This window comes from Hemitrygon akajei, chromosome 5, assembly GCF_048418815.1.
Source record: "Hemitrygon akajei chromosome 5, sHemAka1.3, whole genome shotgun sequence".
In the NCBI taxonomy this organism is placed as follows: Eukaryota; Metazoa; Chordata; class Chondrichthyes; order Myliobatiformes; family Dasyatidae; genus Hemitrygon; species Hemitrygon akajei.
The window spans coordinates 29,960,581-30,066,361 of record NC_133128.1 but is presented as its reverse complement, the minus strand read 5'-3'; the positions used below and the strand labels follow the sequence as shown (position 1 = coordinate 30,066,361).

The 105,781-nt window shown below is 42.0% G+C and overlaps 3 protein-coding genes and 1 long non-coding RNA gene across 4 annotated transcripts; 2 read left to right on the top strand and 2 right to left on the bottom strand.

Annotated features, from left to right (window-relative positions):
* Nucleotides 1-5,576: 5,576 nt before the first annotated feature.
* On the bottom strand, nucleotides 5,577-28,050 carry LOC140728628 (uncharacterized). Its single transcript, XM_073047629.1, has 10 exons — nucleotides 27,799-28,050; nucleotides 26,705-26,816; nucleotides 23,836-23,988; nucleotides 21,930-22,097; nucleotides 19,696-19,769; nucleotides 19,253-19,450; nucleotides 17,380-17,517; nucleotides 12,138-12,227; nucleotides 9,504-9,647; nucleotides 5,577-6,201 (listed from the first exon to the last, which is right to left on the bottom strand). Exons 1-10 carry the CDS (start codon nucleotides 28,048-28,050, stop codon nucleotides 6,073-6,075), a joined length of 1,458 nt encoding a protein of 485 aa, XP_072903730.1. The 3' UTR covers nucleotides 5,577-6,072.
* Nucleotides 28,051-47,793: 19,743 nt separating this feature from the next.
* Nucleotides 47,794-69,477, bottom strand: LOC140727584 (uncharacterized). The gene is made up of 2 exons (XR_012098881.1): nucleotides 69,443-69,477; nucleotides 47,794-48,598 (listed from the first exon to the last, which is right to left on the bottom strand). It is a non-coding gene; the product is annotated as an uncharacterized lncRNA (long non-coding RNA).
* LOC140727582 (uncharacterized protein C3orf38-like) lies at nucleotides 55,890-71,145 on the top strand. Its single transcript, XM_073045105.1, has 3 exons — nucleotides 55,890-56,111; nucleotides 64,914-65,101; nucleotides 69,922-71,145. Exons 1-3 carry the CDS (start codon nucleotides 55,985-55,987, stop codon nucleotides 70,534-70,536), a joined length of 930 nt encoding a protein of 309 aa, XP_072901206.1. The 5' UTR covers nucleotides 55,890-55,984; the 3' UTR covers nucleotides 70,537-71,145.
* A 7,865-nt stretch (nucleotides 71,146-79,010) lies between these two features.
* Nucleotides 79,011-93,024, top strand: LOC140727580 (uncharacterized protein C3orf38 homolog). Its single transcript, XM_073045103.1, has 3 exons — nucleotides 79,011-80,107; nucleotides 85,330-85,799; nucleotides 90,562-93,024. Exons 1-3 carry the CDS (start codon nucleotides 79,984-79,986, stop codon nucleotides 91,114-91,116), a joined length of 1,149 nt encoding a protein of 382 aa, XP_072901204.1. The 5' UTR covers nucleotides 79,011-79,983; the 3' UTR covers nucleotides 91,117-93,024.
* The last annotated feature ends 12,757 nt before the right edge of the window (nucleotides 93,025-105,781 follow it).

Sequence of the window (105,781 nt, the reverse complement as noted above, 5' to 3'; positions counted from 1 at the left end):
TCTCAGCTTTCTACCTAGGCCCCTAAAATCTCTCTTCAGGATCTCCTCACCTTGTCTATCTATGCCATAGGTACCGATAAGCACCTAGACTTCTGGCTGCTCACCCTCGCCATTGAGAATGCCGTGAGCCCAGTCTGAGACACCACTGACCCGTGCACCAGGGAGGCAACATACCATCTGGGTATCTTTTTTGCAACCACAGAATCTTGTTTCTGGTCCTCTGACTAGAGAATCTCCTATCAACACTGCAGTCCTCTTCACCCCTCTGCTCCTCTGAACCACAACATCAGACTCAATGCCAGAGACCCGGTCACTGTGACTCCCCCTGGTAGGTTGTCCCTCTCAAATGCATCTAAAGTTCTATACTTATTATTGAGGAAGATGACCACAGGGATACTCTGCACCGGCTGTGCATTTACCTTCCTTCTCCTGACAGTCACCCAGTTACCTGTCACCCTTCCTAAGGAATCCCTCCCTGCTGATTGGCCATGTCACAACTCAGAGAAACTGCCACAAAGCTCTGCCTTTTAAACCTTGTTTGTGGACCTAATTGCAAAGGTAGCTCTTTTTGCCCATTTCTTCTCTGTTGATTGGTCACCGCTTAACTCCCCTTCTCTATCGGTTCCCTTCTCCCGATCCGCTTCTCCATCTGCTCCCTCCTTGATCTCCTTCTCCATCCATTCTGCCCAATCGCATTTTCCATCCATCCCCCTGATGCCCCTTCTCCACCCACTCACACAAACCCCTTCTCTATCTGTCCCCCCAATCTGTTTCTATATCCATACCCCCATTCCACTTCTCCATCCATCCTTGATCCCCTTCTTCAACCATTCCCTCAATCTGCTTCTCCATCTGTACCAGCCATTCCCCTTCTACACCTGTCCCCCTTTTCCCTTCACTCATCCCCCCAATCCCCTTCTCTATCCAACACCTGAAACCATTCTCTGTCACCCTGACTCCGTTCTCCATCCCGACAATACCCTTCTCTATCTGTCCCCAAATCCCCTTCTCCAACCATCCCCAATCTCCTTCTCCAGCCATCCCCTGATCCCCTTCTCCATTCATCCTCCAATCCACTTCTACATCTACACCCTCAGATCCCCTTCTCCGTCCATCATCCCAATCCCCATCTCCATCCATCACCCCAATCCCCATGTCCAACTACCCTCTGATCCTCTTCTCCGTCCGTCACCCCAATCCCTTTCTCCATCCGTCACCACAATCCCACTCTCCATCCATCCCCCGATCCCCTTCTCCATCTGTCCCCCTGTCCCCTTCTCCATCCATCACTCTGATCCCCTTCTCCATCCATTTCCCTGTTCCCATTCTCCATCCATCCCCCGATCCCCTTCTCCATCCATCCCCCTGATCCCCTTCTCCATCCATTTCCCTGATCCCATTCTCCATCCATCCCCGATCCCCTTCTCCATCCATCACCCTGATCCCCTTCTCCAACCCCCAATCCCCTTCTCCAACCATCCCCCTGATCCTCTTCTCCGCCTTGCCATCTGTCCTCCAATCCACTTCCATATCTGTAAACCCGATCCCCTTCTCCATCCCTCCTGATCCCCTACTCCATCTATTTCCCTGATCCCCTTCTCTATCTATTTCCCCAATCCCCTTTCGATCCGTCTCCCTGATCCACTTCTCCACCTGTCTCCTTCTTCTGGATTCTTGTAGGGTCTTGACCTAAAATCTTGACTCTTTATTCCTCTCCATAGACGCTGTCTGACCCGCTGAGTTCCTCCAGCATTTTGTATGTTTTATACTGGAATCTTAGTAGTGTGCAGAATCAGAGAGGTCTTGGGGTCCATGTCTATAGATCCCTGAAAGTTGGTGCGCAAGTTGATAAGGTTGTCAAGAAGGCGTATGATATATTGTTCTTTATTAGTTGGTAGATTGAGTTCAAGAGCTGCAAGGTGATGTTGCATCTCTATAAAACCACTAGACTGTGCTTGGAATATTCAGTTCAGTCTAGTCACCTCATAAGAAGGATGTGGAAGGTTTAGAGAGGATGCAGTGGAGATTTAGCAGGATGCTGTCTAGATTAGACAACATGTCTTATAAGGATAGGTTGAGTGTGCTATGGCTTCTGTCTTTGGAGTGAAGAAGGAAGAGAAATGATGATTGAAGTGTACAAGATGGTGAGAGGCATAGATCAAGTAGATAACCAGAAATTCTTTCCTGGAGTGAAATAGCTAATAGGAGGGGGCATAATTTTAAGATTATTGGAGGGATCTCAGAGGTGAGTTTTTTTTACACAGACGGTAGTGGGTGTGTTGAACACACAGCTAGGGGTGGTGGTAGAAGCAGATACATTAGGGACATTTATGAAACTTAGATAGGCACATGGGGATAAAAAATATGGAGGTTCATGTAGGAGGGAAGGATTAGATTGGCCTTAGAGTAGGGTTTAAGGTCAGCACAACATCTTGGGATGAGGAACCTGTACTGTCCTGTAGTCTTTTATGTTTTATGTTATTTGAAAAGCAAAAACAAAACGTGGATGCTAGAAATCTACAATAGGAACAGACAACAAAAGTACTCGATAAGGCAATATCTGAGAACTATAACACCAGCAAAATCTCTTGTTAATATTAATTTCTAAAATCGAATGCCTAGAAAATGACTGTAAATTATTCCTGTAATCTGCTACAAGTAGTGTACCCTGAGTTACTGCTGTTTGGGCAATGGAAATCTGCCCTAACAGAATTTCACAAATCCCTACCAGAAAATTTGAGATATAAATAAAACTTCACTCCTGAAGAATTTTATGGAATAAAAATACAAAATGTGGAATAAAAACAACAAATAATTTCAATTGCTTTTTTAGAATTTCAATTCACATTTCTTGATGCCAGATGGGGTGATTTGAGTATCTCAGAAACTGCTAATCTGGGAGTTCCAGCCACACACTCTCTGGAGTTTACAAAGAATGGTGCAAAAACTAACAAAAAAAAATCAAGTCAATGGCAGATCTCTGGGTGAAAACACCCTGTTAATTAGAGGTCGGGGAGAATGGCCAGACTAGTTCAAGCTGACACAAAGGTGACAGTAACTCAGGTAACCATGCATTACAATGGTGGTGCGCAGAAGAGCATCTGTACGCACAGCATGTCAAACCTTAAAGTGGATGAGCTACAGCAGCTGAAGACCATGGACAAACACTCAGTGGCCACTTTATGAGGTACCTGAGTGTATCTGTGGCCACTGAGAAAAACATTTCATAGGTATGGATCTCCACTTAAAACAAGGGAATCATGGGAGGGGAGGAGGAAGGGTTTGGATTATGGAAAATTGCAACACGAATGGTTTTCTAGGAAGATCTATTAAGAACATCTATTAAGCCAACTGTTGGAAGAGAAAACACTTAGCTGTGTTCAGTTTGGGGACCAGGAAAAAAATCATTTCCTCATTCTATGATTTTGTTTTGCTCCCTCTTCATGCCAACATGTTTTGATTTTCAATTTTCCTCAAATCCTCACTTTAAATTGATCTCATTTTCTGAATCACTAAATTGGCCTTCTGAAGTTTTCAGCTTTAATTGTGAAACGCTCAGTTGTAGAAGGGAAATTACTCTTAATTTTATTTCATTACAACATCTTAATAATAAAGTTAAGTGGGAAAAGAAAATGAGCCATTGTCTATTGAGCTGTCACAAAACCTGATACAAATGTAGTAGTTGAAAGCCTCTTCTCTGCCAGTAATGTCTATTGTTGTTCCTTTTGCTTAGAACAGCTAAATTATCAGAATTTTTCCCATCACTGCAGGACTTAAACTGGATAGAGTCATAGAGCACAATATAACAGACACAGACCCTTTGACCCATCTAGTCCATGCCAGACTTGTCTTCAGTCTAGTCCTATCTACCTACAACCAGGCGATAGTTCTATATTCCTCTCATCCATGTATCTATCCAAAGTTTTCTTAAATGTTACACTGGAACTTGCAACTACCACTTCCACTGTCCGTTCATCCCGCACTCGCACCACCCTTAGAATGAAGTTGTTCCCCTTAAATATCACCTTTCACCTTGAACCTATGACCTCCTGTGCTAGTCTTGCCCAGCCTCAGAAGTACTACACATGCATTCACATTATTTGCCCTCACTCTCCTGCACCTCAGTGAATGAACTCCAAACCTATTCAACTTTTCCCTGTAACTCAGGTCCTCAAGTTGAGGCAACATCATTATAAATTTTCTCTACACTCTTTCAGGCTTATTGATATCTTTGCTGAAGGGAGGTGACCAGAATGGCATACAGTACTCCAAATTCAACCTCACCAATGCCTTATACAAACTCAATATAACATCTCAACGTCGGTGCTCAGTGCCATGATTTATGAAGGCCAATATACCACTTTCAGGGAATTATGGATCTGTTTTCCTTGGTCTGTTTGTTTTACCACACAACTCAGTGCCGTATCATTCACTGTCTAAGTCATTCCCTTTCACACATGTCTGCATTAAATCCACTTTCCTAGTTGGTCCAGATCAGTTCACAAGCTTTGATAGCCTTTCTTGCTGTCCACTACGCCTCCAATCATAGTGTCATCCACAATTTGCTGATCCAGTTCATCACATTATCATCTAAATCATTAATATAGATGATAAACAACAATGGATACAGCAATTCCCGTGGCACACCACTGTTCACAGGCCTCCAGTTGGAGAGACAACCATGGGAAGGCATGCTAGCGAAGTGGTTAGCATAATGCTATTACAACGCCAGCTGTAAAACTGGGACTCGGTTCCTGCTGCTGTCTGTAAAGAGTTTGTACTTTTTCTCTGTGACCACACGGATTTCCCCTAGGTGCTTCAGTTTCCTCTCACATTCCAAAAAGACAAATGTGTAGTTAGTGAGTTGGGGGTATGTTAGGTGGACACCAGAAGTGTGGCAACACTTGCGAACTGCCTAGCTCTTTCTTGCTGGTTTAATTTGATGCACATGGCACACTTCATCATATGCTTCATTGTACCTGTGACAAATAAAGTCAATCTTTATCTACTACTGCTCTCTACCAATGACAAATCCTTCATCCTGAATGCCAAATGATTTAACCTCCATGCGGACCTTGCTAAAGTCCATGTAGACAAAGACCACTAACTTTTTTTTCATCAAAATTCTTGATATCCTCCTCAAAAAAAGCTCTATAAGATTGGACGAATTCGGCACCCTCTATAGCTTAATTATACCATTTCTCACAGCATTCACACTTACATCTAGAAGTTATAATGCTGAGGGCTTTAGGCACATGGGAACATCACAATCTTCATGCTCCCTTTCAAGTTGCACACCATCCTGACTCGGAAATATATTCCTATTCCTTCATCGTCTATAGGAGGCTTAAATTTTGGAACTCCCTCTCCAACAACATTGAAGAACTAACATAAAAGCTTGAAGAAAGTGGCTCATCACCATTTCCTAAAGGGCATTTAAGAATGGGGAATAAATGTTAACCTTTGCTGTGATCTTTGGATGCTGAAAATGAATTAATAAATAAAAGAGGCTTTTTTTCTAAAATATTCAATAAAACCAAAATTAAATAGTTGAAATTAATTGTCTTGCACTTTCTTTATTGACAGTCTGAGAAAGACAATAGTTAGATCAATACAACCTTTCATACTTGACATGCAAACACTAAAGTGCTTGTTACAGTTATATTAGCAAACAATTCGTCATGAAGTTCTTCACAAAGAATAGTTAGAGAGATGGTAATATCAGTCTGAAAAACATTTGGCTGAATTGACATGTTCCATAACGTTTTAGTCAGAGAAGGAGAAAAAAATTGAAGCTATTATTCCTTCTAGTTATTCTGATCTGACTAAAACATCCAGCTTAGACTGTTTTTGAAAACATGACTTCTGCGTTATGTCATACGATTGCATAAGAGAGCAAAGTACTGTAACAAACTGTAATGAATACTAAGGTGCTTGCAGATATTTATATCAAACACCCTAATGATTGGTAAATCTATAGCATAATACAACAACAAAAATATTAGACAATATTGGTAAGGATCAGTGGATGGTGAATATAACAGAGCCAATAGCTTTCAATGCCTCTTTTCATCAGTCTTTAGAATTTGTTGACCAATCAAATGGAAGATAAACAATGTTGACTTTTCTATGGTCTAGGAGTTCTTTCAGTGCTTTCTTCTTTGGTGAATCTTGTAGATGCTCAAACACCCATTTCAGCAACTGTACAAATGATCAAATTACAAATACATTCAACCAGATAATATATTGCTTTCAGGAATATTTTAGTTTCAATTGTAGAAATAAATAAGGGTGAAGAAAGTTTTAACCTTTGAGAAGTTATCACTTTTTTGTTAGTGAGAAATTACCTTTTTAATAGAGCCTTATCACTTCAGGACAACTGAGAACTTGACATCCAATCAGTTTCCTTTTAAGTTTAAATGCATACATGCAATCTGCTGATATGTACACAAAATCTTGAAAATTGAACCAATTAATTTATATGCTCAATAATAGAGTGATTGTGAAAATCAAGGTGAATTTATACGCTTTCGTAAAATAATGGAATTGATTACTTTCTATGTGACAGTCCTTTAGAACCTATCCATGGTGCTAGTAACATCTTCAAAATATTCTATTAGATTTATCAAACATATTTCTTTTCCTAGAACATTGTTGTTACATGAAGGTTTTCTGTGTGTCTTGTTACCATGTTCTCAATGATCAACCATAAAGCCTTATAACATATCAGTGTTTCTTCATGGTCACTGAGTTTAATTCCTGGAGCTCCACAACCAAAAGCACTGTGGAAATACCTTCACCAGAAGGGCTGCAGCTGTTTAACGCTACCTACTCAACAGCAATTAGATAAGCAACAAATTCTGGCCTTGCTAGCAATGCTCCAATCCTGTAATATGAATAAAAGATAAAGGATTTATCTGCTCCTACTTCTTACGTTCTTATGATTTGTTTCCTCTAGGACCAGAGGGCACAGCCTTAGAATAGAGGGATGTCCAATTAGATCCGAGATGAGGAAGAATTTCTTTAGCCAGACAGTAGTGAACCTGTGGAACTCATTTACACAGAAAACTGTGGAGGCCAAGTCATTGCGTAGATTTAAAGCAAAGGTTGATAAGTTCTTGATTAGTTAGGGGGTCAAAGGTTACAGGGAGATGGCAAGGGAATGGGGTTAATGGAGATAATAAAACAGCCATGATGGAATAGTGCAGCAGACTCGATGGGCAAAATGGCCTAATTCTGCTCCTGTGTCTTATGATTGCAGTACTTGGCCAAACACGGGTGTCAGGTGACCTAGTGAAAATTGCATTTTCTATCTCGGTACAGTGGAAGTCATAGAGTCATACAGCACAGAAACAGGCCCATCAGATCATGCTGACCATCAAGTCCTGTCTAGGCTAATCCTTTACCAGCACTTCATAGGCTGTTGTGCCTAGACAGTTCAAGTGCTCATCCATATGCGTCTTAAACATTGGGAAGGTACCTACCTCCCCAACCTTCTCAGACAATGCATTCCAGATTTTAACCAGCCTTAGGTGAAAAAATATATTCATTCAATCTCTTTAATTGTCATCTTAAATCTGTGCCCTCTGGTTTTGGACATCTCTGTCACGGGGAGCAGTTTTTCACCCTCTCTCCTACCATTGCCTAGACTGGCTGGTGGCATAGTGGCATCAGTGCCAGACTTCGGAGCAAAGGCTCCCGAGTTCGAATCCAGCCGGCTCCCTTGCATGCTTTCTATCCATGCTGGGTTGAGCGTTGAGCTAGCAACTTGGCTAGCTCAACTCGTATGACAAACAAGAAAGCCTGTTGTGACGGCATCCCGTTAAGGGAGTTAACGGCTTTCTTCTTCTTCTCCTTCCTACCATCGCCTGCCACAGTTCTGCACACCTCAGTTGTGCGCAAGGAAGACAAATCCACCCTACCCATTCTCTCATTATGGTTGAAACATTTTATTCCAGGCAACATCTCAGTGAATCTTCTCTCCAGTCCGATCACATCCAATGACCTGACTGCACACAATATTCCAGCTGTGGTCTAAACAATGCCATATAAAGTTGTACCAGGACCTCCCTGCATTTTGTAATCTATGCCACAGCTAATGAAGACAAGCATCCTGTATGCCTTCTTCACCACCCCATCTACTTGTGCTGCCATGTTCAGGAAACTTTGGACGTACACCAAAGTTGTACAAGTTGTACAAGTGATGTTGTGGGGATAGAACTGGATTCTCTGATGGGGATGTCTGAAAAGAGGATGCTGTCCAAGTTGCATGCCATCTTGGACAATGTCTCCCATCCACTCCATAATGTACTGGTTAGGCAGAGGAGTACATTCAGCCAGAGACTCATTCCACCGAGATGCAACACCGAACGTCATAGGAAGTCATTCCTGCCTGTGGCCATCAAACTTTACAACTCCTCCCTTGGAGTGTCAGACACTCTGAGCCAGTAGGCTGGTCCTGGACTTATTTCCACTTGGCATGACTTACTTATTATCATTTAATTATTTCTGGTTTTATTTTGCTATATTTCTATTCTATTATTGGTTGGTGCAACTGTAACGAAACCCAATTTCCCTCGGGATCAATAAAGTATGTCTGTCTGTCTGTCAAAGTCCCTTTGTACCTCTAAACTCCCTAGAGCCCAATCATTGATTGTATGCGTCCCACCCTTATTAGTCCTAACAGGTTAACACGTATAAAATTCCATCTGCTTATTATCTTACTCAGATTACCATCTGATTAATATCATTCTGTAGCCTAGAACAAACTTATAACTATCAAGTTCTGCAAAGCTTGAATTCTAAGGTTGGTGTCATTAATAATTAATCCATGGTACCTTAAAATGAAGCCATGGACTACAAATCATGCTAAATAAGTTAATGACAGTTTGTCTATCCACATTATTTTTGACAACAGACTCATTCCAAAGAGTTGAAAAATTACAAGTCTTCAGGATGTGGCCATCATTATCAAAACCATCATTCACTACCCAATCTAATTAACTCTGGAAAAAAAAGTGATGGCATTAAATTCTCAGTGTTTGTTTCTAGGTCAATATACTGTGTGACTTGGTGGAGAAAATGTAGGGGATGGTGTTCCCATGCACTTGGCTGTTCTCTCATTCTTGATGGATCAGGTTATGGGCTTGGATGGTACGCTGAGGTTGAAACAAATGAATATTTAGAGTGGTAATTAGTGTGCCAATTAAAGGGAATGCTTTGGGTGAGTTGGTGTGCAGAGTTGAACTAACTTTTTCCATTTTTATTACTTTTAAGCTAATTGCCACCAACAGTTACCTTCATGGAAGGTTAAGTATCTTCCATTATTAAAACCATGAAATATGATTTTTTTTCTTAATTGAGTCTATGTTAATTTTGAACAATTTAATCAATAAATTGATACAGATAAAAATTTTCTTAAACCATGATGCTTTATAAAAATCTTATAGTTTGTCATCAATTGATTCAAGAGCATAGTTTGGAAGTCAACATGAATATTTTACCTTCTCATTTGTTCCACCAAAATCAATCTTATATCGTTTAAAAATTTGACTGAGACCAACTTCCTTTCTCGATACATTGACTTGGCAGCCGTCAGCACAATCAAGAAAAGCTTCAGCTGAAATCTTTAGCTGATTGTCAACATCCTGGAATTGGGGATTAAAGCACAGTTTTGGTTGCAAAGTTCTCCATCATCTGTTTTCTGCTATCCATCCAAATTTATTTTGGCAGCTTTGACTTGCATCTGAAAGTCATGTATCAGCAAGTAGTCTAAAATAACTACTTATACATGCCTATAAATAATACAGGCTCTGGAACCCCTTCAGGAAGTTACTCATTTTTGACAGGATTTCAGGTGTACCATGGACTGTGAGAAGCTAATTGCCTATAGGAAACTCATTTAACTATGGCACAGAAAAGAATAGAGCTTGATTTCACCTTCAGTCAATACACGGGAATGTACAATCCTGTCAGAAGCCCTGACAGGCCTTGCCTTTCAGTGACTTTGGGACCCAAAGGTTATTTATACCCAAGCTGATATCAGCTAACATGATGAAAAAGAAATTAGTATGAAATTTTGGGCAAATTACATATTCCTTTATAGATACACTTTAAAATGAGCCTAGACATTCTGTGAACAGTCTCCAAATTTTTTTAAACATTAGATTATATTAGATTAGATTCAACTTTATTGTCATTGTGCCAAGTATAGATACAAAGCCAATGAAATACAGTTAGCACCTAACCAGAAGTGCAAAAGAATAGTGTTATTTACAAAATAACTGTGAATAAAATGTAAGTGCTACAGCACACAAATATAAAAGTACTGAGACAGTACAATATGGGTGTTATACTGCTTAGCACTGTGATGTGAGGTTCAGCAGGGTCACAGCCTCAGGGAAGAAGCTCTTCCTGTGCCTGCTGGTGCAGGAGCAGAGGCTCCTGTAGCGCCTACCGGGTGGGAGGAGAGTAAAAAGTCCATGGCTAGGGTGAGATGCATCCTTGATAATGCTTTTCGCCCTGCCCAGGCAGCGTTTATGGTAGATGTTCTCAATGGTGAGCAATTGGGTGCCGATAATCCATTGGGCAGTTTTCACCACCCGCTGGAGTGCTTTGCGGTCCAATACGGGACAATTGCCATACCACACTGAGATGCAGTTGGTGAATATGCTCTCAATGGTACAGTGGTAAAAGTCCATCAGTATCCTGGGACAGTATCCAGAGGTGAGCTTTCTTGATGCTCCACAGGAAATAAAGGCACTGTTGCACCTTTCTGATCAGGATGGAGGAGTTCAGGGACCAAATGAGATCAGTAGAAATGTGGATGCCAAGAAATTTGAAGCTTGATACACGCTCTACTACAGCTCCGTTGATGTAGATGGGGACGTGAGTGTGGTTCCCAGCATGCCTGAAGTCCACAATGATCTCCTTGGTCTTCTGGGTGTTAAGGGCCAGGTTGTTACAACATAGCTCATTTCATAATTCTGCTTTTTGAGTTCATCAGCTAACGAGTTCGTTAGCCAGAGGAGCAAATATCTCTTGCAACACCCAAAATGCTGGAGGAGCCCAGAGGGTCAGGCAGCATTTATATCAGTCAACATTTCAATCTGAGACCCTTCACCTGCACTGAAATATACAGGGGAGATAGCCACCATAAAGAGATGGAAGGAAGGGTGAAGCAAGAGCTGGCAAATGGATCCATTTGTGGAGGTGTGACAGGCAGATAGGGGAGTGGAGATTGGAAACAGCACCAGAAATACTTTAGATCTTGGCTGGAACCCAACTGGGAGGCCTGAAAGTGGAGTTGGGAGCTACAACAAGACAAGATGGCAGTTCAAAGGAAAGACATGTTTTAGTAGTGAGTCTGGGTGATAGTGTGGTTGAAGAAGGGGAGCAGTGAGACAGGGTCTTACAGACCTAATGGCAAAGAGAGGAGGAGAACTTCTTCAAAGTGGGCATACCTTGAAGAGACTTTGTAGGGGTGCAACAAAATTCAGACGTAAGAACCTGGAGCAACACACAAAGATCATTCAACATTTTATGTTTGACTCCAAATTTCAGCACTCACATTCTTTTTGTCATGAGAAAATATATCCTGCTGGCCCATTATTTGCCCTTCTTTGTCAATTAGGCCATCACGTATAGTCTTAAACTTTCCATCACATCAGAATATAATTTAAAATGTCAAAATAAAATTCTGATAGCATCAAATCATATGGAAAGAGAAAAGGCAGTCATTTATGAGATTTTAAAATTACAACATAAAGTAAGTCAGTAAAATGCCTCCTAAATGATGATGGAGATGATACCAGAAAGTGAAAACTTTTGAATGTTCAAAGTTTAAAGATCAAAGTAAATTTAATCATCAAAGTATATTTATATCACCATATACTACCAGGAGATTTTTTTTTTGCAGGCAACCATAGTGGAACAAAAAGTATAATAGAATCAATAAATAAACTGTACACAAGCACTGACAAACAACCAATGTGCAAAAGAAGGCAATCTGTGCAAATACAAAAGAGTTAATAATCAATAAATAAGATTGAGCACGAGTTGTAGAGTTCTTGAAAGTGAGTCCATAGGTTGTGGAATCAGTTCAGAGAACATGGTTTAAAATGGTAATTGGAACAAACCTCGGCGGTGTAAATCTTGATTGGAGGACAGCTAATTGCTCCATAGTTCAAAGCAAAATGAATAAGAGGTTCTACCTCCTCCAATGCAGCCTGAAAAATTAAAGAAAGTGTTACAGTGCATTTCAGAAAGTGTCAAGGGCAGAGGGAGCTGATAAATGATTAAAATGCCAAGTAATTAGACCCTCAAGGTCATGCTTTAGGAATGAATTGATCTGTTGCTCAAAGCAATTGATCAATCTTCTTTTGATAACCTCACTGAAGAGGAGTCTCCATCAGGAACAATAAGCACAGTAAGTAATATTAAAAAATCATCATCTCACTTCACTGGTAAGTAGATTTAAGCCCCTTGACCTCTGAGTCATTGGCAAAAGAAAAAAATAAAAAGTAATAATAATAAGTAAATAAGCCATAAATATCCAGAACATGAAATGAAGAGTCCTTGAAAGTGAGTCCATGGGCTGTGGAAACAGTTCAATGATAGGGCAAGTAAAGTTAAATGAAGTTATCCCCTTTGGTTCAAGAATCTGATGGTTGAGGGGTAATAACTGTTTGAACCTTGTGGTATGAATCCTGAGGCTCCTGTAGCTTTTGCTGGCAGCCGTGAGAAGAAACATGACCTGTGTGGTGAAATTCGCTGAAGATGGATGCAACTTTCCTGCAACAATGCTCCATATAGATGTGCTGAGTGGTGGAGAGGGCTTTACCTGTTTTAGTGCTAGACAATGGCGGTTCAATTCTACTCTACTTCAGGACTTAAACATTGTTAACTTTATTAAAGAACAGATTGCCTTTTTCTTTTCAACTAACTTTATGGAAGAAATTTACAGTGGGATATTAGGGGATACTTTAAGAGTATACATTCATGGCCAAATTATATCATATTCTGCTGGATTGAAAAAATTAATTAATAATTAAATATGTACATTGGTTGATAAGATTAAAGAAATTGATAAAAAAAATATTCTGCTGCTCCTAATCTGGGGCTTTATAAAAACAGAGTTGAACTTCAGATGCAACACAGTTTGTTATTAACATCCCCGATTGAAAATCAATTACTTAAAACTAAGAGTCATTTTATATATATGGTGATAAATCGGGTAAATTATTGGCCAACCAATTGAAAAGTGCTTCAGCTAAATGTCAGATTATTAAAGTTTGTAAACGGGATGGTATTTTGATGATTGACCATGATGAAATTAATAAATCTTTTCAAGAATTCTATACCTCTTTATACCAATCAGAATTATGATTCTACCATAATGCATGAATTTTTAAGGAAATTGAATATTCCGAAATTACCACTTAATGAATGTTTAGCATTAGATGCACCCATCAAGGAAGAAGAAATAAAGAAAGCAGTCTCTGATGAATTCTGGTAAAGCACCTGGTTTGGATGAGTATACAGTAGAATTTTTAAAACTCTTTTCAAATCTACTTTCTCCTTGGTTAGGTAGAATCTTTTAGGATGCCTTATTTCACAATCCTTTTATGAAGCATCTATTTCTTTAATTCCTAAAAAAGATAAAGTCCCCACTGAATATGCATCATATAGACCTATATCCTTGTTGAATGTGGACTCCAAAATCTTTTCCAAAATATTGACAATTAGATTGGAAAATGTATTGCTACAAATTGTCTCTGACGACCAGACAGGATTTATTAAAAATCATTACTCGTATTTTAATGTTAGGAGGTTAATGAATATTGTATATACTTCTTCATCTAAAACTCCAGAATGTATTATTTCACTTGAAGTCGAGAAGGCGTTTGATAGAGTTGAATGGGAATATTTATTTAACACTCTTGAGAAATTAAATTTTATCCCAAAGTTTATATCTTGGATTAAATTGATATATCATACACCTTTGGCTTCTGGACTTACCAATAATCAGAGATCCCCCTTTTCAGGCTTTTTCAAGGCACTAGACAGGGCTGTCTTTTAAGTCCCTTACTATTTGATATTGCCTTGGAGCTCTTGGCAATCGCTCTTCATGATTCACCCAATATATTTGGCATTATTCGTGGGAATGGGATACATAAGTGATCACTATATGCAGATGACCTGTTACTATATATCTCTAACCCAGGGAAATCCATCCCTGCAATAATATCACTACTTGCTCAGTTTAGTAGTTTTTCTGGTTATAAGTTGAATCTTAATAAGAGTGACTTTTCCCATTAAGTATTCAAGTCCCAATCTATAGACAATCACCATTCAGACTGGTGACTGATTACTTCACTTATTTGGGTGTTAAAATTACTAAGAAGCATAAGGATTTATTTAAAGTTAACTTTTTACCCTTAATGAATCATGTTAAACAACTGCTTACTAAATGGTCCCCATTGTCCTTATCGTTGATTGGTAGAATTAATAATATCAAGATGATTATTTTACCTAAATTTCTGTATCTATTACAGGCGGTACCAATTTTCATTTCTAAATCCTTTTTTGATATTTTTGGATCTAAAATTTATTCACATATATGGCAGAATAAAAATCCTAGGTTAAGTAAGAAATATTTACAGAAATCAAAAAAGGATCGCGTTTGGAATTGCCAAACTTAAGATTCTGTTATTGGGCAATTAATATTCGATACTTAACATTCTGGACACAAGATCTGGATGAAATTCATTGTCCATGATGGGTGAATCTCGTGTGCGAGTCTGTACAGGAGTTGTCATTGGTTTCTATTTTAGGGGCCTTGCTTCCCTTTGCACTTACTAAACTGAATAAACAAATGACTAATCCAATAACTAAACATACAATATGAATATGTTTTCAATTTCGTAATTTTTTTGGATTGAATAAATTTATCCTATTAAGTCTTATTATATCTAATTTTTTTCTTTGAACCATCCAGAATTAATCAAGCTTTCCTTTTATGGAAAACAAAGGGAATGACATGTTTTCATGACTTATTCATGGATAACTGTCTCATGTCTTTTGAACAGTTGTTTAATAAATATAATTTGCCTTGATCACATTTTTTCAGATATTTACAGATTAGAAATTTTTTGAATATTATTTTACCTACTTTTCCGATATTACAGCAAACTGAAATTACAGAAAAAAAAGGTTTAAACCCCTATCAGAAGAGTTTAATAGCAATTATTTATGATTTGATTACGAAAATACTTCTGGGTACATCTGATAAAATTACGAATGAACGGGAAAGAGAACTTCAGGTACTTTTACCTATAGAGAAATGGGAGAAAATACTCCAACTAGTTAATACTTCTTCAATGTGTGCTAGACACGCTTTGATGCAATTTAAGGTGGTTCATAGGGCCCATATGTCCAAGGATAAGTTAGCTCATTTTTATTGCCATATAAATCCTGTTTGTCACAGATGTAAGTCTATGGTAGCTTCCTTGACACATATGTTCTGGTCTTGTCCTCTTTCGGAAAAATATTGGAAAGATATTTTTGATATTATTTCAGCAGTTTTGCGTATTGATTTACAACCTCATCCTATCACTGCCATTTTTGGATTGCCAGTGAAAGACTCTAGTCAATTATCCCCCTCAGCTTGCCATTTGATTGCATTTGTTACATTAATAGCCAGAAGATCCATTTTATTTGAATGGAAAGATTCTAATCCCCCTACTACATTTCAATGGTTTTCCCAAACTATAACATGTTTAAATTTGGAAAAAAAATTAGGAGTAGCACTATTGGCCCTTCAGTTAAATTTGAAGAAACTTGGAGGCCATTTATTCAACATTTTCATATGATGTAAGCTGACCTTTTCCAAATCCTTCTCAATAACATTTTGTTCGTGTATAGAGGAGCGGAGTTAATGACAAATAATGATTTTAACCGATGAAACATGGCAGCCCAGCTTTTGTTTTGTTTTATTGTTATTTTGTCTTTTTTTTAGTTTAGGGGGACGTTTTTCTCTTGTAAAAAACCTTTTTTTGAATCTTTTTCATGTTTAGTTACTAAGAGATTGGGAGGCTTAGATTACACATGATACTCGGAGTCTGTTTCTGTATACTTTAATCGTTATTAATGTAATCCCGATCTCTTTGTATCATTATCATTGTTATGTTTATCTACTCGAAACTCAATAAAAAAGAGTGATAATGAAAGGGCTTTACTAGTGATAGACTGGGCCATATCCACTACTTTTTGTAGGATTTTCAATTCACAGGGACCAGACTGTGATGCAGTCAGTCAATAGACTTCTCCACACATCTATAGAAGTTTGTCAAAGTTCTAATCTCCCAATGAGGACAGGTTTATGGATCATGGACCACAAAACAAATTTCTAACATTTGCATTATCATACATATACCCAAAAACTCCCATGCAGATTGATTCAGTTTCTAAATAATAAAATTGTTGAGTTTTTGGTTTACCTAAGTTGTATTTTTAAAACAGTGACAAAACACAAAAAGCTGGAGGAACTCAACAGACCAGGCAACATCTACGGAAAAGAAGACAGTTGACATTTCAGGCCAAGACCCTTCATCGGCCCAGAGTGTTGACTGTACTCTTTTCTATAGATGCTGCCTGGCCCTCTGAGTTCCTCCAGCATTTTGTGTGTGTGGTGCTTGATTTTCCAGCATCTGGAGATTTTTTCTTGTTTGTGTTTTAAAACAGTGAAATTAGTTTATACCAAAGATTGTATTATAGAGTATAGTTGACATTAATCTTCTGTTCAATGGTCGCGTAGAGCCTTTATAAAAATCCACTTTGCATTGGCCAATAAATTTGAAACTCTGTGCAAAATAGAAGAAAGTTTAATACATTTAATTATTACAGATTCTATGTAGTATTGCCTTAAAGAGCAGAATAAGTATGGCACTCTTAAAGACTAGCTTTCGAAGTAAGTTATGATCGTTTATTGTTTAAAGTATTCAATCACTGGTGATTTGAAATTTTTAATAAGCCCAATAGTTCAAGCTCTTCCACCATTACGAGATTTTTTTTTAGAAAAGTTGCTCATATATTTGCCAAATTTTCTTTTGATTTTTAGCAAGATTTTTGCTGTAATGGTTTGATGGGACAGTTACAATCCAGGCAAAGTAAAAACATATATTCCTGATGATACCTAGACCATCTTATAAGATTGAGGCTTGAAGAAAACATAACAAAGACTAGGATTTGCAATCTAAGAAGACAATTCACCAAAAAGTTTAAGTGCTGGAATAACCATTATAATTATTTTAAGGACATTAATCAACAGAGTTAACTTATTTATATAAATTCAGCAGTATATTCAAGCAGCAAAGCAACCTTAAGACGTGGATCATTGTTTGAGAATGGTTTTGTAACTTGAGCTGGACCTTTTCGATTACCACGAAGTACACCATTTTGAATATCATTCAGCGAAAACACATTTCCACCAATCTTGTAACTTATGGAATTAAAAAACTGAAACGGTACAAAATTGATTTGAGAGGACATTATTATAGACATAAATCAAATAAAAAAGTATCCACTTTAGAAAACCCCTCAAAATAAATGATTATATTTCTTTTAATGTGGCATTTGATCTAATCAACATCTTCAACCAGAAGACAAAAAATATGATGAGGGATAATTTGAAAGACATGTTTAAAATCACAGCAAGACTAGATGAAGTAAATAAAGAGAAATTGTTTCTAATGGCTGTTATTTCAATAACCCAGGAAACAGATTTATCTCAATTAACAAAAAGGTCTGGAGGTGTCCTTTATGCAATAAATAGTTAGGATTTCAAATGCACCAACTATTACAGACTGCAAGATAAAGTTTTAGCCATCACATTCAAAAGGAAATGAACATAAGGAAGAATTATATGGGGGAAAAAAAACAAATGATGGAGCCTTTATATATCGAGTTTCAAAACACTGACACAGGCTTGATGGGCCACCATTTGGCTATTTTGTCCCTTTAATAAACTATGTAAATGACAGTTAAAATGGTTGCCAGAAAATACAGAGGAACCTAGATTGGCTGGGCTAGTGGATTGAGGAATGGCAAATGGAGTTTAATTTAGATAAGTACAAGGTGTCACATTTTGGGAAGACATACCAGGGTAGGAATTTTACAGTGAATGGTAAGGCCCCAGGAGCACTGTAGTACCAAGGGACTTAGGAGTAGATAGATTGCAGAAATTGGCATCATGTGTAGACAGGGAAGTAAAGGTGGCTTTGAGCATGCTTGCTTTCATCAGTCAGGGCCTTGAGTATAAAGTTAGGATGTTATTTTGTAGTTGTACAAGTCATAGATGAGGGCATACAGTATTTGAAAGATTGTGTTCAGTTTTGGTGGCTCTACTGTTGGAAAGATACCATTAATTGGAAGGTGTACAGAAAAGATTAACGAGAATGCTACTTGGACTTGAGAGACTGAGTTATAGAAAGAAGATTGGGAGATTAGGTCTTTATTCATTAGAAAACAGATGAGTGAGAGGGTGATCTTATAGAGGTGTATAACATCATGATAGGCATTGATAGGGTTAATGCACTCAGTCTTTTTTCCCCAGGGATGAAGGAATCAAGAACTATAGAGACCATACTTTTACGGTGAGAGGGAACAGATTAAATAGGAACCTAAGAGGCAACTTTTTCACCTAAAGGGTGGTCTATATATGGAATGAGTTGCCAGAAGAAGTGATTGAGACGGGTACTGTATATTGAGAACATCTAAAAGGCGCTTGGGGAATTACTTGGATATGAAGGGTTTTGGAAGATTTAGGCCAAAAATAGGTAAATGGGACTTGCTTAAATAAGAACTTGGCTGGCATGGGCCAAGTGGGTCGAAGTGCTTGATTCTGTGCTATATGCTCCATGACTTTATAAATACTAACCCTAAAAGTTTGGATAAAGAAAATATCACTTGTCTCTTTACTGAGAACTTGAACTAAATGTTTTCTCTTTATCCCAGTCCTGGAGAACGTGGTTTCAACTTGAAACATTACTCAGTTTCTCTTTCCACAGGTGCAACCTGATCTGCTGAGGGTCAAATCACAGACCCTGCGGAGTGTCCCTGGTTTTTACTGATTTCTACATCATTTCCTGACCCTCATTTTGCACGTGAACCCATTCTAGGAAGCAGCCTCTCTATGTAAGAAGCGGTATCCATGTGCTCAGAACAAGTAAAAACTACAAGTTTGCTATCTTACTTTATATCTTTGCGGTGCATTTCTCGGAGGTCCGCTCTTAATATTTCCATGAATGACTAACATATTGTACAGGTTGATGAAGAATGCCAGTTTCTTTATCCTACTGAGACTGCTAATATCTAGATGCTGCAGCTGTGTTGTATGTTGACAATACTCCTCAAAAGTTGGACTTCCAGCCATGGATTTATAATCTACTATCTACAATAAAGAAGAGTGAAATTGTTAATTATAATTTTGGACATATCAGCAACTAAGAAACCTATGTTTACTCTGTCATCAAACCAAATGGGCTGAAGCTATCGATAAAATAATTACAAGAATCAGTAAAATTTAAAGAGCTGTTTAGCTCTTTATTTAACAGAGGTTGAAGTATTAGATATGAATAGAAAATTTTAAATTGTTTAGCAAAAGAATAGGATTTTAAAAAGGAAGTATTGACTAACCTTGCCATCTGATGTAATGTGTGCTGAGAACAACTTTACAAGTAAATCTTTCATGACCTTCAAATACTGAAAAACTGAAATGTGACAGATTATTTCAGCACATTACTATTAGAAACAAATATGAGATTCTGCTTTAACAAACCTTACAAACAGGAGTCGATACGGTCCACTTCATCACAATAAAGCCCTCCCCACCATTGAGCACCCCTACACGATGTGTTGTTGCATGAAAGCAGCATCCATCATCAGGGATCCCCACCACCCAGGGAATACTCTTTTCTTGCCGCTGCCTTCATGGAGAAAGGACAGGAGGCTCAGGACTCACACCACCAGGTTTAGGAACAGCTATTACCTCTAAACCATCAGGCTCTTGAACCAAAGAGAATAACTTCACTTAACTTCACCCCGCCCCCATCATTGAAATGCTCCCACAGCCTCTGGGCTCACTTTCAAGGACTTTTCATCTCACGTTCTCAATATTTATTGCTTATTTATTTATTGTTTCTTTTTGTATTTTCACAGTTACTTCTCTTTTGCACACTGGTTGAACAGCCAAGTTGGTGTGGTCTTTCATTGATTCTATTATGGTTATTATTCTATTATGGATTTATTGTGTATGCCTGCAAGAAAATGAATCTCAGGGTTGTACTTTGATAATAAATTTACTTTGAACTTTGAACTTTGCTGTTAAAATTAAACTCAAGCTGCTCTCGAAAGGAGGTGGAATTGAGTTTAGTCTGACGTGAAAGAGACAAGTGGAGCTAAATCAGACCTGAAAGGGACAAGATGGATCTGAAGCCAATGTAAAAGAGACATGGCGGAGCTAAAGATCACATAATAAGAAGAATGAAGGGTGGAATCGCAAATCACCTGGAAAGGGAGAAAATCAGGTGGGAGATCAAGTGGATCAGGCATTCAGAAGGCAGGGTCAAGTGCTCAAGCCATCCTGAAAGTGAGAAGGCAGTGAGCCGCAGAAATTGACCTGACAGGGACAAGGCAAAGTGGAGCTCAAAGAGACCGGGAAGTGAGAAAACCAGATGGAGTTAATGTCAACCTGAAAGGGGAAGACAGAGGGGACAATGTAGGGTGAATCACTGACACACTTGACAGCACTAGGTGGCTGATAACCAAGAATGCACAAATATTAAAAGGTCTCTGAGAGGCAGGGAGGGCAGATGCATCAGGATGACCCAGAACACTAGGTGGAGCTCAAGCAGACATGAAAGGACAAATTTTGCACACTGAGGGTGGTGTATGTGGAACAAGCTGCCAGAGAAAGTGGTAAAGGTGGGTAGAGGTTTAAAGATATCCAGATAGGTACATAAACATGAAAAGGTTGGAGGGGTATGGGCCAAACCCACACAAATAGGTCTAACTCAGGTAGGCAATTTGTCAGCATAGATGATTTGGGCCAAAGGACCTGTTTCTGTGCTATGATTCGACGACTACACCACTAACATGAGTTAGGAACAAAGAAAATAGATCTACTAATCTGCCAGAATCCCTACCCTGAAGCAATTTTCTGCTTGAAGGTTCAAATCAGAAGAAAAACGGCAGTGGAGAAGGCAAATTTGACAAAGGCTTTCCAATTTTGGTAAGAGTTATCCTTGTGGATATTTGAAAAAGACTGCTGATCCTGTGAAAGCATCTACAAATGAAAAAAGCCAAGTCTATAAAAGATAGCTTAACAGTTAGTGAAACTCTATTATAGTCGGGGCATTGGAGGTCAGAGTTCATTTCCAGCGCCACCTGTAAGGGGTTTGTATGTTCTCCCCATGACCACGTGGGTTTCTTCCTGGTGCTCCGGTTTCCTCCCACAGTCTAAAGATGTACCAGTGAGTATGCTAATTGGTCATTATAAATTGTCCTGCAGTTAGGCTAGTGCTGAATAGGTGGGTTGCTGGGTGGTATGGCTCTTTGGGCCTGAGGGGCTCGTTCAGTGCTGTAACTCTAAAAAAATAAATAAAATTGCTCGGTAATCTCCTACTGTTGGTCAAGGACATTGACTATGGTTGAAACAAGAAAGGGAAATATATACATACAATGATAGATAGTGAAATTTCTTATTGGAATTGAAGATATTTTCCATTATTATTATTATAGGATGTGGAAAGTGTCATTAACATTTACTACCGAAGGTAGTCAGGTACATTGGATGTTGCCTATTTAAATTATACATTCTGGTGGTGATCTTCCACGGAACAGAAGCAGAAAAGGAATAAAATGCTACATACCCGAAGAGGCATTATATTGTGCTGCAACTTTGGCATTTAATGAAGCAACGGAGTCATGCTCCACCAATCTGTACAGAGCATTGCTGTCTTCAAATTCTTTTACAGCCAAAGGATTTAAAAACCTTCTATTTGTCAGATCTCTTCCCAAGTCAATCGCTGCAGATTTGTCTATATTAAAATACAGATCAAAGGCCAAAAAAGAATGAGTACTCCTTATAGATATGTTTACTAATCAAAACAACTAGTCAGAAGTTACTTAGAACTTTTATTTTAAAAAGAAGTTCAGTTTTCTTCTACTCTGCTGTAAGGCACACAGCACCAAAGTAGTTCTAAAGTCCTGTTATCTTTTATAAATAATAAGGATAGACTTCCCTCATTATAGCCCCACCACTATCAAATATAATTCTCTCAACAACCGTTTTCCTATCTCATGGCTCATCCTGTATTAAAGAAAATCCTTTGAATCTCATACTTCTCAAAGATGGAATTGAGATACTTGGTGTAGGGTAGGAAAGCAAAATAGTGTTACACAATCAGCAAAAGGGAGATCAGGGCACTGGCTGCCAGTGGGAATGTGATTTCCTTGTGCCCCTTGCCAACTAGCCCAAGATTTCCCCTCCCTATCCATCTGGTGTTCTATTATTCCCACCCCTTGATCTTCTTTTCTGTTCAGGCTGAGACCACTTTCTCTCTCCCTTTCTCAGTGAAGCCAATGTTCTGTTCCTTAGATCCTGCCTCATCCCCTCCATTCCTTTCCTCCACCTACTCTCCTGTCTCCAGCTTCTAACACACAGTGGATCACCGAGACCTTGCTAAACACCCGTCTAGACAACTCCTGGGAGAGGAACAGAGAGAAAAAATAATTTCCATTATATTAGACAGAATTCCCAAGTTCTCTGGCCAATCAAGATAACTCTGCTCACAAAGGGCCTTTCCATCTCATTCCTCCAAAATCTAGCACTACCACTGACCCATACCCTGGCACAAGTTTGGTACAGGTAACCGAAGATGAATGTCTGAATTTGTGGTCACTTAATTAAGAGTTACTGTAACAATAATGCATTAGAAAAATGATGCTTGCAGGTTGTGTGTTACCTAGATACAAGGCTATGTCCAAAGAAAAATGGCTGGAGGTGCATAGCACTTTAGTGCAAAGGTATTGATTAGGTGCATTAAAAATCTAACTTACAAAAATTAGTGAAAATAGTGAAATGAAAACTGCCAATATTTACAAAACGTTATCTACCAGAAAACACAATAATAGCTCCATACTATTTTTGTCCAGTGTGAACACCTGGCAACTCTGATCCTCTCTGTCCTACCGAGAGCAAAGAGCTCCGTTTATTAAACACCAGGATATGCCATCTTTAATTACCCACATAGTTAACTTAAGACTACACATGAATTAGAATATGATGCACCTTACAAGTAGTAACAATTATATTGCAAAAATCTTCCTTAAATACAGTGCACAAACAATATATAAACATTTATACATCCTCATTACTAAAGAAATGGGATATTCTGTGTGCATGGCAGGAAAGGCACCATAAAACATGTGTGTGTGTGTGTGTGTGTGTGTGTGTGTGTGTGTGTGTGTGTGTGTGTGTGTGTGTGTGTGTGTGTGTGTGTGTGTGTGTGTGTGTGTGTGTGTGTGTGTGTGTGTGTGTGTGTGTGTGTGTGTACCAAGCACTCTCCAGAGTGTTCTTGTAAAAGAGATGGAAATATAACTGAATTAGTAATGACCAGGATATCCTTTCACTATGTGACAGGAACCGCCTGATGAGGTTGTGCTATCGTTAGAAGCTATCACAATCTCATCTCAATCTACTGCAATCAAATCAAAGGAGTTCTGAGCATTTTTCAACTCATGAGATGTAGAAGGTTTTTCATCCAGCAAACTCACCAAGATTTCTATTATCGACCAGCCAATTCACAAATGTTTTCCCTGAAAAGGTGTCCTTGTATAGTTTGAAGCATATCCAGTTGTTGCTGATAATCCCACTTTCCTTGAAGTCCATGATTAGGTTTGTATATTCATCTACTTTACTTACTGGTTCTACAAAGTAAATAATAAAATGTCATTAATCTTAACAGTGGGTGTTTTAAAGGTTAGTCATAAATGTGCATTCTGTGATCATGACCAGGTTGCTTGTTCATATACTATTGTCCCTTTGAAAGAAGCCATCCTGTACCCTTTGCAGTAATTAGGTACAGATCATGTTTGACATGAATAGCTAGAATCAAATAGAGCACAATTTATGGTGGCAAGCTTTTCCTTAACACAAACAAAAAACTAAAGCTCCAAAACTAAAAATAAAGTTCCCCTCTCAATTGCTGAACAAAATCACTGAGTAGCACAGTGGTACAGTGATCAGTTCTGCTGCCTTATGACTCCAGAGATCCAGGTTTGATCCTGACCTTGGGCACTGTCTGTGAATAGCCTGCATATTTTCCCTGTGAATGAATGGCTTTGCCACAGGTGTTCTGGTTTCATCCAAGATATCCAAACACTCGCTTAGTGATAGATTAACTGGCTACTGTAAAATATCCAAAGTGCATGTGGGCAGCAGGGGCAGGTGATGTGATTGAAAGAGGAAAGTGTAAGATTTGCATTAGAAACATAGAAACATAGAAAACCTGCAGCACAATACAGGCCCTTTGGCCCACAAAGTTGTGCCGAACATGTCACTACCTTAGAAATTACTAGGCTTACCCATAGCCCTCTATTTTTCTAAGCTCCATGTACCTATCCAAAAGTCTCTTAAAAGACCATATTGTAACCGCCTCCACCACTTTGCCGGCAGCCCATTCCAAGCACTCAGCATTTACTGAGTAAAAAACTTACCCCTGACATCTCCTCTGTACCTACTCCCCAGCACCTTAAACCTGTGCCCTCTTGTGGCAACCATTGCAGCCCTGGGAAAAAGCCTCTGACTATCCACATGATCAATGCCTCTCATCATATTGTACACCTCTATCAGGTCACCTCTCATCCTCTGTTGCTCCAAGGAGAAAAGGCTGAGTTCACTCAACCTGTTCTCATAAGGCATGCTCCCCAATCCAGGCAACATCCTTGTAAATCTCCTCTGCACCCTTTCTATGGCTTCCTCATTCTTCCTTTAGTGAGGCGACCAGAACTGAGCACAATAGTCCAAGTGGGGTCTGACCAGGGTCCTATATAGCTGCAACATTACCTCTCAGCTCCTAAATTTAATTCCACGATTGATGAAGGCCAATACACCATACACCTTCTTAACCACAGAGTCAATCTGCGCAGCTGCTTTGAGCATCCTATGGACTTGGACCCCAAGATCCCTGTGATTCTCCACATTGCCAAGAGTCTTCTTGGCGTCTTCTCAAGGCTAACAAGGAATGGCAATAATTTCTAGTGACACAGGTGGCCTTTGACATATTGATCTATATGAAGTCTTAGGGCAATTCCATTCCTCTATTCAGTTCCAATTTCCCGATAACCTATAGTCTTACACATGCCAATTAACAATCCATGATTTTCCCAGCAGCCACATGGAGCAATTTACAGTAGGCAATTAGCCCACATGTCTTTGAACTGTGGGAGAAGGGGAAGCTATGACAAGAATCTCACAGTGGAAATGTAAACTGCACACAGGTAGCACTGGAGGCCAGAACTGAACCCAGCCTACTGGAGCTGTAAGGCACCCACACCACCAGGAGCATCATTGAACTTCTGGCTGTTCCAGAATTACTGACATCGTATGAATAATTGAAAGGAATACAATTAGTTGTTGGCTTCCTATTCCAGGAAATGTTTATATTGCATTGGCTTTGCAAAGCAGCAGAACCTGTTCACACCCTGTACCCTGTCTATTTTGAAACAAGTTTGACTTGCCATGCTTCACATAGATATATGTACTCTGATTATGATCAGATTGAATAAATATCCTTCCTCCTTCAGTCACGTCAAGACCCCGATACAACAGCAAATTCTTTTTTTTTTGCAAAACATATCATCAAATTTCCAGTGTTCACAATGACGTTCACCCTTTCTATGATATAACCGTGGCAACTACATTCAGTGACCACTTAATTGGGTACCTCCTGTTCCTAATGAAGTGGCTACTGAGTGTATGTTTGTGGTCTTCTTCTGTTGTTGCCATTCAGGTTCAACATGTTGTGCATTCAGAGGTGCTCTTCTGCACACCACTGTTGTAACTTGTGCTTATTTGAGTTACTGTCACCTTCCTATCAGCTTAAACCAGTCTGGCCATTCTCTTCTGACCTCTCTCATTAGCAAGGTGTTTTCACACACAGAGCTCCTGCCCACTGGATGTTTTTGTTTGTTTATTTGTTTTATGCACTATTCTCTGTAAACTCTAGAGACAATTGCACAAGAAAATCCCAGGTTATCAGCAGTTTCTAGGATACTCAAACCACTCTCTCTGGCACCAACAATCATTCCAGAGTCAAAATAACTTACATCACATTTCTTCCTCATTCTGATATTTCATTTGAACAACAACTGAACCTCTTGACCATGTCTGCATGCTTTTATGCATTGTATTTGTGCCACATAATTGGCTGATTAGACATTTGCATTAACGCGTAGGCGTAACTAATACAGTAGCCTCTGCGTGTGCAGCTTACTGCTGTCCTTCAACATTCTGCTTTGAGTTTTCAATGGAAGCTGCAACAACGTAAAGCCTTGATAGAAAGAGATGGCTACAGTACATGACTGGTACACCTGTGCCTTGATAGTCACCACTTGTGAGTTTGTGAACTTTCGTTCTACCTACCTTCCTTCTGTACCTGTGCTTCAACAACTTTGGGTTCAGGGATTGGAGGAGCATCCGGAGGTACAGGCTCATTCTTAACCAGATCAATCAGCTTGTCAAGCTCATCTTGTGGCTGATGAGAAAAGAAGTGATTCATTATTTCGCCATGTTATTGCATTGTGACCATCTGACAGGTACATCAAAAATGTTGCTTTACTACTGGAGGAATTCATTAGGTTAAGCAGCATCTACGAATGTTTAGGGATGGGTGACATTTTGGGGTGAGACCCTGCATCAGGACAGAGAACGTAAAGGGAAGATAGGCAGCATTCAGGAAGAGGGAGGGGCAAACCAGATGCTGGCAGATGATAGGTGGAGAAATGTCAAGAGAGGGATGATGGGTAGATGGAACATGATGAGAGAAGGGGTAGGAAGGATGAACCAAGGGAGAAAACCCCTTGTCGTTTGGTATGTGGGTGATGGGCAGATGGAACCATATGGGGAGGGGTAGGAAAGGTTCTACCCCTGGTGGATAGGCATGTGGGTGAAGGGCAGATGGAAGCAGGAAGGAGAATGTAATAATGGACAGGAGTGTGTCACTGATAAAAGGTAACAAAGGAAGGACTGGTGGGATTGAGACAGTAATACAGGAGAGTGAGCTAACTGAAAGTAGAAAAAATTATTGTTCATCTTGTTAGGTGGTACGTTACGGAGTAGAATATGGTTTCTTTCTACTTTGCATTTGGCTTCATTGTAACAGTGGTGAAGGACAACCAGTTCATAGTATTTAAGTTAGCAGGACAACTACCCTCATCTCATAAACCTACACCCTGTTTGGAATCATGCAGATCAAAACTCCTTGTTTGAATCAGTTTAATTCCTCCTGGCCTCCGTATACATGGAGCTGATAATTAGTTTGTTGTGTTTACCATTCATATTCAATATTTCCAGTATTTTTGTCTTAGTCACTGGTAGACTCTTTTCTGAGTGGAGTGCTGAACAAGGTGCTTCAATAATATGGACATCTATTTTATTTGTTTAGAATTTTATCATATGAATAAAGTTCTAGGCCATATTAACTTACCGTACTACAATATGTAATCAGTTTTACCTACCAACTTCTGAAAATCATCATTTCCTCCAACATGGATGTTGTTAAAGTAGATTTGTGGTACAGTAAGACGTCCAGTGAGATCTATAATCTGTTGGTGTATTTCACGATTTTTCTCCACATTGACTTCAAAGAATGGGAGACCCATACTAGTCAGGCGATCCTTTGCATAATGACAATGAAGACATCCTTTCATGGAGTAAAGAGTGATCCTGCCTGCTAGCTCCTGCTGGATCACTGACCCTTGCTGCTCCATTTCTGACTTGCTGAAATGAAGTTTTGTATTACCAATCTACATTTGTTGCTGCTGTGTTTGCTTCACAATAGTCTTGTGTAGAAGTTGATAAATGATTGCATGTCAAGGTTGTTTCATTCCTTGGGTCCCTTTCTCTTTTTGTATGCGGCAGTGAATTTTTCAGTTCCTGAAATTGATGCAAGTGAATTCAGAAAAGGGGAAATCAAAGGAACACTTATTTATGGAGAGTATTTCCCAAATTTAGAACACTCTAAAGCACTTCATAATCAATAATTTTCTTCTGAAGCATGATCTCATTTGGGAGTGCTATTTTTGTCCTGGTATTCAAGCACACAGGTGACTAAGAAAATCATCACTCTCTAAATTCAACATACAAAATATATTGTCTTGATGCCTTTGTAAAACATTGAGATTTAATGTCAAAATCAAAGCATAATAAACTCTTATTGATCCTAATGTATATTTTTTACTTGATATTCAATAAAAATTAACTTGCCTTTCATTAAATTCATTTTAATATTAGTTTGATGGGTCAGATGTTATACAGTAAATTTAATTGACATAGTTCTTAATGTTATCTGGGTAATTTTTTTCTTGTGTTCTGTTTTTGTAACTCTGTTTTAATCTACTCAGATGGAAATAAGGGTACAATTTTCACTGCAGGTAAAATAAGTTTTAAGCACTAATAGGAGAGCATATGCTATATATTTATTTTTATTTTGGCTTAGATGACCAATTACTTTTGTTGGTTGTTTCTGAAATGAATAGCATAAAAGCTAATGGCTAGAATGTACTCAAAATGCTAGCTATATTAAAATGGCTAAGTCACCTAAATGTTGTACATCAAGGCTGCTAAGGAAAGAAATGACGTGATAGCAGATAAACATATAATAACCTTGCAATATTTCCTAGATGCGAATTATGAAGACATCAGAAAATTGAAGAGTGACAAATGTGACAGTCTTGCTCAAGAGGAAACATAACTTTTTTCCAAGTATTGTCAGGCTGGTCATTTTTGCACATATGGTAGGTAGGATTTTAGAAGCCAGAATCAAGGAAAAAAACAATATGCACCAAGAGAGGTTTGAATTAAGGAGAATCAGCAAAAATGGATATGGATCTGAAGAAAGCTTTGGAAAAAATGATCAGCTTGGATAAAGAGGTTACCTTAAGGAGAAAGAGAGAGGTGAATTGTGGTTAAAAGTTCTTCACACTGGGGGTTATTAGTTTGTGGTTTCCATGGGTCAATATGACTGAGATATTGGAAATCAAAATAAACATTTGTTTTTGTTACCAAATGTGCAGTTTAACAAGTTGTGAAGATGACATTAATTAACCAGAACAATGCAGCAGATAAAATATATAAAAGTCCAAATGAAATTTAATATAGTAAAATGAGAAATTATTTATTTTGTCAGAAGGCATGAGAAGAGACAACATGGAAAGTTTTAAAGAATGTGCTGAAATGGGGTAACAATTTCTGTACATACAGCAAATATTTTAAGATGACAGAACATAATGAGAGAATAATCAGCAAGGTCTATGGGATTATAGCCTGCATACACATAGATACTGAATACCTAATTGGACATTATCCTGAGCCTTTTTAAAACTCTTGTTTGCCCACAGCTAGTGATTTCTAACTACATCTGGTCACTACATTTCAGAAAGTTTTAAGAAGGTGTGGGAAAGATTTACCAAAATGGTTCAAGGGACGAGTGATTTTAGTTAGAAGGTTGGGTTGGAGAAATTTCCTCTTTGAAGTAAAGGAAGTTAAAAAGTAATTTGACAGATATAAAATGTGATTGTGAAGAATTTACATAAGATAGGCAAAGTAATTTCCGTTGCCGGATAGCACAACACTGAAAAATATAGAGTCATGGAATTATACAGGATGGAACCAGTCCTTTTGACCCAACTTGTCCTTGTCAACCCCATTGATCATTGGTCTAATATGATTTCACCACATTTAACCCACATCTGAACTAGGAGACCTTCTCCTAAGGTTTAGGAGAAAGGATATAGTGGGGTGTAAGGGGAAATTTTCTCATAAATCAAGTGAAAATGACTTGAGAACTTGCTGCCCACAAATGTGATGGAAACAGGCGTTCAAAGAAAAACAGAAGACACTTGAATAAAATGAACTTGCAAGATATTAGCAATGGGAAGGCTGAGGCCATAAGATATAGGAGCAAAACTAGGCTGAAGAAATTACTCCTTATCACTGTTCTAAAAGAGACTCTCCTTTATTCTGAAGCTGTTTCATCAGAGTGGAGACTGAGTGGATTACACTACAGAAAGCCAGCAGAGACTCAATGGACTGAGTGGCCTCTTTCTGTGCCATATTGACTTAATCACTTTGTAACTTCTCTAATCTCCTTAAATCTTCTAGTCTGGATACAGACAAGAACAATATGATTGTTCCCAGAGCACTGGCATATTTACCAAATTTTAATATGAGGAAATATGCAGCCTACCCATAGCCAGCTGACCTCAATGGATAACATACCATGTACTTGCCAATCAAACCTGCCACAACAGAAAGGCCATCTCACTTGTATGCATACTTCTCAGGGATTGTTTATTTTAAAGGAGACCAGTTCAATGAGATCACAAAGAGCCTTCAGTGACATCAAGTTGGTTGCCAATGTTGCCTCATAATTTTAGAATGCACAGTATCTATAGAACCCAGCAGAACCCCAATATTTGGTCACCAAATTAGAGGAAGGATATTAATAAGGTTGAAAGAGTGCAGAGAAGGTTTACAAGGATATTGCCAAGGCTTGAGAAACTGAGTTACAGAGAAAGGTTGAATAGGTTAGGACTTTATTCCCTGGAGCGTAGAAGAATGAGGGGTGATTTGATAGAGGTATATAAAATTATGATGGGTATAGAGAGAGTGAATGCAAGCAGGCTTTTTCCACTGAGGCTAGGGGAGAAAAAAAAACAGAGGTCATGGGTTAAGGGTGAAGGGGGAAAAGTTTAAAGGGTACATGGGGGGGGGCTTCTTCACACAGAGAGTGGTGGGAGTGTGGAATGAGCTGCCAGATGAAATGGTAAATGCGGGCTCACTTTTAACATTTAAGAAACACTTGGACAGGTACATGGATGAGAGGGGTATGGAGGGATATGGTCCAGGTGCAGGTCAGTGGGACTAGGCAGAAAAATGGTTCGGCACAGCCAAGAAGAGCCGAAAGGCCTGTTTCTGTGCTGTAATGTTCTATGGTTCTATAAAATATTTCAGATAAGAACACAATTATTGCAAGGGGGAAGGCAGAGGAACATATTCATACTCATATAGGTATTTTTGTATGATCTGGGTACTGGTGAAATTACTACCAGTGTCAATATTTATTCCAGCAAATGCAATATATAATAATAACTTCTTTATAAGGGAACAAGCTATGAAGGGTTTAATAACATCTCCATCTCAGCTACCCACCATTCCCTTTCTCACCTGGTTCCACTATCACCTGTCAGCCCCTGCCCCACCCTGCTCTCTCACCTTTTTATACTGGCCATCTTCCCTCGACGTTCTCAGTCCCGATCCAGGGTCTTAATGTGACCTCATCCACAGATGCTGAGTTCCTCCAGCGGATCTTTCTTCCTCCAGATTATAGCGTCTGTGGTCTGTGTGTCACTGAGTGTTCTGCTTTATAATGCTGTGGAAGTAATCAAACTTAGCCGAAAGACGACAGCAGTAGTATTCCTGGATACAAGGGGTTTGGGAAGGAAAGGCAGTGCTGGAGAGGGAGAAAGACCTGAAACTGATCTGTTTAGAGTTAAGAAACAATATGGACATGATTACAGTACTGGTATGCTTCTACAGACTATCAAGTTAACAGCAGAAATTCATGAACATAAATACCACGATATCTTTCTTTAAATATGGTTGCCACTTTTTCTAAGAGATAGCCTGTTATTTGGAAATGTGTTTAACAAAGAAGTATTTTGGTGTGGTACAGCAAAACAGTTAGTAGAGTTTCACAGTGGCTTGGGTTCCTTCCTGTGCTGTGGTACATCTCAAAGGTATTTAGGGTTGGTAGGTTGGTGGGCAACTGTAAATTGCTCCTAGTGTATAGGCAGGTGGTATAATCAGGGGAGGGAGTGAGGGGTAATTGATGTCAAGGGGGGAAGAACAGGTTAAAGAAAAAATTAGTGGGTGAATGGGATATCTCTGTGAGCCAGCATAGACTTGATGAGTTGAAAGGACCTCTTTCTTGGAAGGAGATTCAGGGGCCAGTTTGCTGGGAAGTTGCAGAAATGTACAAAAGACATAAATGATGATAATGGAAGATTTCACCTCAACAAATACAGTATATGCTGGGATAGCAATAACATAAAGGGCAAATAACGGGAAGAGTTTCTGAATGTTCTTTGGGAGAACTTTATTGACGAGAACATCTAGAAAACTGACAGTAATATCCTTATAACATGGCAAAAATCATCAATTAGAGAAGAGAAAATTTCACTGAGATTAGAAATCCTCTCCAAATCATCTCTGAAAAATTGTAAATGCTCCACAAATGTACTTATGAACCAACCAAATGAACTATGAAATATGCAGTATGAAATTTGAAATTTCGATCTCTTGAAACATGTCGCGAACTCGACTCTCCCATCTGCCTGTGTCTGACCGTTCTCCCCCTCCCTTCACTGTTAGCATCATTTGGGAGGTGCAGGAACCTTGGGTCTCACAATGGTAGGTTCAGGAGCAGTTAATGTCCCGCAGCCATCAGGCTCCTGAACTGGTGCGGACAGCATCATTTGCCTCTGCACTGAAATAATTCCACAGCCTGTGATCTCACTTTTGAGGATTCTGCAGCTCATGTTTTTCAGTATTATTTGTTTACTTATTTATTATTTGCATGTGTTGTCCTCTTTTGCACAATGGGATTCTGTTGCACTTCTTCGTTTTCCCTGTGGCTGCCAGCAAGAAAGTGAGTCTCAGGGTGGTACGTGCTATACATACGTTGATAATGAATTTACTTTGAACTTTTGAACATTGATTTCTGAGCAAGGGTCATTGACCTGAGACGTTGGCCAGTTTCTATTTCCACAGCTACTGCTTGACCGGTTCGGTTCACCCAGCAGTTTTGCTTTTGTTTCAGATTACAGCTCCTGCAGTTCTATTTGTTTTCCATTGCTGTTGAGTTGGAATCAGAATCAGGTTTAACATCACTAGCATACGTCATGAAATTTGTCATTTTGCGGCAGCGTTACATAGCAATACATAGTAATAACAGCTATAAATTGCAAAGAGAAGCACTTACAAAAATAAATTAAGTAGTGCAAAAAGAGCGGGGGAAAATGCCGAGGTAGTGTTCATGGGCTCATTTTCCATTCAGAAATCTGATGGCGGAGGGAAAGGAGCCTTTCCTGAAATACTGTGTGTGTTTTCAGGCTCCTGTACCTCCTCCCTGATGGTAACAAAGAGAAGAGGACTGGGGTCATTAATGATGGATGCTGCCTTTTTGAGGCATCACCTTTTGAAGGTGACTTGGATCCTGGGAAGACGAATGCACATGGCGGAGCTGGCTGAGTTTATAAACTTCTACAGCTTTTCTGATCTTGCGCAGTGGCCGCTCCATATTAGAGGATGATGCAGCTGGTTGGAATACTCTCCATGGTATATTGGTAGAAATTTGTGCGAGTGTTCGGACTCATTCCAAGGTTTCTCCTAATGAAATACAACTGCTGTTATGCACCTTTGTAATTTCATCAATATGTTGGGTCCAGGATAGATCCTCAGAGATGTTGATACCCAGGAATTTGGAAGTGCTCATCCTTTCAACTTCTGATCCCTCGATGAAAACTGGTGTGTGTTCCCTCGACTTGCCCTTCCTGAAGTCCACAATCAATTCCCTTACTGACGTTGAGAGAAAGGTTCTTGCTGCAATACCACCTAACCAGCTGACAGAAAGATAGAAACACAGAAACATAGAAAAACTACAGCACATTACAGACCTTTCGGCCCACAGTGTTGGGCCAACCATGTAATCTACTCTAGAAGCTGCCTAGAATTTCCCTACCGCATAGTCCTCTATTTTTCTAAGCTCCATGTACCTGTCTAAGAGTCTCTTAAAAGATCCTATTTTATCCCCCTCTACCACCATCGCTGGCAGTGTATTCCATGCACATCACTGTGTGAAATATTTAACTCTGATATCCCCCTCATAGCTACTTCCAAACATCTTCAAACAATGCCTCCTTGTGTTAACCATTTCAGCCCTGGGAAAATGCCTCTGGCTATCCACACGATCAATCACATTCTTGTCCTCCTTGTCACCGTCAAAAATTATGGCAACGGTAGTTGTGTCATCAGCAAATTTATAGATGGCATTTAAGCTGTGCCTAGCCACACAGTGTAAAGAGAGTTGGGCAGTGTGATAAGCACACATCCCTGAGGTGCACCGGTGTTGTCAGCGAGATGCTATTTCCAATCCACACATCCTGTAGTGTCACAATGAGGAAGTCAAGGGTTCAGTCTGCTCTCTAACAAGTTTGTCCGCATTGAATAAGTTCTCCATGTCATTTTTAATGGAATTTCCAGCATTCTATTTCATATTGTTCATCCTTAGTGGTTCTGCTTCCCTTTCTGTCTTTCATAAAGCTCTGACCAAAACTGGCTCCAGCCTATTCTATACACATTTCAACTGTGATTCAAACCCATTCAGAATCAGAGATTTGCTTAAGAAATCCATTGTTTCTCAAAACAGTGTTCTAATTCATAGAGTCAGAGTCATAGAAACGTACAGGGCAGAAACAGGCCCTTCGGCCCATCTAGTCCATGCTGAAACCATTTAAACTGTCTTGTCCCATCAAACTGCACTGGAAACATAGCACTCCATATCCATCCCATCCATGGAACTATCCAAACGTAGCTTAAACTTTGAAACTGAGCCTATATGCACCACTTGTGCTGGCAGTTCGTTCCACACCCTCACCTCTTAGTGGAGAAGTTTCCTCTCATGTTCCACTTAAACTTTTCACCTTCCACCCTTAACCCATGACCTCTTGTTGTAGTTCCACCCAACCTCAGTGGAAAAAGCCTGCTTGCATTTACTCTGTCTATATCCCTCGTAATTTTGCATACCTTTATCAAATTGCCTCTCAATCTTCTAGGTTCTAAGGAATAAAATTCTAACCTATTCAAACTTTCCTCTCACTTAAGTTCTCCAGATCTGGCAACATCCTTGTAAATTTTCTCTTGTACTCTTTCAACCTTATTTACATCTTTCCCATAGGGAGGTGACCAAACGTGCACAAAATATTCTAAATTAGGCCGCACCCATACTTTCAACATAACATCTCACCTCCCGTACTCAGTACTTTGATTTATGAACACCGATGTACTAAAAGCTTTCTTTACAACCCAATTACCTGTGATGCCACTTTCAATGAATTATGAACTGGTACGCCCAGATCCCTTGTTCTACCATAATCCCTAGTGCCCTACCATTCACTGTCTAAGACCTGCCCTAGTTGGTCCTACCAAAGTTAAACATCTCACACTTGTCTGCATTAAATTCCATCTGCCATTTTTCCAGCTGTAGATCCCTCGGCATGTCATGATAGCCTTCCTCGCTGTCCACTACACCCCCAATCTTGGTGTCATGTGCAAATTGGCATATCCAGTTAACTACATGATCATCCAGATCGTTGACATAGAGGACAAACAAAAATGGACCCAGCTTTGATCCCTGTGGCACTCCACTATTCACAGGCTTCTAGTCAGAGAGGCAACCATCCACTACCACTCTCTGGCTTCCCCCACAAAGTCAATGCCTAATCCAGTTTACTACCTCATCTTGAATGCCGAGCATCTTGAATGACCTTTGTGGTAAACTATGTATACCTGTCTGGACATGCCCCTCTGCTGACTACTCCTGTGGCTCCTCCCACAGACCCCTGTATAAAGGCGATTGGAGGCACTGCTCCTCCCTCAGTCTCCAGGATGTCGTGGTCTTGTTTGCTGCTAATAAAAGCCTATCGTTCACCTCCCGTCTCCGAGAGTTATTGATGGTGCATCAATTATATTAGCAGCAATTTTAAAACATGGAGAGCATTTTACGAGCAGACAGATTGGATCTCGACCCACAATCCCAGGGAGTCGGCGACGCTTTCGAACTCTGGCTAGCATGCTTCAGATCGTACCAGAAGGAGATTCATGTGACTGACCCTGCCACGATGCGCAGGGTTCTCCTCTCCAGAGTCAGTGCAAGGGTCTACTCCATGATCAGAGTCCAAACGGACTACCAGGGTGCGATGGATGCCCTCAAAAGACAATACCGGCGGCCGGTGAACACCGTCTACGCAAGACATCGCTTAGCGACACGGCGGCAGCGGGCCGGAGGGTCGAGCGCTGAGTTTGTCCGGGCCGTACAGACACTCGTGCGGGCCTGCGACTGCAGGGGACTGATGGCGGAACAGCATGCGGAGCTCCTAGTAAGAGACGCCTTCGTTACGGGGATCAGGTCAGTGTAAGCATGCCAGCGACTGCTGGAAAATGCCGATCTTACCTTACATTCGGTGATCGAGCTGGCCAACATGCTGGAGGCTGCTCTGCACGATGCTGACGCTGTCCAGGCGCGCGATCTCCCACTGGCCCTGTGGACGCTGCATACCCCGCAACCCACCGGTGAATCGACCTCGGCTGCTGCCAGTCGCGTGTCCGTGAAGTCCCCGCAACCCGGCGTATCGACCACGGCTGCTGCCAGTCACAAGTCCGTGCAGTGTTACTTCTGCAGACTCGAAAAGCACCCCCGAAAACGCTGCCTGGCCTGAGAAGCTACCTGCTCCAGCTGCAGAAAGAAGGGCCACTTCGCCAAGGCCTGTAAGTCCAAACCACAAGCGGGGTTGAGCAGCGCCACGTGCGAGGCATGGGGGTCGCCATCTTGGTCGCCGCCATCTTGCCTGCCTGCCGCATGCGAGGCATGGGGGTGGCCATCTTTGTCAGCGCCACCTCACCCTGCCTCCGACCCACAGGTGCTTACCGGGCACCAAGGCGGCGATTCAACTCTGGCCTCTGTGACCCTCGACCAAAGCACTCCACACCAGCTCGCAAGGTCAATGATGGACATCCTGGTGAAGGGGCACAGGACTAGCTGCCTGTTTGACACGGGCAGTACTGAGAGTTTTGTTCACCTGGACACAGTGCAACGCTGTGGACTCGTGACACAGCCGGAAGTCTGCCACTGGGACCACCCTACCGGCTTGGCTGACGTCCCCAGGGCCAGTGCTGCTCCGGAAACATGCAAGGAGCAATAAATACTCCCCGATGCTCGAGAGGGTTCACCTACTTCATGCGAACCCCCAGTATGTCTACGTGGTCTTACCTGATGGGCGGGAGGACACGGTCTCTGTCCGCGACCTGGCACCTGCAGGAGCACCAGACCACTACCCCGAACACTCCACGGTGACTATGAACCCCGTACCCACCGAGGTGTATACCCACCTGACACCGCACACACCAAACCCTACACAGATTCCTCATGACACTCCCATACCGGGTGCCTCGCACACGCATGAGGGATTACTGACGCCTAATGGGCTGGCACCTCAAGTCAGGCCGGAGCCAGCACAACCACCGTCACCGGTGCTACGTAGATTGCAGTGACAGACTCGATCGCCTGATAGACTTAACCTGTAAATATACTTGTAAGAAACTTCGCCCCATGGGGACTCTCTTTTAAAACAAAGGGGGGGAGTGAATGTGGTAAACTATGTGTATACCTGTCTCGACACACCCCTCTGCTGACTGCTCCTGTGGCTCCTCCCACAGTCCCCGGTATAAAGGCGATTGGAGGCACTGCTCCTCCCTCAGTCTCCAGGATGTCGTGGTCTCGTTTGCTGCTAATTAAAGCCTATCGTTCACCTCCCGTCTCCGAGAGTTATTGATGGTGCATCAACCTTGACCAACTTCCCACGTGAGACCTTGTCAAAGGCCTTGCTAAAGTCCATGTAGACAACACCAACTGCCTTGTCTCCATCCAGTTTCCTGGTAACTTCCTCTAGAAACTCTATACGATTGGTTAGACATGAGCTACCACACACAAAACCTGCTGACTATCCCAAATCAGTCCATGTCTATCGATATACTCATATATTCAGTCCCTAAGAAGACCTTCCAATAACTTTCCCACGACTGACGTCAGACTTGCCGGCCTATAGTTTCCCCCTTTATGTTTACAGCCTTCTTAAACAGCAGGACAACATTGGCAATTTTCCAATCATCTGGTACCTCTCTTGTCACGAAAGATGATTTAAATATCTCTGCAAGGGCCTCGGCAATTTCTGACTGAGTGAACACCTTGTCAGGCTCTGAAGAGTTATCCACCCTAATATGCCAGAGGACAGCAAACACCCCCTCCTCTGTGATCTTTACAGAGTCCATGAAATTGATGCCGCTTTGCCTCACTTCTACTGGCACTATATCCATCTCCTGAGCAAATACAAATGCAAAAAAAATTGTTTAAGATCAACCCCATCTGCTTTGTCTTCAGATATGGGTTACCATTCTGATCTTCCAAATAGATAGATAGATAGATAGATAGATACTTTATTCATCCCCATGGGGAAATTCAACTTTTTTTCCAATGTCCCATACACTTGTTGTAGCAAAACTAATTACATACAATACTTAACTCAGTAAAAAATATGATATGCATCTAAATCACTATCTCAAAAAGCATTAATAATAGCTTTTAAAAAGTTCTTAAGTCCTGGCGGTTGAATTGTAAAGCCTAATGGCATTGGGGAGTATTGACCTCTTCATCCTGTCTGAGGAGCATTGCATCGATAGTAACCTGTCGCTGAAACTGCTTCTCTGTCTCTGGATGGTGCTATGTAGAGGATGTTCAGAGTTTTCCATAATTGACCGTAGCCTACTCAGCGCCCTTCGCTCAGCTACCGATGTTAAACTCTCCAGTACTTTGCCCACGACAGAGCCCGCCTTCCTTACCAGCTTATTAAGACGTGAGGCGTCCCTCTTCTTAATGCTTCCTCCCCAACACGCCACCACAAAGAAGAGGGCGCTCTCCACAACTGACCTATAGAACATCTTCAGCATCTCACTACAGACATTGAATGACGCCAACCTTCTAAGGAAGTACAGTCGACTCTGTGCCTTCCTGCACAAGGCATCTGTGTTGGCAGTCCAGTCTAGCTTCTCGTCTAACTGTACTCCCAGATACTTGTAGGTCTTAACCTGCTCCACACATTCTCCATTAATGATCACTGGCTCTATATGAGGCCTAGATCTCCTAAAGTCCACCACCATCTCCTTGGTCTTGGTGATATTGAGACGCAGGTAGTTTGAGTTGCACCATATCACAAAGTCCTGTATCAGTTTCCTATACTCCTCCTCCTGTCCATTCCTGACACACCCACTATGGCCGTGTCATCAGCGAACTTCTGCACATGGCAGGACTCCGAGTTATATTGGAACAACAGGACCGGAGAGAGTACGGTTCCCTGCGGCGCTCCTGTGCTGTTGACCACCGTGTCAGACCTACAGTCTCCCAACCGCACATACTGAGGTCTATCTGTCAAGTAGTCCACTATCCAATCCACCATGTGAGAGTCTACTCCCATCTCTGTTAGTTTGTGCCTTAAGATTTTGTCCCTTGCAATCCTTTTCCTCTTAACATACCTGTAGAATCCTTTGGAATTCTCCATCACCTTGTCTGCCGGGCAATTTCATGCCTTCTTTTAGCCTTCCTGATTTTTTTCTTTTGCTGTCTTGCTTTTCCATAAGCACCTCAATTGTTCCGACCTGCCTATACCTGCTATGCACCTCCTTTTTTCTTAACCAAGTCCTCAATATCTCTTGAAAACCAATTTTCCCTGCACTTGTTATCTTTACCTTTTATTCTCCACTACAAATTTTCTGTCTGGGTTTACTCCCATATCCGTTTTCTCTCCTGAGGCTGTTCACAAGGCAGTAGGACTATTTCCCCTTAGCTGAGGATCTGGTTTATGAACGCCAGGGCGTGTTCATTGACTGGTGTGCCTGCATGCTGCATGTGCAGGGGCCAACCTCCTCCCTGTCCTCTGTAATTCAGCCTGAGTCCAGAAGGTGTTCAGTTTCCATATGTTGTCAGTGAGAAGGCGCTATGTGAGGCTTGCTGTTGAAGAGGCTATGTACTGGCAGGGAGACCTACGCATTTAGCTCTCCTTTTCACAAGAGTGCCAGCCAGCAGTGGAAGCTGAAAGTGAGAGCGACAAGCACTACCCACTAAACTACCACACTAGACGTGTCACAACAACCATTTGACACACTATATGTGTCAACGTGGTCATATCTTTCTCATTTCTCAGTTCCACCCATTATGCCTCAATAGACTAGTTCTCCAGTATGTCCTGAATCAGCAATGCTGTGACATTTTGTATCCTAAGATCCACACTTAATTGCATGCACTGCTATGCACGCTCTTAACTTCTGTCTGCAGCAATACCAACTTGCTCTGTCTCATAGATGTAATGACCCATTGTTCTTCTTTGCTCTCCATTGCTTTAATACACAATCTTTTTTGTTCATTTCTAATAAAAAAAATTACAAAATCACCAAGTTCTTGGCTTCATGAGTTTTCTTGCCGTACATTTCCCTTGACCACTGATTGTAAACTCAGGAGAGGAAAACCAGAGGTCAATGACCCTGTACTCATTGGAGGATCAGAGTTGGAGTGAGTCAGTACCTTTAAATACCTGGATGTCGGCACCTCAGAGACCTGTCCTGGACCTATTATATAGATATAATCACAAAGAAAGTACAACAGCGCTTCTACTTCCTCAGGAATCTGTGGAAATTCGGCATGTCATCAAAAACTTCTATGGATGTGTGGTGGAAATTGTACTGACTGGCTGCATGGGAAAACCAACGCCTTTGAGCAGACACTCTGTGTTGCTTCAATATCTCTTTGGGACAGTCCATTGTCCCTGCAGGCTTCAAAGCGGTCACCATCATCCTGGTTCCCAATGACTGCCATCCAGTGGTACTCTCCTCCAGAATAATGAAGTGCTTTGAGTGGCTGGTTATGGGTCGCATTAAATCCAATCTTCTTGCTACATTGGACGCTTTCCAGTTCTCTTATTCAAATTTGCCCACTAATGTTGCCATAGCCTCTGCACTCCATTCCATGCTGTCCTAACTGGAAAATGTTTACCAACTTCAGCTCAGCATTTAATATGATCATCCCTCAGAAGCTCTGACACTGTCTGTAAGTTCTTCCCGTCACTGTGTGAGATTCCTCCATGTGCTCCAGTTTCCTCCCACAGTTCAAAGACATACAAGTTAGCAAGATAATTGGTCATTGTAAATTGTCCCATGATTAGGCTAGGTTTAAATCAGGGGTTGCTGGGTGGTGTGGCTTAAATGACCAGAAGGGCTTATTCCACATCATCTCTCCATAAAAAAATAAATTTAAAAAGCTGGTGAGTAAACTGTCCTCAATGGGTGTCAACACCTCTCTCTGTAACTGGATCTTGGGTTTCTTAACACAGAGGTTCTTAAACCCTTTTATGCCATGGACCCCTTTGGCAGTCCAGTAAAGACTGTGGATCGCTTCTCAGAATAATGTATTTAAGTATATAAAGTAAAATACAAAGGATTACAAAAGAAACCAATTACATTGAAATATAGTCATCAAAGTATTAATAAAATCAAATTTGTGATCTAGCAATTTATGTGTATTAAATAACAGATTTACATATCCTCTGGAATCTATCCACAGACCCCTGGGGACCCTGTCGTAACAGAAAGACCACACTCAGTCCATGTTGGCAGAAACATCTCTAGCTCCATCTTGCTCCCCTCCACTGCCGCAGCCTGCTGCTGTTCACGCTGCGGGCACATGTCTGCACTGCTAGCTCCAGTTTAAATTGAATCATCGTTTGTTATTGACACAACCATGGTTGTCCCCATCAACAAAGATAGATAGATAGATAGATAGATACTTTATTCATCCCCATGGGGAAATTCAACTTTTTTCCAATGTCCCATACACTTGTTGTAGCAAAACTAATTACATACAATACTTAACTCAGTAAAAAATATGATATGCATCTGAATCACTATCTCAAAAAGCATTAATAATAGCTTTTAAAAAGTTCTTAAGTCCTGGCGGTTGAATTGTAAAGCCTAATGGCATTGGGGAGTATTGACCTCTTCATCCTGTCTGAGGAGCATTGCATCGATAGTAACCTGTCGCTGAAACTGCTTCTCTGTCTCTGGATGGTGCTATGTAGAGGATGTTCAGAGTTTTCCATAATTGACCGTAGCCTACTCAGCGCCCTTCGCTCAGCTACCGATGTTAAACTCTCCAGTACTTTGCCCACGACAGAGCCCGCCTTCCTTACCAGCTTATTAAGACGTGAGGCGTCCCTGTTCTTAATGCTTCCTCCCCAACACGCCACCACAAAGAAGAGGGCGCTCTCCACAACTGACCTATAGAACATCTTCAGCATCTCACTACAGACAGAGATGATGAGAAGGCGTACAGAGAGGAGGTAGAGCGGCTCGTTGAGTGGTATGAGCATCATTTGAGTCTCAGTGTGGACAAGTCCAAAGAGACGATTGTGGACTTTAGGAGGCTGACAACTCCTCTCTGCAAGTAAACAGCTCCTCCGTAGAGAGAGTTCGGAGCATCAAGTTTCAGGGAGTGCACATAACGGATGATCTAGTCCCTCAAAACCTTCCTCCTCTTTGGTCAAGAAAGCACAGCAGCCTCTCCAGTTCCTGAGGATATTGAGGCAAACAAGGTTCCCTCTCCCCCACCTAATCTAACCAGTTTTCACAGGAGTACCATTGAGAGGACCCTGACCAGCTGCGTCACTGTCTGGTGTGGGAATTGCAAGGTATATGACCACAAGTCCCAACAAAGGATTGTGAGGACTGCTGAGAGGATCATTGGGGTCTCTCTTTCACCCATCAGAGATGGCTATCAGGAACGCTGTGTATACAGGGCCCTTAGCATTGTCAATGATCCCTCCCATTTGTCCAACAATCTCTTTGACCCCCTACCATCAGAGAGGAGGTCCTGTAGCATTAAGAAAAGAACTGTTGGATGGGAAACATCCTCTTACCTGAGTTGGAAGATGACTGAGTTCCCTGCAACCACTTAGGTCTCATCACATATGAAATGTAGTAGCATTATGCTGTTTACTGTTTAACATGAGTCATAATTGTACTTGATTTGTTGCTTTATTTGAGGTAGTATTACCTTGTGCTGTGAGTGTGTGTTACATGTACTGGGTTGTGAATCCTGGTCTGGAGGAACGTTGTTTCATTTAGCAGTGTACATTTTGTGCAGTTATATGACAATAAACTGAACTTGAACATCAACTAAAGTCCTACCCACCACATGTGTGAATATTAGCAGCCTGTTGACATTCAGAAGACGTAAGATGTGCAGTCTCCGCAAAGGATGGTGCAGTTGAGATATTAATGGGCTAAAAGTTAACAAAGAACCAGAAGAAGCTATTGCATTCGAAGTGGATGGATCACCTGGACAAGTTGGGAGATATCCGAGGTTGTTAGGGAAATAGGGAAGAAATTGCAAAGGTCCAATCCAAAAACATTCAATCATCTGTAGAGTCAGTGGTGCTGCCCGAGGACTGGGAAATTGCAAACATTACACCTTTGTACAAACAAATACCAGTATGCACAAACTAGACAGTTGGATCTCAATGATGAGAAAAATCCTAGCAACACACATAAAACACTAGAGGAACTCAGCAGGTCAGGCAGTACCTGCGGAGGGGGTGTGAACAGTTGATGTTTTGGGCCAAGACCTTTCAGCAAGACTGGAATGAAAAGAGAAAGAAACCAAATTAAGGATTTGGTGGGGGGAGAAGGGTAGGTAGAGGTATCCTGAATGTAGGTGGTGATCTTCCATGTCCACTGTCCTCTCCTATCAGCTTGCTTCTTTGTTACGCCTTTACCTCTTCTACTAATCGCCTCTCAGATTCATCCCCCCAGCACCCTACCCACCCACATTCCTCCTCAACTGAGCTCACCTACCATCTAACAGTTTGTACTTCCCCTCCCCCAGCCCTCTTGTTCTGGCTTCTACCCCTTTCCAGCATCTACAGATCACTCGTGTTTACCCTAGAAACAACTATCATGATAAGTACAGATTGGTTAGAACAAATCAGCACAGGTTTGTGAAGGTAAATCATTTCTAACTATTTTGATAGCTCTTTGACGTTAGCTGATATAGTAAAAATTGACTACTTGTATCACGTAACAGGGCCATAGAATAAAAGGGCATGGCCAAGTGGTTAAGGCTTTGGGCTAGCAATCTGAAGGTCGTTAGTTCAAGCCTCAGCCAAGGCAGTGTGTGTGTCCTTGTGCAGTATAAAGGAAAGAAAAGGGTCCATAGCTGCATAAGTAGAAAATTGCCCGGGTAATGGAAAACAGAGATGGATGGAGAAAGATTGATCTCTAATCTGGAAGGAATGTACGTTGTGGTTCTCCATGGGCTGTTACTAGGGCATTGCTTTCCTTAGTGTAAATGAGTTACCTGAATACAATTTCCAAGTCAATAAATGACTCAAAGCTTGGACGTGCAGTGAACTGTGAGGAGAGTAACAGTTTATCAAAGTATCGTGATGGATGGTCACTGTACAGGGGGCCATTTTTTTCACCAAGCACAACTTTCTGAACACAGCAGCTGACACTTCTAAAGATCAAAGAGTTAAGTTAACCTTCCAGCCAATACTGCTTGTAAATCTTCTTGTCGTAAACAGGAGTTCTTAATATATCTGTAAGTAAAAATCAGTCTGTAGTTTAAAGGACAGCTTTTCAAACAAGCACTTTGTATAAAGCAGACTGATGGCCCTTAGGTAGCACCTGGGCCGATTTTTCTAGAGGTGCAGTTTAAGAAAATTTGTTAGGTCAATTGAGCTTGTTCCAAACCAGACAACGCTGGTTAAGTTATTTTGTTCAACAAAGCTTTTAGACCACCTGTGAGAAAAGATATCTGAAAGATGTCACATATGTGTGAAGTCACCCAAGTGGTAGACAAACAGTATAAATGTAGAGAGGAGTCAGATGTTTTAGGAATGGTCCAGGAATATCAAGAAGGATGACAGAAACATGGGGTGAACTAGAATCCATTACTCTGCCTTCATTTTCTGCGATGGATGATTCGTTCATCTGCGACTCATTGGTAAGACTTTTTAGATGACAGGAATTGGACCTGTATTTTGGAAATTCTTTGTGCTTCAGAAACAGTTTGTACAGTAATGTTTTATGACATAGAAATTCTCAGTGAGTTTGAAACCTGTTTTAAGAATTTTAGTTAAATTTCAACATCTATCATTAAAAATAAATGAACTGTGTTGAAGACCATAAGATATGGGTGCAGATTTGGCTATTGGGCCCATCGAGTCTGCTCTACCATTTCATCATGTCTGATTCATTTCCTACTCAACCCCAATCTCCTTCTTTTTCCCTGTATCCCTTCAAGCCCTGACCAACCACTGCCTTAAAAATATGCAATAAATTCCAAAGATTCACCACTCTCTGGCTAAAGAAATTCCTCAACATCTTCATTATAAATGGAGGACCCTCTATTCTGAGGCTGTATCCTCTGGTCTTAAACTCCCCCAGCATAGGAAACATCCTCTCCACATTCACACTATCAAGGACTTTCAACATTCAATAGGTTTCAATGAGATCTGCCCTTATTCTTCTGAATTCCAGTGGATAAAGGCCCAGAGCCATCAAATGCTCTTCATATGATAAGCCTTTCAAACCTGGAATCATTATTGTAAACCTCCTTTGAACCCTCTCCAATGTCAGCACATCCTTTCTTAAATAAGGGTCTCAAACCTGCTCAGAATACTCCAAATGAAACCTCGCCAGTGCTTTATAAAGTCTTAACATTACATCGTTCCTTTTATATTCTAGTCCTCTCGAAATGAATGCTAACTTCACATTTGCCTTCCTCACCATAGACCCAATCTACAAATTAAACTTTAGGGAATCCTGCACAAGGACTCGAAAAATAAACTTGCACCTTAGATTTTTGAATTTTCTCATTTTGAAAGTAGTCTGAACTTTTGTTCCTTCTAACAAAGTGCATGACCACACACTTCCCAAACTGCATTCCAACTGCCAATTTTTTTGCCCATTTTCCTAATCAGTCTCAGTCCCTCTGGAGCCTCTTGCTTCCTCAACACTATCTGCTCTTCCACCTATCTTCATCATCTGCAAACTTGGCTACAAAGTCATCAAATCTGTCATACATGTCATGGTTCCGGTCGGCTGTTCCCCTTTAACGGTCCTTTCTCCCTGATTATGCCCTAATTCCAGTCATTAGATCGCCAATTGCTGATAGTTTACTCAATTACAGTACACCTGGTTTTCATCAGAGACTGTGAAATAAGTACGATGCTGTCATTATCACAGGTTGCCAGTTTGTTGGTCTATTCCCATGTGTTAACTTTGTTTCTTGACTGCTTAGAACCGTTTGTTCTAAGTTCAGCTCCAGTTTCAAGATATTCCATGAAAACCCTGTCTCCATGTCAAGACTCCATATCAGAACTCCGTGTCAAGATTCCTCCTGTTTACTGTTCAATGTTCACGTCTACGCCAGCATCCCCAACTCAATCTCCGTGCCTGTGTCCTGCACTTGGGTTCTGCTCAGTCGCTCTGTGCAACAATACAAATCATCGGCATATGTTGTAAAAAGAAGAGGTCCCTACACTGTCCCCTGTAGAACATCACTAGTCACCAGCAACCAATCAGAAAAGCTCTGCTTTATTCCCACTCTTTGCCTCCTGCTAATCAGGCAATGCTCTATCCATGCTACTACATTTCCTGTAATACTTTGGGCACTTAACTCATTAAGCAGCCTCATATGTGGCATCTTGTCCAAGTCTTTCTGAAAATTCAAATACACAACATCCACTGATTCTCCTTTGTCTATCCTGCTTGTTATTTCTTCAAAGAATTCCAACAGGCAAGATTTTCCCTTGAGGAAACCATGCTATCTTTGGACTATTTTATTATGTGCCTCCAAATACCTGAAACCAGATCCTCAGCAATTGTTTGCAACATCTTCACAACCACTGAGATCAGAATAACTGGTCTATAATGTCCTTTCTTCTGCTTCTCTCCATTTTCGAAGAGTGGAGTGACATTTATTTTCCAATCCTCCAGAACCATGTCAGAATCCATTGATTCTTGATAGATCATTACTAATGCCTCCACAGTCTCTTCAGCCACGTCTTTCAGAACCCTGAGCACAGACCATCTTATCCAGAAGTCTTAAATGCCTTAAGACCTTTCAGTCTCCCAAGTAATGGCAACTTCACACGTTTCTGACCCCTAACACACTTGAACTTCCAGCATACTACTGGTGTCTGCCACAGTGAAGACTGATGCAAAATATTTATTCAGCTTTTCCATTATTTGCTCATCCACACATTACTCCTTCTCTGGCATCAAAGTAGTTTAAGCTAATTTTTTGAATGAAAATATCTCCTCCTTGCTAGGGAGAGGAGACCAAACATTCAAATAGTGGATATCAGCAGCTAAACTTCCTGGGGAGGATAAACAGTGAAGTAAACTAGTCCTTGAAGATTGGTTAGTTACAGTATAACTTGCCTTTAATGAGGGTACCCGTAGCTATCTATAGCGGATAGGGCATAACTTCTTCATTTGAGTTTAGAACTTTGCAGTGAGCAAACCCAATACCATCACAGTATAAACAGGTTTGTGGAACATGTGGGGAGTAGGTAAATTAAATTTATTGCTGAATAATGTGAAATGTTACATTTTGGCAGGAAGGATGAGAAAAGGCAATGTAGAAATAACATAGATGGCACAATTCCAAAAGAGTAATGATCCTAAAGATCCAGGGATAGCTGTGTGTAGCTTATTGAAGTGGCTGGCCAAGTTGAGAAAGAGTCTGGAACATTGGCTTATAGATATGATTCCCAGCATGACTATATTGGTGCTTGACTGACCTATGGCAAATTCCTCAGATTTAGACACCAGCCCCCAAATCCCAAAGGCATATGGATTAGAGGGTGTGTTAGTTATACTCATTCAGCACAGAAAGAGGACACCGACCTTCAGCTCAACTCTTCCACGTTGATCAAGTTGTCCACCAGAGCTGGTCCCACTTGCTTGTATTTGGTCCATGTCCCTCGAAACCTTTCATATCTATGTATCTTTTTAGGTGCTGTAATAATCCCTGCCTCTATCACTACCTCCTCCAGCAAACTGGCCTACACTAGAAGTGAATGACAAATTAGTTAAAATGGAATTAGAGTCTGGCTTGGCTGTTTCAGTCATTCCACAAAATGGAATTTCAAAGATACTGAACTGAAGCCTGCAGATCTCCAACTAAGAACTTATACTGGAGAAAAGGTAACTCCTGTGGGCATGACATTTGAAACAATGAAATACAACAACCAACAAGCTGCATCGTGCTTGTATGTGGTGAAAACAGCAGGGCTAGAATTGTGGGCCATGAGTGGCTGAGACAAATATAACTTGATTGAAGATCCATCCACCATTTGAATCCCACGTCCCCTGCAAAAGAGCCAATTGAAAGTAAATTTAAAAAAGTACTGGATGATGCCACAGCAGTATTTAAGGATGGCATTGGAAAGCTCAAACATATCAAGGGTAAAATAATGTTAAATGAAAATGTCACACCCAAGTTTTACAAAGACCATCTGGTTCCTTATATCATCCGTGTTAAAGTAGCCAGTGAGCTAGGTCACATGGAGGCTGAAGGAATTTTCTGCAATGTTGAATGAAGACCATAGGCACCACCAGTCATCACAATAGCTAAGAAGCTCTAATATTTGTAAGGCTCTATCATGATTTTAAGGTCACCATATTCAGTACTCTAAGAGAATCAAAACTGTCTGCCCAGATAGAGGATATCTTTGCAAAACATCCTAGTTTGAACCATTTTAGCAAAATGGACTTAGCTGAGGCCTACCAACCGAGGGAGATGGAGGAAGAGTCCAAAATGTTATTTTTACCATAAACTCTCATAAAGGGTTCTATTGCTATGATAGGCTTATTTTTGGAGCATCATCTGCACCTGCACTCTGGCAGAAAGCTATGGACCAGGTGCTGCGAGGCTGCCCAGGCACTCAGTGTTAGCTGGATGACACCATTGTTACTGATGAGGATGACTAAAAACAGCTCCAAAAATCTCAAGTCAGTATTAAAAAGATTAGATTACGGCAAACATGAGGAAATCTGCAGATGCTGGAAATTCAAGCAACACACACAAAATGCTGGTGGAATGCAGCAGGCCAGGCAGTATCTATAGGGAGAAGCACTGTCGACGTTTCGGGCCGAGACCCTTCGTCAGGATCCTGGCCCGAAACGTCGACAGCGCTTCTCCCTACAGATGCTGCCTGGCCTGCTGCGTTCCACCAGCATTTTGTGTGTGTTGTTAGAAGATTATGGGCTCAGTGCATGGTGCGACAAGTGTGGATTCTTTAAACCAACCATCACTTATTGTGTTCGCACTATTGATGCACAAGAATTTACATAAGTGTACTGAGAAATTTCAAGCAGTGATGGATGCCCCAAGGCCAAAAGGTGCGTCACAGTTGTGGTCCTCTTTAGGAATTGCCAATTATTATAACACTTTCCTGCCAAACCTGGATGCTGTGCTCTACCTCTTGAAAGCGTTAGTACAGAACTGCAAGAAATGACAATGGACAAAACAGTGTGAGGTGGTGGCTTTCAAAAAGGTAGAAGAAATGGTGGCATCAGACACTGTACTCACACATTATGATCTGCATCATCCAGTATAGCTTGCCTGTGACACCTCGCCTTATGGTAAAAGTGTTGTCATGTCACGTGTTATGCGTGATGGAAGTGAATCCCCCATAGCCTTTGCATCATATACCCTTACTATGGCTGAGAATAATTACGCAGATTGACCTTCAGTCTGGTTTGGTGTGTAAAATGTTTCAACCAGTACCTATATGGGAGCAAGTTTAACCTCATTACTGATCATCAACCATTAGTGTCTATTTGGAATCCACAAATGAGTGTTCCACTAACAGCAGCAGCAGCACAAGTGTGGAGTTATGCTCTGTTTCTTGGAGGACACAATTACAAGATCAAATTTAGAGAGATAACTAATCGTGGAAATATGGATGGATTGTTCAGCTTACCTTTGGAAAAGAAAATACCTGAAAAACTTAGAAAACAGGACACTACTCTGACGTATTCTCCCTAACGCAACTTGAAAATATCCCTACTGTAGGAGAGCTGCTCCAAAGGGAGACAGCCTCAGGTCCAGATGGCCACCCAAAAAGACTGGAATGTGCAACAAAAATTCCAGTTCCCACATATTTATCCGCGGTGGCATGAACTTGCTCTTGATGAGGGTTGCCATATGTGGGGATTGAGAGTCGTGCCATCCAAGCTGAGAGTTAAGGTGTTGGTGGAGCTACATGCCAGTCATCTCGGTGTGGTCAAAATGAAAGACCATAAGATATAGGAGCAAAATTAGAACATTTGGCCCATCAAATCTGCTCCACCATTTCATCATGGCTAATCCAATTTACCTCTCAGCCCCAATCTACTGCCTTCTCCCACTATCCCTTCATGCCCTAACCAATCAAGAATCTATGAACCTCTCCCTTAAGTATACATAAAAGACCTGCCTGTGGCAAAGAATTCTATAGATTCACCAATCTCTGGTAAAAGAAATTCCTCCTCATCTCCATCCTAAAAGGAACGTCCCTGTATTCTGAGGCTGTGTCCTCTGGTTTTAGACACTCCTCCATTCTTTCCACATCCACTAATCAAGGCCTTTCACCATTAAATATGCTTCAATGAGGTCACCCCTCATCCTTCTGAATTCAGGTGAATACGGGCCCGGAGTCATCAAACGCTCTTCATATGAAAGGCCATTCAATCCTGGAATCATTTTCGTTAACTTCCTTTGAACCCTCTCCAATTTCAGCACATCTTTTCTAAGATAAAGGGCCCAAAACTGCTGACAGTACTCCAAGTGAGGCCTCACCAGTGCTTTATAAAGTCTCAACATTACATCCTTGCTTTACTATTCTAGTCCTCTTGAAATGAACGTGAACATCATATTTGATTCCCTCACCACAGACCTGCCAATTAACATTCAGGGAATCCTCAGCAAGGACTTCCAAGTCCCTTTGCACCTTAGTTTTTTGTATTTTCTCTCCATTTAGAAAATAGTCAATCCTTTCATTTCTTCTACTAAAGTGCATGATCATGCATTTATCACCACTGTATTCCATCTGCCATTTCTTTGCCCATTCTCCAAATCTGTCTAAGTCCTTGTGAAGCCTCTCTACTTTTTCAAATCTACCTGTCCCTCCACCTATCTTCATATCATTTACAAACTTTGCAACTGTTACAAATGAGGAGCAACTCTGATGGGCAGAAGGGTGCAAAGTCGCCCCCCCCCCCTTTTTGAGAATCGCAAAATCGCTATTATTTCGGGTCTGATACCCAGGAAATGAGAGAGATAAACAGCTCATACAAATTTATGAGAGAGAGGCACAGCACAGGTTGGAATGTCTCCTATTGACAAAGAGAGAGATTACTGCTATTGTCTCTTGGAGAAGGAATTGTGTATTGAGTACTGTTCTATTCATTGAAACCCCTCAGGGGGCAACCAGAGTGGTCTGGTTGAGGGATTGCATCATCCCAACCTGATTGACACCTGAGACCCCGTGAGTGGGGATAAAAGTAGGGTCTGGGGAACTCCCCTCAGACGCACCAGGAGAGACGCTACGAGACCGGTGGGGGCTTGTGTGTGTGTCCACCCTTGCCTGGGTGATGAGTCCTCCATGGAACGGTCTAGCTAAAGGACAAAGAGGTCATACGTGAATGGCCACAATAACAACGCATCGATGGAACAAGATCATAAAAGGAAAGTCGGCAAGTTACTCTCTCTCTCTCTCTCTCTCTCTCTCTCTCCAACAATTGCAACACAGTGATCAGCAACTACCGCAGCCTGCAGGAACTGAACTGAACTTTATATTTGCATCAGCCAATTCATTATCCCCTAGACAACGATAGAGCTTATTTCTTATTGATTATTATTATACCCGCACTTTTAGGTTTAGTATTGATGTCGTATATTATCTGTATACTTGCATTGATATTATTTTTGTGTATTTTTACTAATAAATACTGTTAAAAATAGTATCATCAGACTTCAATGGATACTCCTATCTTTGCTGGTAAGATATCCAGTTATGGGGTTCGTAACACAACAAAGTCATCAATTCCAAAATCTAAATGATTGACGTATAACATAAAGACACAGACCCCTGTGGAACACCACTAGTCACCAACCAGAAAAGGCTCCCTTTATTCCTGCTCTTTGCCTCCTGCCAATCAGCCACTGCTTTATGGGTTTATACTTTGTTAAGAAGCCTCATGTGTACCACCTTGTCAAAGGGCTTCTGAAAATCTATCTACACAACGTCAAGCGATTCACCTTTGTCTATCATGCTTGTTAATTCTTCAAAGAATTCCAACAGATTTGTTAGGCAAAATTTTCCCTTGAGAAAACCATGCTGACTGCAACATATTTTATTATGTGCCTCCAAGTGCCCTGAGACTTCATCCTTAATAATTGACTCCAACATCTTTCCAACCTCTGAGGTCAGACATACTGGCCTATAGATTCCTTTCTTCTGCCTCTTTCCCTTTTTGAAGAATGGAGTGACCTTTGCAATTTTCCTATCTTCCGGAATCATTCCAAAATCTAGTGATTCTTGAAAGATCATTTCTAATGCCTCCATGATCTCTTCCGGAACCCTGGCATGTACACTATCTGGTTCAGGTGACTTTTTCACCCACCATCAGACCTTTTAGTTTCCCAAGACCATTCTCCTTAGTAATGATAAGTTCACAAACATCATGACACCTGACACCTGGAACTTCCACCAATCTGCTAGGTTTTTCATGGTGAAGACTGATGCAAAATATTTGTTCAGTTCATCTACCATTTTGTTGTCCCCCATTACTACCTCTCCAATGGCCTGATATCCACTCTCCCCTCTCTCTTGCATCTTATGTATCTGAAGAAACTTTCGGTTACCTCTTTAATATTATTGGCTAGCTTACTTTGATTTTCTGTCTTTATCTTTTAATGACTTTTTAGTTGTCTTCTGTTGGTTTTTAAAACCTTCCAAAACTTCTAACTTCCCACTAACCTTTGCTCTATTATATGCCCTCTCTTTGGCTTTCATGATGGCTTTGACTTCTCTTGTCAGTCACAGGTGTGTCATCTTTTCTTTAGAATACTTCTTCTCTGGGATGTATATACCCTGTACTTTCCAAACTGCTTACAGAAATTCCACCCTTTGCTGCTGTGCTGTCATCCCTACCAGTTTTCTTTTCCAATCAATTCTGGCCAACTCCTCTCTCATGCCTCTGTAATTCCCTTTACTCCACTGTGGTACTGACACATCTGACTTTAGCTTCTCCTCAAACTTCAGAGTGAATTTGTTCATATTATGATCACTTTCCCCTTAGGGTTCTTTTATCTTTACTCTCTAATCAAATCCGGTTCATTGCACAACACCCAGTCCAGGAAAGCTGATCCTCTGATGGGCTCAACCACGAGCTGCTCTAAAAAGCTATCTCATAGGCTCTCTAGAAACTCCCCCTCCTAGAATCCAGCACCAACCTGATTTTTGTAATCTACCTGCATATTGAAGTCCCTCACGACTGTTGTAACATTGTCCTTTTGGCATGCATTTTCTATCTCCCTTTGTAATTTGTAGGCCACATCTTTACTACTGTCTGGGGGTCTGTATACAATTCCCATCAGAGTCTTTTTACCTTTGCAGTCCCTTAGCTCTATCCACAATGATTCAACACCTTCCAACACTGTCACCTCTTTCTGATGATTTTGGCATTTATTTCAAAGGAAATTGAATATAAAAGCAAGGAGATAATACCGAGGCTTTATAAGACACTGGTCAGGCTGCACTTGGAATATTGTTAACAGTTTTGGGCTCCAAAAAGAATGTGTTGTCATTGGAGAGATTCTAGAGGAGGTTCACAAGGATGATTCTGGGATGAAGGGATTAACATCTGAGGAGCATTTGCCATCTTTGAACTTGTACTCACTGGCATTTAGAAGAACACCTACCTAATGTTGGAAGGACTAGATAAGGTGGGTGTGGGGAGGATGTTTCCTATGGCTGGGGTATCGAGAACTAGAGGGCACATCTTCCAAAATTGTGGGAGACCTTTTAGAACAGAGTTATGGAAGAACTGTTTTAGCTGGGGTGCAGTGAATCTGTGGAATGTTCTTCCATGGACTGTGGTGGAGGCCAAGACCATGGGTATATCTAAAGTGGAAGTTGGTAGTTTCCTGATTGGTCAAGGTATCAAAGGATATGGCGAAAAGTCAGATGTATTGGTTTGAGTGGGATCCAGGATCAGCCATGATGAAATGGCGGAGCAGATCGATGAGCTGACCTAACTCTGCTCCTGTATCTTATGGTCTCACGGTTTCATTTTTTTACCAAAAGAGCAACTCTGCCCCTTTGCCTTCCAAAGGCTCATGGTGTGGAATGATGACAGCTTGGCAAGGTTGTTCTCTGTTGTGTGCCAGTATTCTGACCCGTACAAGAAAGCGTACAGAACACGGCTCTGGTCCAGTTCACCTTGGTGCGTACGCTCTGTTTGGTTGATCCCCATTTGTTGCTTGTTGATCTGAAGACGCTTCTAGCTTTGCTGAGTCTGCACTGAATGCCATCCTTAGTCCCACCATTATGCCCAGGTGGGTGAACATGCCGTGCTAGGCAAGTCGACGCCATATGCCTTGACGGGAGAAGGAGACCCTACATTGATGGTCTCAGTCTTTCTCTGGTGACTCTGAGTCCAGCCTGTCCATCAAAGATACACAGTTGCTGAGTTTTCTCTTGCATTGCAGTATGTATATGATAGTAATGCGAGGTCATCCACAAAGTCAAGGTCTTCTAAACTAGAGAACAGAGTCCATCTCATGTCTCTCTGCTTACCTTTCATTGTTGGCCTCATAACCCCATCAATCACCAGGTTAAGCGATATCGCCAACATCACACAGCCTTGCCTGACTCCCGTCTTGACTTCAAATCTCAATCTGCAGTCCTCAACTGTGAGGTGAAGTGAGCACAGAAACTCTGGATAAGCTGGACAATTTTGGAATGTATCCCGTGTGATCCAAGAATTCGCCAGAGGCTCTCCCTCTATCAAAAGCCTTTCCAAAGTCCACGAAATTCTCACATACTGTATTTGTCTCAGCCTCTCGGTGCACTGTTCCATGATGTTACGCAGCGTGAAGATCTGGTTGTCACAGCTTCTATTTCTCCTGAAGTCAGCTTGCTCCTTCCTCAAGGACACATCGTCAGCATCTGTAATTCGTTGGGCAAAATCTTGCTGGGCAGAAGTGTGATGCCACACCAGTTGTTGTTATCACTTAGCGCTCCCAACAATAACTCCCTTTGTTCAGTTATTGGGTACTTGTTCCCAGTCCCAGACTATAGTAAACAGTGGTCGCAGGATGGCTGCTGCAACTTTTGGTTTCGCTTTGTGCATGTGTGTTCAAATGGCCATGTCCTGCTGTTTTTAATGATTTAATTGCAACAACAATCTATTCTTTCTTAGGTGATCTGTGTTGATGTTGAGGTATCTGCGGCCTCTTGAATGTCAGGTTCCTCAATAGACCAACACCAAATGAAAGCATAACAAAGGGAGAAAGTGTTAGCGACGCAGAATGTGGGCTGCATTAAATGGAAGAAACATTGAACGAGCGGGAGGGATAGAATGAACCGGAACGTTTCTCCGAGTGCCGGTTACTGTCCGGACGGAAAGGAAGCAGGAAGAGCTAGTGCTGCAATGGCGGCGTGAGGCAGTATCTGGACTTTGTGTTGTAGAGAAAAAGCGATCACCATGTCGATGTTGTCGGCGAGCGAGCGGAGCGGCTGCCGGGAGATCCTCCAGTTCCTGGGTCAGTGCGAGCTCATGTCGGTGGCGGACACCGTCACCAACAGGATGTTAAAGATCGACAACTGCGCAGGTGAGTGGCGCCGTCAAGAGCTGGAGAATAGATGGGAGCAGATCTAGAGCACCCTTCACATCCTACAATCTCCCCCAACCCCGCGCCACAACACCCCACAAGGAACCTGCAGAAAGTTTTTAATCTAGTCAGCTCCATCTTGGGTACTAGCCTGCAAAATACCCAGGACATCTTCAGGGAGCGGTGTATCAGAAAGACAGAGTCCATTATTAAGGACCGCCAGCGCACAGAGCATGCCCTTTTCTCACTGTTAACATCAGATAGGAGGTACAGAAGCTTGAAGGCACACAGCCAGCGATTCAGGAACAGCTTCTTCCCCTCTGCCATCCGATTCCTGAATGGACATTGAACCCTTGGACACTACCTCATTTTTTAAATATATATTTCTGTTTTTTGCACGATTTTTGATCTATTCAATATACGTATGCTATAATTTATTTATTATTATTATTCTATTTTGTGTTTTTTTTCTTCTATATTATGTATTGCATTGAACTGCTGCTAAGTTAATAAATTTCAGGACGTGCCGGTGATAATAAACCTGATTCTGATTCTGCTCTACTCCCTCTGCACTCATGACCTCGTGTCTAGGCACAGCTCAAACACCATATGTACATTTGCTGATGACCCCAAAAGCTCAGATGGTGACGAGGAGGCGTACAGGAGTAGAGTAGATTGAGTGGTGTCACATAACATCCTTGCAATGATGTCATATGACCAAGAAACTGATTGTATGTTTCAGGAAGGGAAAGTCAGAAGAACACGCACCAGTCCTCATTGAGGGGTCAGCAGTGGAAAGGGTGAGCAGTTTCAAGTTGGCGAGCATCAGCACCTCAGAGGATCTGTCCTGGGCCCAACATGTTGATGCAATCACAACAAAATCACACTTGCGGCTATACTTTTCTGGGAGTTTGAGGAGTTGGTATGTTACCTAGGATGCAGATTTCTGTAGATATACAGTGAAGAGCTTTCTGACTGGTTAATCACAGGCTAGTATGGAGGCACCAGTGCACAGGATCGTAAGAAACTTCAGTGGGTTGTAGACTTAGACAGTTCCATTGCAATCTCAAGCCTCCCCAACACTGAGGACATTTTCAAACATCATTTCCTCAAGAGGTTGGCATCCATCAGGAAGTATTCGCACCATCTGGGCCATCTTCTGATTACTATCGTCAGGGAAGGGGTACAGGAGCTTGAAGACCCACATTAAATGTTTTAAGAAAAGCTTCTTTCCCTGTGCCATCAGATTTCTGGACTGAATATGAACTCCTGAAGACTACCTCACTGTTCTGCTTTGGCACTACTTACTTTTGTATTATAATTTATTTGTTATGCCTGCATTGTAATGCTATCACAAACAACACATTTCATAACTTAATTCAATGACAATAAATCTGGTTCTGAAAACTCCCAACTGCACTCCCTGCATCTCCCCTGTGATGGCCCTTGACCCACCATGTTCCCAGCCCCTCACTTAGCAACACCCCTTTCTCCTCACATCACCTCATACACCATTTCCGCACCTCATAATCCCCCAAACAATTCCAGTCCTTGCTCCACAATGACCCCCATCTCTCGACGTACAACATCTCAACTACCATAGCTCGATGACCCTGCCCCACTAGCTCAGTGATACCCTTCCCCTGTTTGCACGATCACCATTCACCCCAAACTTGAGATTCTCAGTAACTTTCCAAATGTTGCTGCTCCACTTCGAGCCATCGTGGGCTTGTGATTCCCAGAAGTCAGTTAGAATGTTGCATTTCATAAGGAAGCTTCAAATACATTAATGATTCTTTTTCAATGCTCAGCAACCCCACACACAGCAGAGATCCTTTTTCAGGAATGTGGTGTTGGGTATTCGAGTAATCTAGTTAACCCAAAGTGGCTGTGAGTAACAAGAGCCCAAGTGCTGGGGACTTAACATTGAGAAGGAGCTGGCTTTGGTTTGCTAATCCTTTCAGTGAGTTAGGAGGATTTTGCAGAGTGTAGTGATGGTGTTTTTCCAGTGTTACAGGGGACACCTGTATTTATAAGATCATGATCTTCAATTCACTAAAGGCTGTGTGGTAATTTGATGGCATCGTTGATATTTAGCTAGTAGATTCATCCATGCAGCACAGGAATGGCACTGTTCTGCTTAATTAGTTATTTGTGTCCCTTTCTGAAATGCTTCTATCATATTTCCTGTGTATATATAAAAAAAAACGTGCCTGCACATCTCCTTTGAACTTCTTCACTCTCATCTTAAATGCATGCCCTTTAATATTAGATATTTCAACTCCGAAGAAAGATGTACCCACTATTTAATGTATCTATGCCTCTTATAATTTTCTAAACTCCGATTAGGTCTCCTTTCAGTTTCTGCTACTCCAGAAAACATGGCACTAGTTTATCCAACCTCTAACGCAGACTGCATCCTGGTAAGTATCCTCTACATCCTCTTTAAAGCCTCCACATCCTTCCAATAAGGGGGCAGCCAGAATTGAATGTAGGACTCCAGATGCAGTCTAATCAGTGTTTTAAAAAGCTGCCACAGTTTGACTGCTTTCCCAAGGCAGTGGAAAGTGTACTGTAGATGCATTAAGTGAAAGGGGAGTCTGGTTCTTGTGATAGACTGGACTGCATTCACGATTCTGGGATTTCTTGAGGTCTTGGGCAGGGCATTTGCCATACCAAGTTGTGATGCTTTTGGATCAGATACTTTCTATCATGCAGCTGTAAAAATATGGTGAGAGTTACTAGGGACATTTTGAGTTTCCTTAGCCTTCTGAGGAAGTAGTGGCACTGGCAGATCTTGGCCGCGTAGTTGGACCAGGATGATTTGATGATGATATTTATACTTAGAAACTTGAGGCTCTCAACCATCTCCTCAGCACCTTTGATACAGAGAGGGGCATGTACTCCACTCAGTTTTCTGAAGTCAAGAATCAACTCTTTGGTTTTTGTTGTCATTGTTTGCTCTGACACAATACTACTAGGCTATCTGTTTCCTTCCTGTTTTCAGTCTGGTTGTTTGAGATCTGGTTCACCACAGGATTGTCATCTGCCAACTTGTAAATGAAGTTGGAACAGAATATGGCCACACGGTTATAAGTGCCAAGGGAGTGACGTAAGATACTGAGGATGCAGCCTTGTGGCACACTAACGCTTAGGATAATCGTGGTAGAGTTGTTGCTGTCTATCTGTGATGATTGTGATCTGTTCAACAGGAAGTCAAGGGTCTGGTAAAAGGTACCGAAGCATTTGGTCTCTCACGACCAGACTGTGCAACAGTTTCTTCCCCAAAGCCATCTGACTCCTCAATACCCAGACTCTAGGCTGACATCTACATCATTTATTATTATATTGTAATTTGTCCTCTACTGTACCTATTGTCTTGTTTATTAATTATTTATTTGTTAATTATTGTACTGCCCTGCACTGTTTTGTGCACTTTATGTAGTCCTGTGTAGTTCTGTAGTCTAATGTAGTTTTTGTGTTGTTTTATGTAGTCTGGTATAGCCTTGAATTGTTTCACTTAGTCTAGTGTAGTTTTGTGTTGGTTCATGTAGCACCAGGGTCCTGCAGGAACGTTGTTTCATTTTTACTGTGTACTGTACCAGTAGTTTATGGTCGAAATGACAATAAAAAGTGACTTGACTTGATTTGATCCAAATGGATGTGCCGAGTCCAAGATATAGGAGTTTCAAGATGAGTTTAAAATTATGGTATTAAGCTATGGCAAATACCAGGGATCATAATTTTAAGGTGATTTAAGAAAAGTATAGGTGGAATGTCAGAGGTATGTTGTTTGCACAGTGGTAGTTATATGGAATGCCCTAAAGGGGGGTGGTTGTGGAGACAGATGCATTAAAGACATTTAAGAAATTCTTGGATAGGCACATGGATGAAACAAAAATGGAAAACTGTAGGACAGAAGAATTAGATTGATCTATGAGGAGTTCAGCACAGCAACGTGATAGAAGTCCGATTTTTGTCGGCTGGTTTTTGATTTTCTTCAAAACCTTGTAATGAAACTATGTGTTTCAAATATTGCTTGAGATCAGGTTTTCATTTTCAGTTCTGCATTTCTCTTTTGATTTTTAATTTTCAAAATGTTGAAGCATATTTAAAAATTTTTGTCAAAACTGATATGAGAGTCAGGAATGAATTGTGATTTTTTTATATTAGATAAATAATATAACTAAACCAATTGGCTTGATAGAAAATCAGTATTTGAATCCATATCTTTGCTGCAAGGAGAAAGAAAAAGCAAGGAATGGCAGCAAGTGTAATCATTAGGTTTTGTATCCAATGCCAATATATTGATTTCTGAAACCTTGATACTGTGGCGACTCACTTTCTGCGCAGGTGAACCGGCTCACAAATAGCCAGCGTGGGGGGGGAGACTTTGGTAATGCACCTCTGAAGTCATTTCTGCCCGGAGAGGGCGGGCGCTAGGGATTTAAATGCCAGCGCAGCGAAGTTTGAATAAACTAGTCTTGAAACGACTTACCGACTGCGTGTTGTTATTTCAGCGCTGTGAGTAGCACATCGCTACATTGGTGACCCCGACAGTCCAAACGGGATTTGGACCAAAGATGACCGACTCTTCAACTGTTCACGCAGTTTCACTAAAACTGCCGACTTTCTGGACGCTGCGACCACGCGTGTGGTTTAGCCAAGCAGAAGCCCAGTTCCAGATTCGGCAGATATCCTCTGATTCCACACGTTACTATAACGTGGTGAGCCCTCTCAACCAGGAGACGGCCGCCCAGGTTGCGGATTTCATACAGTTGCCCCCGGAAGAAGGCAAATATGAAGCATTCAAGGCGCTGCTCATTGGGACCTTTGGCCTCTCACGGCGTGAGCGGGGTGCCCGCCTGCTTCACCTGGACGGTTTGGGAGACAGACTGCCGTCAGCATTGATGAACGAGATGCTGGCACAGGCTGACGGACACAAGCCCTGCCTCATGTTCGAGCAAGCGTTCCTAGAGCGACTGCTCGAGGACATACATCTGCTGCTGGCCGACGCAGATTTCAGTGACCCCCGGAAGGTGGCGGCCCGGGCAAACGTGCTGTGGAAAACCAAGAGGGAGAGCGTGGCATCCATCGGTCAGATTACCAGGCCACGCGCCCAACAGCGGACCAGACCAGGCTGAGGCGGGAATGAGGAGGCCAGCGAACAGTGGTGTTTCTGCCACCAGCGGTGGGGCACAAAAGCCCACCGTTGTCGCCCACCCTGCAAGGGCCAGGGCCAGCTGCCGCTAATGACTATGGCGGCTGGCCACCAGGACAGCCTCTTGTACGTCTGGGACAAACAGTCGGGATGCCGCTTCTTGGTCGACACTGGAGTGGAGATCAGCGTCTTGCCCCCGACGGGGTACAACACCCGCAACAGGAAGCCAGGACCCACCCTGAGGGCCGCAAACGGCAGCACGATACGGACCTACGGCACCCACACAGTGCAGCTGCAGTTCGGCACCAGCCGGTTCACGTGGGACTTCACACTGGCCGCTGTGGCCCAACCACTCCTGGGAGCAGACTTCTTGCGAGCTCACAGCCTGCTGGTCGACTTGCAAGGGAAAAGACTGGTACATGCTGAGACTTTCCAGACGTTCTCCCTGGGTGAAGCCAAGTTGCCGGCCCCAAACCTGGACTCCATCACGCTATCAGACAACGAATTCACCAGAATCCTGGCGGAATTTCCATTGATTCTGGCATCGCAGTTCACGGCAGCCATGCCCAGACACGGGGTACAGCACCACATTCCGACCCAGGGACCACCCCTCCACGCCCGTGCACGAAGGCTCCCCCCGGAAAAGCTCCGCCTGGCGAAGGAGGAGTTCAAGAGGATGGAGGAATTGGGGATCGTACGGAGGTCCGACAGCCCATGGGCCTCCCCCCTGCACATGGTGCCCAAAGCAGCCGGGGGTTGGAGACCATGCGGCGACTACCACCGACTGAACGAGGCTACCACTCCAGACCGCTACCCTGTGCCACACATACAGGACTTTGCAGCAAACCTGCATGGGACAAAAATCTTTTCCAAAGTAGACTTCGTCCGGGGATACCATCAAATCCCGGTGCACCCTGAAGACATCCCCAAAACAGCACTCATCACCCCGTTCGACCTGTTCGAGTTCCTCCGAATGCCGTTCGGCCTGAAGAATGCCGCACAGACGTTCCAGCGGCTAATGGACGCGGTGGGACGCGATCTGGACTTTGCGTTCATCTATTTGGACAACATCCTTATAGCCAGCAGTTGTCGTCAGCAGCATCTGTCCCACCTCTGCCAGCTCTACTCCCACCTGAGTGATTTTGGCCTCACGATCAACCCGGCCAAGTGCCAGTTCAGTCTCGATACCATCGATTTCCTGGGCCACAGGATTACCAAAGACTGGGCAACACCTCTGCCCGCCAAGGTAGACGCGATCCGCCACTTTGCCCGGCCCAACACGGTCAAAGGCCTGCAGGAATTCGTTGGTATGGTGAACTTCTACCACCGTTTCCACCCCTCAGCAGCCCATATCATGCGCCCTTTGTATACCCTGATGTCGGGTAAAGGCAAGGATATTACTTGGGACGAGGAGGCCGCGGCCGCTTTCGTTAAAGCCAAGGAAGCCTTGGCAGATGCCGGGATGCTGGTGCACCCCAGAACGGACGTTCCGACCGCCCTCACGGTGGATACATCCGACACAGCAGTTGGTGGGGTGCTGGAGCAGCTCATCGAGGGGCGCTGGCAACCCCTGGCATTCTTCAGCAAGCACCTACGACCACCCGAACTCAAGTACAGTGCCTTCAACCGGGAGCGGTTGGCACTGTATCTGGCAATCCGGCAATCCGGCATTTCAAGTACTTCTTAGAAGGCAGGCCGTTCGCCGCGTTCATGGACCACAAACCGTTGACTTTCGCATTCACGAAGGTGTCCGATCCCTGGTCGGCTCGCCAGCAGTGACATTTGTCCTACATCTCCGAGTACATGACGGACATCCAGCATGTCTCGGGAAAGGACAACGTCGTGGCGGACGCACTCTCCAGACCAGCTGTCCAGGCCCTGTCCCTGGGAGTGGACTGTGCAGCACTGGCGGAGGCACAGCAGGGAGCCGAGGAGATGCCCAGCTACAGGACCGCAGTCTCGGGTTTGCAGCTGCAGGACTTTCTCGTAGGCCCAGGTGATAGGACCCTCCTGTGCGACGTGGCTACCGGCCAACCTCGCCCCATCGTCCCGGCAGCCTGGAGGCGGCGAGTTTTCGACTCCATACACGGTTTGGCGTACACATCTATCAGGACAACCGTCTGGCTGGTCTCCAGCAAGTTCGCGTGGCACGGACTTCACAAGCAGGTCAGTGAATGGGTCAGAACGTGCGTGCAGTGCCAAACAGCCAAGGTGCAGCGGCACACTAAAGCCCCGCCGCAGCAGTTCGAACCCACCCACCAGAGGTTCGACCACATTCATGTGGATATCGTGGGCCCCCTACCAGTGTCCCAAGGAGCGCTGTACCTCCTAACGATGGTAGACCAGTTCACGAGGTGGCCAGAGGCGGTCCCGCTCACCAACACATCTGTTGATTCCTGCGCCCGAGCACTGATCGCAACCTGGGTAGCACGCTTTGGGGTACCGGCCCACATTACCTCCGACAGAGGCGCCCAGTTCACCTCCAGCCTGTGGTCGGCTGTGGCCAGCCTGTTGGGAACGCAGCTGCACCACACACTGCCTACCACCCACAGTCGAACGGACTAGTGGAACGCTTCCACTGTCACTTGAAGTCGGCTCTCATGGCCCGCCTGAGAGGACCTAACTGGGTGGACGAGCTTCCCTGGGTCCTGCTTGGAATTCATACAGCGCCCAAAGAGGATCTGCACGCCTCGTCGGCCGAGTTGGTGTACGGCGCGCCCCTGGCTGTCCCAGGAGAGTTCATACCAGCCCCAAGGGGGCAAGAGTAAGAACCCGCAGCAGTCCTGGACAGGCTACGCGAAAGGCTCGGCAACCTGGCCCCCGTACCGACTTCACAGCACGGACGGACCCCGACCCATGTACCCAAAGACCTGCAGAACTGTAAGTTTGTGTTTGTACGAAGGGGCGGACACTGGGCACCGCTACAGTGGCCGTACGAGGGGCCGTTCAAGGTGATCAACAACAACGGGTCCACGTACGTTCTGGACATTGGGGGGAGAGAGGAGGTTTTCACGGTGGACCGACTCAAACCAGCCCATGTGGACGGCGCAGCCAGTCGAGGTTCAGGCACCGCGACGCAGAGGCAGACCTCCCAAACAGAGGCTGATCCAGACTGTGGACATTGGGGGGTGGTATCGCCGGTTCTTGGGGGGGGGGGGTTATGTGGCGACCCACTTTCTGCGCAGGCAAACCAGCTCACAAATAGCCAGCGCGCGGGGGGAGATTTTGGTAATGCACCTCTGACGTCATTTCCGCCCAGAGAGGGCGGGCGCTAGGGATTTAAATGCCAGCGCCGCGAAGTTTGAATAATCTAGTCTCGAAAGGACTTACCGACTGCGTGTCGTTATTTCAACGCTGTATGTAGCACATCGCTACAATACGTTATTTGCAAAATTCACTCCGGACAGAATCAAACTCTTAGCATTGCAGTTTGTTTCCAATAAATGCCTCTCACAAATATAGCATTGTTTATAGGTAGGGTAAAATTCAGTAAATAAACCTAGGCAGAGGTAAGGGCTTTGGGAAAGTTTCTCAGCAATATAACAAGATATTGTAAGGTTTCCTCAGATGTAACTGCTGAGCTAAAAAGTGTCTGGTGTTTTCTTATCATCTTACTTCGTTGTTGCTCTTATCACTTGCAGAAGCTATGAGTGCGATACTGAGTTATAGCCAGAGTGCTGAGGAGCTGCTGAAAAGGAAGAAGATCCACCGTGAGATACTGTTTCAGTACTTGGCAAAACATAATATTGTGATTACTGCTAATGCAGAGAAACATCAACTAATTCAGAGAATTATTGACTATTGGAAGGAAAGTACCACTACTTCCCAGGTATTTCATGAGGGGGTGTACTTTTAGTTATTTAGGGATACAGCACAGGAACAGGTCCTTCGCTGCCTAATCACACCCATGTGACCAATTAACCTACTAATCCATACATCTTTGGGATGTGGGAGGAAACCGGAGCACTCAGCAGAAACCCACACGGTCACAAGGAGAATGTACAAGCTCCTTACAGACAGTGGTGGGATTGAATCCGGGGCAGGGGCATTGTAATAGCATTATGTTAACCACTATGCTACTGTGTCATCCATAAGCCACGCTACCGTGTGTTTATCATAAAACATGCATATTTCAATGCAGTCTTAGAAAATCACAACACAGAAGGAGGCCCATTAACATCCTTTTGACTCGAGAAAAAAATAGCTGAATCCAATTTGCCACTTAGACCATAAGACATAAGACATTTGGCTCATTGAGTCTGCTCTGCCATTTCATCATGACTGATTTATATTCCTCTCAATCCTGTTCTGCTTTCTTCCTGTACCCTGACTAATCAAAAACCTATCCACCGCCTCCTTAAATACACACAATAACATAGTTTCCACAGTCGCCTGCGGCAATGAATTCCACAGATTCACCATCCTCTGGTTAAAGAAATTCCTCCTCACCTCTGTTGTAAATGGACATTCCTTTATTCTGAGGTTGTGCCCTCTAGTCTGAGACTCCGCCACTGTAGGAAATGTCCTCTCTACACTCACTCTATCTAGGCCTTTCAACATAGGATAGGTTTCATTGAGATCCCCTTCATTCTCTTAAATTCCCGTGAGTACAAGCCCAGAGCCATCAAACACTCCTTGTATGACAAGCCTTTCAATCCTGGAATTGTTTTCATGAATCTCCTTTGAACCCTCTCCAATATCAGCACATCCGTATTTAGATAAGGGGCCCAAAACATAGAAACATAAAAAACCTACAGTACATGCTCTTCGGCCCACAATGCTGTGCTGAACACATAGGTACTTTAGAAATTACCTAGGATTACCCATAGCCCTCTATTTTTCTAAGCTCCATGTACCTGTCCAGGAGTCTCTTAAAAGACTCACCGTCACCGGCAGCCCATTCCATGCAATCACCACTTTCTGCGTAACAATAACTTATGCTTGATATCTCCTCTGTACCTACTTCTAAGCACCTTAAAACTGTGCCCTCTCATGTTAGTCATTTCAGCTCTGGGAAAAGGCCTCTGACTATCCACACAATCAATGCCTCTCATCATCTGGTACACCTCTGTCAGGTCACCTCTCATTCTCCGTCGCTCCAAGGAGAAAAGGCCGAGTTCATTCATCCTATTCCCATAAGGCATGCTCCCCAATCCAGGGAACATCCTTGTAAATCTCCTCTGCACCCTTTCTATAGTTTCCACATCCTTAATGTAGTGAAGTGACCGGAATTGAGCACAGTACTCCAAATGGGATCAGACCAGGGTCCAACATAACTGGAACATTACCTCTTGGCTCTTAAACTCAGTCCCACGGTTGATGAAGGCCAATGCACTGTATGTCTTCTTAACCACAGAGTCAACAGGAAGGGGGGTCAATAACTCTACTGGCTGTTTTTTATAGACCATCCAATAGTAACGGGCATCGAGGAGCAGATAGGGAGACAGATTCTGGAAAGGTGTAATAATAACAGGGTTGTCATGGTGGGAGATTTTAATTTCTTCAATCCTGCTCACTGAGGATTTCATGGTCCCTTCTGGCTCTCCTGATTTTATTCTTATCCTTCCTGCTTGCCTTATAATCTTCTAGATCTCTATCATTACCTAGTTTTTTGAACCTTTCATAAGCTTTTCTTTTTGACTAGATTTTCAACAGTCTTTGTACACCACGGTTCCTGTACCTTACCATCCTTTCCCTGTCTCATTGGAACATGCCTATGCAGAACACTACGTAAATATCCCCTGAACATTTGCCACATTTCTGCCATACATTTCCCTGAGAACATCTGTTCCCAATTTATGCTTCCAAGTTCCTGGCTGATAGCTTCACATTTCCGCTTACTGCAGTTAAACACTTACCTTATCTGTTCCTATCCTTCTCCAATGCTATGGTAAAGAAGATAGAATTGTGATCACTATCTCCAAAATGCTCTCCCACTGAGAGACGTGACACCTGGCCAGGTTCATTTCCCAATACCATATCAAGTACAGTCTCTCCTCTTGGTAGGCTTATCTACATATTGTGTCAGGAAACCTTCCTGAACACATCTAACAAACTCCAACCCATCCAAACCCCTTGTTCAAGGAAGATGCCAATCAATATTTGGGAAATTAAAATCCACCATGACAACCCTGTTATTATTACACCTTTACATAATCTGTTTCCCTATCTGCTCCTCGATGCCCCTATTACTATTGAGTGGTCTATAAAAAACAGCCAGTAGAGTTATTGACCCCCTTCCTGTTTCTAACTTCGACCTACAGAGAATCAGTGGACAAACCCTCCATGACTTCCTCCTTTTCTGCAGCTGTGACACCATCGCTGATCAGCAGTGCCTCGCCCCACCTCTTTTGCCTCCCTTCCTGTTCTTTCTGAAACTTCTATAGCCTGGCACTCTTAAGTAACTGTTCCTGCCCCTGAGCCATCCAAGTCACTGTAATGGCCACAACATCATAGGTCCAAGTACTGATCCAGGCTCGAAGCTCATCTGCTTTGTTCATGATGCTTCTTGCATTAAAATAGACACATTTCAAACCATCAGTCTGAGCACATCCCTTCTCTATCATCTGCCTATCCTTCCTCTTGCACTGTCTCCAAGCTTTCTCTATTTGTGAGCCAACCACCCCATCCTCTGTCTCATCAGATCGGTTCTCACCCCCCAGCAAATCAAGGTTAAACTCTCCCCAGTAGCCTTAGCAAAACTCCCTGCCAGGATATTGGTACCCTTCGGATTCAAGTGCAACCCATCCTTTTTGTACAGGTCACTAAGAAAGGTCCCAATGATCCAGAAATCTGATTTTCTGCCCACTGCTCCAATCCCTCAGCCACACATTTATTCTCCACCTCACTCTATTCCTATACTCACTGTCACGTGGCACAGGTTGTAATCCCGAGGTTACTACCTTTGAGGTCCTGCTCTTCAACTTCCTTCCTAATTCCCTGTAGTCTGTTTTCAGGATCTCCTCCCTTTTCCTACCTATGTCATTGGTAGCAATATGTACCACAACCTCAGGCTGTTCACCTTCCCACTTCAGGATATCATAGATCAGAAACATGCCGGATGCTGGCACCTGTGAGGCAAACCACCATCCGTGTTTCTTTCCTGCGTCCACAGAATCGTCTGTCTGACCTAACTATAGAGTCCCCTATCACTGCTGCCTTCTTCCTTTCCCTAACCTTCTGAGTCGCAGGGCCAGACTCTGTGCCAGAGGAGCGGCCACTGTTGCTTCACCCAGGTAGGCTGTTCCCCCCCCCCCCCCCCCCAACAGTACTCAAGCAGGAGTACTTATTGTTAAGGGGGACAGCCACAGGGGTACTCTCTAGTATCTGACAGTACTCACAAAACTCTAAGTTTGGCCTTACAAGTGCCTTATAACATTATGTTCTAATTTGTATATCCTAGTCCTCATGAAATGAATGTTATCATTGCATTTGCCTTCCTCACCATAGACTTGGCCTGCAAGTTAACCTTTAGAGAATCCTGCATGAGGACTCCCAAGTCCTTTTATACCTTGGATTTTTGAATTTTTTTCGCGTTTAGAAAATAGTCTGTGCTTTTATTTCTTCTACCAAATGGATGACCATACACTTCCCAACACTGTATTCCATCTGCCACTTCTTGGTGCTGAACCCTGTAAGTTTATCAGGGTACATCGAATTCTCATCCACCTGATGTTTAAATTCATTGAACATTTACTTCCTATTTCCCCATCTCCAGGCAGTGGATTTCAGTCTAAGGAAGGTTGACGAGAAAGCCCAATTGGGTTGAACAGCAAAGTAACAACTTCCTTTGTATGGACCATGCAGAACAGTGGTACACCTTGTAGAGCCACTGCCACACACACAATTTCAATCCTGATCTCAGGTGCTATCAGTGTGGAGTTGGTACATTCCCCTGGAGACCACCTGGATTTCCTCTGGCTGCTTCATTTTCTTCCTACGTTCCTAGGATGTGTGGATTGGTAGGTTAATTGGCCTCTGTAAATTACTCCTAGTGTGTAGCTGAATGGCAGGATCGGGGTGGGGCTGTGGGTGCAGGGTTGAGAAATTGATGTTAGATTCATGTACATGAGTGTTTGGATTAGGGTCAGGCATGGGCCCTGTTCCATTCTGTATCTGCTTATGACTCCATTACTCTGTTAAGAGGCAATAAGTGTCCTTTATTACTCACTGATTTTAAATTCATACACTCCTCCAGTGTCCCACTTCTCCTTGAAGGTGCAGTAACTACCAAAGAAAAAGAAAATTTAGCAGATTTAAATGAAATCTCTCATACTTCAGTTTGATATTTTTAGACTGTGTGAAAAGTGTTGGCCTTGGCAATAGTCTGAAGATGATTAAAGATGAAAATTGCAATGGTTTACGGTAAGTAAATTATTGTGAAGCAGATTTAAGCTTGGGGTGAATAATCTGCTGTTCTACTCTGAGGAACAACGTGAAGTATTGGCACTCAAATCAGGTGCCAGAGAAATATAGAAACAAATACTAAAGAAGACCTTTCGATCAATATTGTTCAGAATTGGTAAGAGACTACAGGACAACTTTATAGTTATGAAGTGGAATTGCTTGTTAAGTAAATATGAGCATTTCTTTGTTTACATGGTATATTGACAGCTGAAGATTAACATACTGATGTTTTCTCTCTTTTAGAAAAGTAATGCCTCTGAAAGCTCATCAGAAAATGATACATCACAAGTTGACTTAGCAACAAATTACAAAAATGATTACCAGGCAATGGGACTACAATTTTGTAAGTGGTTTTATCACCTTCTGAACACCCAGAATCCTTTGCTAAAAGAACATTCAACAGAGTGGGGCCCACAGCATTTTTGGGAAGATGTGAAACTTAAGTTTTCATACCGAACTTTAGAGCAGCGGATGGAGGAGTACTCTGGTGCGGTTATGGTCAGCCTCCGTTTATTAGCACTGACAAAGGATGAACATCTATTCCTGAATCCTAACCTGACTGGTGGCGGACTAAAGTGTATCCATTCACCTCATGGATTAGTTATTATTGCAGTGGCTGGCACAATTCACCGAGATTCAGTCTGCCTAGGAATTTTTGAGCAAATCTTTGGTCTTATCCGCTGTCCAAGTAACGAGAATAATTGGAAGATGAAATTTATTCATCTCAATATCACAGGCCAAGGTGCAATGTCAGTAACTCTTCAGTCTGGTGAGGCTTTGCAGCCGCCCATTGTCAAATATGAATCTGATGAGTTACTGCAAGTCTTTGAAGAGAATCCAGTGGCAGTTCATGATTGAGGATGTGACATGTGTTAGACTGCAGTGGAGAACTGCTTTATGAACGTGTAATGGGGCTTTAAACATACAGCGGTTGATAAGGCAATATGTTGCAATGCCACCTATACTTCATTTCATGATGAAATCTAACTACAAGTGCTTCGGCTAAATAATTAAAAACAGGTTGAATTTATTGTTCATGTTGTGATCTAATTGTTCAGGCAGTATTACCAAAAATGCATGGATATGCTTTATTTTTCCACAAAGTGAAGACTGTTATTTCTACAAGTTCTTTATTTCTCCAGTCTCTCACCACATTTACTAGTTACAGATACACTCATTGTTTTAAAGGTTGTAACTTCTAAACACCATTTGAGTCTCCTGACTACTAGTAGCACCAATTGCTCAAGTCAGAAAATTATTAAACATATTTCAACATTTTGTTAATATACTTTTTTTGGGCAATGCAACTTTTGATAGTTTACACTTTAGAAAGGATATTGCAGACATAATGAATCTATGATGGAATCTGTATGTATTGTAAATACACGTTATAAAGACAGTTCAAGGAAATGTCTGTTGTATTTGATGTGAAGGAAACAATAAAACTGAATTGATGTCATACTGTCATTGAACTCATTAAATAGTATAATTTGTTGGCTTATATCTTCATTCATGCATTATACTGCAGTGGCATAAATTGCTCAAGACATTATCCAAAAAGAATGTCAAGGTACTGAACATCAATTTATTCTTGAACAGTCCTGGATAATACAACAAAATGAGTTGAGAAACAAATGAAATTAGACAGTAGATGCTAAACCTGGAGCAACACACAAAGCATTGAAGGAACTCAGCGGGCTAGACAGCATCAATGGAGGGAAATAGATAGTCAACGTTTCGGGTTAAGACCCTTCATCTGGACTGAAAAGAAAGAGCGAGATAGCCAGTATAACATAGTGGAGGGAAGGAGTGGAACAAGAACTGGCTGTGATAAATGGATCCAGGTGAAGAGATGATGGGCAGATGAGGGACATACAGTACAAATACCCAGAATTGTAGGTGAACCCGTTGCAATTAGAACATAAGACCATAAGACATAGGAGTAGAATTAGGCCATTTGGATCATTGAGTCTGCTCCGCCATTCAATCGTGGCTGATCTTATTTTTTCTCCTCCATTTCCCGGCCTTCTCCCTGTAACCTTGTCAAACTATCAATCTCTGCCTTAAATACACCCAACGACCTGGCCTCTACAGCTGCACGTGGCAACAAACTCCACAAATTCACCACCATCTGGCTAAAGAAATTTCTCTGCATCTCTGTTTTAAATGGACGTCCCTCTATCCTGAGGCTGTGCCCTCTTGTCCTAGACTTCCCCACCATGTGAAACATCCTTTCCACATCTACTCTGTCTAGGCCTTTCAACATTTGAAAAGTTTCAATGAGATTCCCCACCTTCATCCTTCTAAATTCCAGTGAGTACAGACCCAGAGCCATCAAACATTCTTTGTATGATATCCCTTTCATTCCTGGAATCATCCTTCTGAACATTGTGGACCCTCTCCAATGCCAGCAAATCTCTTCTAAGACGAGAAGCCTGAAATTGTACACAATACTCCAGGTAATCCCTCACCGGTGCCTTATAAAGCCTCAGCATCACATCCCTGTTCCTGTATTCTAGACCTCTTGAAATGAATGCTAATATTGCATTTGCCTTCCTCACCACCGACTCAACCTGCAAGTTAACCTTTAGGGTGTTTTGCACAAGGACTCCTAAGTCCCTTTGCATCTCAGATTTTTGGATATTCTACCCATTTAGAATATAGCATGACCATGCATTTTCCAACATTATACTTCATTTGCCATTTTTTGCCTATTCTCCTAATCTGTCTTAAGTCCTGCATCCTACCTGTTTCCTCAACACAATGCTCCTCCACCTTTGTGTCATCTGCAAACTTGGAAGCAAAACCATCTATTTCATCATCTAAAACATTTAAATACAGCATAAAAAGAAGTCCCAAAAAACCCCTGCGGAACACCACTAGTCACTGGCAGCCAACGAGGCAAGGTTCCTTTTATTCCCACTTGTTGCCTTTTTCACTGCCAGTGCTCTAACCATCTTAGTAGCTTTCCTGTAATACCATGGGCTCTTAACTTGGTAAGCAGCCTCTGTGTGGCACCTTGGCAAAGGCCTTCTGAAAGTCAAAATATGCAACATCAACTGCATCTCCTTTATCTATCCTACTTGTAATCTCAAAGAATTCCAGCAGGTTTATCAGGTATCTTCTCCCTTGTAATAGTAACTGCACCCACTTCCTTCATACACTACAACATCTGGCACACTGCTAGTGTCTTCCACATTGAAGACTGATGCAAAAATTAATTTAGTTCATCTGCTATCTCCTTGTCCCCTATTATTATTACTCCTGCCTCATTTTCTAGTGATCCTATATCAACTCTAATCTCTCTTTTTCACAAAATTGAATAGAGTTTTTCCTATACATTTTGATATTATTTGCCAGCTTGCTTTTGTTACGAAGGATGAACAGCTCTGATGGGCAGAAGGGTACAGAGTTGCCCATGTTCTCCCCCCCCAGGAGAATCACAAACTGTTACTGTTACCACGCTGCTAATGAGAGAGAAAGAGAGACAAAGGGAAAACATACTGGGACTGGAACATTTGCTTCAGATAAGGAAGAGATAACACCGGGAGAGAGAGACTTGTTGACCCACCATATTATGACTCCTGAAAGACTTATGGCTCCGGAGAGGGCTGTTTACTTGGTACTATTCTGTTCATTAAAATTCCTCAGTGGACAGCCAGAGTGGGCTGGTTTGATGGGCTAAGCCATTCAAAACTGATTGACACCTGAGGCCCCGTGAGTAGGGATAAAAGTGAGGTCTGGGGAGACACCCCTCAGACACACCAGGAGACACACTAGTGAGCACTGCTTGAGTGTTGGAACCCACGAGAAGGTGTGGGGCATCAGAGACCGAACAAAGGATCGGTCAGTTTAACTCACAGTGTTATAGCAGGGCCTGTGGGGGCTTGTGTGTGTGTCCACCCTTGCCTGGGTGATGAGTCCACCACAGAAGAACGGTCTAGCTGAAGGACAGAGGGGTCATAACTGAATGGCCACAACAACACATCGACGGATCAAGAGCGTAAAGGAAGGTTTGCCTGACAATAGCTGTCACTGTTTGCTCTCTCTCTCTCTCTCCACTGATTAAAACACAAGAACCAACAACTACCTCAACTACCGTATGAACTGAACTGAACTTTATACTTATAAGTGACAATTCATTATCCACTAGACATCGATAGAGCTTGTTTATTATTGATTATTATTATACCCACACTTTTAGGTTTAGTATTTGCTAATGTGTAATACCTGTATATTTGCATTGTTGATATTGATTTGTATATTTTACTAATAAACACGGTTTGAAAATAGTACCACCAGACTCCAACGGACACTTCTGTCTTTGCTGGTAAGACACCCAGTTACGGGGTACGTAACACTTTCATATTTCATCTTCATCTAATGATTCTTATAGTTGCTCTCTGTAGGTTTTTAAAAACTTCCCAATCCTCTATCTTCCCACTAATTTTTGCTTGTTGCATGCTCTCTCTTTTGTTTTTACATTAGCTTTGATGTCCCTTGTCAGCCACGGTTGTACTATTTTGCCAATTGAGTATTTCTTAATTTTTGGAATACACATGTCCTGCACCTTCCTTATTTTTTCCCAGAAAGCATGCCATTGCTGCTCTGCTGACATCCTTGCCAGCAGCTCCTTCCAATTTACCTTCCACTATAAACTAAGAGTACAGGACTCCTGAACATTCATGGTTTTTGCATTAATTACTCATAAAATGTGGTCTGATCTTTATCTAAGTCACAATAATAGACAAACAATTTGCCTAAACTAAAAACACACAAACAATTGTACTTATTCTCGTCAATACCAAGTAGACCATTTAAACAATCACAGTTTAAGTTCAAAAAAGTATGTGCACCGCTGGGGTAAAGCCTTCTAGAAAACTTATTTGGAGTCAGGTGTTGAAATCAATTAGATGATTGATTGCAATCATCTCTGGGCTGTAGAGATGCCCTGCCCTATAAAAAAGACACACAAAGTCAGGTTACTGATAGAGCCTGCTCTTCTCAAGCAGAATCTGTTTATGTGCACCATACCTTGATCAAACAACTTTCAGAGGACCTTAGAAGATGCATTGTAGAGATGCATGATGCTGGAAAAGGCTACAAAAGCACTTTTAAAGACCCGAGTGTTCATCAGCCAACAATAAGAGAAACTGTCCACAAATGGAGGAAGTTCTGAACTGTTGCAACTCTCCCTAGGAATGAGTGTCCTGTAAAGATCATATCATGAGCACAATGTGCAAAGCTGAAGGAGGTGAAAGATAACCCAAGGGTAACAGCAAAAGACCCGCAGAAATCTCTAAAACTTGTTAAAGTCTCTATTCATGTCTACACTATAAGGAAAAAAAGAACAAGAATGGTGTTCATGGAAGGATGCCACAGATGAAACCATTGCTCTCCAAAAAAAAAAACCGATTCCATTGCTGTACATCTCAACTTTGCAAAAAAAAAACACCTGGCTTTTCCACAACACTTGTGGGACAATGTTCTGTGGACAGATGAGACAAAAGCTGAACTTTTTGGCAGAAATGCATACTGCTATGTTTGAGGAAAAAGGGCACTGCACACCAGCACCAAAACCTCATCCCAACTGTGAAGCATGCTGGTAGGAGCATCATGGTTTGGGGCTGCTTTGCTGCCTCAGGGCCTGGACAGCTTGCAATTGTTGAGGAAACAATGAATTTAAAATTGTATCAAGAGATTTTACAGGTGAATGTCAGGGTAGCAGTCCGTCACCTGATAATGATCCAAAAGACAAAGAGTAAATCAACAACAGAATGGTTTAAAAAGGAGAAAATTTGTGTTTTGGGAAAGTCAAGAAAGAGTCCAGACTTTAACCCAATTGAAATGCTATGGCACGACCTGAAGATGCACGGTATCCTAGAACTATTGAACCAAAATAGTTTTGTACAGAGGAATGGCCTAAAATTCCTCCTCAATATTGCGCAAACAGGAAATATTTGGTGGAGGTTTTTGCTGCTAAAGGAGGTTCTACCAGTTGTTAAATACAAGGGTTCACATCGTTTTTCCAGCCTGCACTGTGAGTGATTAAACAATGTATTCAATAAACACATGCCAAGCACAATTGCTTGTGTGTTATTAGTTTAGGCAGATTGTGTTTATTATTGAGGGTTAGATAAAGAACAGATCACATTTTATGAGTAATTAATGCAGAAGAAAAAACAGGTAATTACAAAGGACTTTCCAATGTTGGGGAAGTCCAGAACGAGGGGTCACAGTTTAAGGATAAAGGGGAAGCCTTTTAGGACCCAGATGAGGAAAATCTTCTTCACACAGAGAGTGGTGAATCTGTGGAATTGTCTGCCACAGGAAACAGTTGAGGCCGGTTCATTGGCTATATTTAAGAGGAAGTTAGATATGGCCCTTGTGGCTAAAGGGATCAGAGGGTATGGAGAGAAAGCAGGTACAGGGTTCTGAGTTGGATAATCAGCCATGATCATACTGAATGGCGGTGCAGGCTCAAAGGGCCGAATGGCCTACTCCTGCACCTATTTTCTATGTTTCTAAACTTTTTCTTGCAACTGTATGTCACGATGCTTAGTGTTCAACACCATCATTCCTATAGTTCTGATCAAAAAGGTTCAGAACCTGTGCTTCTGTACCTCCCTCTGCAACTGGATCCTCAACTTCCCAGTCAGAAGACCACAACCTGTGTGGATGGGAAATAACATCTCCACCTCACTAACAATCAACACTGGCACACCTCAGGATGTGTGCTTATCCCTCTGCTCTACTCTCTCTACACCTACGACTGTGTGGCTCGGCACAGCTCAAACGCCATCTATACATTTGTTGATGATACAACCATTGTTGGCAGAATCTCAGATGGCATCATGTATGATGAATGTCACCTTTTTGAGGCACCACTCCTCGAAGATGTCCTGGATACTCCCAAGGCCCTTGGTATAGAGAGGGCGTACGGGAGCAAGACATACCAGCTAGGTCAGTGGTGCCGCAGCAACAACCTTGCACTCAATATCAGTAAGACCAAAGAACTGATTGTGGATTTCAGAACAGATAAGATGAGTGAACATATACTAGTTCTCACAGAGGGATCAGAAGTGGAAAGTGTGAGCAATTGCAAGTTCCTGGGTGTCAATATCCCTGAGGACCTAACCTGGATTCAACATATCAATGCAGCTATAAAGAAGGCAGGAGAGAGTCTATATTACGTTAGGAGGAGATTTGGTATGTCACCAAAAATACTCGCAAATTTCTATAGATGTACCATGGAGAGTATGCTGACTGGCTGCATCACCATCTGGTAGGGTGGGGCTACTGCACAGGATTGAGGTAAGCTGTAAAGAGGTATAAAATTAGTCAGCTCCATCATGGGCACCAGCTTTGGTAGTATCCAGGATATTTTCAAGGAACGCTGCCTCAAAAAGTTGGCATCCAACATTAAGGACCCCCATCACCCATGACATGCCCTCTTCTCATTGCTATCATCAGGAAAGAGGTGCAGAAGTCTCAAGGCACACACTCAATGATTCAAGAACAACTTCTTCACCTCTGCCATTTGATTTCTCAATGGAGTTTGAACCCATGAACACTACCCCACTATTTCATATTTCTATTTTTCTGCACTACTTATTTCATTTAACCATTTAATATATACATATTCGACCTGTAATTCACAGTTATTTTTTGTATTGCATTGTACTGCTGCCACATACAAAGTTAACAAATTACAAGACATATGCTGGTGATATTAAACCTGATTCTGAGGAGAGTGGGAATGATGTCAGAAGCTGGGAGGTGATAGGTGGAAGTGATAAGGATGAAGATAATGGAATCTGAGAGGAGATGAAGGTGGAATTGTGTGAGAGAGAGAGAGAGAGAGAGAAGTGGGGATGGGACTACTGGGAGCAGTGTATGTGTAATGAACTAATGAAGAATGTGGGGTAAAGGTAAGATATAGAGTTATGGGAGCTAATTAGATAAATAGGAGAAAGAAAGAGAAAAAATAGGAAGAGAGATAAAGGGGATCGGTTCCTGGAAGCTTGAGAATTTGTGATTCATGCTGCCAGACTGATGGCTCTCCCAGCGGCATGCGAGGTGCTGTTTCTCTAATTTACTTTCACCTGGCAGTAGAGGAGGCAGAAATGTCGGTGTGGAAATGGAACTAAAGTGGCTGGCCACCGTGAGATCCTGGCTGTCGGGCAAATGGGGCAAAAGTGCTGGTGAAGCCGTCCCCCAGTCTGCGTCCATCCTCATTGATGTAGAAGAAGCTGCTACGGGAGCGCCAGATGCAGTAAGTAACACCGAAATTCAAGTTCAAGTTCATAAGTGTCACTATGTACTGCCCCGAGATTCATTTTCTTGCATTCGCAAAAGAGCACAATAAAATCAGTGGAAAACCACGGCGCACAAACCGTAAACGTGCAAGACAACAGACTGCAAATAAAAAAAACCCTAAAAACTAAATAATATTAATAAACATAAATATTGAGAACACGAGATGTAAGTCCTTCAAAATGATTTCATGGGTTGTGGGAACATTTCAGTGTTGGAGTAAGTGAAGTTATCCCCTCCGTTTCAAGGTGACTGGTGGTGTGAGTCTTAAGGCTCCTGTCCCTTCTTCCTGGTGGCAGCAGCGAGAAGAGAGCCTGGCCCGAATGGTGAGGGTCCTTGCAGGACCTCTGCAGGAGTATGCAGTTCTCCTGTGCAACGCTCCCTGTACAAGTACTCAGTGGTTGGTGGGTGGGAGCTTTACCCGTGATGGACAGGGCTGTATCCATTTTCCGTTCAAGGGCGTTGGTGTTGAAGGAAGTAGGGGCACTGCCTGGCTCTTCTTTCTAATGGCACGTATGTGATGGGAAGGTCCTCTGGAATGATAATGCCGAGAATTTCAAAGTTGTTGACCCTTTCCACCTCTGATCCCGTGACGAGGACTGGCTCATGGATCTCCGTTATCCTCTTTCTGTAGTCAATAACTAGCTTGTTGGTTTTGCTGACAGTGAGCGAGAGGCTGTTGTGGCACCACTCAGCTAGCTTTTCAATCTCCCCCCCCCCCCCCCCCCCATATGCCGATCCACAGGATTCACCTGTGAAAGACAGCCTCACCTGCACTGGCGGTTTAGAGCCCTGGATGATAGGGAGGGAGAAGGTATCGGGACAGGCGTATCACCTGAGCCCAGACCCCTTGCTGGGAAACTGATGAAAACATGGCGAAAACGAAGATAGACCGCGCTTAGGATGGAATGATGTGCTTCAGAGAGGGAGAGTGGGACGAAGGAGGGCGGAGGGAGGCGGAATGATGGGGGGCACGACAGGGTTTAGGCATGGGGTCCGAAGAGGGCGGTGCATTGGAGGACTCAGGGGAGGCGAGGTGCTGGAAAGAGGGTGACTCTGAGGAGTGAGGGAAGGACGAGGGTTAGTTGGTAGAAGCGTGTGAGACTAGGGGTCGATGAGGAGAGGTGCTGGTAAATGAGCGGTAGGACTCAGAAGGGAGCTCTGCACGGAGGTGGCCGGGACGAGAGTGGGATCAGGAGGCGTCGGGGTCCTTACCCAGGAGATTATGAAATTAAACCTTCCTTTGCTTTGCTAGTTTTAATCTGTTCTGATTATATTTATTTATTTACGTTCCCTATTTCAGATCCAAAAAGAGAGCGCATATGACTGCAATTTTACTAGAATGGGGCGAGAAGTTATAGTTTGCTTGTTTTGCACTGATGATCTGTTACTGTTTATGTTTCAGAGTCATAAAACCAAAGGCCAGAATCACCATTTTGCCTGTAATTTTAATAGATGCATCACAAATTCAGAGTAGGAAAGGTGTGTGCTGACAAACTAATTTCTCTGTGTAAATTGCCTGTGTTTAGTGATTGCTGCAAACAGATGGCGATAAATGACAATACGGGGAGAATGCAAAAGTGATGCTTGTAGGATCCGTGTACATGGGTGGTTGAAGTTTGTTACGGATCCCGCGGGCTGAAGAGCTGTCTCCGTGCTGTAACTATCAATGACTGATTCTAGAAGCCTCAATTCCTACAATAATCTTTTGCCTGTTTGAAGCCTGTCAGCGAGGAAGCAGTTATAACTTCTGTAGCTTTACATCGGATGCTGTTTTCTGTTTATATCAGCTGAACATGAGTTTCGATTTCCCTTACTCCTTTTGATTGTTTCACTTCGATGTAATTTCCTGATTTCGCTGACAGACGCGTTGACGCTTTCGAAGGCAATCAGAAGTCTACTGCAGAGGTCATTACTGTGATTCTTCCAAAAGAGTCGACTCTAAGTTCTTGGCCACCTTAGAGATTTCATTCAGGGGAAAGAAAAATCATGTATTCATTTTCACAGGCCCAAAGAAGAGGATGTTCTGAAATCCTAGAATCATTAAACTACAGTAATTTGCTTGGACTGAAGGACACTATAGCCAGTAAAGTAAATGTGTGGAGTAAAGAAGGTAAGTACGATCAGGCCGATTTCTATCTAACAAATAGATTATAATTGTTTATAACTGCGTAACTCTCTCTTGTGCATCATTGGATTTGTTTTCTCTTTAGACTATTTTTGGGTTCTGAACTCAACCTTGTGTGTAAAATTGCACGTTTACACTCGAATAAGTTTTAAATGTATTTAAAGAAAAATGTACTTAAGGAAGCCTTGAATGTACTGTATATATAAAAAAAACATTCTCTGTCCTCTGGACTTATTTGCTAATTTTTTTTACCTTCAGTTGATGAAAAATAATTTTTACATTGGGTGCAGAGCACAATGCTCTCATTTAAAATTATGCTTCTGTGTTGTGATTATGTGGTTTTCACCATCTCAATAGACTTTCTCAAAAACGCATGACATTCCTACATCAACCTGCCCTAACTTATCCAGTAGCATATGCAGTGAATAATTAGCATCTAATTGTCTTCTGGCAAGATAGCACCAATGTCCAACGGCAACATCTTGTAGACAGTTTACAGAACTACTGGATACTCGTCTTCTGCTAAATATACTTCTGAACTGTGATTGTTTGCAACCTGTAATTTCCCTTTTTAACAATATATTTTTGGGACAACTGAATGATCTGGCGCTTCTGTGATTTCCTGGGGGATTCGGCATGGAATACAGCTGTGGCTGTAGCTGGGGGTGGCTGTGTTTATTCCTAATAGCACAACCTAGCACAAACCCGTGGTTGGCTCCATTGCTCCACTCTGAGTAAAGCGTTGAGCCAGATTAAGTTCAATGAGAATGGAAAACGAATGGGTGTTCAGTGCCACCTGCCTGTGTTTGACTGGTATCCTACTCAGTGTTGCCGGCGGAAGGTGCTGCAGTCTTGGTTCCCAGGCTGGGATGTCCGATTGCCTCGGCAGCTCATGGCGATGGACTCACTTCTGGCTGCAATTTCATGTTTAGTGTCTTCACTGTTGAAAATGCTTTATTATTTGTGTGATTGAGACCTTTCGGCATGCAAGTGGATCTGTGGTTGTGACCTGCAGCTAATGGCAGACACAGCAGTGAATTTACTGACGCGGTAGCCGCAGACATTGGCTCCTGGACAGGCTTCACTCGCCTCAGCGGTTCATGGTTGTGGACGCACTTCAGGGTTCTCTGCAGTTTGATGTTTAATGCCATGTGTATTGTTTGTTCGCTTTTTGTTGCTGCTTGGTTTGGAATTTTTTCCCGCACGTTTGATGGTCTAGTGTGGGTTTTTTCTTTAAACGGGTTCTGTGGTGTTTCTTCGTTTTGCGAGGAGACAAATCTCAACTTCGGTAATAAATGTACTTTGAACTGTAAGGTTCAGTCTCAGAGTGCTGTGTGCTAGCAGTATACTGTAATCTTGAACATAAGACAGCGCAACTACAAACCCAAACTGGCAGAATTTCAACCTTGTCGATGTTCACTGAAGATACAAAACTTTAACCGTAAGTTCTTTAGACAACTTAGAAGAAGTCGAGCTTGATTTGTGCTTCAACTATCGAAGTTTCTTTCCACATTCTTTCTGCAATGAGTCAGCAAATTGCTTTTCTTATTCCAGTAATATTAAATCGGTTTCTATGTTACACCAGAATGTATCATGCCAAACAAAAAAGTGTGTCACCTTTACAAACATGTATAAACCAGCCTTGGTATATGTCAACCAAATTTAGTTTCGTCCATCATGTTGAAATAATGCATTTAAGATACTATTATGCACAGTTCCATGGCAGGCTTTAATTGTAAATACCCTGTGATTATAATTAAGCAGCTGGGCTAATAATTAGAGTTCAGAATCAGTTATTAAAAAGATGAGTCTGATTACCACATAGGTAACTGGGAAATTAAAATTTAGTTATTTAATAAATATGGACTTAAAACACTTCAACAGTACAGAGACAGACACAAAAACTTTCTTCACTAGTCATCCTGACTGGCTGCATCACTGCCTGGTATGGGATCTGTACTTCCCTCAGTCACAGGACTCTGCAGAGAGTGGTGCGGACAGCCCAGCACATCTGTAGATGTGAACTTCCCACTGTTCACAACATTTACAAAGGCAGGTGCGTAAAAAGGGCTTGAAGGATCATTGGGCCCGAGTCACTGTAACCACAAACTGTTCCAGCTGCTACCATCCAGGAAACAGTACCACAGCGTAAAAGCCAGGACCAACAGGCTCCAGGACAGTTACTTCCACCGGGCCATCAGACTGATTAATTCATGCTGACACAACTGTATTTCTATGTTATATTGACTATCCTGATGTACACACTATTTATTACAAATTACTATAAATTGCACATTGCACATTTAGACAGCGATGTAACAAAGATTTTTTACTCTTCATGTATATGAAGGATGTAAGTAATAAGATCAATTCAGTGCAATTCATTCAGGAAAGGAGACGTATTGTTCCTACATGGTCTGACCTTTCAGGTGGTACCAGATACACACTAAAGTGATTAACATTTCAGTGCAGTCAGAAGTAATTTCCAACCAGATTCAAGTAAAACAGAAATATTCATGTATAGAGCACCTTCCCAATCTGAAGAATGAGTTATGCTGAGTGGGAGGAATAGGGTACAGTACTGAAAGCACTAGATGAAATCACCCATGTGTTACGAACCCCGTAACTGGGTATCTTACCAGCAAAGATAGAGACGTCCGTTGGAGTCTGGTGCTACTATTTTTAACAGTATTTATTAGTAAAAATACACAAAAATAATATCAATACGTCATCAATACTAAACCTAAAAGTGCAGGTATAATAATAATCAATAAGAAATAAGCTCTATCGTTGTCTAGGGGATAATGAATTGTCCGATGGAAATCTAAAGTTCATTTCAGTTCATACAGGCTACAGCTGTTTGTTCGTCGCTGTGTTGCAATTGTTGGAGAGAAAGTGAGAAATAGAAAAAGTTGCCGGCTTTCCTTGTTACAATCTTGATCCGTATCCGTCCTTTAGCTAGAGCGTTCCGTGGAGGACTCGTCACCCAGGCAAGGATGGACACACACACAAGCCCCCCACCAGTCTCGTACGTTTCTCCTGGTGTGTCTGAGGGGTGTTCCCCAGACCCGTCTTTTATCCTCACTCACGGGGTCTCAGATGTAAATCAGGTTGGGATGATGCAATTCCTCAACCAGACCACTCTGGTTGCCCCCTGAGGGGTTTCAATGAATAGTACAGTACTCAATACACAATTCCTTCTCCAAGAGACAATTGCAGTAATCAGTGGTTCCATTCCGCTTTTGTTAGGAGACATTCCAAACCTTGTGTATTCTGCGGTGTCTATAACATCTGCCTTTGCTGTTCCTGTGTCTCTCTCATTACTGACATGCTGTGTATCTCTCTCATTTCCTGGGTCTCAGACCCGAAATAATAACGATCTTGCGATTCTCAAAAAGGAGGGTGTGACTTTGCACCCTTCGGCCCCTCAGAGTTGCTCCACATTCGTAACACATGTAAGTGTCACAATTGCCCCAACAAGTTCTCCCTCAGTAACATTCAGGGCCCCAAACAATCCTTCCAGGTGACACTTCATCTGTGAGTCTGTTGGGGTCATATAATTTATCCATTGCTCCTGGTGTGGCCTCCTGTATATCATATAACCATATAACAATTACAGCACGGAAACAGGTCATTTCGGCCCTTCTAGTCCATGCTGAACGCTTACTCTCACCTAGTCCCACCTACCTGCACTCAGCCCATAACCCTCCATTCCTTTCCTGTCCATATACCTATCCAATTTTACTTTAAATGACAATATCGAACCTGCCTCTACCACTTCTACTGGAAGCTTGTTCCACACAGCTACCACTCTGAGTAAAGAAATTCCCCCTGGTGTTACCCCTAAACTTTCACCCCCTAACTCTCAACTCATGTCCTCTTGTTTGAATCTCCCCTAATCTCAATGGAAAAAGCTTATCCATGTCAACTCTATCTATCCCCCTCCCCCCCTCAACCTTCTACGCTCCAAAGAATAAAGACCTAACTTGTTCAACCTTTCTCTGTAACTTAGGTGCTGAAACCCAGGTAACATTCTAGTAAATCTCCTCTGTACTCTCTCTATTTTGTTGACATCTTTCCAATAATTTGGTGACCAGAACTGTACACAATAGAGACCCAAAGTAGATTGGGAGACCTTATCACTGAGCACCTTCACTCTGTCTGTTACAAAAAGCTGAATCTCCTGGTGGCTACCCATTTCAATTCTACTTCTTATTCCCATTCCAACAAGTCAGTTCATGGCCTCCTCTACTGCCGTGATGAGGCCACGCTCAGGTTGCAGGAGCAAAACATTTTAGTCTGTCTGGACTAAAATGTCTCCAACCTGATTTCTCAAACTTCTGGTAATGCACCCCCCCCCCCCACTTCATCATTCCCCATTCTTGTTTCCTTCACTCACCTTATCTCCTTACCTGCAATCACCCTCCTCTGGTGCTCCTCCCACTTCCCTCTCTTGCAGGGCCTTCTGTTCTCTCCTAACAGATTCCCCCCTTCTCCAGCCTTTTATCTCTTTCACCAATCAACTTCCTATCTCTTTATTTCACCCCCTCCTCCGCTCCTGGTTTCACCTATCACCTTCCTCTCCTCCCTCCTTCTTCATACTCTGATTCACTCCCATTCCTTGGCAGCCCTGATAAAGGGTCTCAGCCCAAAACGTTGACTGTTTACTCTTTTCAATAACTACTGCCCGACCTGCTGAGTTCCTCCAGCATTTTGTGTCAGTTGCTTTAAAATGTCTATCTGTGTCATTAAGCATAATAGAAGTCATACAACAAAGAAAAGATCCTTCACCTCACATGTCCGTGCTGACCATCAAGCATGCATTTACACTCATTAATCCTATTTTAAACCACCCACATTCCCTTCAGCTCCCTCCAGATTCCTCCATTTACCCACTCACTACTGTGGCCCATCAGCCTTCCAGTCTGCATGTGGAATTTGGAAGGAAATCCATCTCCAGGAAGAAACCCACTTGGTCACAGTGCAGACTCTGCACAGACAGCAGTGGAAAGTGGCCATTTTCCTCCCTCAGAATGAGCATTTATTTTTAGTTGAAGTACAGTGACAGCTTAATTTCTCATTCTCATTTACCTTCTTAGTGAGCTAATTATTCTACTTACAATTCCTTTTTTATTTTACTTACAATCAAATATTGAGATTAGGTATTTACGTGCATATAAATTATATATTCTTGAACTTTCTTGCAGACCTCATCAATGTCATTCTGAAACACAGCCAAAGTGCAGAAGAGCTCCTAAAACGCAGGAAGGTTCTGCGTGAGGAAATATTGAAGTACCTGATTAAACATGGTGTCACTGTTTCTACATCGTCAGACAAACAGCAACTTATTGATAAAGCTTTGGTCTATTGGACAATGTCAGAAATGTATAGAGAGCCAACAGCAGCTAAAAAAGATGTGCAAGTTCTGCACCAAAAACAGAGGGAAGAACTGGGGCAAAAGTTAGTGGAGAATACTGAAAGTATAGTGGTAAAACCACAGACAATGACTTCCACAACATTGAGAGAACTGAGGCAGGTGAGACAGGCAGAGGAGCAGAAGGAGAAAGAAGAGGAGGAAAAGAGACAAGAGGAGCAATTGCGAAGGCAAGAGGAAATGCGGACTCCACCGCAGGGTGCAATGCCCATGGAGTTGAACATAAATGTGAATATTTTGCAGGTAATTTATGTGGAGATGTTATGTTCTTGCATCTAAATTTTTAGAATTTCCTTATGATTTATTTTCATAGACCCGAAAGTATCCTTCCATTAGCCTAAAACCATAATACTCAAAATGCTATCCAGAAAAACTAAGACATTTTTGCAACAGTTGTACTTCTCAAGAAAGTATTCTATTAATATTAATGAAATTGATATTTTTTTCCTATCAGATTAATTCAGAGTTGTGGAATGGGATGGAAGTTGAGTTGCTGTAACAGAATGATGGATGAGTGTGGCAAAATGATTATTACCATATTTAATGTCTTTACATTCTTACCTCACTTGGCTCAGAACTGATTTGCATTTAGATTTGTGATGTTGATAGATATCTGGAGCTGTGGTGTACAGCACAACATTAATGCTGCTCATTCATCAAAGTTGCTAACTCATCACTTGGGGTATTGTTTCAAACTAAAGATAGAGGGAAAGAATTTTATACACATTTGAGTGTTGAGGATTTGGAATACTTTGTCAGGGATAGGAGTTGACAGAGGTTTATTTCTAGAGATCGAAAAAGAACTGGTTAAGTATGTAAAAGGAATGAACTTAATAGTCCATGGAGAAAAGACTGGACAGTATTACCTAACTGGGGACTAGTTGAATTGCTCTTAAGTGGAGCTGGATGAGCTGGATGGGCTGAATGGCATTATTGTCATTCTGTAAAATCTTATTCCTATGTTGAATTCAATTAGAAGAAAACACCAAATGTAGTAATACAAATGCGGTGTAATACCAAATCAAGGTTCAAAGTTTCAAAGTAAATTTAATATTGAAGTATGTATACTGCATACAATTCTGAGGTTTGTTATCCCACAGGCAGCCATAACAAAAAAGAAACATCATGGAACCTATTTGAGGAAAACATCAAACACCCAACGTGTGATAAAAAAGAACAAATCATGCAAAAAGCTTTTAACATACAGAATATTAAGCATCAAACTGCGGAATGCACCTTAAGTACATAATACATACAAAGTGCTGGAGGTACTCAGCAGGCCAGGGACCATACATGGAAAGGAATGAACAGTTGATGTTTCTGCTGAGAACCTTCATCAGGACTGGAAATGTAGGAGGAAGAAGCCAGGACAAGAAGGTGGAGGGACAGGAAGGACTACTAGCTAGAAGGTGATAGGTGCGGCTAGGTGTGTGAAGGGATGAAGTAAGAAGCCTGGAGGTGATAGGTGGAAAAGGCCTTAAGACATTAGAGAATTAGGCTATTCAGCCCATCAAGTCTGCTCTGCCATTCTATCATGGCTGATTTATTATCCCTTTCGACCTGATTCTTCTGCTTTCTCCCTGTAATTTTGGCATCCTGACTAATCAAGAACTTTCTAACCTCCATTTTAAATATACCCAATGACTTGGCCTCCACAGTCATCTGTAGCAATGAATTGCAGATTCACCTCCCCCTGGCTAAAGAAATTTTTTCTCATCTAAATGGACATCCCTTTATTTTGTCCCAGTGCCCTCTTGGTCCTTGACTCCCTTACTATCAGAAACATCTTCTCCACAGCCACTTTAGCTAGGCCTTTCAATATCCAATAGGTTTCAATGAGATCCACCCCCCCCCCTTCTACATTTCACTGAGTACAGACATGAAACCATCAAATACTCCTCATACATTAACCCTTTCATTCCTGGAATCATTCTAGTGAACATCCTCTGGTCCCTCTCCAATGCCTGCACATCTTTGCTTAGACAAGTGGCCCAAAACTAGTTTGACCCATGCTTTATAAATCCTCAGCATTACATCCTGGCTTGTATATTCTATTTCTCTTGAAGTGAATGCAAACATTGTATTTGCCTTCCTGAACCAGTGACTCAACCTGCAGGTTAACCTTTAAGGAATCCTGCATGAGGACTCCCAAGTCACTTTGCACTTCTGATTTTTGAATTTTCTGTGGTTTCACTCATTCTACCAACGTGCACGATTATACCCTTCCCTACACTACTCCATCAGCAGTGCTACAGGACCATGTTGAGGAAATGGGGCTACACTAGTTGACCTTCAGCTCTTGAGAGGAGGAAGTGATAGGTAGGAGGTAGTCACCACTAAAATGCAAGGGGATGATACCTGGTGACTGTCAGGAGAAGAGAAAAGAACCCTGTGTGTACCCCTGTGGCTGAGGGTTCCCTTGTGGCTGTTTCCCTCAATAATAATTACATCACTTTGGATACTTCTGGTGGGGGAAGGAAGTCATAGCAACCAGGTCTCTGGTATTAAGTCTGACCCTGTTGCTCGATTGGGAAGAGGAATGCAGTAGTGATAGTGGATTCCATAGAGGAGCAGACAGGAGATCCTGTGGATGTGAAGGAGACATAGAGATGGTATGTTGCCTCCCAGGTGCCAGAGTCAGGGATGTCTCAGTTCGAGCCCATAGCATTCTAAAGGGGGAGAGTGAGAAACCAGAAGTCATGGTGAATATTGGTACAACAACATAGATAAGAAAAGGGAGGAAGTCCTCAAGAGAGAATATAGGGAGCTAGAAAGCTGAGAAGCAGGACCTCCAGGGTAGTAATTCCAGGATTGTTGCCTGTGCCACACACCACTGAGGGGAAAAACAGGATGATTTGGCAGATGAATGCGTGGCTGAGGAATAGGTGCAGGGTTTCAGTTATTTGGATCATTTGGATCCCTTCTGGGGAGTAATGACCTGTTCAAAAAGGACCCATTACACCTGAATCTGAGAGGGGACCAATATCCTTGTGGGCAGATTTGCTTGAGCTGTTGGGGAGGATTTAATCTAATTTGGCAGGGGGATGAGAACCAGAGTGACAGGCTGGGGATGCTGCAGTTGGTAAGCAATTAGATGCACTGTGTAGTGAGACTGTGAGGGAAAAGCAGGCAGATGATAGGGCAACATTAGTCAGTGGGATGAATTGAAGTATAACATTGGGACAAAATCAAAAATTGTGATGAATGTGTTTTATTAGAATGTACATAGTATACAGGATAAGGTGGATGATTTTGTAGTGCAGTTAGAGATTGGCAGGTATGATGTTGTGAGCACTGAGTTGTGGCTGAAAGGAGATCATAGTCGGGAGCTTAACATCCAAGGATACACAATGTAATAAAAGGACAGGGTGTGGAGTGACTTTGGTTAAAATAATAAATGAAATCCTTTGGATGAGCCAATATTGGATCATTAGAAGATGTAGATTGTGTGGAGAGTTAAGCTGTTAGGGTGAAAAGACTGATGGGACTCCGAACAGCAGCAAGGATGTGGGTCTCAAATTACAATGGGAGAAAGAAAAGGCATGTAAAAGTGAAAATCAGGGTGGTGATGAATCCCGAGAGACAGGTTTTTTGTAAAGCCCATGAGATGGCTTTTTAGAGCAGCTTATAAATGAACCCACTAGGGGAACAACAATGCTGGATTGGGTGTTGTGTAATGAACTGTATTTGTTTAGAAAGGCAGTGATCACTCTGCAGTTTGAGAGCAAGAAGCTAAAGTCAGATGTATCGGTATTCCAGTGTACAGGGAAATGGATCAAATGCGGGAAAATCTTAGATGGAATCAGTTGGGGTGAAGGGTCTGTTCGCATGCTGCATGACTCTATGACTAGTTGGAAACCTTTCATTTCCAAATTCAAATTTGTTCATTTAATCTAACTTCCATGGTAACCAGGATGGGATTTGAAGGGTACTTAGCCACAGCAACACCAGAGTACTTGGTTTGGCGAGGGGTGGAACTGAAGTTGATGGAGGAGTTAAAATCAGAGGTGATTAATTGAATGGCTGAACTGGCTTGAATAGCATTAGTTCAGATATTGCATTCGACTTTGATGTGTATACTTATGCATGCAACAGACATATTTCTTATACTTTCTTGACTGCTAAGAGATGAAACTCCTATTCCTGATAATAGCTGACTTATAATCTCTGAAATACTAGTAATGCCAAGAGCAGTTGATTAGCAGTGTTTAGAATACCAACACCCTTTGCTTCAAACACTTAGGCGTTGGGTTAAGACCTTTGCCTTACTCATAATCAAAGCAATGCTGTTAACGGGGCAATTGAAGTTGTAGATCCAGTGGGAGTGAAGGATAGGTGATCTGCTTCCAGGTTAGGCTTGTGTGCAGCTTTCAGGGGAGCCTGCAAAGGTTCTGTTTCCATGGCCTGCTGCCCTTTTCCTTATCAGGGTTATGGGTTTAGAGCTTCTGTCATTGTCTAGGTTAACTACGCATTGTGTAAATGGTACAGATTGTATCCACTGTGTACCAGTGCTGGAGAAAAATAATGCTAGTTGATCAGCCTTGGTCTTTGATGGAGTCAAATTCATGGGTGGTGTCGGAGCTGAATAAATCCATGCTGAGTGTTTCAAGATTCAAGATTGCTTAATGTCATTTCCAGTACACAAGTGTGAAGGAGAACGAAATAATTGTTACTCCAGATCCGATACAGCTTAAAAATAATATTTTCATATCACAAAATAAAAATAAATAAGATCAAGAACAGAATATTAAAAATATACAATAATTATAAATACATAAGCTTATATATATAGATTGACTGCATGTACAGGAGTGTCTACATAAAGTGACTGACTGGAAATGATAAAGTAGTGATAAGGGGGTTGGGGCTTAGTGTGTGGTTTAAGGGACATAGAACTGCATACTTCTTTGTCCGCATTTGTGGTACTCAAAGTATTTGTCTTTGATGTAATATTTCTATTTTTTTTTTACAAAGCTGACTTTATTCTTTTTTCAACACATTCCAGTATCATTCCCCACCTCAGCAAGAGGCAAGTGGAGTCTCAGGTGAACAAATGGGCAAGGAGTTCTGTGAATGGTTCTTCCAGCTTCTGAACTCTCAGAATCCTTCCTTTGGACAAAAGGCTGAAGAGTGGGGCCCCCAGCACTTTTGGGACGATGCAATCCTTCACTTTACCTATTGTATCCAGGAACTCGTAAAAGAACAACATCAGAGTTCTGTGACTGTTAGTTTGCGCCTGCTGTCACTGGTAAAAGATGAACAACTGCTCTTCAACCCCAATATCAGCCAGAGTGGTGTGAAATGTGTAACTTCTCCACATGGAATAGTTGCCATAGCAGTGGCTGGCACCATTCACAGGAATTGCCAATGCCTAGGTGTTTTTGAACAGCTCATTGGGCTCATCCGCACACCAGTCTATGGAAACAATTGGAAAATCAGGTATATTAACCTTAAGGTGAAAGCTTTTAATGATCAGCCTGTAATTCTGCAACCCAGTGTATCTGTTCAGATGACAGAACTACAAGCCTGTATCAATGAATTAAGTGCATTTCTGAAGTAATTTATTTTGAAAATCATTTTCACTTTATAGCCTGAAAGGATTTGAAATTTGTGTGGATTTGTATAATGGGTGGGCATTTTCCTGCATAAATGACACTGGATAATAAAATTAAAAAATGACCCTCCTGGATTTGAAACTATTTTCACATATGGAAGTTTTACCAACTATTGTAATCTTAGGAACCTATCATCTACTTTAAAAGACAGTACTGTGCTAAAGTCTTAGACACATCATGAAGTTAGGACTGATCAGACACCTCCCTGATGGTATTGCATGATGGATCAGAATCTGTTTGTACTTCTCAGCATTGAGGATTCCATTGATTCTGACCAGATCACCAACTCCATTTGCAGAAATGCAGCCCCAAACCGGCAGGGAACCTCTGACATGTTTTCCTGTTTGCTGCAGACACGCATCTGTGTATCGCTCTCCAGCTTTTCCATAGACAAACTGCCTCCTGTCTGAGCCAAAAATTTCAAATTTTGACTTGTCATTCCTGAGTAGTTGCTGCCATCGTTCAGCACACCTGTCCTGGGTTTTTGTGCGTAGGCGAGTCTCTTGGCTTTGTTTCCACTTCGAAGGAATGGCTTTTTGGCAGCAACTCTTCTATGAATATTTCTGACAAGACTTCTCCAGATTATAGAGGGGTGTACTTGAGTTTCAGTGTGTTCAGAGCTGATAGCAGTACTAGACTGCTTCCGAGTTAGAAGGGACATTAGTTTGGTGTATATCTGTCTCCTACACTCCTTTCATGTCCGACCACTGCACTTCTGATTGTCAACCTTGCCTGTTTTTATGTGCTTCTTCAGAATAGATTGGACAGCACATCTTTAATCTCTTGCCTGCCACAACATTTCTGCTTGGGAGAGACCTTGCTGATGCAGGATGACCACCTTGTAGTCTTGTTACTAAGCTCATTCTTATGGTGTAAGAATTGATGATTTAAAGATTAAGCTCCCACATTTGCCACAATCTCACCTTTTAATTTGGTTGTCCTGCATCCAGTTTGATTTCTCTACACTTATTTCTGTTTCAGTTGATCAGTTTAGCTCATTCAATACATTATGTTTTTGAACATTAGCATCCTGTTTGTTATCTTTGTTTAATCATGCACTGGGCTAGATACATACTAAGTAATCCAGATATTACTTGAAAGGTGGTCTATTATATATTACTTTCTTCAAAGAACTACATAAGTTCTTGGTAACATTTAATTTTTTGGAAAATGCATGTTTAGAAATCTAAAATTTGCTCTCTTCTACTGACACACTATTGCAGAAGAGAAAATTAAACATTTAAAACAGAATCTGTATATAAAATCTAGGCTGCCGAAGATTCTTGCACAGAACTGTAGTTATTGTAAAAAGAAAACTGATCTTCCAAAAAAGATGATTTAGGGATGAAAATCCTTTCTGCATTATTTTTAATCAACAGATCAATATATTTAGTAAATGTCAATTTGCATCATTTCATTTAAATCATTAGTGCATATATAAATTACTTTTGTTAAATCACTATAGAAAGGAGCCTTTTGCAAGCACCAATAAAATGGGGGCAAGTGGAAAATCCCGCTGAAAGCTTTTAACAATCAGCTGGCAATGATCCAACCCCGTGTATGTATCTGTTCAGATGACAATACTGCAGGTTCACATCAAAGAATTAAGTGCACTTCTGAAGTCGGCAGATTTTGGATAGGGAAGGACAGTGTGCTGAGGTATATCAGCTGTGACTATGATGAACAGGCTCGAAGGGCAAAACAACCTCTGGTGCTCTTACCTCCATGTTATCATTTGTATCAAATAGAAGCTAGAGTTTAAATGGGATATTTATTTGAGTTTTTATGTTCTCAGTGACAGTGACGATGGGTCTCTTTCATCCTAATGTGCTTGTGCTTGTCTGGTAGATAAAACTAACTTTGAACTGCAGGGTGAATAAAAGGATGGAGACCCCACCTAGAAAATATTTATTGGAGGGTTGGGGGTATAAGGTGTGGATCTTTCTTAATTGTGCAAAAAGGTGCTGCTCCTGGACATGAAACATAAGCAAGAACTCTTTACCTTTAATATCTGCTGCTTCTTAGTAACATTGATGAAGAAGGACTTTCTCAATTCATTATTGTCTGTGTATTGTCTGGACTTCGGGTTTTATGCTTCTCTGATTATTTGATTGTTACACTGTAATTATCATTGAAATAAATTAATTGGATAATAAAGTTTGCATTAATCATTAACTCCTGCAGATAAATATTGTAAATGGAAAAGTAATACAGTGATGGAAGTGGTTGCAGTATACATTTCAGGGTCTTGACCCAAAATGCTGACAATCTTCTGCCTCCATAGATTCTGCCTGACCTACTTGGCTCCTTCAGCAGTTTGTTTTTTGACTCACAGCTGGTAGTATTGATATTGGTGTTGGTTTATTGATACATGTATAAGATACTGTTAGAAGCTTGTCTTGCATGCTGTTCATACAGATCAATCATTACACATGCATTAAGGTGGAACAACAGCAATGCAGAATAAAGTGTAAAAGCCACAGAGAAAGTGCAGTGCAAGTAAACAGAGTTCAAGATTATAACAAAGTACTTTGTAAATTATGCAGTTAAAAATGCCTCGCATTGTAAACCAAGTCCATTGAAAAGTCTGGTAGCAGCTAGATAGAAGCGGTCTTTGAGGTTGGTGGTAGGTGCTTTCAGGTATCTTCTGCCCGATGGGAGAGAATGTGCTGAGCAGTGTCCACAACTCTCTGCAGTCACTTATGGTGATGTACAGAGCAGCTGCTGTACCATGTTATGCAACCAGTTAAAATGCTTTCTATGAGGCATTGATAAAATGGAGCCTAGTCAGTGTTGATTTCTTGGGAAGTATGCCAGCCTGTACACCTGATAGTGGAAAAAGAAATGAAGTGATGAAACTGTAATGCAGGAATAACACATACAAGTTCACCCTACTCTAGGTCACACCCAACATTAGTTTGTTCACCTCGCTCCAAAGCTGTGTGCCTTTACTGAGGCAGTATATTCTCACAGGATTTATTTTTGGGAGAACGAGATGGAGCCAGCGGTCTGAAGCACATCTGCACCTCAAGGAAAGGTGCTTCTAGCCTCCCATTATTTAAATCAAGAGTCTGCTAAACTCGTGAGACTGAGACGCCCTTGATCCCACCCCCAAACGTCGGTTTGTGTGGATGCTGTGTCATTTGCTACCCTATTACAAATTAATGCCACGAAATAACAGACAGTACACTGCATACGAATAAAGGATTATACTTATGAATCTTAACTGAAGGGGTAATAAAGAAAAAGAAAAGGGAAGTTTCTAATTAAACAGTCAAACGTGCACAAGTTTGATCTCATCTTGAGCTTCTCTGTCACTTAGGTGTTGGGCCCTCAGTCAACATGAAAGCCCACACCACCTTCTTGAATAATCAGAACTCTAACCAGCATCTTGTCTCTTCATCTCCTCTTGAACAAAAGCCCAAGCCCAACCTTACTTGTCCTTCACCAAGAAAACCTCCTGCTAATTGGATGGCACACATTCCACATCATCCCTCATCTTCAATAACCTGAACGGGCTGAAAGCAAAACAGACAGCTCTTACAGAGCTATCAAATGAAATACCTACAGCATAAAAGTAAAAATGATTCTACAGTATGTCTTAAGGTCCTATGTGAACTGGGGCATTACATAAGCATGTTGAAACAATCCTTTAGTTCAAGTTGAAGTTTAACTTCATTCAACAATCAGAATCAAAATCAGATTTAATATCACCGATATATGTTGTGAAATATGTTAACTTTGCTGCAGCACTAGAATGCAACATGTAATAACAGAGAAAAAAACTGAATTAAAGTATATATATTAAATAGTTAAAATAGTTATGTAGTGCAAAATTTATGAAATGAAATAAGTACTGAGGTATTGTTCTTGGTTTGAAAGTCCATTCAGAACTCAGATGGCAGAGGGGAAGAAGCTGTTCCTGAATCGCTGATTGTGTGCCTTAAGGCTTCTGTACCTCCTTCCAGATGGTATCAATGAGAAGAGGGCATATCCTGGGTAATGGAGTCCTTAATGTTGATACTGCCTTTTTGAGGCAACGCTCCTTGAAGATGTCCTGGATACTTTGGATGCCAGTGAACAGATGAATACCCATGACTACAACCACTCTGGGGCAAAACTGCAAACCACAGTACCAACAGTCACAGACAGCAGAAAACACATAGAAAAGATAACAACCACATACAAGATATCTGTGTGAAAGCAATATGCAGTGAAACACTTTTCCATGTTGAAACTCAGTGCAATTAGAGATTCTTCCTGCGCTGAGTTATCACTTTGAATTAGCTAAATTAAGTTGGTCTAATTTGTTCAGACATACACTGCAGTGGCATAGTCATTACTAAGTGCCCATTTGCATCATGAGTGACTTCAGTTCCACACCAGAATCCATGCAATTTACCCTAATTAATGGTGCAAAATACTCTTTAATGGTGCAATCAAAATTGTGAGAAAGTGAACAATTGAATGGTTTCTTTGTGATCCGGTTTCTGGACGAATGTGGTAGGGATATAGTCACGATTGGGATACCAGGAGAACTATTTGTTCCTCCACCAAAAGTATTTAGGATCACTTACAGTTACCTGGCTATAACATCCATCATGGAAAATGGCACCTCAAGCTTTGTAGCAGTGAGTTCGAAGCTTAAAATAAGTATTGTAGTCCTTTGAATTTCACTTGAAGCTACATCTGTGACAAGAGTCCTTGACAAGAATGGTTTGGACCCAAATGCTAGAGTGTACAAGGCTAGGATCGAGACATGGTTTCAAACAGAATTGAGAACCTGAGCACAAAACAAACACCAAACAAATTCACAAGTAGGCTTACAATTGAGCACCGGACCCCAGTTCAGGTGCTCCTTAAATGCTCAATTCTTGACACCCAACACATTAGACACTAGAATACTACAGCACAGTACAGGCCCTTCGGTCCTCGATGTTGTGCCGACCTATATATTCCTTAAAAAAAGTACTAAACCCACACTACCCCGTAGCACTATTTTTATTTCATCCATGTGCCTGTCCAAGAGGCTCTTAAATACAGGTAATGTTTTAGCCTCCACCTCTATCCCTGGCAAGTCATTCCAGGCACCCACAATCCTCTGAAAAAACTTACCCCGGTGTCTCTCCTAATGTTCCCTCCCTTAACTTTGTACATATGCCCTCTGGTGTTTGCTATTCGTGCCCTGGGAAACAGGTACTGGCTATCCACCCTATCTACGCCTCTCATAATCTTGTAGACCTCTCTCAAGTCCCCTCTCATCCTTCTATGCTCCAAAGAGAAAAGACCCAGCTCTGCTAACCTTGCCTCATAAGACTGGTTTTCCAATCCAGGCAACATCCTGGTAAATTTCCTCTGCACCCTCTCCATAGCTTCCACATCCTTCCTATGAGGTGACCAGAAATGAACACAATAATCTTAAGTGTGGACTCAGTAGAGATTTGTAGAGTTGCAAGATAATCTCTGCTCTTGAACTCAATCCCCCTATTAATGAAGCCTAGCATCCCATAGGCCTTCTGAACTACCCTATCAACCTGTCCAGTGACCTTGAGGGATGTATGGATTTGAACCCCAAGGTCCCTCTGTTCATCCACACTCTTAAGTAACTGACCATTAATCCTGTACTCAGTCTTCTGGTTTGTCCTTCCAAAATGCATCACCTCACACTTGTCAGCATTGAACTCCATCTGCCACTTTTCTGCCCAACTCTGCATCCTGTCTATATCCTCTTGTAACCTTCAACAACTTACAGCTCCATCCACAACTCCTCCAATCTTCATATCATCCGCAAACTTACTCACCCATCCTTCCACCTCCATCCAGGTCATTTATATATACAAAAAAAAAAAATCACAAAGAGAAGGGGTCCCAGGACAGATCCTTGCAGCACTCCACTAGTCACCGACCTCCAGGCAGAATACTTTCCTTCCACTACTACCCTCTGCTTTCTTTCTTTAAGCTAATTTTTTTTTATCCAAACAGCTAAGGTTCCACTGATTCCATGCCTCATGACTTTCTGGATGAGTCTCTGTGGGGGCCCTTGTCAAATGCCTTGCTAAAATCCCTACCCACAATTTCTTCTGTTACCTCTTCAAAAAACTGAATTAGGCTCGTGAGGCACAACCTTCCCTTCACAAAGCCATGTTAACTATCCTTGAGTTGACTGTACTTCTCCAAATGCTCATAGATCCTATCCTTAAGAATCCTTTCCAATAGCTTGCAGACCACCGACGTAAGACTCACCGGTCTATAGTTCCCAGGATTCTCCCTATTACCTTTTTTAAACAAGGGAACTACATTTGCCATTCTCCAGTCCTCTGCCACCTCCTCTGCAGCCAAAGAGGATTCAAAGATCATAGCTGCTGCTCCAGCGATCTCTCCTCTCACTTCGACAGCAACCTGGGGTATATTTCATCCGGCCCTGGGGACTTATCAATCTTGATGTTTTTAAGAAGATCCAACACTTCTTCCTTAATCTCCACATTGTCCAGCACACAGGCCTGTTCTAATTCAGCCTCATCCTGATCATGGTCCTTTTCACTTACGAATACTGAAGCAAAGTATTCATTTAGGAATTCCCCAACCTCCTCCACCTCCAGGCACGTTGCATTCTTAATCCTTTAGCGGCTCCACCTTCATTCTTGTCATCCTTCTGTTCTTCACATATGCATAGAATGCCTTGGGGTTCTCCTTATTGCCAACATGACGGCCAAAGAGCTAGACTGTCCTGAATATTTAAAGGAGCCATGCCAGCTATCCATACCCTGGGGGGTTAAAGCATCTGGAGCTTAGAAGCTGGCGCAGATGGGCATGTGCCATAACAACATCCTTCTAACACAGGATCAAGAGTGCTAACACTCAGGAAAAGCTGATGATAGATAAAGTGAGGCAATGAATTTTCAATGTGCAGTATTTACTGTACATTGGAAATTGTTGGATTTATGGAGGAAAATCAAAGCTATTACCTGATATGGAAAGATAGAAATAGCCTAGAAAAAGTAATGGACTAGATGGTTGGGGGAGGGGGGCTGTGTTGATGTCTTTCTTTCAACTACTTCTATGGATTTCTGTATTTTATGGCGATCTGAAGACAAATCTCAGAGTTGTATTCTGTGTACCTACTTTGATAATAAAATGAACCTTTTGATACGCCCTATCCATGACAGGAAAAGCTTTCCCCACCATTATGCATTTAATCAAAATGCAGACAGTTCGAAAAGTTAAGAAGCTCACAGTAAATTTATTATTAAAGCATATGTACTGTATATCACCATATACTGCCCTGAGATTTACTTTCCTGCAGTCATTTACAGTAGATACAAAGAAACACAGCAGAATCAATGAAAAGCTACACACAAGTAAATCTGGACAAACAATCTACTAAAGACAAACTGTGCAGGTACAATAATAAATAAACAAACAATATTGAGAACATGAAATGCAGGGTTCTTGAAAGTGAGTCCATAGGTTGTGGAATCAGTTCACTATTGAGGTGAGTGAAGTTATCCATGTTGGTTCAGGAGCCTGATGGTTGAAGAATAACAACTGTTCCTGAACCTAGTGCCTCAAGGAGAAACAAATGAAATTAGACTGTAGATGCTAAACCTGGAGCAACCCACAAAGCATTGGAGGAACTCAGTAGGCTGGACAGCATCTATGGAGATAGTTAAAGTTTTGGGTTAAGACCCTTCAACTGGACTGAAACGAAAGAGGGAGATAGCCAGTCTCGAAAGGTGGAGGAAAAGAGTGGAACAAGATCTGGCTGGTGATAGATGGATCCAGGTGAAGAGCTGATAGGCAGATGAGGGACGGACAGTACAAATACCTAGAACTGCAAGAAAAAGTTTGTGAACTCTTTGCAATTACCTGGTTCTTCATCTAAGCCACAATAATAGACAAGCACTTAGGTCTTTATTGAACACATTGTTTAATTATTCATAGTCCAAGCTGGAAAAAATGTGCACCCTTGTATTTAAAACTGGTAGAACCTCCTTTAGCAGCAATAACCTCCACTAAATATTTCCTGTAGCTGCTGATTAGACTTGCACAACATTGAGGAATTTTAGACCGTTCCTCCATACAAAACTCTTTTGGTTCAATATTTCTAGGATACTGTGCATGAACAGCCCTCTTCAGGTCATGCCACAGCATCTCAAATGGACTCCTACTTGGCCATTCCAAAATACAAGTTTTCTTCTTTTTAAACCATTCTGTGTTGATTTATTCTTTGTCTTTTGGATCATTGTCTTGTGTCATCATCCAATTTCTATTAAACTTCAGGTGATGGACCACTAACCTGAAATTCACCTGTAAAATCTCTTGATACAGTTTTGAATTTATTGTTCCCAGAATGATTGCAAGCTGTCCAGACCCTGAGATAGCAAAGCAGCTTGAAACCATGATGTTCCTTCCACCATGCTTCACGGTTGGGATGAGGTTTTGGTGTTGTATGTGCAATGTCCTTTTTTCTCCAAACATAGCAGTCTGTATTTCTGACAAAAAGATCAGCTTTTGTCTTATTTGTCAACAAAACATTGTCCCACAGTGATGTTGAACAACTAGGTTGTCTTTTGCAAACTCAAGACATGCAGCAATCATTTTTGGAGAGCAATGGTTTTAAGCATGGTGTCCTTCCATGAACACCATTCTTGTTCAGTGTTCTTCTTACAGTGTACACATGAACAGAGACTTTAGCAATCTCTAAAGATTTCTGCAGGTCTTTTGCTGTTCCCCTTGGGTTCTTTTTCACCTCCTTCAGCATTGCATGTTGTGCTCTTGGTGTGATCTTTGCAGGATGCCCACTCCCAGGGAGAGTAACAACAGTACTGACTTACCTCCATTGGTAGACAATTTCGCTTACTGTGGGCTGATGAACTCACAGGTCTTCAGAAGTGCTTTTGTAGCCTTTTCCAGCTTTAGGTCCCTCTACAATCCTTCTTCCAAGATTATCTGAAAGTTGTTTGATCAAGGTATGGTGCACATGATCATATCTTGCTTGAGAAGAGCAGGCTCTGTCAGTAACCTGACTTTGTGTGTCTTTTTTATAGGGCAGGCCATCTTTACAACCCAGAGATGATTGTAATCAATCATCTCATTGATTTCAACACCTGACTCCAAACAGCTTTGTCAAATACATTACCACAGAGGTTCACATACATTTTTGAACCTAAACTGTGATTATTTAAATAGTGTATTCAATATTGATGAGAAAACGTACAATTGTTTGTGTGTTGTTAGGTTAGGCAGATTGTGTTTGTCTATTATTGTGACTTAGATAAAGGTCAGACCACATTTTAGGAGTAATTAATGCAGAAAAAAAAAGGGTTCACAAACTTTTTCTTGTAACTGTATGTCAGGATGCTGAGAGTTTTACAACATCATTCCTACAGTTCTGGTCAAAAAGCTTCAGAACCTGTGCTTCTGTACCTCTCTCTGCAACTGGAACCTCAACTTCCTAGCTGGAAGACCACAACCTGTGCGAATTGGAAATAACATCTCCACCTTGCTGACGATCAACACTGGCACCCCTCAGGGATGTGTGCTTAGCCCTCTGCTCTACTCTCTCTACACCTATGACTGTGTGGCTAGGCACAGCTCAAATGCCATCTATAAATCTGCTGATGATACAACTATTGTTGGCAGAATCACAGATTGCATCATGAATGATGAATGTCACCTTTTTGTGGCACCGCTCATTGAAAATGTCCTGGATGCTACCAAAGCTAGTGGAACCTTGGTACACGAAGAAGATACATCAGGTAGCTGAGTGGTGTTGCAGCAACAACCTTGCACTCATCAGTAAGAACAAAAAATTGATTGTGGATTTAAGTGAACACAAACCAATCCTCACAGAGGGATCAGAAGTGGAAGGTGTGAGCAATTTCAAGTTCCTGGATGTCAATATCTTTGAGACCCAAACTGGATTCAATGTACCAATGCAGCTATAAAGATTGCAAAATGGAGGTTATACTTCAATAGGAGCTTGAGGAGATTTGGTATGTCACCCAAAACACTCGCAAATTTCTACAGATGTACCATGGAGAGTATGATAACTGGCTGCATCAGCACCTGGTAACGTGGGGCACAGGATTGAAGTAAGCTGCAGAGAGTTGTAGAATAAGTCAGATCCATCATGGGCACCAGCCTTCGTAGTATCCAGGACACCTTCAAGGAGCAAAAATGTGCTATCCATCATCAAGAAACTCCATCGCCCATGACATGCCCTCTTCTCATTGCTACCGTCAGCAAAGAGGTACAGCAGTCTGAAGGCACATAATCAATGATTCAAGAACAGCTTCTTCCCCTCTGATTTCTGACACCTCACTTTTTAATTCCTATTTTTTTGAACTAGTTATTTAACTTAACCATTTAATATATATATTCATCCTGCAATTTAATTTTTTTGTATTGTGTTGTATTGCTGCTGCGTAGTTAACAAATCACACGAGATATGCTGGTGATATTAAACCTCCTCATGTAGTCAATAATCAGCTTGTTGGTTTTGCTGACATTGAGTGAAAGGTTGTTTTTTTGAAACAAACTAATATCTTTATGGGTTTTTTTAAAAGATGAAAACAAATCTTTCCTACAGCTGTACTGGATGGATCCAAGTTGGGTAATTCAACTACCAAATATGATGTATTTCTAAACAACATAATTACACCAGAGGGAATTACATCCATAACAACAGGAAATTCAAAGGTAGATAAAAACTCAGTATAACTCAATAAGGTACTGCTTGAATTAGATAACTATTTAACTAACAAAATATTATTATCAAACCAATCTTTATAAAACAAAGATTTATTCTTATAAGTTATATTGTGGTTATTCCAGATAAAGTAACTATGTGGAGAAAAATTGTATTTGTAAATCAAAGACCAAGATAAAAGCATCTGTTTATGAAACTATTTAACAAAGGAGAGACGATCTAAAATGTTTTCTGATGTTGATAGTCAGTGTGACAGATGTAAAACCGAGACAGCTACATTGACACATATGTTTTGGTCATGTTCTGTATTGAAACATTTTTGGATGTCTGTTTTAGAACCATAGAACATTACAGCACAGAAACAGGCCTTTTAGCTTTTCTTGGCTGTGCCGAACCATTTTTCTGCCTAGTCCCACTGACCTGCAGCTGGGCCATATCCCTCCAAACCCCTCTCATCCATATACCTGTCCAAGTTTTTCTTAAATGTCAAAAGTGAGCCCGCATTCACCACTTCATCTGGCAGCTCATTCCACACTCCCACCACTCTCTGTGTGAAGAAGCCCCCCCTAATGTTCCCTTTAAACTTTTCCCCCTTCACCCTTAACCCATGGCCTCTGGTTTTTTTCTCCCCTGGCCTCAGTGGAAAAAGCCTGCTTGCATTCACTCTATCTATACCAATTATAATTTTATACACCTCTATCAAATCACCCTTCATTCTCCTACACTCTAGGGAATAAAGCCCCAACCTATTCAACCTTTCTCTGTAACTCAGTTTCTCAAGTTCCGGCAACATTCTTGAAAACTTTCTCTGCACTCTTTCAACCTTATTAATATCCTTCCTGTAATTAGGTGACCAACACTGCACACAATACTCCAAATTCGGTCTCACCAATGTCTTATACAACCTCACCATTACATTCCAACTCTTATACTCAATACTTTGATTTATAAAGGCCAATGTACCAAAAGCTCTCTTTACGACCCAATCTACTTGTGATGCCATTTTTAGGGAATTATGTATCTGTACTCCCAGATCCCTCTGTTCTACTGCACTCCTCAGTGTCCTACCATTTACCTTGTATGTTCTACCTTGGTTTGACCTTCTGAAGTGCAATACCTCACACTTGTCTATAATTTCCCGGTTTACTTTTTGAGCCTTTTTTAAACAACAGAAGCTGTTGTTTTGGAGCTGTCCTCCAATCCTCCGGCTCCTGACCCGCGGATATTGACATTTTAAATATTTCTGCCAGGGCTCCTGCAATTTCAACACTAGTCTCCTTCAAGGTCTGAGGGAATATCCTGGGGATTTATCAACTCTGATTTGCCTCAAGACAGCAAGCACCTCCTCCTCTTTAATCTGTATAAGTTCCATGACCTCCCTACTTGTTTGCCTTGTTTCCATAGACTCCATTCCAGTTTCCTTAGTAAATACAGATGCAAAAAACCCATTTAATATCTCTCCCATTTCTTTTGGTTCCATACATAGCCGACCACTCTGATCGTCAAGAGGACCAATTTTATCCCTTACTACCCTTTTGCTCTTAACATACCTGTAGAAGCTCTTAGGATTATCCTTCACCCTGACTGCCAAAGCAACCTCATCTCTTTTTTCAGCCTTCCTCATATCTTTCTTAAGTATTTTCTTACTCTTTTTATACTCAAGCATCTTATTTCCTCCCTGTTGCCTATACATGTTATACATCTCTCTCTTCTTCATCAGAGTTCCAATATCCCTCGAGAACCAAGGTTCCTTATTCTTATTCGTTTTGTCTTTTACCCTGACAGGAACATACAAACTCTGCGCTCTCGAAATTTCTCCTTTGAAGGCCTCCCACTTACCAATCACATCCTTGCCAGAGAAAACCTGTCCCAATCTATGCTTTTTAGATCCTTTCTCATTTCTTCAAACTTGGCCTTTTTCCAGTTTAGAACTTCAACCCGAGGACCAGATCTATCTTTATCCATGATCAAGTTGAAACTAATGACGTTATGATCGCTGAAACCAAAGTGTTCCCCTACACATACTTCCGTCACCTGCCCTAACTCATTTCCTAATAGGAGATCTAATATTGCATCCTCCCTAGCTGGTAAATCTATATATTGATTTAGAAAACTTTCCTGAACACATTTCCCAAACTAATCTATCTAGACCTTTAACACTATGGGAGTCCCAATCAATGTGTGGAAAATTAAAATTAAAATCCCCTAAAATCACAACTTTCTGTCTCCTGCAGTTGTCTGTTATCTCTCTGCACATTATTATCTGAACAGTGGCCGATTAGGAAAAGGGGAGATGCAACGAGACCTGGGTGTCATTGTACACCAGTCATTGAAGGTGGGCATGCAGGTACAGCAGGCGGTGAAAAAGGCAAATGGTATGTTGGCATTCATAGCAAAAGGATTTGAGTACAGGAGCAGGGAGGTTCTACTGCAGTTGTACAAGGCCTTGGTGTGACCGCACCTAGAATATTGTGAGCAGTTTTGGTCCCCTAATCTGAGGAAAGACATTCTTGCCATAGAGGGAGTACAGAGAAGGTTCACCAGATTGATTCCTGGGATGGCAGAACTTTCATAGGAAGAAAGACTGGATCGACTAGGCTTATACTCACTGGAATTTAGAAGATTGAGGGGGGATCTTATTGAAACGTATAAAATTCTAAAGGGATTGGACAGGCTAGATGCAGGAAGATTGTTTCCGATGTTGGGGAAGTCCAGAACGAGGGGTCACAGTTTAAGGATAAAGGGGAAGCCTTTTAGGACCGAGATGAGGAAAAACTTCTTCACACAGAGAGTGGTGAATCTGTGGAGCTCTCTGCCACAGGAAACAGTTGAGGCCGGTTCATTGGCTATATTTAAGAGGAAGTTAGATATGGCCCTTGTGGCTAAAGGGATCAGGGGATATGGAGAGAAAGCAGGTACAGGGATCTGAGTTGGATGATCAGCCATGATCATACTGAATGGCGGTGCAGGCTCAAAGGGCCGAATGGCCTACTCCTGCACCTATTTTCTATGTTTCCTCCTCCAATTCTCACTGGCTATTGGGTGGTCTATAATAAAACCCTATTAATATGGTCATACCTTTCCTATTTCTCAGCTCCACCCATATGGCCTCTGTGGACAAGCCCTCTAATCTTTCCCGCCGAAGCACTGCTGTAATATTTTTCCCTGACTAGCAAAGCCACCCCCCCCCCCACCCTTCATCCCACTGCCTCTATCACGCCTGAAACATCGGAACCCTGGAGCATTGAGCTGCCAGTCCTGCCCCTCCTGTAGCCAAGTTTCAGTAATGGCTATGATGTCATAATTCCACATGTCAATACAGGCCCTCAGCTCATCAGCCTTTCCCACAATACTCCCTGCATTGAAAATATACACACCTTAGAAACTATTACCACCACACACAACCTTACTATTTATGACTTTGCATGAACTACTAACATCATTCACTTTTACCCCCGTTCCACTATCTACTCTGGCACTCTGGTTCCCATCCCCCTGCAAATCTAGTTTAAACCCTCCCCAATAACACTAGCAAACCTCCCTGCAAGTATATTGGTCCCTTTGTAGTTCAGGTGTAACCCGTCTCTCTTGTACAGGTCCCACCTGCCCCAGAAGAGGTCCCAATGATCTAGAAATCTGAAACCCTGCCCCCTACACCTGTTTCTCAGACAAGTCGTCATCTGCCAGAGCATCCTACTCTTACCCTCACTGGCACATGGCACAGGCAGCAATCCAGAGATTATTACCCTTGAGGTCCTGTTTTTCAACTTCCTACCAAGCTCTCTGTACTCACTCTTCAGGATCTCCTGACTCTTTCTACCTATGTCATTGGTACTGATGTGTACCACGACATCTGGCTGATCACCCTCCCATTTCAGAATGCTGTGCACGCGATCAGA

Excerpts from the sequence above, each read along its gene's own strand:
- LOC140728628 (XM_073047629.1), bottom strand. The coding sequence starts at position 28,050 with ATGGAGCAGCAAGGGTCAGTGATCCAGCAGGAGCTAGCAGGCAGGATC. Across the intron at positions 19,451-19,695 it reads ACATTACATCAGATGGCAAG|ATAGTAGATTATAAATCCAT; the intron begins GTTAGTCAATAC and ends TCTTTATTGTAG. Across the intron at positions 9,648-12,137 it reads TCAAGATTTACACCGCCGAG|GATGTTGACAATCAGCTAAA; the intron begins GTTTGTTCCAAT and ends CCCCAATTCCAG.
- LOC140727582 (XM_073045105.1), top strand. The coding sequence starts at position 55,985 with ATGTCGATGTTGTCGGCGAGCGAGCGGAGCGGCTGCCGGGAGATCCTC. Across the intron at positions 56,112-64,913 it reads AAAGATCGACAACTGCGCAG|AAGCTATGAGTGCGATACTG; the intron begins GTGAGTGGCGCC and ends TATCACTTGCAG. Across the intron at positions 65,102-69,921 it reads AAAGTACCACTACTTCCCAG|AAAAGTAATGCCTCTGAAAG; the intron begins GTATTTCATGAG and ends TCTCTCTTTTAG.
- LOC140727580 (XM_073045103.1), top strand. The coding sequence starts at position 79,984 with ATGTATTCATTTTCACAGGCCCAAAGAAGAGGATGTTCTGAAATCCTA. Across the intron at positions 80,108-85,329 it reads AAATGTGTGGAGTAAAGAAG|ACCTCATCAATGTCATTCTG; the intron begins GTAAGTACGATC and ends ACTTTCTTGCAG. Across the intron at positions 85,800-90,561 it reads TAAATGTGAATATTTTGCAG|TATCATTCCCCACCTCAGCA; the intron begins GTAATTTATGTG and ends AACACATTCCAG.